Source organism: Camelina sativa, chromosome 3 (assembly GCF_030686135.1).
Source record: "Camelina sativa cultivar CO46 ecotype springtype chromosome 3, ASM3068613v1".
Taxonomy (NCBI): Eukaryota; Viridiplantae; Streptophyta; class Magnoliopsida; order Brassicales; family Brassicaceae; genus Camelina; species Camelina sativa.
In genome coordinates this window covers 15,794,357-15,938,145 of record NC_141882.1, presented here as the reverse complement: position 1 = coordinate 15,938,145, position 143,789 = coordinate 15,794,357, and the positions used below count along the sequence as shown (strand labels likewise).

General features: G+C 35.6%; 9 protein-coding genes, 4 long non-coding RNA genes and 7 pseudogenes across 33 annotated transcripts; 11 read left to right on the top strand and 9 right to left on the bottom strand.

The window, feature by feature from the left end:
- Positions 1-1,380: 1,380 nt before the first annotated feature.
- Positions 1,381-3,373, bottom strand: LOC104777406 (pentatricopeptide repeat-containing protein At1g34160). Of its 2 annotated transcripts, XM_019243821.2 has the most exons (3): positions 3,114-3,355; positions 1,850-3,010; positions 1,381-1,745 (listed from the first exon to the last, which is right to left on the bottom strand). In XM_019243821.2, exons 1-3 carry the CDS (start codon positions 3,257-3,259, stop codon positions 1,436-1,438), a joined length of 1,617 nt encoding a protein of 538 aa, XP_019099366.2. In that variant the 5' UTR covers positions 3,260-3,355; the 3' UTR covers positions 1,381-1,435. The 2 variants fall into 2 exon arrangements, with proteins under 2 accessions (XP_019099366.2, XP_010499957.3); XM_010501655.3 differs by having other exon boundaries at positions 1,850-3,373.
- A 10,694-nt stretch (positions 3,374-14,067) lies between these two features.
- On the top strand, positions 14,068-14,950 carry LOC147946995 (uncharacterized). The gene is made up of 2 exons (XR_015587068.1): positions 14,068-14,183; positions 14,511-14,950. It is a non-coding gene; the product is annotated as an uncharacterized LOC147946995 (long non-coding RNA).
- A 395-nt stretch (positions 14,951-15,345) lies between these two features.
- On the bottom strand, positions 15,346-16,607 carry LOC104779079 (putative F-box protein At5g42430 pseudogene; annotated as a pseudogene).
- A 12,903-nt stretch (positions 16,608-29,510) lies between these two features.
- Positions 29,511-33,045, bottom strand: LOC104777405 (uncharacterized). 10 transcript variants are annotated; one of them, XR_015593410.1, is made up of 14 exons: positions 32,728-33,011; positions 32,414-32,473; positions 32,205-32,329; positions 32,073-32,118; positions 31,886-31,996; positions 31,575-31,656; positions 31,387-31,483; positions 31,212-31,272; positions 30,981-31,121; positions 30,448-30,591; positions 30,222-30,345; positions 30,031-30,138; positions 29,865-29,951; positions 29,511-29,770 (listed from the first exon to the last, which is right to left on the bottom strand). XR_015593410.1 is itself a non-coding variant. In XM_010501654.3 (14 exons), the coding sequence occupies exons 1-14, from the start codon at positions 32,824-32,826 to the stop codon at positions 29,709-29,711; spliced, it is 1,302 nt and encodes a 433-aa protein (XP_010499956.2). In that variant the 5' UTR covers positions 32,827-33,045; the 3' UTR covers positions 29,511-29,708. The 10 variants fall into 10 exon arrangements, 4 of the variants coding, with proteins under 4 accessions (XP_010499956.2, XP_010499955.2, XP_087361937.1 ...); XR_015593411.1 differs by having other exon boundaries at positions 29,865-29,942; XR_015593408.1 differs by having other exon boundaries at positions 30,474-30,591.
- A 967-nt stretch (positions 33,046-34,012) lies between these two features.
- Positions 34,013-35,444, top strand: LOC147946994 (polyadenylate-binding protein 1 pseudogene; annotated as a pseudogene).
- A 179-nt stretch (positions 35,445-35,623) lies between these two features.
- Positions 35,624-39,379, bottom strand: LOC104777404 (dolichyl-diphosphooligosaccharide--protein glycosyltransferase subunit STT3B). The gene is made up of 6 exons (XM_010501651.3): positions 37,981-39,379; positions 37,360-37,896; positions 36,762-37,216; positions 36,161-36,283; positions 36,010-36,069; positions 35,624-35,906 (listed from the first exon to the last, which is right to left on the bottom strand). The coding sequence occupies exons 1-6, from the start codon at positions 38,890-38,892 to the stop codon at positions 35,777-35,779; spliced, it is 2,217 nt and encodes a 738-aa protein (XP_010499953.2). The 5' UTR covers positions 38,893-39,379; the 3' UTR covers positions 35,624-35,776.
- A 1,204-nt stretch (positions 39,380-40,583) lies between these two features.
- On the bottom strand, positions 40,584-43,769 carry LOC104779077 (type I inositol polyphosphate 5-phosphatase 1). Of its 4 annotated transcripts, none has more exons than XM_087505785.1 (10): positions 43,543-43,769; positions 43,295-43,442; positions 43,157-43,207; positions 42,908-42,977; positions 42,568-42,672; positions 41,752-42,472; positions 41,481-41,671; positions 41,292-41,400; positions 41,011-41,153; positions 40,584-40,919 (listed from the first exon to the last, which is right to left on the bottom strand). In XM_087505785.1, the coding sequence occupies exons 1-10, from the start codon at positions 43,576-43,578 to the stop codon at positions 40,730-40,732; spliced, it is 1,764 nt and encodes a 587-aa protein (XP_087361911.1). In that variant the 5' UTR covers positions 43,579-43,769; the 3' UTR covers positions 40,584-40,729. The 4 variants fall into 4 exon arrangements, with proteins under 4 accessions (XP_087361911.1, XP_087361912.1, XP_087361915.1 ...); XM_087505786.1 differs by having other exon boundaries at positions 41,292-41,397; positions 43,543-43,743; XM_087505789.1 differs by having other exon boundaries at positions 42,568-42,676; positions 43,543-43,712.
- Positions 43,770-57,348: 13,579 nt separating this feature from the next.
- On the top strand, positions 57,349-62,255 carry LOC104777403 (LRR receptor-like serine/threonine-protein kinase RGI5). 2 transcript variants are annotated; one of them, XM_010501649.2, is made up of 3 exons: positions 57,349-60,211; positions 60,832-61,214; positions 61,401-62,255. In XM_010501649.2, exons 1-2 carry the CDS (start codon positions 57,349-57,351, stop codon positions 61,206-61,208), a joined length of 3,240 nt encoding a protein of 1,079 aa, XP_010499951.2. In that variant the 3' UTR covers positions 61,209-61,214; positions 61,401-62,255. The 2 variants fall into 2 exon arrangements, with proteins under 2 accessions (XP_010499951.2, XP_010499950.2); XM_010501648.2 differs by having other exon boundaries at positions 60,832-61,403.
- On the bottom strand, positions 61,480-65,464 carry LOC104779076 (putative choline kinase 3; annotated as a pseudogene).
- Positions 65,465-67,703: 2,239 nt separating this feature from the next.
- On the top strand, positions 67,704-69,003 carry LOC104779075 (cytochrome P450 705A22 pseudogene; annotated as a pseudogene).
- Positions 69,004-80,788: 11,785 nt separating this feature from the next.
- LOC147946993 (cytochrome P450 76C1 pseudogene) lies at positions 80,789-81,697 on the top strand (annotated as a pseudogene).
- An 800-nt stretch (positions 81,698-82,497) lies between these two features.
- Positions 82,498-82,956, bottom strand: LOC147946992 (uncharacterized). Its single transcript, XR_015593349.1, has 2 exons — positions 82,815-82,956; positions 82,498-82,727 (listed from the first exon to the last, which is right to left on the bottom strand). It is a non-coding gene; the product is annotated as an uncharacterized LOC147946992 (long non-coding RNA).
- A 304-nt stretch (positions 82,957-83,260) lies between these two features.
- On the top strand, positions 83,261-86,312 carry LOC104777400 (putative S-adenosylmethionine carrier 2, chloroplastic). 7 transcript variants are annotated; one of them, XM_010501646.3, is made up of 13 exons: positions 83,292-83,403; positions 83,488-83,542; positions 83,815-83,916; positions 84,033-84,115; positions 84,213-84,289; positions 84,389-84,479; positions 84,702-84,755; positions 84,837-84,932; positions 85,089-85,178; positions 85,266-85,379; positions 85,498-85,578; positions 85,677-85,807; positions 86,176-86,312. In XM_010501646.3, exons 2-12 carry the CDS (start codon positions 83,488-83,490, stop codon positions 85,788-85,790), a joined length of 957 nt encoding a protein of 318 aa, XP_010499948.1. In that variant the 5' UTR covers positions 83,292-83,403; the 3' UTR covers positions 85,791-85,807; positions 86,176-86,312. The 7 variants fall into 7 exon arrangements, 5 of the variants coding, with proteins under 5 accessions (XP_010499947.1, XP_010499948.1, XP_087361861.1 ...); XM_010501645.3 differs by lacking the exon at positions 86,176-86,312 and having other exon boundaries at positions 83,261-83,377; positions 85,677-85,992; XR_015593348.1 differs by lacking the exon at positions 86,176-86,312 and having other exon boundaries at positions 83,274-83,377; positions 85,261-85,379; positions 85,677-85,992.
- LOC104779074 (tryptophan aminotransferase-related protein 4) lies at positions 86,189-87,692 on the top strand. Its single transcript, XM_019243820.2, is given in 4 exon segments — positions 86,189-86,472; positions 86,575-86,875; positions 86,954-87,252; positions 87,340-87,692. Coding segments are annotated over 4 exon segments (1,182 nt in total). The 3' UTR covers positions 87,638-87,692.
- A 1,057-nt stretch (positions 87,693-88,749) lies between these two features.
- On the top strand, positions 88,750-91,104 carry LOC147946991 (uncharacterized). The gene is made up of 4 exons (XM_087507320.1): positions 88,750-89,353; positions 89,430-89,560; positions 89,706-90,196; positions 90,309-91,104. The coding sequence occupies exons 1-4, from the start codon at positions 88,750-88,752 to the stop codon at positions 91,102-91,104; spliced, it is 2,022 nt and encodes a 673-aa protein (XP_087363446.1).
- Positions 91,105-97,586: 6,482 nt separating this feature from the next.
- LOC104777399 (cytochrome P450 71B14-like) lies at positions 97,587-99,694 on the top strand. The gene is made up of 3 exons (XM_010501644.2): positions 97,587-97,719; positions 98,014-98,897; positions 98,997-99,694. The coding sequence occupies exons 2-3, from the start codon at positions 98,022-98,024 to the stop codon at positions 99,609-99,611; spliced, it is 1,491 nt and encodes a 496-aa protein (XP_010499946.2). The 5' UTR covers positions 97,587-97,719; positions 98,014-98,021; the 3' UTR covers positions 99,612-99,694.
- A 3,518-nt stretch (positions 99,695-103,212) lies between these two features.
- Positions 103,213-103,957, top strand: LOC109132281 (uncharacterized). Its single transcript, XR_015593350.1, has 3 exons — positions 103,213-103,300; positions 103,385-103,493; positions 103,616-103,957. It is a non-coding gene; the product is annotated as an uncharacterized LOC109132281 (long non-coding RNA).
- On the bottom strand, positions 103,346-103,898 carry LOC147946990 (uncharacterized). The gene is made up of 2 exons (XR_015593351.1): positions 103,678-103,898; positions 103,346-103,585 (listed from the first exon to the last, which is right to left on the bottom strand). It is a non-coding gene; the product is annotated as an uncharacterized LOC147946990 (long non-coding RNA).
- A 16,320-nt stretch (positions 103,958-120,277) lies between the features above and the next one.
- LOC104779073 (4-substituted benzoates-glutamate ligase GH3.12-like) lies at positions 120,278-121,808 on the top strand (annotated as a pseudogene).
- Positions 121,809-124,986: 3,178 nt separating this feature from the next.
- Positions 124,987-125,482, bottom strand: LOC104777398 (major pollen allergen Ole e 10 pseudogene; annotated as a pseudogene).
- Positions 125,483-143,789: the final 18,307 nt, after the last annotated feature.

Sequence of the window (143,789 nt, the reverse complement as noted above, 5' to 3'; positions counted from 1 at the left end):
AAATGAAAAAGTTTTTGTTGATTTCGTAAAGAATTACTATGGAATATAAATATATGATAAGACATTTATACTAAATGAGATATAAGTGAAAATAAATTGGTGAGGTAAGAAAAAAAAAATAAGTGAGATAAATTGACCAAATTAACGATGTAAAATCCCACTTTGCATTTAAATAGTTATAACCAGTAAATAGATGATTTGAAATTTATAGTTAAGAATCACCTGCAACGATGCCACCATTACTATTATATTAGAGCCAAATGTTTTCCAAATGTTTTTTTTTTTTAAGGGTTAAATCCAAATTTCATCTTTGCCAAGTGTTTTGTTCTAATCTCATGGCTTTCCTCTTCTCCTCAAATATATCTACAAATCGTCTCCATCACTTTCTTTTGTAGTCTTCAAACAAACCGATAAACATTCAGAAAATACTCATCACTGAAAAAAAGGGTCAGCTTTTACGAACCTACCGACAATTTTTTATAAGGGTCAAATTAAATATGGAGTACCCTTTTAAAACTAAGATCAGAGTTTCGGACCAAAATCATTGTTAGAATGTTGATTTATTTGTAAAGATTAGTGAAAAATATTTATTTGACTTATGGTAGAAACTGGATTTTACACATTGAATTTGTTTAATGGGAGAAACAAATTCACTTTAAGAATTCTTTCAAAGAAACTCGATCAAACCTGAAGAACGAAAGAAGATTTAGATCTTTTGGAAAACAAGTTAGGGTTTGCTCAATAACAGTGAAGAATTAGGGCTCTTGTATTAATTGATGGATGGTCTTACAAAGACCGGTGTATCTCCCCTTTTATGCTTCTGTGGATTACAATTTATGTCTACTTTCCTAATCTTTCGAACTGAAATTAGGAAACTTCCTTCTTCTCTCCAAATCGGTCTAGAGGCGATTTAGGAAGTCGGTCACTCGATCTTGGGCCGAGCCTTCCTGTCTTGTTAGTCCTTTCCTAGAAGGCCGAATGCATGCTCGAGATGAATTCCCAGTTTAGATGAACGGTTTTCTTATTGGTTTAGACCGGTATATTGGGGGTGCCAATTTCCGCAACAACACTTATCATGCATTCATAGCCCAAACAAACGCTTCCACTTCTAGATGGAGGGGAGAAAGACTTCGCCGGTGGTTGACAGCTCCCATGGTCGGCGATGGATCATGAGAAAGTGTACAAAACCATCATCATGTATAGGAGCCATCCACATAACAACGGTAGCCCGTAAAATTGGTGTTAAGAAAGGCTTCGCGTGCCCTCAGTCGGTGTTGTGATCTAGTTTCATCGACGTTGTTTTATACCTTGTTAAAATTAAATATGGTATTGCTGTTTCACACTGTCATGCTCCTTACCCATTAGAGATAGTGTTCGAGATTTTCATGAAAAATAACATAATCAATTAATCATCACCACCTTTAACTTTGTAACGTCACCAATAATCTTTGCAAGAGCATGAACCATCTTTGAACCGATGAAATCGAACTCGATCCCTAACAATGATCTCTCTGTTATAAATCTTTGAAATATGTTTGAAAACAACGTGACAGTCCCCACAAATTCTCAGGTTCTTTATAACTCTCACCGGACTCTCCTCTTCCACACCATCCATCATCATCAGTCCGTAGGCCACCGCCAATTTCTCGCTGTGATAGCACAAAGCGTTCTCTTTCTCTTCCTCTCCAATGTCGTGCAACACGAGTCCCGTCTGTGCCACGTAACCCTCCTCCCTTATCTTGAACCTGACCTCATCAACCAAAACTCAAAGTTAAAATAAATCCAAAAGCATTAGAGTTTTGCCAATCTCAGCTGTTAGATTTTGTTTGTGTAAGAACTTATTCTATACCTGATCTCATCGATCTTCTCATAAATATCTCTCCACTGTTCATGGATCTTGTCACCATTGTAGAATTTATGAATCGTTCCTTTGGCTTCTATGTAGCTAAGACCGGGAATTTTCTTCACTTGTTTGGTCTCCATATCATCTCTCACTCGTCCAACGTCCTTCCACCGTCCCTGCGCTGCATAAACGTTTGATAGCAACACAAAATCCCCGTCGTCGTTAACACCCATCTCATTCACTTTCCTAGAAGCTATCTCAGCCATTTCAACATTATTGTGAATCTCTGAAGCTCCAAGGAGGCTCTGCCACAAAACAGGATCCGGAACCATCGACATCGAGCATATGATGTCGTGAGCTTCTCTCAGCTTTCCTGCACGACCTAACAGATCAACCACACAACCGTAATGCTTCATGTTAGGCTCCACCCCGTTACGAGCCATGTTGTTGAACACTAATGTCCCGTAATCCACTAATCCTGCGTGTCTACAAGCAGTTAAAGCAGCTAAGTATGAGACATCATCAGGCTTGATACCATTAACCTCCAATTTCTCAAAAATCTCTAGCGCTCTATGCGCTTCTCCGTGCACTGCAAACCCCATGATCATAGTGTTCCATGTAACAACGCTCTTCTTACCCGTAATCTGATCAAACACTGCAAAAGCTTTATCAACAAGCCCACATTTCGAATACATATCAATAGCCGCGTTGCTAACAATCACGTTATGATCCAAGTTTGCATCTTTAAAGTAACCATAGATCTTTTCACCTTCCTTAACAGCACCCAAGTGAGAACAAGCTCCCAAAGCAGCAACAACAGTTATTTCATTTCTTCTGATTCTTTCCATTTCCATTCGTTTATACAGCTCCAACGCCTCACTCGCTCTATTCCCCGAGGCTAACCCCGAGATCAACGCATTCCACGATGCGATGTCTCTCAAAGGCATTTCGTCGAACAACTTGTGCGCACTAACCAAATCTCCATTTTTCGAGTAAGCATCAAGCAACGTAGTACCGAGACGCGCGTCATCGGAAAACCCATTACGACTAATCTGACAATGAAGTTGAACAGTAGCGGAAGAACAAAGCGCACGCGCACAAGCTTTAAGAGTGAAGGAACAAGTCAAAGCATCGACTCTACATATAGCCGACGGTGAAGTTTGCCGCAACATGGAACGATACCATGAAAACGCGAGCGACGGCTGAGGACTAGCGGCGAATCCGCGGATGACGGCGTTCCAATCGTTGGTTAAAGGCTTAGGGATGTGACGGAAGATTTTTACGGCGAATGAAAGGTCTCCGAACGGTGAAACTGCGCAGCGTTCGAGAAGACGAGAACGGAGGAAGGAAGATTGAAAATGGCCGGCGGTGAGGAAATGAGATTGGAGTTGTTTGATTTGAGAGAAGGTGACGCATCTCTGTATCATCGTCTCCATGTAAACACGAGCCATTCCATTCACGAGCTTTTCACCAAATTAACCTAGTACAACGGTTTTAATTGACCCGGTTTTGTTTTTTTCATAGCGAAACAAATTTAAACCGAAATTAAAATCAAACCAATAAAATAGCCAAGCTAAACAAAGTGAGAAGCAAATTAATTGAGAAAATTGTCAATTATGTCATGAATAGTACTAATCTTTTTCTCATATGCCACTTTTCCGAAACTTTTTTCTTACGTGCCATAGAATCTTACAAAAATACTCTTTTGCCCTTTTTCCATCGTTTGTGACGTTTAAGTAATTGAAAGAGAAAAAATTAAAAAAGGTTGGAATTTTAGAGACGAAGTGACATAAAGTTAGCAGAGATCTTAGTTATCTCATCGGGTAATGCAAACCTTAGGCGACTGTATCCAAGAGGTCTATGGAAGCAACTGTCTATTTTTGCCTGTCTCTTTAATTATTCCTACTCTCTCTCTTCTCATGAACCACCATCGAGACTTTACATCTTCCGCCAACCGTCATCGCTGTTTCCTCCAAAAACGTTCGATTTCGAGTCACTAAGTGATGAATTACTTCATCCAAACCCTTCTTTAGGGTAATCTTCCACCGTTGCCTCTACCCGCTGCGGTGGGGGAACTGTCGGCTACAGTGGAAGCGACAGGGGAACCGTCGGCGACTAGTACAGAGATTCATAAACCTAGACAAAGGTAAATCGGTTGTCCATCAACTAGAATCGGTTTATTTTGGTGTTCGTTATGTGTTTTTTACCTAAAACAATTTGAACTCTGCTGGACAAGGATCTGATAGACATGTACTAAAATTCCATTTTTTGCTCATTTATTTTGTTTGAATTCGACGTTCTAGGTTAAACACATTAAGCCAAGTATATTACTTTCATTTCTGCATAGTTTTTTAATTACTAAAATAGTTGGCTCAAAAAACATTTTGAATAAAAAATATATTACATAATATACTAATCAATGATGTATCATCATAATAATGTATGACCACCATGGAGAAAACATCGGCTCCACACATGATGAGGGCAAAGCCGAGGTTCTCTCTATGGTGGAGAAGGTTGGACACAAGGTTATCTACCCAACAGAGGAAGGTGGATGAGGTTGGACGCAAGGTTATCTCTCCAAGGGAGGAAGGCGGAGCCAAGGTTCTCTCCATGATGGATGGAGGAAGTTGGACGCAATGTTCTCTCCATAAGGGATGAGGGCGGAGCCGAGGTTTTTTCCATCGTGGTCATACACTATTGTGATGATACATCATTGATTAGTATATTATGTTATCTATAAACACATTAAGCCAACTATTTTACTTTCACTTTGGCATAGTTACTATCACAAATACATTGGGAAATTTAACATTAGTTACTATCAAAAGATTTTTTTGTAACGTTAGAAAATTGTTTTTACTTTCATTGGTTGTCGGAACAAGCCATTTTGAGATAGCAAAAAGACGTGAACATATTTTATCCACATAGGAGGAGGGCAGAGCCGAGGTTCTCCCTATGGTAGAGAAGGTTGGACACAAAGTTATCTCCGCAAGGGAGGAAGGTGGAGGAGATTGGACGCAAGGTTATCTCTCCAAGGGAGAAAGGCGGAGCCAAACTTCTCTCCATGATGGGAGGTTGGACGCAAGGTTCTCTTCCCACAGGACAACCTGTCACCAATTGACCTACAGATCAATTGGTGACAACTTGTCCTGTGGGAAGGTTGTTAAAGGGTGGGGACCAGGGTTCTCCCTATGGTAGAGAAGGTTGGACACAAAGTTATCTCCGCAAGGGAGGAAGGTGGAGGAGATTGGACGCAAGGTTATCTCTCCAAGGGAGAAAGGCGGAGCCAAACTTCTCTCCATGATGGGAGGTTGGACGCAAGGTTCTCTTCCCACAGGACAACCTGTCACCAATTGACCTACAGATCAATTGGTGACAACTTGTCCTGTGGGAAGGTTGTTAAAGGGTGGGGACCAGGGTTCGAGGAAAGCCTGGCGCACCAATAACCTACTAGTGGATTTGGATATCCACAATGAGGGTTATGATCGATGCCCTGCAGGACCAGCTTGGGGTCCATTGGAGCAAGCTAGCGGGGGGCTAGTGGGGTCCGCAGGACGGGTTGTCACAAGTTTTAACGATCAAAGATCAAAGTTAAAAACTCATCAGATTGTGACACTGTCAGTTTTAACGATTAAATATCCAAGTTAGTAACTCATCAGATCGTGACACGTGTCAATTTTAGCGATCAGAAATCACATATCAAAGTTAATAACTCATCAGATCGTGACACATGTCAATTTTAACGATCAGAAATCACAGTTTTCAAGCTTGGTAAAACAATACATAAGATAATTGTAATCTTATTATATTAAAAGAAACTTTATTAATCCTGAAAGTTAAAGGATTGTAAATACACCCCTCTATATAAGCAATTAGATGATGACATATTTTTCATCAAACAAAATAATTTTGACTAGCTTTGTTTTGTTAACATATTGAGAGGAAGAAGAAAAAAAAACATAGCAAGAGACCTTTGTCTCTTCTCTTTTGAGAAGACAAAGAACGAAACTGAAAAATTATATTTACATAAAACTTGTTGTTTACAATCAAGACAAAATTGGTTTATATAGTTAACAAATAGACACGATAACACAAAGACTTGTATCTCTTCGTATTTGATAACTCTCCAGTGAAACATCACAAACTGCAACGTTTAGACCGAAACATTGCAACTGTTTGACCAAACTTAATTATCGACCAACATGTTTTTTTTGGTAAAATTTTCTAATTTTTTTTATTAACCTTTTGTTTGACACATCATTGTTCTTGAACAAGCCTAGAAGGCAATTTGTTTGTTGCATAATCGAAGCAACTATATAAAAAGATTCCTAAATATTACCACGTGTTTTCGTCGTCGTTTTTGTTTCGTTTCTCAATTTCATAATGCATACTATGCAATCTTTGACTTTGAAGTGTTAACAAAGTTTCTTATGCATAATAACTAAGGTTTTTGGAATTAAAAAAATTCTCACGGTGTTATTATTATTTCTATTAATTTGCAGTACATGTAGCATAAAAAAAGATGAATACATAAATGCAAGATAACAACATAGATTACAACACTAGATCAACTAAACAGAAAGTGTTCTTATCGTCGAACGATAGTACGTCTTACAAGAAAGTGGGAAGCAAAAATGTTTTAAAAAAACGATGAACTCATTATTGGAATAAATATTCTCATAAAATAGAAAAAAATTAAGGAAAATATACAGAAAATTTTTAATTCTAAAAAATGTAAATACTCACTTCTATATAAACATAGATCGTCTTATATGTTGACCCAAAAAAAAAATGGAAGATTAATATATGCATCTTCTTTTTCTAATACTGTATTTTAAAATTTATTGTAGTAGTTTTAGATTGTATTATTTAAATGTATATATTCATCTTTGAATTATTTGAGATTCATATATTACCATGCTTATAATTTTCTATTATTTCATTTACTATGTCAAATTAATTTTCTTCTAATTTCTCAACCTTGATTGATTTGTCATAGACATTTTTTTTTGGTGTAAACATAATTGTTATTATTCGTTCAATCTCAAAGGGAGATAAAGAGGAGAAGGTCATCAACCTAATGGTTGGATAAAATAGGCTAATTAAATACAAGCCTACAATAAACATAGATAGATTGGAAAAACATAAATCGTTGTTGATAGATCCATAGGAGTTTGGAGACAGAGACTACATCATAGTGTGTCAAAGAAAGTTCCATGAATACATTGGAAAATTTAATATTAGTTACTATCAATAGATTTTGTGACGACGTTGGAAAATGATCTTTAGTTTCATTGGTTGTTGGAGCAAGTCACTTTGAGGTAAGTAAAAAATGTGAACATGTTCTCTCCACACAGGAGGAGGGTAGAGTCGAGGTTCTCTCTATGGTGGAGGAGGTTGGACGCAATGTACAATGGAGGAAGGTGGGGGATGTTGGACACAAGGTTATCTCTCTTAGAAAGAAAAGCGAAGCGAAGGTTCTCTCCATGGTGGATGAGGTAGGAAGCAAGGATCTCTCCATAAGGGAGGAGGACAGAACCGAGGTTCTCTCCATGGTTAGTCATACACTATTGTGATGTAATTAATTCTTTATTCAAAATATTTTTTAAGCGAACATTTTTAGTGTTTAAAGAAACTATGCAAAAGTGAAAGTAAAGAAACATATAATAGTTGACTTAATTTGTTCATATAGACATTTTCTAGGTGGTGGTAATATATTTGTAGTATACAGTATACTTACGTGTAAAAAATATAATTTTAATGATAACATACATAAAATATTTGTATATAGATATATATAAATCAGTGTATTATTGCAAAAAAATATTATAAATAACATACAATATATTTTAATATATTTTTATTAAATTTAATTTAATTTACAAAACTTTAAAACCGCACATCAGGCGGGTTCTTATCTAGTACATTATATGATATTCAATTTATTTATTTATTTTATAAAGCATATTATCCAAAATAATGATTTTCTCTTTTATTTCTTAACTTTAATAGAAATGATTAACATGATATGATTATTACATTATTTTTCAATTTGATTCTAACTAAAACAAACTAATGTATATTTAAATAAATATATAGCATATGTCTTTTAAAGAAAGAAATGAATATATATATATATATATATATATATATATAATTATCATTTGTTTTCCTTGAAATTCCTATCATATATCTACAATTATATTAAGTTAAAAAAGAAAATATTCAAAACAACTAATAAATGTCTTTTTGGTGAACTTTATTACATATTTTAGTAAAATTCATACTTTATCACATCTTTTGTAACTCTCATATTAATAATCATATTCATCTTTAAGGTACTAAAATTTATTTTATTGAAATTATTTACTTATGTTATATGTTGACACTTTTTTAACTTCCATAATATTATTAGTATAGTATTGAATGATTAATAACAATAAGAAACATAATAAATATTAAAATATATTAGTATGTATTTCTTGCATTTTGTAACTCTCGTATAGCTTATGTAACTTCTTATAGATAGAAATTGGTATAAGGATTAGTGCATTAACTATCCAATTAAATAATCAATTTATAATAGGCTTCTAACTCCAAATATTCCTATAAAGAAAGACACACATCTCCGACCATCTTTTCCCTCCTTCTCCTTGTCTAGTATTCCTCGTGGGTCCAACGTAAAAGCGGACTGTCTTGCTCGTTCTTTGGGAACTTTAACTTTTGAAATTTCATTTGTAAACTATTTTCCTCCTGTTTAGGCGACCAATCTAGGAGTTATCTTTTAATTTATCATAATATTTGGTTGAAAAAAAAACAAAAAAAAAAAGACACACATCTCAATAATCCTCATATCTCAAACCTCACAAAAGTTTGTAAATTCTATTATTTTTTGTATTCAACTCACATTAACTTAGTGTAATTCTTTATTTTTTTTATAATAAGTAAGGTTTTTTCAAAGTCATACTTTAAAAAGCTCACAAATGGCACTCCTTACTCTCCAAATTATATACATAAAAAAATATCCAAAAAAATATCATAACATGTTAGCAATGTCCTTTTAATTATTATACATATATAAATATAAATACACATGTTTCATTGATCAATATTTGATATACTTACCATAACATTATAATTCCTCAAATAATAATTTGTCAATAATTAAAGAAAAAATCATTAATATTATAGTTTTAGAAAAATTATAGTTATGGTGGTTTTATTTTAAAATAATTTCAAGATATAAAATATTATAATATTTATTTGTTGACAAAAAAATATAATATTTATTGGATATGTATAAATTCTTTAAAATGTAACTCCATAATGTTTGCCAGAAAACAAAAACTTATTGATGTAAAAAAAAAACACTCATCATTTTAATACACTTTAATGTATTAATTGGAATACAATATATGTTTTATTGGACAGCATATTTTGTAAGTAAGTATATTACTTACGAGAAATCATTATAAATATTGTATATAATTACCATAACATTGTATTTTTCAATAATTTTTCAGTAATCCAAGAATAAAATATTTGTTTTATAATTTTAAAACAAAAGACAATTTTTGTTCTTAAATAATTTCAAGATATGATACAATAATGATGTTTTGTTTTAATTTAATAATAATAATTATCACAATTTATTGCATACTAGAATTTCTCCCGTGCATACGCACGACATTATTTTTTGTAATCAAATAATATATCAATAAGTAATACTACACAATAAAAAAAATTGATTGCATATTACCAAATTTCTACGTTGTTAAAAGTAAATATAATGTTTATTATATCGCAATTCTCCAATATAAGCTATAGGTTTATACTTGAGAATTTGTTAAAAATACACCTTTTGATATATACCTTTTCAAAAATATCCCTTTTTTTAGTAATTTTAATTTTTGCCCTCCTTTAATTTTTAATGACCATTTTACCCTTAGATGCAAAATATTTTATAATAAAAAAAAACAAAGTTTTCCCGCCAAAAGAATTTCCGACATATTTTCCGCCAAAAAAGTTTCGAAAAAATTTCACAAAAAAAATTTACAAGGTGTTTAAAATGTTTTATAAGGTAGAAACCTCATGAAAACCTTATAAACACCTTGTAAACGCTTTTACAAGATTTTTAAAAGAGTTTTGAAAGGTTTTAAAAAGGTTTTTTTAAAACTTTTTTAACGCTTTTACAATGTTTTTATAAGGTTTTTAAAAGGTTTTTAAAATGTTTTTAAAAAGGTTTTTAAACATCTTGTAAACGCTTTTACAAACTTTTTAAAAGCGTTTACAAGATTTTTAAAAGGTTTTTAAACATATTGTAAACATTTTTACAAGGTTTTTATAAGGTTTTTATAAGGTTTTTAAACACCTTATAAACGAATTTACAAGGTTTTTAAAAGCGTTTACAAGGTTTTTAAAAGGTATAAATTTCAAAAATTTGGTGGAAAAAATAATTTTTGACAGGAAAAATTTTCGATTTTGGCGGAAATTTTTTTTGATTTTGGTGACTCTACATTCTTGTTGTCATTCAAAGAAAGGATAATTTGGTCATTTTGTACATAAAGAGGGGTAGTTTTAAAAATGGTCAACATGAAAGGGTATTTTTAAAAACCGACATGAAAAAATGGTTATTTTTGTAAATGCCACTTTATAATTTGAGAAAATTAAAGATATTTTTTAACCTCTTGAATCGATAGTTCGATATACTGTTCATAAAATTAAGATAATACCATCCATACATCACCAACACAAGCTCTATGTCACTAAGCAACACATATGAACAAAAGTTGAAGATAAAATCTATTAATATGAGTTGAAGATAAAATCTATTAATATGAACAAAAGTTTGAACATTCACCTGACTGAGAATTGTAATTGTAGTGTAGATGTGCAGGAAAAAAACGATGGAACAGAGAGGTTAGAGGAGAGGATAACAGATAAAAGAAACTGAATTGGAATTTAAATAAAAGAGGAATCGGTTGTAAAATCACCTTGAACGTGGAGGTGTTAGTGAGCCGAAAATTAGGGATACAACTCGATGAAGCATCAAGGAGAAGAAAATATTTTTTGGTTACAAATCATTTTAATGGACTTGGGCTTTATTAGTAATAGTCCAAACATTTTCAAACGATCTGACCGTTTTTTTTAAATAATAAATAATAATAAAAATAATAATAATAATAAATACTCTACAGCTAGTGGTCTCATACCCACTAGCCACCTATTCACAACACACAACAACAGATAACATAAACCATAATTATAATCTAATAAATATCTAATAATTAATTAACCAATAATCAAAGTGTAACAATTCCAATAACCAAACAACAGGAAACATAGAACCAACAATCCTAACAACGTTCTAATGACCTAACTCTAGCAACCTAACAGTGCCAGACAACAATCAATCGAGTCCCTAGAACAGCCTCCTCTTCATTGCCTTGATTCCAGGATCACACTTTGCCTTTAACTGCACCACAAACACAAATTGAGATGCATAAGTATTTGATAAACACTCAGTGAGGCAATCCTCCCATCTACTAGGCTATACACACAAGCAACTGTGATACTAATGTTCCAAACAACCAACAAACAAAATATAGAAACCAAGAAAGCAAACATCATCTCGCTGGAAGGGAGGTGTCGACCGACACCAGCCAAGTGTCGACCGACACTAGCTCTTGGTGCCGATCGACACTACCCCACAGTGTCGATCGATGCCGCTTCACTGATTTCGACTGACACCAACTGGTGTCGATCGACACTACCTCTGCAACTGTGATCCGCACGAAGCCGAGAGTCGAATCTCGCTCCCAAACTCCACCAAATCGCCCAATACTCAAAACCCAAGCCATCCGTAGGAACATGTAGCATCTAATCCCAACAAAAAAACACACAAAACAACAACAAACAGCGAATCACAGGCTTAGATCAGTCATGGTCATGCACTCACCTTAAGAAGTGATTCACGAAAATAACAACAACCAAATGAGAGGCTCTCCAATATCCAAGAAAAACCAAACTTGCTCCTACAACCAATCACAACAACAAACAAACAATGAAAACAAACTGCTAGAAAGAAAACAGAAAAGGACAACCTCACAAGTGAAACCACGAAATCAAAACGAAATGTTAACTTTCTAATCTCTCTGTTGAAAAGCAAGGTCTACACGTCCCGAAGCTTCCCACAAAATTTCAGAACGATCAGATCTCAGGTGAAACCGCAATCGATCCCGAAACACCCGCTGGTCTCAATCCGCGACTGAGACAAAACTCCCCACTAAAAAGCCAATATCTCCTAGAGTATTAACCCAAATTAACTTCTGTATAAAGGAGAGTATAGGAAAATCTCTTAGCTACAACTCTACCAAAAATCAGTACCTGTCGAAATTGTCATCATCTTTCTCCTAAACCCAGACAGTTCTCTTTCTCTCTTTACTCTAAGGAAAATGTTGATCTTTTTCTCCTTCTCCTTTACACTAAATAACCAAGAGTTATCTCTCAATCTCTCCCTCCCTCTGATGACAATTTTGACAAAAGCACAAAAGAAGAGAGAGGAGGCGTGACTTTGAAACGACCTGACCCGTTTTTTTTAATTAATAAATAATAAATAATAATAATAAATACACTACAGCTAGTGGTCTCATACCCACTAGCCACCTAACCACAAACACAACCAACAACGGAAATAACAGATACCAATAACCAATAAATAATCCAATCATAATCCAATAACGGATATTAATTCTAATTCATAAACTAATGATCCAAACAGCATAAACCAGAGAACCAGCAATCCTAAACAACATTCTAGGACTCAACTCTAGCAACCTAACAGAAGCCAGACAACCAAGCGAACCACTAGAACATCCTCCTCTTCATTGCCTTGATTCCACGATCAAACTTGGCCTTTACCTGCACCACAAATGCAAATTGCAATGCATGAGTATTTTATAAACACTCAGTAAGGAAATTCTCCCATCTACTGGGCTATACACACAAGCAATAGAGTCATCTCTAACCATCAATAAACAATTTACAATCAACAATAACAAACCAGGACTCAGTATCGACCGATGCACATTGTGCGTCGACCGATGCAATCCCTAAACTAGGATTTTGGTTCGCGGATGTTACACACTTTGAGGGAGATTAAGGGTTTTTGGTTTAATTTGATTAAACCAGGATTTAATTAAACAATAAAATCAATTAAAATCCACTTTTAGTTTACTCAACACATCCCAAGTTTATTCCCGAAACATGGATGTTACACATTTATAAACATTTATTTTTAACTTTCGTTCAGTTTTTCTTAGACTTGTAAACATTTTTTATATTTTCCTTTCCCGTAAATGTTTTTTTTTGTCCGAAACTAATGGGTAAATGTTTTTATTTTAATTTAGAAATACAAAATCTGATGTGGCAGAATCTCATTGGCCATGTGACTTGTGTTTTATAAGATAAAGGATTAATTATTTTAAATGTAACTCATATGATGTTTGAAAAAATAAAAAATAAACTTTCCACGTATTAATACACTTTATTGTATCAATTCCATACAGTTTATATTTTACGAAATATAAGAAACACAAAAATAAATCTATGGCATATTTATTTTTTGAAATACAACCATAACTATCTCCCATGATGTTTGACCAAAAAAAACTGAAAACCTTTCATGATCCTAATGATATATTGATACCACAGATTTTCTATAAATAGCAAGCCAAATTATTTGTCACACATCATATTCTATCTCTCACATTAAATTTTGTAACAACATTAATGTTAATTATTGTTGAATGTATTTTAAAATAATTAAACATGTTTTATTATGTTCATTTTACCCACGTATCGCGTGAGACTTTTTCTAGTTATAAGTATAAAGTTGGGTTTTGAAAGTTAGCCAGATTATGACATATGTGAAGTTATCAATCTGAGATTTTAATATATATAAAATTTAATAATTAATAGGATAAATTTGAGTATTTTGTTTTAAATAATATTAATAATGTAAAAAGATAATAATCAAAAAAATATTTAAATTAAAAATAAATTAAATAATTATAAGAAGATTATATATATTTATATTTAATAAAATACTAAATTATAACATTATTTACATAATTTCATTTTAAGTTATTAATTCTACAATAAAGTAGAAATGGGATTAAGGAAAATATACACTTAATTATTAATTATAATTTTTGTAAAGGCACACTTCTATATAAACATAGATTGTCTCATATTTTTCATCTAACAAAAAAATTTATTCAAAAACACTTCTTTCAACTTTTATTTGTTCTATGGGTAAAACTTTTTTAATGGGAAGGTAAATTTTTCTTATTTTTTAAAACCAAAATTTTCTCTTTCTTTCTCATTTTTCAGTTTCGAATAGATAAGATCAATATATTGACCCAAAAAAATTAATATATGCATTTTCTTTTTCTAATACTGTATTTTAAAATTTCTTATAGTATTTTTAGATTTTTTTTATTTAATTTGTATTTTCATCTTTAAATTATTTGGGATTTATATATTATCGTGTTTATAATTTTCTATTATTTCTTTAATTATGTTAAATTAATTTTCTTCTAATTCACAATTTGATTGGTTGATCATAAATCTTTTTTTTTTGTGCAAACATAATTGTGAGAAGACGAGAACGGAGGGAAGGAAGATTGAAAATGGCCGGCGGTGAGAAAATGAGATTGAAGTTGTTTGATTTGAGAGAAGGTGGCGCATCTCTGTATCATCGTCTCCATGTAAACACGAGCCATTCCATTCACGAATTTTCACTAAATTAAATAGACCGAAATCAGAACCAAACCAATAAAATAGCTAAGCCAACAAAGTGATAAAGAGGTCACACCGAAACCTGTAAATGAGAAGTGTCACAACTCACGCTTAGAGGCAATATAATTAAGACTTTGGCTTTGAATAACTGTGTAGTATGGTACCCACCGGACAATGCATAGCAAAATATTGGACTGTCGTATGGAGCAGATATGATATGTACTGTCGTATGGAGCAGATATGATATGTATTGTAACATATAATGTACACTATGTTAGTATGAAATTATAATGGTTTGAAGCTTTTGAAGAGTGCAACTAAAAAAGTGGACCAACGGTATGGAGTTTTATGCTCAAGTGTGTAATAGTATGGAAATTTGTAGTTCGAGCTGGGGGTGGGCATTCATATTTGGGTAAGATACTTTTAGATTTCAGTCGGATTTGGATAAATACATGTCGGGTATGGATTGTTTCGGATTTGGATGGAGTTTGGTAATTTTTTTATCCAAACCAAGTAAAAACCCTAAAATCAATCCACATTCAACAAAAGAAAATGAAATTATTTTAAATTCATTAAAATGATTGTAAACAAAGTGCCAACCTAAACAACACTGATTGTAGTCATCAATTAAAAAAAGCCAAAGTTATCAAACCATATTGAATTCATAAAAAGAAAAAGACAATTCTAAACACCAAATGACGATCTTGTTGCAAGCAAGCAACGGTCCTCACTTGATGATCTTCTTTAGATGATGTGCTAGCTTTTTTTCTTGAGCTGCACTTACAAATGTTGCAGCATATCTTTTCTTCGTAACATCAAACTTCAGATCCTCTACATGGTCGACAAAGGCGTGAACTTGATGTCTACCACTAGACCATTCTTCCCCTTCTAGTCTAACACCTTGGATTTCAACACTTCGGAGAATGTTCCTTTCGAGATTAAAATAGAAAACATAAAACGGTGCGTTTGCATTATCCTTCACCAAAACAATTTCACCTGAAGCAGTCGCCCCAACGACGGAAATATAGTCGTGAACCTTAAAGACTTTATCCTCAGTACTTAAAATGTAAACATATGCAGAGAATTCCCGTTTCTCGATATCTTCTAGAACGCACATATGTAACTTAAGGGGAAATCCAACACGATGACTATGATCATACTCCATATTAATCAAACCTAATTTACCCTTATAGTTTATCAATTTAGTAAGCCCACTAAAACAACAGCGTGTGTCTGGAGATATAAACTGAACTTTCTCAGACCTAACATCAAAGCAACTTAATAGATTATCCTTATCACCCTTGTTGGAAATTACGTAATACAAAATCCCATTGATGCATATCCCATTACCGTTAAAGTGATGATAAGCAATGAAGGGGCATTTGATCCTCCTCCATCTCAGGTTTTCAGTCCCTAATGTCAAGATATAACGACCATTGACTAAAACCTTGAACTGCTTGCCAATCGGATCAAACCCTAAAAATCCACCACCCGCTCTGTTCGTTTTTCTCGGTTCAGGTAAGATCGCATACTGTCCCGTGCTAGGGTTACATATCGCATGCTTTTCATCCTTATGAAACATATCATAATTATACCCCTCTGAGATACGTATACTAGGGAAATAGAGCAAACCAGAGGCATATCCACAAATCTTATAGTATTCTATGTCAAAAGACATCTCCATATGAAAATCAGCGGCGACAACAAGAGAGGAAGGATTCTGAGGCTGAGGCGATGAAAACAAAAACCACTGAACTTCTTGTTTAACCCCAATTAAGAGACGTGGACGAGCCGACGACCTAGTCAAGAACAAGTCGGTGAAGTATGGCTTGCAAAGCAAGGACGCCCATAGCTTCGACACGCAGCGAAACCTAGCGATTGACTTCGCAGGCAATCTCGCGAGTATATCAGGAATGAGATCATCAAGAGCGATTGAATCTGAGTTTTCTCCTCTATACATGATCGTGCGTGTTTGCTTATGGTCTACTCCCAGACTAATTCAATAAATTAGGTTTGGTTAATTCGGTTTGACCAAAAGAAAAACCCTAGTCATCATAATGGAAATTACTCTATTACTGACTTACCACAACTATTAAGTATAAACATGTGAAATAATTTTTCTTTATGTAATTTGATTATTTTTAAAAATTATGTTTATATTTTTAAAAACATGTGAAATAATATTTGGATTTTTTTCACTGAATGTTTATAATTTTTCATTGAAAATTGGTGGAAAACTCCAAAAACAAGGTTATCCTACTTTTTAGGGAATATATTGTTTTCAAAAATTAATTCCAAAAGCTGTAGTTTCAAAAACTAAAAACATTCGATGATTAATTGTTTCTTGTGGTTTCTATGGCTATTTTGATTTCTCACTAATGGCTCGATTGCGTATGTTTTTATTTTATTTTTGGCTGCATGGCGAAGGAGCAAATACTTTTTACAACAATTTTGGTTTCTTCATGGGTGAATGCGCGAGTCATGTATTTGGGTTCGGTCTTGCTTCTCTACTTTATTTCATACCCACTTCAATAGGTGGACATGAACACGAAGCTAGAAAGAACAAAATAGCAAAGCCAAGAGTGATAGAATCTAACACGATCGAAACCTGTAAATGAGAAGTGTTAACACCCACAAGCAAAATAGCTTAGACTCTGTATTATATATATTCTGACGACAACTTCAGCCATGACGAGGTTTACATATATAGAGAATATAACTTGTATCAAATAGAGAGATTTTAGCTGATTTTGAGAGCAATCAAGTTTTGACACCTATAAATTAATCATCTTCTAAAAGACTCATATTAATTTGCTCTCAAACGTACGAAGATCTTGTTGCAAGTGAGCAATGGAACCTCACTTGATGATCTTCTTCAAATGATGTTGATGTGCTCTTAATCTGGCCATCGGCTTATAGATGTTGCAGCATATGGTGTCTTCGTAACATCAAAGTTATAAGATCCTCTACATGGTCTACAAAGGCGAAGACTTCGTGATTATCTTTACGCCATTCTACACCGTCTTCTCTAGTAATACCTTGGGTTTCAACACTTCGGAGGATGTTGCTTTCGGGATTAAAATAGAAAACATAAAACGGTGCGTATGCATTCTCGTATTCTCGTACGATCGTTAACTTTATTCTCAGTCCTCAAAGAGTCAAAGTGTATGCATATAATTTAGACCACTCCCGTTTCTCAATATCCTCTATAACCCACATATGTAAAAGGGGAAATTCACCAACATAATTAAAAGTCTAATTCAATCACACCTAATTTACCCTTATAGTTTATCAATTTAGTAGACCAACTATAATTGCAGTGAAGACATAGATAATTAAATTTGTGTTGTAAAACTGGTGGATTTCCATAACCGGTCATACATGACCCATGTATGTTCTAGTGTTTACGGCCCATGGCCAAGACCTATTACTTATTACTTATTTCTTAGTCGGTTTGTACTAAAGGTTTGTCTATCCCTATATATATGTAATGAACAGCTGAATCAATAAGAATAAGACAAGAGAAAACCTCATTCGATTTCTCTATTTTACAACACGTTATCAGCACGAGTTTTCCATAAAAACTCCAACTGAGAAAAACCCTAAAAACCCTAAAACCGCCGCCGCACAAAACCCTTTGTGAGTTATCCTAATTTTATTTTCTCATGCAAACATACGAACAAAGGGTTTTGTGCGACGGCGGTTCTAGGATATAACAAGCTGGTTATAGTATGTTTGCATGAGAAAATAAAATTAGGATAACTCACAAATTAATTTTAGACATTATCCTAAAATCCTAGAAAATATTTCCTAAAACTTTGTCTTAATCCTAATCTAGAAAAAGGAAATTTCAGGAAAAGGAAAATCATTGCATGCTAGATTATAATTGTTGTCTAGGATTTTTGTTTCATGCATATTGAACCACAAAATTATGAGAGAAAAACAAGACATAAACCACGAAAATTTGAGTATAAGTGCATGGCATGGTTCGGTCTTAAATATTGCATGGCCTTAAGTAATTGGCATGGTTCGGTCTTAAATACCGCATGACCTAAAATTGTTGCATAGTTCGGTCTTAAATATTGCATGCTAATCGGATGCATGTTTTCTATTTTATAGATGACAAAGCTCAACAACCTCTCCTATGTTGCCCTTAATGTTTCTGGAGATAATTACTTGCAATGGGCATTGGACACAAAGATCAATCTGAAATCAAAGGATCTTTGCGAGTGCATTGAGGATGAGAATGACTGTTCTGAAAATAACAAGTACAAGGCAATAATGCATATTCGCCATCACCTTGCTGAGAGTCTCAAAAATCAGTACCTCACTATTGAAGATCCTCTTGATCTTTAGTCAGCGTTGAAAAACAGATACTGACACCAAAAGACGGTGCTCCTACCAAAGGCTCAATTTGATTGGAAAAACTGAAGGATCCAGGATTTTAAATTCGTGGATGAGTATAACTCATAGCTATTTAAGATATTCTCAATCCTAAAGTTATGTGGTACCGAGGTGACTGAGGAGGACTTGCTAGAGAAGACATTCTCTACCTTTCACTCCAATAACGTATTGCTTCAACAATAGTATCATGAAAAGGGGTTTAAGACGTTTGCAAGCCTGAACCCTTGTTTGTTGCTTGCTGAGGAGAACAATGAGCTATTGATGATGAATAGTGCTTTGAGACCTCCGGGTACAGTTTTATTAAAGATAATTGAAACATCAATGAGTCTCTCATCCTTAGAGATCAAGGAGAGAGATACATTGTCATTCCAAAACAAGGCTAAGCCACCACTCCTACCTTGAGGGGGCTGGATCATAACGTTAGCAAATCCTAAGTCACACTTAAGTTTAGTTATTACATCAGATTGATTGAGAGTTTCAGATAGGAATAAAATATCACACTTAGTACTAAAACAGAGGTTTTTTTAAACGAGAAGTAGTTAGTTGCGGTCCAATCCCTTGACTATTCCATGAGAGGATCTTCATATTGGATCTATTGGGGGTACCGGGCCCCCCGCGCCTCCGTCGAATCCTTTGTGAATAGAACACAAACCTACCGAAGTTGTTCGCTGATTCTTTGTGCGAAGTTGATTCAGGACCATCAACTCCTCCGCTACTTCTGCATTGTTGAAAGAAAACTCAAACTCCACTCTCTTTCGCTTCATAATTCCAAAGTCTCCATTTGCAGTGTCCGCATGCTCATGTTGGTTGACCCTTGTGTGATAATAAGCATCAATGGTTTTTCCTGCTCTTTTGGCCTTTAAGTAACGAAGTCGTTCAGCTGTCAGGTCTCTATCTTGCACATACTAGGAAGACTCTGGCTCTCCACAGAATGTGGTACATATTGTTGGACCGTTGTTTTTGGCATTGATGGCAACTTTATACCCGGGATGAGACTTGCCGGGTCAATTGATGGAAGAGTGTTTGCCTCGGACATATCCTTATCACCATCATTATGATCATCACCATCACTGTCATTGTCAGAGTTCTCTGGACCAGCATCCTCAAACCCAATTTGACATTCCTTGAGATCGTGTTTAAGAAATCCACATTTGGTACAAAAGTTCTGGAGTCTTTCATATCGGAACTTAACAATGGTGTTTTCTTCAGCAATAAAGCATATGTTTTTTTGGAAACGTAACGGATCATCTACATTCCAGTCAATTCTACTCTTACTGCCCCAGTTTGGTTTTCATTCTCATTATAGTCAACCTCAGACAAATAACCTAGTTTGTTACGTACCCATCTAGCCATAGCATTGGTTAAGCAAAGGGTTGGAATACCTTGGATTTACACCCAAAAAGGGATGATCTTCTGGTCTCACTGATATACGGACACCAAAAGACGGTGCTCCTACCAAAGGCTCAATTTGATTGGAAAAACTGAAGGATCCAGGATTTTAAATCTGTGGATGAGTATAACTCAGAGCTATTTAAGATAGTCTCAATCCTAAAGTTATGTGGTACCGAGGTGACTGAGGAGGACTTGCTAGAGAGGACATTCTCTACCTTTCACTCCAATAACGTACTGCTTCAACAACAATATCATGAAAAGGGGTTTAAGACGTTTGCAAGCCTCATCTCTTGTTTGTTGCTTGCTGAGCATAGCAATGAGCTATTGATGATGAATAGTGCTTTGAGACCTCCGGGTACAGCTCCATTACCGGAAGCTCACAAGGTTGACATGGTTAACTATGTCCATAGGGACAAGTTTGGTCGTGGCCGTGGGAGAAGTAGACGTGGTGGTCCTGGTCGTGGTAGTTACCAAGGACACAATTTTGGTGGTCAAGGCCGTGGAAACCGATTCGGCTTCGGCCGTGGTCGGGGTAGAGGCCGCGGTATATTTAAACTGAAACATAAGACCAAGTCCACTTGCCATAGATGTGGCATGGATAACCACTGGATAAAAACATGCAGAACTCCTAAGCACCTTGTTGATCTCTATCAAGAGAATTTGAAAAAGGATCCAGAAGCTAACTTTGGTTCATCTCGATGGTGAAGGTGATTTCGACCATGAGAAGGATAACCTATTGGATTATGAAACATCTGATTGTTTAAGAGAGGATAATTAAACTCATATGTGGTCTTGATTTAATTTTATCTTTATGCTTGCATTTGATTGGATAATTATTGTTTGGATTATTATTTTGGTTTAGATTGAATTATTTCCTTCATTATATTTGTTTATTTTTTAAACATAATTTCTTGTCCATTATTAGAAATGGCTGAGGACAAGAATGTACTTGTGGTTGATAGTGGATCAAGCCACACGATTTTGAAGGATAAGAGATATTTTGTTAATCTCATAATGAAAAATGCCAATATTAGTACAATTGTGGGTATAGTGAGCTTAATAGAAGGCTACGTTCAAGCTCATATTTTATTACCTAATGGCACACATCTTGAAATAAGTGATGCATTATATTCACCCAGCTCAAAGAGAAGCTTATTGTGTTTTAAAGACATTCGTCTGAATGGTCTACATGTTGAAACTAAGGGTGAAGGAAACCAAGAGTTCCTTTATATTACTGAAATCACCCAAGGACATAAGAAAGTTCTAGAGGCTATACCCGCACTAGCCACTGGTTTATACCATGCTAAGATAAATATGATAGAAGCTAATTTGGCAATGAACAAGATGTTCAATGAACAATTAACTTTATGGCAGGACCGGCTTGGCCATCCGGGTTCTAACATGATGCGTAAGCTTATAATGAATTCAAATGGGCACACTCTTAAAGAGAGAAAAGTTATCCCTAAACATCTCACGTGTGTATCATGTGCACAAGGGAAACTTATTATAAGGCCATCACCAGTGAAAGTCGTTAAAGAGACTTTAAATTTTCTGGAAAGGATACAAGGAGATATATGTGGACCAATACACCCACCTTGTGGGACATTTAGATATTTTATGGTCATGATAGATGCATCGACCAGATGGTCGCATGTTTTTTTATTGTCAACTAGAAACCTTGCGTTTGCTAGATTGCTGGCCCAGATTATACGTCTGCGAGCCCACTTTCCAGATTTTCCACTAAAGACTATACGTCTAGACAATGCTGGTGAATTTACATCTCAAGCGTTTAATGAATATTGTATATCCATGGGGTGAGTGTGGAACATCCTGTGGCACATGTCCATACACAAAATGGATTAGCTGAATCCTTCATTAAACGTATTCAATTGATTGCTCGGCCATTACTTACGAGGTCGAACATTCCTGTGTCGGCTTGGGGACACTCAGTATTACATGCAGTTGAATTAATACGCATCAGGCCATCTAGTGAACATAAGTATTCACCATCCCAATTATTAACGGGTCATGAGCCAGACATATCCCATCTAAAAACATTCGGGTATGCCGTTTATGTACCGATTGCTCCACCACAGAGAACTAAGATGGGACCTCAGAGGAGGATGGGAATATATGTTGGATATGATTCTCCCACCATTATTACGTATCTTGAGCCAACTACGGGTGATTTATTTAAGGCCAGATACGCGGATTGTCAGTTTGCTGAATCCAAATTTCCTATGTTGGGTGGAGAGAATAACAAGCTGGTTAAAGAAATAACATGGAATCAAACATCCTTAAATTGGCAAGATTCTCGGACTCTAGCCTGTGATGCAGAGGTCCAAAAGATTATACATTTGCAAAAGCTAGGTATACAATTACCAGATTCCTTTGCTGACCAAAAGAGAGTAACGAAATCGTACATACCAGCTTGTAATACACCAGTACGTATTGATGTTCAGAAGGAACACAATAAGCAAGTTGCTACAGAGCCTAAGACCCGTTTGAAACGAGGTAGACCATTAGGTTCCAAAGATAAGAACCCTCGAAAATCTAAGAAAGGTGCAAATCAAACCGAGATTAAGGAATTAACAGACATGACCGCGGCAAATCCTAAGGCACCGAATGAGGTTTGGGACGATGAACCTCAAGGTCCTGAAGGTATTGATAATAATGAGATCTCAATCAATTATATCATGTATAGAATACAATGGAACCGTAAAGATGTCGACATTGATAAAATATTTCCATACAATGTAGCACTTGAGATAAATGAGGATCATGAACCCACGTCCATTTTAAAGTGCACTCAAAGTAAAGAATGGTTAAAATGGAAAGAAGGTATCGACGTGGAATTAAGTTCATTAAAGAAAAGGAATGTGTTTGGTCCGATCTTAAGGACACCATTCAATATAAAGCCAGTAGGACATAAGTGGGTCTTTGTAAGAAAGAGAAATGAGAATAATGAAATCGTGAGATATAAGACACGGCTTGTAGCACAAGGATTCTCTCAAATACCATTAATAGATTATGAGGAGGCATACTCCCCTGTGATGGATGCAATGACTTTTAGATATCTAATAAGTCTGGCTATAAGAGAAAAACTGGATTTGCGGTTAATGGATGTTGTAACCGCATATTTATATGGTCCACTGGATAATGAAATTTATATGAGATTACCAGAGGGTATTGAGCTCAAAGGTAAGAGTGGTTCTCGAGAACAATACTGCATAAGGCTAAAAAAATTCCTTTATGGACTGAAACAGAGTGGGCGCATGTGGTACAATAGGTTAAGTGAGTATCTAGCCAAAGAGGGCTATAAGAATGATCCCATAAGTCCATGTATTTTTATAAAGAAGTTTGCAAACAAATGGTTTGTGATAATAGCAGTATATGTGGATGATTTGAATATCCTAGGAACCTTTGGGGAAATCGCCCAAACAGTCGAATATCTAAAGAAAGAATTCGAGATGAAAGACCTAGGCAAGACTAAATTCTGTTTGGGATTGCAGCTTGTGTACATAAATGATGAAATCCTTGTGCATCAAATGACATATACTGAAAAGGTACTCAAGAGGTTTAATATGGACCAAGCTCACCCATTGACTAGCATGATGGTTGTGAGGAGCCTTGATTTGGATAAAGATCCATTCGGCCTAAAGAAGAACAATGAAGAAGTTCTTGGTCCGGAAGTGCCATACCTCAGTGCTAGCCACACTAGATCAGGCATATGTTTTGTCGTGAACCTCCTACCTAGATTTAGCTCTTGTCCAACCCAAAGGCACTGGGACGGTATTAAGCATGTATTACGTTACCTACAAGGAACATTAGATTTGGGTTTATATTATACTAACCATAACAAAGAAGGTTTAGTTGGTTTTGCTGATGCAGGTTATCTATCGGATCCGCATAATGCTAGGTCTCAAATCGGCTATGTGTTTACACACGGTGGTACAGCTATTTCGTGGCTTTCTATGAAGCAAACCATTGCAGCCACATCATCTAATCATGCCGAAATCTTAGCAATGCATGAAGCCAGCTGTGAGTGTGTGTGGTTGAGGTCAATGACTCAACACATCCGATCAGATTGTGGCATGGCCGACGATAAGGAGCCTACGGTTATCTATGAAGACAATACGGCATGCATCACACAGCTTAAGGAAGGATACATTAAGGGAGATCGGACGAAGCACATATTACCCAAGTTCTTCTTCACACATGAACTACAAAAGGCCAGAGAAGTTCAAGTGGTACAAGTTCCTTCTTGCGACAATTCAGCCAATCTCTTTACCAAGTCACTACCGACATCAACATTCAAGAAGCTCACACATCAGATTGGAATGCGGAGACTTAAGGACTTCTAGGGATGCTTGGAACAGGGGGAGTAATGCGTGTTGTACTCTTTTTCTTTCACTATGGTTTTGTCCCAATGGGTTTTCCTGGTAAGGTTTTACCGAGGCAGCACCCCCAAGCACATTACCGAGATCCTTTCTAGCACTTGCACGGTTATGTCATCCAAGGGAGAGTGTTGTAAAACATGGATGGTGGATTTCCATAACCGGTCCATACACGGCCCATACATGGTCCATGTACGTCCTAGTGTTTACGGCCCATGGCCGAAGGCCCTTTACCTATTACCTAGTCGGTTTGTACTAATGGTTTGTCTATCCCTATATATATGTAATGAACGATTGAATCAATAAGAATAAGACAAGAGAAAACCTCCTTCGATTTCTCTAGTTTACAAAAATTTGAGTTTTTTAACTAATGTACCACATTCAGAAACAAAAGTTGTGCGTTCTACCACATTGGTTCAGTCCTTTCGGGAAATACCACATCTAATAGATGAAAATACATTTGTACCCTCCAGCCATCGAATAGAAAAATCTCAGAAATCTATTTTTTTATTTTTTTCCCGTATCTTGTCTTTTCATATTTTCTGAAAAATTTTAAATTATTTTAAACTGAATAACTTTTAAGTTTGGGGTGCATTAATGGTTGCCATCATTTTATAGTGGACAATGGACCTACAACATCGCCAGAGGTGCCAACTTTGTCTATTGCCATCATTTTGTCCCCCAGCTCTCTTATATTGGAAACCGTTACATCACACACATGATGTCCCCAGGTGACCATTACATCTAACATTGTCCACCACCAAATTATTGTCCTCCGTTTCTAATTCAGTAACCACATTTACCTCATATAGCCCCTCTTCTAGATTGGACTCCACTCTAGTCCTATTGTCTACCTGTGAAGATCTTGTGGATAACAGCTCTGCATACTTGTCTACATTTTCATTATTGTCCACCACTTTCGCCAACTTAGCAGGCCAATCAATAAATGCAGGCCAATCAACATACCAACTCATTCGCAAAAAAAACAAAATTTTTTTCACACAAAACTTCAATTAATAATTTCGTACCTGCGATGTCGTCCACCATAAAACCTACAATTTCGTCTTCTTCTATTAAATGTGTCAACCATGTCCCAATATCCCCTTTCATTCTCTTTTATTTTATTATTTAATCTCATACTCCCTTTTACCCAGAATTCCTCTCTTTTGTCAACATTTAATACAAGCTTGGGTTACCAATGCATTTAATGTGAAGTCACATGTTGTCCTACGGCGGCACACGATATTTCAAGAGTTTTTAAAAAAATGTGCCACATTCTGAAACCAAAATTGTGGGTTCTACCGACTTAGTCCTTTTGGATTATACCACAACTTAGAAGTGCAAAGACGCATATAACCCTCAACATTAATCAAAGCTTTTGGAAAAAAAAAAAAAAATTGAATTTTGTATAGCTCAGTGTGTATGTCCTGTCTTTTGATGTTTTGGTCAGAGAAATAATATATTTGGTCTTGTCTTCACGTGAATGAGGTAGGTGAAGATCTCATTTGAATTACAATCTTTCTCTAAATTTATGGGTTTTGCTTCTTCTTTTTTATTTTATGTAAAGAAGATTCCACTATGAATGAGAAAAAGAATCAGTCACATTTGTCTCATACTTCTTATTCTTTTAGCTTCGTCTGTGGACAAATTTAAAATTTTACTTTTTGTCCATCGTATTAATTGATTCACATTATTTTATTTTTGGTTCATGACATGTTTTCTCCACTGTAATATTTGTGTCTACTATCTAAAATCTTTTCTACGAGAAATATATATTTCGTCTACTTTAAATATTATTTTTTACTATGCATATTTTATCATTTTAAAATATTACAAATGTATATACATATGTTTTAATGGACAACTTATAAATAATTTCTATCGTTTATTAGTCTACAAGACTACCGCCCACTTACTTAAGGGTAGTGAACAAACTTAAGTCAAATATAATTATTGTTTGCCGGATAAATATTGTCCACAGCTGATATTTTGTATATATAGATATAGTTAATTATTTGGTAAACCAATTAAAAAATTCTAAATATATAAATATATAGTTACACACTTTCGTCGTATCATACTTGTATTAAATGCGAAGTCAGATATATTATACCATCGCTGCATGTTCCCTTTTTTAATTATTTTTATTTTGTGCATAGAACCACTTAAATAAAATAAACAACACAAATTTACAGCTAAATGCCAAAGTAATTAATGCCCCGTTAGATGTTGTACTGCCTCGCCGAACGCCATATTTCAAGGGAAGAGAAGAGGGCTATTTAACATCATTTGGTACAGTCACTTTGGGTAAATTGGAAAATGTTTTTCTAATGTGGTAAATCTGAGAAGATTTATATACAATGACAGATTACAAATATTTCAATGGCAGATTTCAGAGCTATTTAAATCATTTACCATGGCTGCTTTTGGTAGATTAGAAAAGATTTCGGTAATGTGGTAGACTAAAAAAGATTTATAACCAATGTGGTAGATTACACTAAATTCCCATTAAATAAAGCAAACTATATAATAATCCTCATATTCAGCTTCATCAGCTAAGTAATATAAAACCACATTGATTGATGCATATCCCATTACCTAAAGGTTCATGATAACGAATATATGAGAGAGATTGGATCATCCTCCAACTCATTTTTTCAGTTAAATTCAGGATATGAATCATATGATGACCATTGACACTATTGAAAATGACCAAAACCTTGATTTGCTTGCCAATCGGATCGAACCCTAAGACATTATCCCTTTTGTAATTTGTCCTCGGTTCAGGTAAGTTCTCATATTGTCCCGTGCATTGCATTGCATTCTCATAATCCTCCTTTATGATCATTATACTGGAAAAATAGAGCAAACCGGAGGCATATATCTACAACCTTGGTAGAAGATTAAGTCAAACGAGATATTTGTATGAAAATCAGAGGTTACAACAAGAGACGACTTGTCGTATGGATTTGGAGGCTGAGGCGATGAAAAGAAAAACCAATGACCTTCACTTTCCTTTTTGACCCCAATTAAGTTACGTGGACGACCCGAGGACCTACTTAACAACTCGGTGAAGTATGGCTTGCGAAGGATGGACCACCATTTAGCTTCGACACGCAGCCAAATCTAGCGATTGACTTTGCTGGCAATCTCGAGAGTATATCAGGAATGAGATCATCGATAGGGATGGAATCTGATCGCTTTCTTCTCTATTCATAATTGTGTTATATTTTTAATAATTGTATATATGGAGTTAGGGTTCGAAGGCATATATGCCAAACAAAATCAGGTTTGGTTAATTTGGTTAGATTTCGATTTCCAGGAATTAACTGATCAGCATGTCCTCTGTTATTTTGTTCGGTTACCGTTCGGGTTCAAACCGATTTTAAAAACTGAAACCGATCGGTTTGACCATATTAAAACCATAGTTAATCATAATAGAAACTTGATACTTTCCACAACTATAAACATTTGAAAAAAATAAAAATAATAATCATGAGTTAGAAATTTTAGATTTTATATTCAGTCTATGTCTATAAAATTAGTTTTCCTCTCTTCTCGTTCTGCCACCTAAATAACATTATATTTTTAACTTTAAAATAAACTTAAAATATTCATTAGTCCATATTTATGTTACCTATAATTAATAGAGAGTTTAAATAAATAAAGATTTAATTATATAAAATAAATGAAATGTTAAAATAAGAAAACAATACTATAAATTCTTTATTAGTGATAATAATATAATTTAACTTTACTTTTAAATTAACCACAATTTAAAATTTCAAAATGTGTTAATGAGTTTTAGAATAGAAGTAAATTTTAAATTCATGGTAGAATAGAACAAAATTTATGTAATTGTATTTATAATATTTTAAACAAAAAGGGTTCAAAAAAAATTTTAGAGATTTGTCAAACAAAAATGTTCATGCTCTGATACCATGAAAATAAACAGATGCCAATAAATTTATGTATATTGATCTTTGTGATTGACATACATACATATAAAGAAGATCAAACTGAAATAGCAAATCAAGGAGTATCTACAACTAGGTTCCCGCGGTTTAGAATGAGCTTTTGCGCCGGAAGCCCCCGAATCTTACTCAGTGGGCACCAACTAAAATACCTCTGTTGCAGAGCTTGTTACCAGAAAAAGATGCCACGAATATGCTGTTGTAAGTGAACCGGTTATAAACCGATATATCCAAAACACTCAAGTTAATTGGTCGAGAATTCTTTTATGGTACGTTGAACTTGCTTCGATGGGTAAAGATGTTGTAACGATATGCTATTATATATATGTACCTTTACACTAAGTAATGTTGATGAGATTTGATATATTCAGATTTTATACAAAATAGTGTTATGTTAGTATCAACATATAATATATACAATTAGGTCAACGATCGATAATCAACATCCAAACCTTTAAAAAATGTTTTCATGGAATTTGCATAAAAAAGAAATTCTTTTAAAGATAAAAAAAATTATGAGGTAGTCATCAATTATTCTTTCTATGATATTTTAAAGTGAACTTAGTTACCACGTGATATATATCAAATTATTTTATTTGTCAAGAAAACATTATCAAATATATATGTTGAATACTAATTAGTGGAATAAGTTCATTATTTATAATAGATTTAAGTTAAAAAAATTGAATGATTATATTTAAGTTCAATAATTTATATTGATAGACAATGTTTTCAATTAAAATTCCACGCATTGGACGGGTACAAATTCTAGTCCTTATATAATATGAAATCAATCGAAACTTTAAAACAATCAACTGATACAACAAACAAAAGACTGAAAACCTCTCTATTCTTTGATGATGGTCGCCCACATGACATCCCCTTACACTTACACTACACATGACAAGTTTCTTGTTTCCTTGGTTTCAATTTCGCAGCTCGTTCTTCGTAAGATGCTGCAGGAACAAAACAAAAAAAGCAAGAGGGCGTATGAGCTTTCCATCTTTGCGTATGTGCATGTTGCAGTGAGATATGTCGAAGAAGACTTACGCTCAGTTGGTCGAGATAATAGGGGAACGTGTTCTGCTCGTTTCTTCTTTTTTTCTACATCATTGCATGAGCTTTGTTCTGTTGAAACTGAACGTTTTGAGTTGATTCTCTCGTTCATAGAAGTCATCTTAATACTTACGGTAAATGAGATACTTATATATCATACCATTGCATGCTGGTAAACAGTTCCGGAGAGCCTCCTGATAAATCACAGACTCTAATTGGTATGTCAACGACTCATTCTTGAAGTGAGACCGAAGTGACTCTGCAGCGCCTTTAGGCATGAGAGAGGGTTGTTATTATCATATCTACTGAATCTAAAACCATTTCCAAGATATCTCCATCAGACTTACTTACCTGGAGAACATATGAAGTCAACATTTTCAAATTCACATGTACGGAGGACTAAGGGAATCTCGGAGGCCAACAGATATTGAGGTTTTCTTGGCGTTTTCTTGGTGTCCAACAATGTATCTATCACCTGCGTAAGTACCATTCAGTTCATTGCAGAATCAATATTTGAAGAAAATATAAACACCTAAGTAAGGGTTGGAATGAACTGGAAAAAGAAATTGGAACAAACATGAAGGCCCCCCAACAAGTACATACATCAACCGATTCAACGCCCTGCCCAATCATGAATAGCACCGCAACCATGCAGCGGATCTGGTGCCACAGGAAAGCACTGCCTCTCATTGTAAATGTGCAAAGCTGATCACCCTCATGACTTCACAAGAATATAAACAAGGAAACTGGTGGTTTTAGGACCAAGAAAAAAATAAAAAGTAAACGATCAGAGAATCATGGGTGTATATAAGCTAGTGACTGGTGTGAGGTTAACAATGGGTGCCATTGTGCCCTAGAGGATGCAAAAAAAATTATTGTTCCTGTGACTTCTAGAACATGATTTGGTCTGCCCTAAAATTTACCCAAATCTATTAGTCATAACCCTATGACCTAATGGTCTACCATTCGTTCCTCAAAAATCTTACGGTGTTAAGCAAAATTCTTAGTTGAACCTTATCCTTTATAGCATGCAAAATCAGTTTAAAGAATACTGATGCAGTCAGAAGTCATCAATAAGGAACAAAAGATTTGCTTGAATGTGCTTTTTACCAAAGCCGACCTATTTTGACAAGGAGAGACATCAAAGAAAGTAACACGTCGAGTATAGCAATGCACATTTGCCACGTCCATCTTGCAGAAGTTCCTAAAATCATGCTCTCCGATGAACTTCTTCCCAGCAATGTCCATGGCCTAGAGGAAGATGTGAATCAAAATGAGCATCTATATTGTTTCACTTTTAAATTCTTTTAACATATTGACAAAGAGTAGAGACTACTGCACCGAGAGATTCAGATTTTGTCTCCAAAAGAAATATTTGTATTCTCTAGCAGAGCAACTGAACCTGTACACAAGAAAACTAAAAACGATAAGCAACACACAAAGGTATTCTGCAGTCTTAAGAGCGGGAATAGTCAACACAAGAACGAAGGAGATACAAAAAAGGTAACACACAAACCTTGCATGAAAGTCAATTGGAGCCGGAGACCATCCAGTAACTCGGATGTCATCAGGGAGAGCACGATTCAGAACTCTCACATAATCATATTCTGGTCCTAAACCAGAGAAAGCAGAGAGTTACAGCAACACCATTAAGAAAAGGGAAATCACCAAAATGAATTACATTCTCAGAGTGAAACTATTTACTTTCACCCGTTCTCCCATTAACTTGTCCTTCAGAGTCTCCAGTAGGTGCCTTCAGTCTGGATCTTAAAAACAGAGCAATCACCTGCATCAACAATCAAATATATGAGATTCCATGAGGCGACCTAAGAGATATTTGGGAATGCTCATATTACAGTGTTTTTAGAAGAACATGAGCACAATGAGAAATTGATTATTAAACTGCTGAGATTATATGATAAATGATTGGCACACTAGATCATTCGCCACAGACAAACAGTGAGATTGCTAAGTAAGATCGAAAGAAATTATCAAGAGAGGGCCAAGCAATCCACCTGCCCCGTGGACGAAACACCTTTATCTGTTCTCCCGCATCTCGAGTAACAAGAGTCTTTCTTGTCACCAATTAAAAGCCGTGTCCTTTCAAGTGCTTTAAAAATTTCTGACTGTGGGGAACACACAAGTTACTCATCATGTAAAATACACATCAGTTATCTGTTAACAAAACAAAACAAAGAGAACCTCAACACTTGGTTCCATTTGTGCTTCAGCCGAAAAGCCATAAAATCTGAAATAAAGACAAGTCTACGATTAGGACCAATGACATGACGTTGGAGAAGATAAAATAACGTATAAGAAAAACATATGGCATACCTCTTACCAAAATACATGATTTTTAGTGCAACATATCTCTTTGAGATAAGATGACTCGGTATACTATTCTTATCTCCCTTTCTAACTCTCCTTCTCCTAACTAACCGATCATCCTTCACTTCCATCTACAACATAAACACCAAGGAGACGTTCTTGGCAACCTCGAACGAACTAGTTTGAATTCAACCAAAGGTTAAGAATATGTTTACCTGTTGACATTGGCAGCTTGAAACCTGAGACAACAATTCAGCATTTTCCGCTTCTAACTCCTGATGATATATATAGAACAAACAATGAGAATTAACAACACTGAAACACCATCTAACACTTGTACATGAGAATTAACCGAAGATTGAACACAAATTTCAAATTCAACCTCAAGCACTGTGTATTTAGATCGTTCCACTAACAAAAAAAAATTATTAACCTACCACGAAGGGTACAAGCATAGGGCGAAGAGACTACGGAGAACCAGAAAAAAGTTGAAGAAACGAAAGATAACAAGTTGTACGGAGATTTCTACCTTGACGCGATTACGGAGAAACACTAGTTCGGTTTCTTTAGCGATTTCAGAGTCTCGGTCATCGCCGCCGGGATCGGATTTTCCATCGGACATAGTCATTAGTTCAGCGGCGGCGTTTAAGACGGTTGCTCGTATGACGGCGAGGAAACGATTCGACGCCGGTTGGAAAAAAAATTCAACGCGGCGTCGACGAGAAACAAACACAGAGATACTTATGTTTCTCTATTTACATTTTAGTTCCTGTAGTTATTGATATTTATATGATAACCCTTTTATTTTTGTTTAGTTGTCTTTAAGATGATAAGATTTTGACGATCTATTTAATTTCGATTCTGTAGCTAAAACTAAATATTGTTTATGACGACGACAAACAAAAAAATATATTAAATATCAAATATTTATGACGACAAACAAAAAAAAAATTAAATATTAAATATTACAATATTGGATTATCATTCTTCCTCTATTATAATCATTGTAACACAACCTATTATTAATATTCAATAATATCAGATATTACATAAAAATTCAATAATATCAGATATTACATAAAAATTCAATAATATCAGATATTACAAAATATATATATATATATATATATATATATATATAAAAAGAAAAGGAAAGCTTAATTTAATAGTTTTCTAGAGAATTTGTTAGAAATGTTTCTCAAATATTCTTTTCAAAAATATCTATTATTTTACACAATTATTAAATTAATTTTTCGAATCTTTTTTAGGTTTGTGTTCTAAAACCAAAACCCTAATTCTGTTTTAATAAAGAAACTTCTATATAAATTCAAGGCTATATAATTATTTTGTTTTCCCTTAACAATCAGCAGAGCTCATAGTTTCGTTTCAATTATGGGAACTACTAGTCTTGGGAGATCTTGATTCAAGTGTTAAAGAGATCGAATTATACACAACATTCAATGAGATTACTCATGATGTATCCTCAGTTAAAATTTGTGGCAACCGAAACACTGGCTCATCTCTTCCTTATGCATATGTTAATTTCAACCATAGTTCCCAAGGTAATATAACCTATATTGCTCAATCAATCATGTTGGCTTTTTTTAGTGTTTAATCGTTTGAGAAAGAGTTTAGTTTCACGTGTTCACTAATCTAGTGTACACTTGTAGTTTTTTATTCGTTATTATGTAGGTGACCATTGCATGATTTTGGTAAACGTGTTCATGTATGTGAAGTTCATTAACGAATTTAATTGTTTCTGGTTTGGTGTTTTTTTTTTTGTTATTGTTGTTTCTTGTGTGTGGATAAAACAGCAAAGATCGCGATGGATGTGCTGAACTTTCATAAGTTAAAGGGGAAACCGATGAGGATAAATGTTTTCAGAACGTGATCCTAGCAAGAGGAGGAGCGGTCGAGGCAACGTGTTCGTCAAGAATCTACACGAATCTGTCGACAGCAAGCAACTTTGCGACATGTTCTCTACATTTGGAAAAGTTCTATCTAGCAAAGTAGTTTGTGATGCTTCCAGAGTTTCGAAAGGATACGGGTTCGTCCAGTTCTACTCAGAGCTTTCAGTCAATATCGCATGCAATGTTCGCAATAATGACAAACTCGTCCGTAATCAACATATTCACGTGTGTCCATTCGTTAGTCGTCGTCAATGGGATGAATCACCGGTTTTCACTAATGTGTATGTTAAAAACTTGGCTGAGACTGCGACGGATGCTGATTTGAAGAGGCTTTTTGGGGAGTTTGGGGAGATAACTAGCGCAGTGGTGATGAAAGACGGAGAAGGTAGGTCTAGAAGGTTTGGGTTTGTGAACTTCGAGAAGGCTGAGGATGCAGTTACTGCGATAGAGAAGATGAACGGGACAGTAGTGGATGAGAAAAAATTGTATGTGGGAAGGGCCCAGAGGAAAAATAATAGAGTTGAAGATTTGAAAGCCAAATTCAAAGTAGAGAAAATAGAACGGGATGTGAGAACAAGTAAAGGGTTGAATCTTTATGTGAAGAATCTTGAGGATTCTGTTGATAACAAAAAGCTTCAAGAATTATTCTCTGAGTTTGGAACCATCACTTCTTGCAAGGTACGTATGCAATCTCTTAGTAAAATAATTAATTTGATTCGTGAGTACGAGAAAGTTATCAAAATGTATTTTGTAGGTCATGGTCCATTCAAATCATATGAGCAAAGGTGTTGGGTTTGTTGAGTTCTCAACGAGCGAGGAAGCTTCTCAAGCTGTAAGTTTGTAAACATGGTTTTTTAGTTATGCCTTTTAAATCAAGAAACTCACGTCTAATTATTATTATCTTATTTTTTGAACATAGATACTCAAGATGGATGGGAAGATGGTGGGAAACAAACCTATCTATGTTTCTTTGGCACAATGTAAAGAGGAACGTAGATTTCATGATTTACAAACTCGATTTAACAACCTCCCGCAAAACGTTGTTTCGTCATCAACTATAACATCAAGTCCTCACCAACATCTTTTCTTTAGTCAAGCGGCCACTCCGGCAACAATATTATCTCCGCAACCTCCAGTCAGAGGATACAACAATTTACAGCCGTATTTCATGTGTGGATCAAGATTGCCAAACAGTTTCCCTCCAATGCCTATCCCTAATTTCATGGTGCCACAACCATTTCGTCCAACATTATACCCATCTACTCCTGTCAGCTTCCACCCTAGTTCGCCACAATGCTACTACTACAACCTATTAAACCCACGGGGTAACATTTAGTAGCTTATAGGGATTGAGGGTCTTCTTTAATTTTGTCGTGGTGGAAATTTTTTAAGTTAAAGTCATGTCAGGATTTACTCTTTGGTTTTCAATATGGTTACGTTTTATCTCTAAGTGGCAACATTCATGTTTACTTTGAGCTCGATCAAACCTGTTTTAAAAGAAGAGGAACAAACCAATGCAAATAGGTTTTAACTTAAGTGATGGAAAAACTACAAAAACTGTTAATGCATAAAAATAAAATAAAACTTAAGTCCAAGAAAATCCGAAATTGTATGGTTCATCCTCAAAACTATCAACTATCTAAAGCCATTTTTTGTAACATTGAAGCGTCACAACCTATTCGTCGGAGGTTTGACTCTATAAATACGAACTATCCAGTTGGATGTTGTGTAAGCTTCTTCTAAGTGTTCAAGTTTGATGTCTTTGTTCCCTATCTCCACCCCTCTTGCTCTATCATACCTGCCAATAACTCCACCACTCAACTTTTTGCATACGTAAACTAAATGTGTGTATGATAAATTAAAACTATCTTCAAAATGCAAAACGCTAGTGTTTAACATACCCGGGTGGCTTGCCATACTCTGTGGTCAGCTCACCGAACCTGTAATAACATAACTTGTACCTATACACGGAAAACACATTTAAGATAAATTGCATCGTCCTCAAAATTATAACAAGCTAAAAGTAGAGTCTTGAGTTGAGTGTCAACTTACATGAGACAGTTCAGCATCTTTGGTGATGCACCTTTGTCTACACGGAATTCACCATTCACAAGGTAATCAGGTTCCTTGATCACTGGGAATACTCCACCTCCAATTCTCACCATCCACAAGAACCTAACTCACATAATGTTTCTTATGAGGATCAGTAAATACACTAGCACACAAACGTTTTCTTACGACTCCTAAGAACTGGAAGACCATTGAAGGTATTAACGTGCCAGGGATGGTAGAGATGTATGTAATAACAACTAAATCTTAATTGGGCGACTCAAACCAATTGCCACAAGTCACATGTAGAATCTACCCATGACAGCTAGTTTCTAAATCACCAGCCACTTCCATATTTGGTTGATAAGTATCCACTTAATACTAGCCCAAGCCATTTATTTTCTCACTACTAGTCAAAATTAGTGACCACAAACCCACAGTTATATAATTGAGAATGTTGCCTAAGTAAAAGTTTGAGTATTTCTTTAGCAAGCCACCACCAAATTAATGACATATTTGACTGACACGCAACAATAACCAGATTTTCAGTAAAAAATGCGACGAGGAGTATACATGAATTCATGAGAGACGTAAAGAGACTTACTTGTTGATATCATCTGAGGAATAACCAGTAACACCACCAAACACGACCAATACATAGTTCACATCAAGTGACCTCATGATGTCATACGCCTCGTCTTCATTAGAAGACATAGCACGTCCAACAGTAGCAATATGTGTGTTGTTCCAGGTATTGTTATCAACGATGACAGTTCTGTTTCCCATTGCAGTGATTTGGTACCCATAGTCCCACCATGACATGATCTTAGCATCAGTGGGAGTGTTTTGCCTAAGCCAGTAGTAGGCCTCACGGTAATCATCAAAAAGGATTCTGTTCCCATGGGCTCCTCTTGCAGCTAGGACAATTGAGGGAGATGAATATGCCTCTGATGTCACCCATGTGCAGTGAATAGCATATCTACTGAGCAGATAAAATACTCCAACAAGAAGGGCAATGGCACCATTCTTCTGAAAAGGCTGAGACTGATCAAGTGTAACCTGCTAGGACATAAGAGACGAGGATTAAATTTTCTCCGTTCACCAGGGAAGCGTGCTACAATTCAAAGTAGTTGGCAAGTAGTACAATAGTTTAAACCAAAACCGATCAAAATTTGGTGGGGACAAGGATACTAAAGATTTACCTTTGAAGAGGCTTTTGAACTACCAGCTCCTTTCGTGGAACCAGTCTGGGAAACCTTTTGCTTCGTCCTTAACAGAGAAGTTAAATTCTTGACAGTGGCAGAGACAGCTATGGCACTAATAAGACAAACTGCTGGAGTAGCGACGAGAATAAGCCGAACCATGACACCAGCAAAGTACAAGCTAGTGAGACCATACATGACGATAAATATAGTAGCATCTGACAAACGCTTGAAACAGAAGTAAAGTCCCGCTGGGAAAAGGAAGAGCAGAATATGGTAGTCAAACATGAAAGATGACCAGGCCGTAGGCTGATGCTCAGAAACAGAAGCAATAATGGGAATGTGATCCTTTGCGTAAGTCGGATCAAGCAATGAGTAAAATCGACCAGTCCATGGAGATATATAGCCAGACGCCGTTCCTACACCCAAAGCAATACCACCAACAAGAATAGCCGATGTCACAGTTATCCTCAAAAAGGTTTGGAACAACTTAGTGTCATTGAGCTGGTACTTCACCCAGTCCAAGAAGTAAAACACCTGTACAAGTAGATCAACAAGATTTCATCTTTACACTATACTCTTAACAAGATCTCAAATTCAGGTGGTGGAAAGAGAACAAACCTGCATCAATAAGAATACTCCCATTGCACCCATATGCTCACCAGATTGAACATGTTGAAAACCAACAAACCGAATTTGCATAGCGAGCAACATCCCCAAGATATACATACAGTTATAAGCAATGTAAAGCCTCATTGAATACCTCCCCGTGATCAACAACACCAAGACGTAAAGCGGAACCAAGTTAATAATAAACACATACCCACCCCAAGCCGAAACCATATAAAAGTAACCAAACGCAGAGCCAAGAGCCCAAGCCAACGAACCAGTGTTCACCGCTTTAACAAACAGATAAAACGTCAACAAAAGCGCGAAAATCGCCACAGCTTCGTTATCATACGAACCAGCAACAGACCGAGAAATGTATCCAGGACAAATAGCGATAAGAACAGCAGCAACGAGACCAGCCCCTGTATCCCAAATCTCTTTACCGAAGAAATAAGCAACGAGAGTCGTATTCGACGCGAAGAACGGAGCCGTCAACACACAAACCTCACGGATATGAACGAAGAATCGGAGAAACCGTAATGCCCAGTAGATTAAAGCGGCGGTGACCATGAGACCAGGATAAAGCGTACCACCGATGATTCGACCAAGAGGATACCAGCTCTCGGAATCGAACCAGTTCCAAAACTCGTAGAAGCCTTTCTCCGTGAGGAAAAGAGTGGTACGGTAGTTGAAATACGGATCGAATTCGTGGATCATGGATTCGTAACGGAGAACACTGAAGAGACGAGCTATGAAGGCTAAGATGTAGACGAGACCAAGGATCGCGATACGGAGTAAGAGCTCTTGCTGCTTCGTCTTCAATTTTAGGGATTTGAAAGAGAAGAAACTACTGTTGATCAGATCTGGACTCGTCGTCGTCGTCGCCATGGATTCCGATTTCGCCGGCTCTGATTTACCTCCCATTGAAATGGATAAAGTAACGCGATCTCCGACGGTGATGATCTGAGTCAAGTCGTCTGTGTTAGAGAGTGTTTAAGCTCGGTTAAGCTCTGTGAGTTTTGTTCATGGGGATTTGTGATTTGTGATTTTTTTTTTTTTTTTTTTTTAAAGAATAGAAAAATCAAATCAGTGATCAAAGTCAGTGGAGAAGTGTTGTGAGTGGCAGATCTTTTGGGCTTTACTGAGCCCATTGTCAATTCATTTCTTTTTGTCAATAGTACAAAGACTAAGCACGAACGAGGATTCCCTTGTTTTCAGAATCAGGAATACAACACCTGTTTTTGGTATAAAACGCAAGCTCGGTTCTGTTCTATACAGACAAGGTTGTAATGTACAATGGTAAGTGCCTAAGTGGTAACTCCTCGCGTACTAGATCGGCTGACTAGGGGAAAAGGGTCATTTCCGACCTGTATAATGTCAAAAGTGCCAATTTATACCTATACAAACGATCGGTGTCAATTTCTACCTATACTCTATAAAATTCAAATTTCATACCCAATTTTATAAAATAGTGCCAATTTCAAAGTCAATATAAACAAATATTAGTCAAGAGCTGACTCAGATGACACATGTTTGAGGAGGTGGCATCGAGCATCAAAAACAGCGTCGTTTTGATGCTTTAGTTTCGTTTTAAAAAAATTGCAACTGCCTAGAATCGAACCCTGGTCCATTAATCTTTTCATCAATGCTTTAACCAACTGATCCCATGCACAAAGTTATTCAAAACATTTGGGAACTTTTATGTTTATAACTATATCTGCGTGCGATAATCTCTACTTCTTCATCTTCCTTTTTTTCTTGGCATCATCAATGGCTGCTGCGTTCTCCATCTAGATCTGCCTCCGTTGGCCCAGTCGCTGATTGTTTCCGTTTATTGTGGTTTTCCAAGATTTGATGTTTTACTTTTTGATTCTTTTAAATTTTGGAGATTCTCTGTTCCTCTATGATCATCATCATCATCATCATCATCACTAGGGTTTTTGTTTTCCAGTCAATTTTGAATGAGGATGCCAAAATTATAAAAACTAGAGAAGTTAGAAAAATTTGATATGTTCGTCTCTCTTAGCAAGCAGAGATCGATTCAAATACTATGGAGAAGGAAATCAAAGAACCATGGTGGAGCAGCCATCGACAATGCCAACAAAGAAAGGAAGAGGAGGAAGGAGGGAGATCGGTCGATATAGTTATAAACATAATCTTTCCATATTATTTCGAATAAGTTTGTGGGATCAATTGGTTAAAGGTTTGTTTAAAACTTTGAGAGACCAGGGTTTGATTCTAAGTAGTTAAATTTTTTTAAAACAAAACTAAAACATCAAAACGACATCATTTTTGATGCTCGATGCCACCTCCTCAAACACGTGTCATCTGAGTCAGCTCTTGACTAATATTTGTTGATGTTGACTTTGAAATTGGCACTATTTTATAAAATTGGGTATTAAATTTGAATTTTGTAGAGTATAGGTAGAAATTGACACCCATTGTTTGTATAGGTATAAATTGGCACTTTTGACATTGTACAGGTCGGAAATGGCTCTTTTCCCGGCTGACTAGTAACTAAGTTAACTGATCACGTGATTAGCTCATGGTCTAGTCATGGAATTTGGTGTTGGTTAATGTATTGTCGAACAGTCCTATAGAAGACTTCGTCTCTATTCTATCTAGAAAGCAAGTATGATTATGTTTTTACGTGAACACTATTTATACATTTCCTTCAATGGGAATTATTGAATGTACGAAATGAATATAAGTCGTAAAATTACTCTACACAGAACAGAATCTGACCGGTGAGGGTATGCATTTAGAAGTCTGCATGGCCTTCGATCTCGGAGTACGTGAGTGCAAGCGCACGATGAAGTTTCCGTGGAGACAAAACCTCAACCTCGGCCAAGAACGTTGCTGTGACAGGCCGGTGATCCGATAGTTTAATCTCGTTTCTTCTGTAATTAAAGAGCTTCATTCCCTTCCCATTCCAAATGATGCGGTCACACCTGATCAATCACAGTCACTTCAAACTTATCAATTTTGCCTTTTTGTGCATATTACGGAAAAATGTTGTATCACAGTTTATGAAGAAAATACCAGGCTGGTCTGCGTTTCCCGGATTCCGGGTCATCTCCGATGTAGTTTTCTGAATCGATTTCGTATTTATATGTTGGTGCAAAATCTAAAGTTCCCTCTGACCATCCCTCGAATACGTTCCCTTTTGTCATCTCTCTTGAAAGCTACCAGAGAATAAAACACATAATTGCAAACGTGGTTTAGACCCTCTATCAATAGATTGCTTCATCTTTTAACTTTAAAAACATAAGAGTTAGAACTTTGTCACTTAGTATTAAACCTAAACAATGCAGTGAAGGTACCTGGTCATACTCTACCAACCTCTGCCATTCCTTTCTTGCAATAAGTTCATGTATCTCCTCATACGACAAGTTAATCCGATAATTCAGATCTCCCAGCCAGATTATTCTTCTACACAAGGTTATCTTGTTATGTTCAAAACTTAGATATTTAAATGTAGTTGAATGTATCAGTTGAGAAATTAAACGTACTCATGATCATGGATGCTTCTTGGAAGCTCATTCTCATTTAAAGAATGCGGAAGAAACTGTGTTCTTCTATGAATTTCACGTACATCTTCGTTTCTTTTCTCTTCATCTGTATCCTTTTCCCCAGATGACAGATGCGAGCACAAGAAACAAAACGGTGTCTGATAGATTGACAAGCTTACCGATACGGATCCCTATAATAAAATAAGAAACCGTAAGTTATTTGCCAGCCTAAGAATAATTATTCAGAGTAGCTAGTATGAGAAATCAAGACCTTGTTACCAATGTAGCCCATAATACCAACACCAACAGTAGATACACAAAGGTTGCTTATGTGCTTGCGCAACTTCCTCCGAACCCAAATGGTGAGAAACACTCCAACCATCTGTTTGCTCACAATCCGTACATATGAAGGTTTTCTCAGATTCTTGATAGTTAGATTTACTGACTTCAAGGAACCACGTCTTTCCGACGCATATTGGTTTAGCAGTTTCAATGGAGGCTCTGGCCACCTCAAACCAACTCTTTCAGTGTAACTAAATCTTTCCTCCCTTTGGGAATCACTATTAATCTGCACTGAGAGAGAGCGGTCCGGCGTACTTGAAGATGAATATTTCCTTGGTAGATATTCTTGTATGGGCAAGCAAGATGGGTTGTCAGTGGTAGAACCCAAAACGTCTACATTAGTAAGTTGATCTTCACCTACGATTGGTTTGTCCGTGTTTTCACTAGAACTGGGTTTCTTATCCATTAAATGAATCGCATCGCAAGCATCATGACTGGTTTCAACAAACATATCTTGTACGCTGTAAGAGACCTCTTCAGATTGCTTAAACTTCGATGGAGAAGGGGGATCACTGTGACTTACAATCTTCAACTTTCTAGGTCGAATTCGGTTTAAGGCATCCCGTATCAAGTTCTCCCATTCATAAGCAGGCTGATCATTCTCCATACCAAAAATGTTTCCAGCATTTAAGGGAACGATTTCCTGAAGACTGAAACGAAATGAATCATAAACACTGAATCCAGAACTCATTAACCAAGGTAGTTAAACAAAAGAGTCTGAAAAAAAAAAAAAAAAAAAACATACCCAAGAACATAAATGTCAGCAGGTTCAGCAGTGTCTAGCCAACCATCGATATCCAAGTCAGCTGGTGGAACTCTTCCTGCAGCATTCCATGTCCCAGCACAGATTCTAGCTACATCAAAACCACATACCAGGGACTCACTACGGTTGACCGCTAAGCAACACTGTTTACACATGAAACAGTGGGACTTCTTAAAGCAAATGTTCGACAACATAGCATTACAGGAGAAAAGAGAGACTAGAAACAAAAATCTCTGTCTACAAACTCACAAAATAACAGAAACATTAACAATCAGGAAGACAACATTGAGGATGCAAAGATAAGCAGAGAAATCCAGAAGACCTGATTGCTTTGGTATCCATATACTGCACCCTGAAAGTTTCTGAATTTCGTCTTCTGAGCTTAGGCACATCTGAAAATTAGTTTTGGATAGAAACAATTAGGAAAACTGAATCTGAATAAGCAATAATGTTTAAACCTTCATAGAGAGTATTCTTCATCAAACGCAAACGCTATCACTATAAAATTAGCCTAAACAACAAAGTTATAACGATTCAAGGTACATAAATTGAGAGTTACAAATCACATTACCGTCAGTATCAACAAGTTGATTGGTAACTCCAGAGCTACTCGGGTCAAGTTCTGCTAACACCAAATTCAGATTCAGCCACAAAAAAGAGTATGGAAAAAAAAAATCTAATTGTTCCCGGAGAATTAGGATACGCTGACCTTGGACTCTCTCTACGCAGTCATCGTCACTATCAGCGCTATAATCTGATTCAATAGCAGAAACGTTGAACCATTTACGGATTAAAAGACGTGCCCAGTAGAGCTGGAGACAGGAGAAAGCTGAGCAGCAAATCGTAGCCCAATTGCTCTGCAAAATTTCACATTGTGAGTTATCCCCAATTAAAAAAAAAAACCAATTTCAATCAACTATACGACAATGATATAGCAGAAGATATAAATCCGCATACCACCGTTCGTCGTGATCGTGATCGTACTTCCGCCATTAAATCCGGTCAAACCAAACTGAGAGAGGAGGAGGAGGAAGAAGAAGACGCGGTTGAGACTTAACGACCCTTTGGTGGGAGACAGATTGAAAATGCAGATATCATTTTTATTTCTTTCTTACGTTAGAACCGGCAGTTTAGTAAATTGATTAAATTTCGGGTTATATCGGTTTAGAAAGGTCAACTAACATATAAGTAGGTTGGTTTTTTCCTTTCTTTACGATGTGCCTGATAAGAAAAGAACCTTCTTTTATTATCTGATTAAGCAATACAAGTGTTAACAAGAGACTCTAGGGGCAGCTAGACATATCTCTCCCCCTCTCAAATGACACATGTGTCAATTTATTTTCTCACAACAAACATAATTCCCTCTAATCCCTATTTTCTGTATATATACAATTGTTATTTACATGTGTTTAATTCTTTACTCTGCACGTGATGTCTTTTCCCTTCTCACATACACCTGATGCAGCTTATCAATATCCCCCCTTCGAAATTCAGCTTGTCCTCAAGCGAAAAGTCTGGAAACTGTGTCTGTAAATAACGAACAATCTCCTAAGTGTCTTCATGATCCCGAAGGCCTTTCCAATGAACCAATGCTTCCAACACGCCATTATCGTTATAACGAGTCTCCAGTACATTAGCAGGTTCCACTATCAGCTCATTATTCTCGTTGAACAGCTCTGGTAAGGGAATCACTTGATGATGATCGCCCAGAACTTTCTTTAGTTGAGATACATGAAACACCGGATGTATCTTCGACCCTGCAGGTAATTGCAAACGATATGCAGCTTTACCAATTCTCTCCATCACTTCATAAGGACCATAAAACATCGCTGCTAACTTCTGACAAGCTCTCTTAACCACTGATTGTTGTCTATATGGTCGTAACTTCAAGAACACCCAATCCCCCACTTCATGTTCAATATCCCTCCTATGTTTATCCGCATTGTTCTTCATAATCTGTTGTGCATAATACAAGTGATCCTTTATTTGGGGAGAGTATTAAATCCCTCTCCTTCATCATCTCTTCTAACTCTGATAGTTTTGTCAAATTTTTTTCAAATCGTAAGATAGGAGGAGGGTCACGACCATAAAGAACTTTGAATGGTGTGCATTTCAATGTAGTATGATAAGAAGAGTTATACCATAGTTCTGCCCATGTCAAGTACTGGTGCCATGTCTTAGGATGTGTAGACGCAAAACATCTTAAGTAAGTCTCCAAACATCGGTTCAATAGCTCTGTTTGTCCATCGGTTTGAGGGTGGAATGCGGTGCTATATTTGAGCTTAGTACCAGATAACTTGAAACAATCTTTCCAAAAGGCACTGATAAAAGTGTTTTCTCTGTCTGATACTATAGATGATGGAAAACTGTGTAGTCTCACCACCTCTTTGATGAATAACTTTGCCACCTCAAAATCCGAGAATGGATGTTTAAGGCTCAAAAAGTGACTATACTTGCTCAATCTGTCAACTACTACCAATATAACATCCTTGCCTTGAGAACGGGGAAATTCTTCCACAAAATCCATGGAGATATCCTCCCAAACTTGTTTAGGAAGCGGTAGGGGTTGTAACAATCCTGCTGGGGACAGTGTAGAAATTTTTTGTCTCTGGCAAACATCACACTCCGACACAAATTTCTGCACATCTTTCATCAACCCTTCCTAGTGAAAAGATTGTTGAATTCGTTTAGCTGTTTTAAGCACCCCCGAGTGGCCTCCTAATATACCCGTATGATATTCCTCCAATATCAAAGGGATGGACTTAGATGTCTTAGGTAAGACTAACCTATTCTTGAACCATAATCTCCCATTCCTCACGGTGTAGCCATTGTTTTCAGTTTGGTCTGCTTGATACGCTTGTATCACTTCCTATAGATCCTTATCTTTGTCAATCTCTTCGTATATATCCTGTAGTTGTAATGTTGTAGGAACTGTTAATGCAAGCAAAACAGGCGATGGTATTATCCCTTGAGGTTGCGTCATTCGAGATAGCCCATCAGCTGCAGAATTTTCCACTCCAGGTTTGTATATGATATCAAAATCATAGTTCAACAATTTAATCAACCACTTTTGATAGTCCATCGTTACTTCTCTCTGATCTAGCAAAAATTTCAAACTTTTCTGGTCTGTATGAACCACAAAATGTCTCCCAAAGAGATAATGTTTCCATTTTTGTATTGCTATTACTATAGCCATTAACTCTCTTTCATACAGCGGTTTCAACTGTTCCTTGACAGACAACCCATGACTAAAATATGCAATCGGTCTCTTGTCTTGCATCAGTACTGCTCCCAAACCATACCCAGATGCATCAGCTCCCACCGTAAACACTTCAGTAAATTTGGGTAAAGCCAGAACAGGTGCTGTAGACATTTCTTTCTTTAAAGTGTCAAAAGCTAGTTGTGCTTCTTTACTCCACTCGAAACTATCTTTCTTCAATAGTTCTGTCAAAGGTCTTGCGAGCACCCCATAGCCTTTTATAAACCTTCTATAATAGCCTATGAGGCCTAAGAACCCACGCAATTCTTTCACTGATTTAGGCGTCACCCATTGAGTCATAGCCTTTGTTTTTGCTGGATCAGTGGATACGCCTTCACTTGATATAATGTGTCCCAAGTAATTCACTTGCTTCTGTCCAAACATGTACTTCTTCTTATTCGCAAAAAGCTGATTATCTTCTAAAATCTTCATGATTTTCCTCAAATGCTCAACATGTTGCTTCATTGTCGAGCTATATATCAAAATATCGTCAAAGAATACTAGGATGAACTTTCTGAGGAATGGTCTGAACAATTCATTCATTAGCGCTTGGAATGTTGCTGGTGCGTTTGTAAGTCCAAATGGCATCACAAGAAACTCGTAGTGTCCATCGTGAGTTCTGAAAGCAGTTTTCGGTACATCTTCTTCTCTTATTCTAATTTGATGATAACCGGCTCTCAAATCCAATTTCGAAAACAGAACTGATCCATTTAGCTCATCTAGTAGTTGGTCAATCATCGGTATTGGAAACTTGTCAGGAACTGTTACTCGGTTAAGTGCTCTGTAATCGACACAAAATCTCCAGCTGTTGTCTATTTTTTTTAACCAAAAGTACTGGACTGGAAAAGGGACTATGGCTTGGCCTGATTATGCATGAGTCTAGCATATCTTTTACCATCTTTTCCATTATTTCCTTTTGTGCGTGAGGATAACGATATGGTCTGACACTCACCGTTATAGTTCCTGGGGTCAGATTGATTGAGTGTTCTCTTCCTCGAATAGGTGGTTGAGCTGTGGGAATCTCACTGTCTAATGGCTGTTTCTCGGTTTGTATCAACTGCTGATTACACAACTCCACATCTACTCCCTTGTTGTTGACTTTAAACCCACTCGACAACGATTTCAAGGACATCTTCGAATTCTCCAAGTCTGATTCTCCTCTGAGATATATTGTTTTGCCATTGTAAATAAATGACATCTCATTCTTCTCCCAATTAACTCTACAATCTCCCAAAGTTCTTAGCCAGTAGACTCCCAAGATGACATCAATTTGACCCAATTCAAGGATAATGAAATCTGTGGTAAATTCCAGATTTTGAGTCGAAAAATTCACCTTCTCACATACTCCTAAACCATTCACCATGATGCTTGTTCCCAGCTTAATATTCAAATTTGGATCCTCCTGGCATTTTAGTCTCAGTTTCTTCACAGCAGCTGATGATATAAAATTGTGAGATGCACCACTGTCTAACATTATCACGATATCCTCTCTGCCCACTGATCCTCTTACTTTTGTAGTTGTTGGACCCGAAATACCTCTGAATGATGCAAACGATAAAGCCATACACTCACTTATAGGCTCCTTTATTAGCTCTGCTTCATTGTTCACATCCAATACTTCTACCTCATAGCCATTGAGCACTGTCATGATTCGCAGTTCCTTGTTTGGACATTTGTGTTCCTTCGACCAGGGACCATCACACTTAAAACATATCCCTTTTCTTCTTTTTTTGTCTAGTTCAGCAATCGTATTGTTTCTTCTCGGTCTGGACTCTACTCGACTGATTGGTTTCTCCAAACTCTGTATGATTTCAGTCCCAATGGATTTTGTCTTCCAACAATTAGAGTTGTAGTGAGAATTCCCTTTGTATTCAGAGTTAAAATTCTCCTTATTCTCCTTACTAGCTATCATCAGTTCCTTCCGCACAACACTACGCATAATGCTTGATTCCATGGCTCTTGCTTGAGCGACCATCTCAGGTAAGTTGCGCGGTTTCTGCATGTGTACGAGTTCTTGCATTTCCTGTGATAAACCATTAAGAAATATCTCTTCCAGCTTTTGTTCATCTAGACCTGATACTTGTGATGAAAGGTCCTAAAATCTTTGTATGTAGCCAGCTATTGTTCCCGTTTGTTTGATGCAAAATAAGCTTTGACTTGGACCACGCATCTTCAAATTCCCAAATCTCAGCATCAAGCTAGACTTAAATTGCAACCAACTCTCAAATTGTCTTGTATTAACCACCCAGTTGTACCAGCTCAAAGCTTCTCCACTTAAACTCACTGATACCAATGCCAGCTTCTCCGTATCATTGTATCCACCAATACGAAAAAATTGCTCCACTCGAGCAACCCAAGCATAAACCCCAATACCATCGAAGACCGCCATTTCTACATTCTTGATAAAGTTTTCTCTAAGATCAGGCCTACTGTTGCTGATGTCACTATATTTTACCATATTTTAGGCCTTGTTTAGTTCATGTTTTGCATCATATAGAAGTGATTCCTTAAGTTTTATAGCCATTTCTGTCCAAATATGCACTTAGGATGTTTAGAAGCATGTATTGCATACATTTGTGCATTTGGAGTATTATTAGGTGTTATGGAGCTCTAAAAGGGTAAGGAAGGACTTGGTGTTATTTCTGGAGCTAAACAAGAGGATTGGACGTCTCAGGAAGGGAAAAGAAGGTACTCGACCATACCACTCGAGCAGGCACACAGTCGAGTACGTGGTCGGATTCATAACGAGCTCCTCAAAGATCCATTCAAATGAAGATTTTCTGTTGCGATTCAGCTTCCGCCTTCTTCACGAGAGTTGTAGAAAATTTAGTTACCTTTCCAATTCCGGTGGTTTCAAGTCAATAGGAGGTGTATTTCAAGAGTTATCCTGATTTTAATGAACAGATATCATTCCAAATCAAAGACTCGAGCTACGTGACGGACCAACCACTCGACCATGCACTCGACCGAGCACATGATCGAGCTGACCGAGCCGCCTCTCTATTTTGTCCTCTAGCCATTTTAGGGCTTCCCTTCTTTCCTATATAAACCTATTGTACTCTATGGACGCAAAAGAAGCCACTTTACAGCGGAAAAATATCACAAAAACCTAGTTTTTACCCTTTTTGGGATTTTAGCTTTTAAGTTTACATCATCAACACTTTTAAGCTTTTTCCTTAGATTTTCATACATTGTTGCTTCTGTAACTTTTTGGGTATTGAGAATCTAAGTTTATTTCCTTGAACAATGTTATAGATCTTCATCTTAACTTTCTAATCATGCAAGATTCATTGATTTATGGGTTTATTATTTTGTTCATCATGTGTTGTTCATCTGAGTAGTGTGTTAGGATTTTAGGGATGGATTAGGCTGGATGAGAGTTATGGTAGTTTAGACTGATCAAGCTTGATTGTTTAAATATCTCTTCTAGATTAGGCATGCTCTATGCTGTTCTTATATCTGAGAGGGTAAGAACAGATCCAAGGTTGCTTAGCATCATACCATTGTTTAAGCTTCTGGATAATACTAATGCTAGAGATTACTGTTCCTATCCCAAGAGATTGGTTGTGTAGGAAGGTTTTTGACATGTGATGATCTGGATCTTTATGCCTGCTTTTATATGCAATAGCTAGTGAGAACTAGATCTAGGAGTATTTAAGCTTGATTGTTATTGTCATGAGAATGGATTAACAAGTATTGGAAGATCCTTGTCTAGAGATAGCTCACTGTTGATTGAGGTTTGTTGATCAATTTAGATAACCATAGCTTGAGCCCAACCCATGAATCCATCCTTAGGACCTTTCCTTGTTTATTGATTTCCCTGTTCAAGTATTGTTATTTGCCTGCTGTTTGATTTACTTTCATTTTGCTCTGTTTTGGTTGTTGTTCTGTCTCTGTTCTCCATCCGGAAGTCCACTCGACCGAGTGCTAGGTCGAGCTCCTTTCCAGAGTTCTGCATCTTCCTAGTTTCATTCCTTTTTCATTGCATTCACCATTGTTTCAGTTACTATATATCTTGCATTTAGTATTTGTTCTTAGTTGATTTATATTCTGCATTTCATTATTGTCATTAGGTTGTTAGAAATAAATCAACTTGATATTTGGCTTAACTTGAATGCATTGATCACATCTTAACTGCTTACACATCACACTCTTTATGGATTGACATCCTTTATGCTACAACATCATAAGGGTATTGAAACACCTTGCATACTATTCATGATCATCTTAGCCTAAGTCTGTTTGTTTATTCATCACACATTCATTCATAGGTTAAGATAGAAAAATACAAGTTTCAGTTGCTTTGGCAAGGTTCCGAGACTGGGAAACGTACCTTATTGCGACAATCTTGTGATTGTGGTGGCGCAGAATGGCTTGAAGCACCCACTTCACGGACCGTTTCAATTCTGGGTAAAGAACTGAGGACCAGATCCAACTTCCTTCCAAGATCCTCCAATTTCTGATCGCGAATGTTCATATCGTTGGCTAACGACTCAATCTTGGAGCTCATTTGAGAACCCAATGAATCGATTCTTGTCTCCATCTTCGCTCATGAACTGCGCATCTCGCTCAATTGATCGTTAACATCGGCTAGTGATGCTTCTTGTTGTTCCGTTGCTGAAAATTCGCGAACAGGTGATAACCCTAACTCCATAACCATCTTCAAGATAAACTCCTTCGTTCGTTGCGGAAGAAACAAAAATTTCCCAATTGCTCGAACCCTAACTTCACTTCGTAGCGATTGCTTCAATCCGAGATCACGACGCACTAATTGATAAGAAAAGAACCTTCTTTTATTATCTGATTAAGTGATACAAGTGTTAACAAGAGACTCTAGGCGCAGCTAGACATATCCCTCCCCTCTCAGATGACATATGCGTCAATTTGTTTTCTCACAACAAACATAATTCCCTCTAATCCCTATTTTCTGTTTATATACAATTGTTATTCGCATGTGTTTAATTCTTTACTCAGCACGTGATGTATTTTCCCTTCTCACATACACCCATGCAGCTTATGTGTGCCAATAATAAACTAAAAAAAAAAAATTGGGATTGCTTTTCAATACCTGCAAATCATATTCGAATGTTCAGTATGATAATATTCCAGTTTGAGCAAATTAGATACATTGTTGGATATTCTAGCTAGTGAGTGCTCGATATAATTCTCATTAGTAGTAAAGCTTCTTCGTAAAGAGTATATCAAAGTGTTGAATATTTTAAATCTGCTAAAATTTTCATGCTACAATACAGTTTTTCTTATGGGAATGTTTCAATTTTTGACATGTAAAATTTGATATCACCAATTGTTTGTTATCTTATATTATTATTAGATGTATGTTTTTTTCCTTTGTTTAGGAAAACATACATGATACTTGCTAAAAAAATTCACTGTCATTTTGAACGGATTGCTGTCAGTGTACGTCAAACAATCTTTTAGCAATTAGCAAATAGTGGTTTTAAATATTTAAATAGTGGTTTTGGTAAAAACAAAATGGTTAAATCCTAACAAAAAAACAAAATGTTTAAATAGTGTGATATTACTTTTTAATTCTTTTTATCCTAATCAATGTAGAAAATAGAACAAATGAATTAAAAAAATTTAACATATTAGGGAACAAATTAACGACTTAGATAAGCAGTTCCTAAACTATTGGGAACAGTCACAGAAATGATCTGAAGTTGTTTTTACAATTTTACATGTATAATACTTTTTTATTTTTTATTTTGTTTGGTCGAATTTGGATGTTGGTGAAAGCAATAAGAAATAAAAAAAAAATATATGTTTCGTATGATTGAGAACCATAATTTTTGTTTTGTTTCTTATGTTCTATTATTTTTTTCATTTGTTATTTAGTACAAGAATAATGTACAAAGCTTGTTCCATCTTATGAGTTTGGTATGTCATATAATCGTCTAATACAAATTACTTACGGAGCAATATATTTTGTATTTTAAATATGATCTGCATCAAGTTTGTGAAATTTTACCTTTGTTTTTGAATGAATGTAAAAAAAAAATTATGCCCTCTCTTTTTAGTTGTCATTTTGTATTTACGATACAAATTTATAAAACAAAATTTCAATTATATCTATAATTTTTAGTTTATTAATTATTTTATATCAAACAGAAAATTATAGATAAAACTTAAATTTTGTTTTATAAATTTGTATCGTATATAAGGTTAAGGATGGCTAACAACGTTTTCCCATCGACTATTGTCCCGTTCATCATATTTATGGTAGTAATTGCATCCTTACCCTTCTCAAAGTTTACAAACCCCAAACCTTCTAGACCTACTTTCTCTGTCTTTAATTTATAAAACAAAATTTTCAGTTTTATCTATAAATTATTTTTTTAATATGTATGATATTATTTTCTTGGACAAAAGGAGGAATTTCTTTCTCAATTTATTGTTGGTTTAAAAATGTATATAATAATCATGTTGCTTGAAATGTATAATCTGGTTATATATATAGTCTACGTAATAGTGTAAATTTGAAGGTTGACTTCCACAGTTCCACTTCAAAATTAGACAAATACTTCCATTTTTAATAAATTTAAAAAAATTATTACATAAGAGATACAGTAGAACCTCTATAAATTAATACTTTTTAAATTAATACTTGCTATAAATTAATAAAATTTTCAGATCCCGAGTTGGACCGTTGTAAAAAATGACACAATTCGGTAAAATAATATTTTGTTGAAATCCTATGTAAAATATGGTCCTATAAATATTATAAATTATTAATAATATAAACTATATATATATATATATAAGAAATTTAGTGAAATATGACTCTTTTGTTATTTGTCTATTCTTGAATTTGCATTCTTGTTGGAGCTCATCTATAATCTTTATTGTTGCATCAAAAGATATTTGTGTTGTTTTCTCAAATTTTATCCAAAAGTTGTGGAGCGTCTTAAACAAAATAGTTGCTTTCTTATGTGTAATTGGTTACTAGGTTCGGTCCCGCACGTACGTGCGGAATTATTTTTCATAATTTTATTAAAAAACATAATTGTCAAGCTATCAGACCCGTCTAATATGTCTGATTGCAACGTTTAATGTTTTTTTGACCCAAAAAAAACCTATTCCTCGTAATTTACATGAGTAAATAGTATGTCCGCATATGTTCTGCTTGAATTCTTGTTCTGAAAATTCTCGTCCTGTTTTTTGTCATACATGAATATACCCACGCAAAAATTCTCATAACCTGATTATTATGGAATTAATTTGAACGATTTCCTAAAATATAATAAATCTGTTGTTTAATGTTTTTTTCTTCCTAATATGTAAATTGGGTCAGTTTGGTGACATATTAGACGTATGATTTGATATGATTTTTTTTTAACCCTTAAGTGTATTCCCCAATTAATAATATAGATTTCCTTCAATTATTGAATGTAATATTCCTTAGTGATATTAATGAAAATTTCATGAAAATAATATAGTAAAAGAAGGGCAAATAATAAAATGGGATATAAAGTATTTTATATAGGAGATACCAAAAGGTATTTTATTAAGGAGAATTCTATTAATTTGAATTTTTTTTTAGTTTTTTAAAGTACTATATTTGCTTGTAATTGATGGAGATATAAAATTACAAAATTATTTCGTGAGGGGGAAGACTATAATTGGTCATTAAATCCCTTATATAATTTGTCTTAGTTACAGTATTATATCACTGGATATAATAAATTTTTATTGGTCATTAGATCCCTATATATCTCAGCTATTGTTATAATATTATTACTTGTTTTCGTTTTTATTGAACTGGATTTTCTAAATTTTAAGATTTATGTAAAAACACTATAACTACATATTTATATATAATGTTTAACTACATAGTTATCCAAATTAAAGTATATATTCATGTCATTTCAATTGGTGATCATATGTTCTTTTGGGAAAATATAGTTATTGTTTTTAGCAAAAGAATAAACATTGAGCCAGTTTCAAATGATCTTCGATTCTTTCACTATTAGAGCTTTATAAAATAATTAGAAAGGTAACATTATTTATATTTCTGAAAATATGATTTTAAATATATATATTTTTACATCTCATAATATAGTCATATTGTTATATTACAATACATAGTGAAATTAATTTAATTTTGAAAATGTGTAGGGTAATATTTATCAATTTTTGAATAATATTCACTAATTTTAGAATTTATAGGAGCAAAATATTGTGTATATAAATAAATTGAAGAGCAGTGGCAATTGGCAAAATATATATATATATATATATAGTCAGTGGTAGTTTTATGTAATTTTATGGAATACTAAGGGTGAATAATATATTGGCTATGAAGCTCTCTGGCGATGACACATCAGTTTTTTCTCCAAAATGCTTCGCTTTTAATATATAGGGGATAATGATACTTCAATATCTTCTTTGACTTCATCATAAAAGATAGTAATAACAATTTCTTCAAAATTCTGAACTTCTAAATATTAATCATTTTCACCTAGATAGTACAGTAAACTATTGACATCCATCATATTAGCATAGCTGAAATTATAAATTAAGAAAATTCTATAAAAATGTAAATTATAACAAAAATATTTTATTTTAAATAGAAAATATTTAAAACTATAAAAATGAAAAAATCTCTTCATAAATTAATATTTTATTAAATTATCGATAAATTAATAATTATTAATTTATTGATAAATTAAAATCTCTATAAATAAATATAATTCCATAGTCACGACTTTATTAATTTATAGAAGTTTTACTGTAGTAATAAAGAAACACGTCTCCAACATAGGAAAAGAAAGAAAAGTCTCCAAAAATGTTATTTTACAAATAGGTTAGCTAGAGAACAACCATTAATTAAAGCATTTTGCTTTTGCAGCGTGCCATGCAGGCAAATTAGCCACACTTAATTAAATCATTGGTTACCTAGCTATCAATATGATCTCTTTTGGTTGATTTATTTGCTATATAGTACATATACCAAAAACCAAAGTTTGAGAGACATGAGTTAACTAGGGACATGTGATATTACATACTATTAGTATTGTAGTAGTTTCACCATTACTGAAATATATATTAAGCAAAGCTAAAGCATATCTTATCAACTTAATTATCGAGTACGAAACTTTTAAATGGGTAGTAAAAAGAGGTCAAAGTCTAAAAATATAGTATTATTTTTTATACATTCATAGCTCTCTCCTTCATGTGAGTGTTTTTTCTATTAACAATCTTTTGATGCTGCTCAGTGCTCACCTCCCAAAACGCACCCACCTCCTCTGTCTTGGTAATGTAATTTTGAATTTTACGTATCGTTTTAATGAAGTATAATTTCTTTTATGTTTACGATAGTTTCTTTAATCAAATTACACTTATTTTGGGATATTTATAAAATAAAACTAAACACCCAATCTGATTAATCAAAGAAACACGACAAGAACAAAAGGGGTTTCCCTCCAAAATCACTTTTAAAGTGTTTTTTTAATAACTTTCAGCACCGTCTCGTAGGCCATGCTGCCTCTAATCACTTGTGTGTTCCCTATTACTACTCCTAATTTATTCATGATCAAGATAATTCTGATCTTTTGTTATCATTTCCTCGTGCTAAATAACTAGATATAATCACCCAATATATATAGATCAGTTTTGGTGATCAGATCGTAACTATAGAAGACTATGTTTGGTACGAAGGCAAATACCATAATGTGATATCAGATCCGTCAATTGATCCAGATCCAACTAGTTAAAAATTATGTAGATATTATCACCCAATATAAATAGTTCAGTTTTGCTCTCTCAATAGAAACAACAAACTATACATAGTAGTGCAACCTATTAGTGGATCACCAGTTTTGATAAACTTAGTTGTCGTATAGTATGGGTTCATCATCTAATGTAAAGATCAAAAAGATAGCAAGCATAAAGATCCAACGGTTGGGACTGGCCGACAAAAGGAGAAGATGATGGGAGAAGAAGACAAGAGCAATAACATGTATTGTTACTTTGTTAGCTACATTACTTCGTGGTTTGATTTTATCATACCCTAAACCTCTAAAATATGTGTGGATAGCATTATACATATAAACAAAATATATAATAACTTTGTTGCTTATACGTCACAACTGAAGATCCTTTAACAAAAACTGAGAGATCCTCTCTTCAATTTTTTTGTTTGTGAGAATGGTAGATTACAAATCAAGACATACGGCGAGATTACATGAAAAAACAATCTCTTTACATTAAGTTTAAACATAAAAAGTTAAAACCGGAATTGAGCAATAATGGAAATGTGTATTTCACTATTCAATATTCACATGCACCTGTTTTTTTTTTAATTGAAAAATCTTATAAATAGACGTACTAATCGAACTTAAATTTTGTGCAAAGTAAAACTCCTTTTTTGTTCTTCTTTATTGTACATTACTAGTCTTATCAAGCGAATGTGGTAATTCGTCGAGTGACTAGACCGTTTCCGTTCTTGCTAAACTTGGTATATTGTTCTCAATAGCGGTCTCTATCAAACGTTGATGATACTAGACGATGCATTACTCGACCAATTAGGATCGGCTTGAGCAATCATCATTCACGGCAAAAAAATGGATTACAAAAAATGTAGTAGTTTTCACATAAAAAATGTATTGCATTCCTATAAATGGTTTCTTGAAACTGATGTTTAACCAAAAAAAAATGGATTACCACAAATTAATTTAAATTTACACAAAAATCATTGGTCCGTGAATAACTTTATAACAAACTAAGCATATAAAAGTAACCTTGATTTTTGGAAGGTAGACTTAAATAAAATACATTGGGTATTGGAAAATATATATATCATGGAGATAGAGTTTTGTTTATTGTAGAAAATGTTAAAAAGTTTGAATATTTTCACAAAAAAAGAATACACTTATTATTAGTTATATAGCACACACATCCACGAAAAAACGGAAGAAAATCCGGTGGCGCCCAAATCTCTGCAGTATAATAATCTAAAAACACTTTATAACACTATAAAATAATCAGAGTAATTCAATCTTTTTATTATTAGTCTTCCCAAGAAGGCAAGGCAACAACACCAAACGATAAGAAAGAGACAGAGAGAGAAAGCAAAAAACTCAAAGTCCAAGGTCACCTTCTTCAAGCTCTCAGCTCCGGCTACAGTAGTCACCACCACCGTCGCTGGGTTAAAGCAGTTTCAACCTTTTTTTTTCTCCCTAGCTAGAGAGTTTCTTCTCAATGGGAGAGAGTGTGTGAAGACCTCACTCTTAGCTCCACATGGTTTGTTATCTACTACAGTTATTACTCCTGCTGTTCTTGTTCTGCAATGGTTTAGTGTAAACCTTAAGCAATCACAAAGCTCTTACACATGCTTCTTGTCTCCTCAAGGTTCAACAGAAAGAAAAAGATAAATACAACTTTGCTTTCTTCGTCAACCTCTCCATTTACACCAATCACCACCAATCATTTCAACAACGCTTTCGTAAACCTATTAACTTCGTTTTATTCCCCAGAGAGATTCCATGGAGAGAGAACAACCTCATTTTTTCTTCTTGTTTTTGTTCTTCTTTTGTTCATGGGTCTCCATGGTCCAACCCACTCTTTCTCTTTCTCTTTCATCAGATGGCCAAGCTCTTCTCTCTCTCAAGAGGCCATCACCATCCTTGTTCTCTTCGTGGGACCCACGAGACCAGACACCATGTTCATGGTATGGCATTACATGTTCTGCAGACAACAGAGTGATCTCTGTCTCTATCCCCGACACTTTCCTTAACCTGTCTTCAATCCCAGACCTCTCTTCTCTCTCCTCTCTTCAGTTCCTAAACCTCTCTTCCACCAACATCTCTGGTCCAATCCCTCCTTCGTTTGGAAAACTCACCCACCTCAGGCTTCTTGACCTTTCTTCAAACTCTCTCTCTGGTTCAATCCCATCAGAGCTTGGCCGCCTCTCCTCTCTCCAGTTCCTTCTCTTGAATGCCAACAAGCTCTCTGGGTCAATCCCTTCACAGATTTCAAATCTTTTTGCCTTGCAAGTTCTTTGTCTTCAGGACAATCTGTTGAATGGTTCGATTCCTTCAAGTTTTGGCTCTTTGGTCTCTCTTCAGCAGTTCAGACTTGGTGGTAACCCTAATCTCGGAGGCCCTATCCCTGCCCAGCTAGGATTTCTGACAAATTTGACAACTTTGGGGTTTGCAGCCAGTGGTTTGTCAGGTTCAATCCCTTCCACATTTGGCAACTTGGTAAATTTGCAAACTTTGGCTCTTTATGACACTGAGGTCTCTGGTACCATTCCTCCTCAACTGGGTTTGTGCTCAGAGCTTAGGAACTTGTATTTGCACATGAACAAGCTCACTGGATCCATCCCAAAAGAACTGGGTAAGCTCCAGAAGATCACTAGCTTGCTCCTATGGGGGAATTCTTTATCTGGGGTCATCCCACCCGAGATTTCCAACTGTTCTTCCCTTGTGGTGTTTGATGTTTCGGCCAACGATCTAACCGGTGAGATTCCTGGAGATTTGGGTAAGCTTGTATGGTTGGAGCAGCTTCAGTTGTCTGATAATATGTTTACCGGTCAGATTCCTTGGGAACTAAGCAACTGTTCCAGCCTCATTGCTCTACAGCTGGATAAGAACAAGTTATCAGGCTCCATCCCCTCCCAAATCGGAAGCCTTAAGTCTCTGCAGAGCTTTTTCTTGTGGGAGAACTCGATTTCAGGAACAATTCCGTCTTCTTTTGGCAATTGCACGGACCTAGTCGCCCTGGACCTCTCTAGAAACAAGCTGACAGGAAGAATCCCAGAAGAGCTTTTCAGTTTAAAGAGGCTCAGCAAGCTTCTGCTTCTAGGAAACTCCTTATCCGGTGGATTACCAAAGAGTGTATCAAAATGTCAGTCGCTTGTTAGGCTAAGAGTGGGAGAGAACCAACTTTCAGGTCAGATACCGAAAGAGATAGGCCAGTTACAGAACCTGGTGTTTCTTGATCTCTACATGAACCATTTCTCTGGTGGACTTCCTTACGAGATCTCTAACATCACTGTCCTTGAGCTCTTAGATGTGCACAACAACTACATCACTGGAGATATTCCTGCTCAGCTAGGGAACCTTGTGAATCTAGAGCAGCTTGATTTAAGCAGAAACAGCTTCACCGGAAACATACCTCTTAGTTTTGGCAACTTAAGTTACTTGAACAAGCTCATCCTCAACAACAATCTCCTCACCGGTCAAATCCCAAAATCAATCAAGAATCTACAGAAGCTTACACTTCTTGATCTAAGCTACAACAGCTTATCAGGTGAAATCCCACAAGAACTCGGCCAAGTAACAAGCTTGACCATAAATCTCGACTTGAGCTACAACGCCTTCACTGGAGACATCCCTGAAACCTTCTCAGGCCTCACGCAGCTACAATCACTCGACCTCTCACGCAACTCCTTACACGGTGACATCAAAGTCCTAGGTTCACTCACAAGCCTAGCTTCACTCAACATCTCCTGCAACAACTTCTCAGGTCCAATCCCATCCACACCGTTCTTCAAAACAATCTCCACAACATCATATCTCCAAAACACAAACCTCTGCCACTCACTCGACGGCGTCACTTGCTCATCACACAACGGACAAAGCAACGGAGTAAGATCACCAAAGATCGTAGCTTTAATCGCAGTAATCCTCGCTTCAATCACAATCGCAATCCTCGCAGCTTGGCTACTCGTATTTAGAAACAACCACCGCTACAAAACCCAAAAAACATCTCAGAACTCGTCTTCATCACAATCAACAGCAGAAGACTTCTCATACCCTTGGACATTCATACCATTCCAAAAACTCGGTATAAGCGTCAACAACATTGTGAACTGCTTAGTAGACGACAACGTAATCGGCAAAGGCTGTTCCGGAGTCGTTTACAAAGCTGAGATGCCCAATGGAGAGACCGTAGCGGTTAAAAAGCTTTGGAAAACTAAAGACAACGACGAAGGAGGCGAATCAACGATCGATTCGTTCGCAGCTGAGATTCAGATTCTTGGTAACATCAGACACAGGAACATAGTGAAGCTTCTAGGTTACTGTTCGAACAAATCGGTGAAGCTGCTGCTTTACAATTACTTCCCTAATGGGAATCTTCAGCAGCTGTTGCAAGGGAATCGAAACTTGGATTGGGAAACACGGTACAAGATCGCGATTGGGTCGGCTCAGGGTTTGGCTTATCTTCACCATGATTGTGTTCCGGCGATTCTTCATAGAGATGTCAAGTGTAATAATATACTTTTGGATTCCAAGTACGAAGCGATTCTTGCGGATTTTGGACTCGCGAAGCTGATGATGAACTCGCCGAATTATCATAATGCCATGTCTCGTGTCGCTGGTTCTTATGGCTACATCGCACCAGGCAAGTTTCTCACTTTTTTTTTCATTGAGGGTTGTTTTGCACTATTACAAAAGATTGGGGGTTTTAAATATATTTTCTAAAGTGCGGGTTTCATTTACAATATTACAAGAAATTAGGGGAAATTTAAAATTAATTTGTTTTTTTTGAAAAAAAATTAGAGTCTGTTTTGCATTATTACAAAATATTAGGGGTTTTTTTTTCTTTTTGTGTCTGTGGAAAATTAGGTGTTTGTAATGAATTGTTGTTACACAATATTAGGGTTTCATTTACATTGTTACAAAATGTTGGGGAAATTTAACTGACTTTGTTTAAAATACTTATGCATTATTAAAAAATCTTATTGTTTTTTTATGTAATGAATTTGTTTAAATTGAAGGTTTCATTTGCATTATTACAAATGATATTTTGGTTGACAAATTACTGAATTAGGTGTTTTTAGTAAAATAAAAATCAGGATTTTCATTTGCATTATTACAAAATATTGGGGTGTTAAATATCAGGGTTTTCATTTGCATTATTACAAAATATTGGGGGGATTTGCAAATGAGTTTCGTTAAAGGTATTGGGGTTTGTTGATAAAGTTAAATTAAAAGTAAGAGGTCTTTGTGTAATTAATGCAGAATATGGATACACGATGAACATAACCGAGAAGAGTGACGTGTATAGCTACGGCGTCGTTTTATTAGAGATTCTGAGTGGCCGGAGCGCCGTGGCGCCTCAGATCGGCGACGGACTTCACATAGTGGAATGGGTGAAGAAGAAGATGGGAAGTTTCGAACCAGCTTTATCAGTACTTGACGTGAAGCTCCAGGGCTTACCGGATCAGATAGTTCAAGAGATGCTTCAGACACTAGGGATCGCGATGTTCTGTGTGAACCCGTCGCCTGTGGAGAGACCAACGATGAAGGAAGTTGTAACGTTGTTAATGGAGGTTAAGTGTAGTCCTGAGGAATGGGGAAAAACATCTCAGCCTCTTATAAAGCCTTCCTCTTCATAACCAATGGTGATTGTGTTTCTTGTTCTTGTTTCTTCATTCTTGATTTAGGTCAAATTTGGTTGAGAATTTGTTGGTAAGGTTTTGAGATTTCTTGTACATATCTAGAAGTATCAGTGTTAGTTTAATGTCATGTTGTATGGATAATTTGTTGGAATTTGAGAGCATTCAATTTACAATTTGGAAACGTTTCAGGTTTTTGGATTGGCTTTTAGAATTGATTAGATTTGGTTACAACTTTGCGTTACATCATTTGGTGCTTGAAACATACAGTTTAAGAGGAGAAGGAAGATAAGAGCTTAGGTTTTTGAAGCCAGTACTGTTTGAATCTCTGTCTTGAGTACTCGGTGTAATCGAAGTCGATCTTGTTCACATACCCCTGCACATTTTTCAGAACACTTTTTTAGATTGCTCTATTACATTATGTTTGGATTGAAAAGAAGAAGAGTCTTACCGAGATGATTCCCCATAAGCCCCAGAAGAGATGGCTTGCCAATGTGTACTTCTCAGCATCATCCAAGAGCTGTTTTATGTCTTCCTCCTTTGGTTCTTTGCCTGACAAAAGAAGAAGGCGTATTAATTAGTCCATGAGACTTTGTTATGATCAGAAGAAGGAACTATGTTTCTTTGAGAAACTGACCTGAAGCGCTGAGATAGTTATGGATGAATCTTCGTCGTTCCTCTTCTCCTGCAATTCCCAAACCAATCAGTCAAATACAAATGTAATTTTCACTTTCCGACTTGTCTAAACTGTAATCTAGGATATAGAGCGAGTACCTGGGTATAGAGTGTAATCTAAGATATGGGGAGTCTCAGAATGGTAATTTGCGGCCATTTCGCAGAAGTGATTTGCAATGTCGTATGCAACTGGGTTATAACTAGCGTACTCGTAGTCCTGTTAGAGAATTATCATATTGGTCTACATGTGATGGTATTTTTGACCTTAAGGGTAATGAGAAACTTACAATGATAGTAATGGCATTGGTGTCCTCATCAATCATTACGTTACCATACTGTAAATCGTTGTGACAAAACCCAATCTCCTGTTTCTTACGCTCCTTGTGCAGCTCATATTCCATCAAGTTTATCTCAGCTTCAATGTTGTCTAGACAAAACTCTGCTGAATCTTCAGATGTACACATACTCTTGGCTTGTCTAAGCCAATTCCTAGTCACATGTTTTTAAGATTCTTTTATTAGATGAAACAACTTCATGCTGTCAAAATAACAGAGAAAGATGATTACTCACCTCATCCTATCCCAAATGACCACATTTCTATCACCAGGGATGTTTATACAGTGAAATTCTCTTAGCTTAGCCGCGACCCGAGCAGATACTGCGGTCTCACGTAGATCAGCTGCCGATAACATCTGATGATCCTTATTGGTGAAAGACAAGACCCAAGTCATGATGATGAAGTCCACAACAAAAGAAAGTTCAATGTTCCTTGTTGCTCAATCGGTACACAACTAAACCGAGTATACCAATGTTGGTATTTCCCGGTTTCAACATTAATCTAACACAAATCATGAGGTCGTTACTCGTTATGTTCTATCCTTCTCATACAGTCAAATTCAGACCAAACACTATCATCTCTTGAGAGTCACAACATTAAATAAAACACAAATCAGAGGTCGTTACTTGTTATGTTCATCCTTCTCATACAGTCAAATTCAGACCAAACACTATCATCTCTTGAGAGTCACAACATAATGCATCTAATCAAAAGGGTTTGGTGAATTAATATTGCACAAGAAACATATACATACCCGGGCATTAATAAACTCTTCGATTCTACCGCCAGCAAACCGGCCTAGAAGCTTAGGACCGTGACCGTAACGAGAGACAACCTCGAACGTACGAATCTCATCTTTCCTGTTGAATAACAGATCACCAACTCCTTCGCTATCATTTGGCTACTTGATTAACCATGGTTTTATCTTTCACTATTTGTTCAACATCTTGAAATTTTTGAGGTTTCAGGAGTTAATGATTTGAGATTTTTTGTGTTCTTCTAGACGTGGTTTATATATGGGAAACATGTTTTTTATAACAAAGATATGTTGTATTTGTGTTTAAAAACCAACGCTTATTCTTTTTGTTTTAGTTAAAACAAACTTTGGTTGTTAAGGGTATAAATTTTTTATAAACGGAGGTTAAATTTATTATCAGTTTTTAGTACAGGATTATTTACTAAAAAACAAATGAGGGTTTAAAAATGGATTCGGCCAATGTTGAGGGTTTTTTTTTTCATTAAATTCCCTATATTTATTATTAGTCTAAAATAGTATACTATTACTAAATTTAGAGGAAAAATGTAAAAATACAAATATACAATTCAATTAACACTCCCTTTTATTAAGTAATATTTCGAATTAATCCGTGGAAATATAAACATATAATTAGTTATGTACTTGCCATATACTCATATGTGATTTTCTTTTACAAAACATTGTAAAGCCATAGCAAATAATACACACTAGGTAACAAACCGCACTATGTGCGAAATAAATCGATTTAAAGAAAATTATTATAAGTAAAATTATTATTCTAGAACCAATATTTGTTTGTGTTAAACATAATATGTAACTAAATTTTATTTATTTATTTATTCAAAGCTGCGTTTTTCGTGTAAAAAATATGTTTCATCCGTGAAATCTTTAAATGTGTAAGAGAAGATTTTGATAAAATGTTACTATTTATTGCAACATTTATTTTGTGTGGTTTAAAATTCAAATTCATATATTTTATGTTTTATTTTATAATCATAACAATTTTGCATGTTTCTTATGTAACTATAACAACATATACTAAATTACTCGGTAGTTTAATTAATTAATTTTATTATATGTTACTAACAATCGGATTCTAAACTAAATTTTCTGAAGATAATCTAATTTATTGATTTAATATATGTGATTAGGCTATTTAAATCTTTTGAGTTAGTTGGTTTGTTAATATTTTCTATAAATAACGGATTATTACCAAAAAAACCATTATCAACATATTTGTGTAAGAATACATTGCACTCGTGAATTATGTGAACGTGGTAAAGAAAATATTTATAAAATGTTACAATTTATGGAAATATATTTTTTTTGTGTGCTTTAAAAATCAAATTTTTATATTTATGGTTAATCGAGTAACTATAACAATTTTTCATAATCTAATAATCACTCATTTTAAATATATTGTGATTTCTTTATGGGTACTAAGTTTCTTTATAATGATAAGGGTTATTGTCTCATTCCTTTTTAATAGCACATAGATTAATGTACAATTAAAACGTATATTCCTATTCGGTTATCAATATTTCTATTTTTAATGAATAATCACACTAAATGTTGTAATTAATTAGTTTACATACTTAGATATATATAAATAATCACACATCATGATATCCCCTAATTTGCTGTCATTTTATATTTATTTATGAATATATATAAATCTATATTTATTGGGAATTAAGTTTCCTTTAATGAGTTGGAGATTCAGGGGTAATATATTTCTTTTTATAATCAATTAAAATAACTATTGAAATCTTGTTATTTAAATTATTATGGTAATAATAATAACATAAAAATAATATTTTTATATGATTTTTGTTAATAAGTTATATATTTAATAAGTTATATGTTCTTTATGTTTATTAACTTTATATGTTTTATAGCCTTTTTAGAATATTTTACTTATATTGATTTTAAGAAATCAATATAAAATATTGATTTCTTAAAAATAATATAACTTTGACTTGTATATTTGTAAATAAATTTTAGTGAAATCTTGACTTAAAATAGTATGTAATTATTTAATTAGTTTTAATATGTGATATTTAAATTTGTGTGAGAATTGATGACAAATCTAATTATTATTCAGTTAATTGTTTTAAAAAATATATAGAATGACATGTTAATGTAATTAAGTAGAAAATTTAAGGGTTTGTTTTTGCTAAATGTGTCCCGAGCTCTCTGGCGGCGATACATCAACTTTTTCAAGAGAGTGCTTCTCTATTAGTATATAGGAGATACGAGAAAATTTTCATCTCATCCCCAAAACTTTATTAGTTTTTCTTTTTCTATATAGAAATTAATGGACTTTCCAAAAACAAAATGAGTAAGGCCTTAGAACATATAAACCCAACAATATAATTACAAAAAAAGAAATCCCCAAATCTATGAGAAGACTATAATGAACCGGAAACCATAACTGAACTAATACCAGTGGAAAACAGAGTCATTCACTAACACATTCCCTCTCATAGTTTCATATATAACAAAATATATATAATTAGTTTATGGGATTACTTAGTTTTTTTAATGGTTTATTTATTTTTATTTATGGTCATCTCATGTACGTGTGATGATTCATTTTTCTGACATTTTCTGCATTTTTTCACTTTCTTACTGTTTTAGTATTATAAAATAGAAAAAATTACTCAGATGTACTCCAAAAGTTAGTTTATTTCTCGTATATATATATATTTTTAAATTGTTCAGATATTTAGTGCCCTAAGTATAATTACAATTTACCCCTTACGTTTATTTTTCGATTTTAATTAAAACATAATAAAAAAATACGCATCCGCAAATTAAAATACATATCATCTCCCATAATCTACGTCACTATACAGTTTTTTTCCCAGAGTCCAATGTTTCTTCTTTATATCAAAAGAGAGGGAAACTGAACAGTTTTTACTGTTCACAACCGATAAAAAACTCTCTCTCTCTCGTCGCCGAACCCTAATTCCGCCGGCGATACTCTGTCTTTCTCGACTCTCTCGCTATCCTCTCTCGCTCTCTATCTCTTTGTCGTCGCTGTCTTGTTCGTTTAAGTCTAAGTCGCCCTTGTTTTCGAGTCTCGGTATGTGACGGCTGAGTTATAGTATTTACGGGAAAACGAAAGGTCTCGTCGATTCATATGACGGCTCAGTTATAATGCTTTGTGGTTGAGTTATCAAAAGAAATAATCTGAAAGCGGAAAACAAAAGGTCATATCGATTAATATGACGGCTGAGTTATAATGCTTGACGGCTGAATTATTACACAAAATAAAACAAATGTATTACAACAATACTACATCTGACAAGTTCTTACATTGTGCCCAACTTGTTTAAATCGCGAACTTGCGTGTTGCTTAAATATATATTTGTGTTTCTTTACCCAATTACCGGAAACAACAATTACCGGAACTGAATCCATGAAAGAAAATGAAGAAGAATGAGGAAATTAATAGGAATGAGTGTAATTAAGAAGTTAAGAACGAGGAGAAAAACAACGGGAAGAATAAGGTAAAGAACACTTTTTAACAGATGAAGAACAAGAGTCGAAAGAACGACGTTTCGTATTTCCAGAGAAAATGATGACATGGAATGCTGACATGGATGATGTGTCCGAAGTGGCAAGTCAGCCACCAAACGAACATGTAAATCAGCCAAATTAAATCAGCCATCAAACAAGATTATAACTCAGCCGCAACATGAATACTATTACAGTAATTAAAAAGCAAAAAAATGTCTGCCAAATTCAGCCGCTTAATCAACTGAAAATTTGTAACTCAGCCGTATCGTTTAATAAGTCAGCCCTAACTGAATGATATTTTAGTAATTAATGTTTTGCTACTAAGTCAGCTGTAAAATGGCTGAATTGTCCGATAAGTCGGCTTATGACGGCTGAGTTATAGTGTTTAACCATAACTCAGCCGTAACGACATCTCATAAGTCAGCAGTTGTTCATAACTCAGCCAGCCGAAAAAGTTAATTCAGACGTGTCGTAGTGATAACTCAGCCAAAATTTTGACAACTCAATCATCGGGTGAAAACTCAGCCGTAAGGACGGCTGAGTTATAGATTTCATTAAGTCAGCCGTTACGCTTGGCTGAGTTATACTCTAAGTCAGCCGTCCGCTCTTACTCAAATGTTTTTTCCATAAATCATCCCCAACATACCATAACTCAGCCGTTATTACCTCTAAAACGCGTTACAGCTGAGTTATTTAATACACGTCAGTGATTTCTGACGTGGCGTCTGATATGGCAATGACATTTTTGTAATTACGTTTTTTCCTGTAACATAAAACAAGAAAATGCTGGGTATTTTGAAAATACCCGAAATATCCTAATAATAAAAAAAGATTTGTTGGTTCTAGTAATATTACCTAATTTGGAGTACATTTGAATAAATCTCCCTGTAAAATATTTACAAAATTTTTAGAAACAAGGAAAATTATCTAAAACATCAATCTACCAGGAAATACCATAACTAACTACAAACTTGTGATGGGTCCATCCTATGAATGGATCATTTGCTTATCTCCACTCCAGTTTCTTATTGTCCATATAGAACCTTAGATGTCACACCTTGGGCAATGAACTCTGTTACTAAAAATAATATATTGAACTACAATATTAATTGTTTACGATTGTCTCTACTACCAACCTAGGATCATTAATTAAAATATGACTTTGAGCGCTCCATTCATATCTTCATGTGGTGTCCGTATAATGGAGGTGTCTCTCTTGTTCGGACCAGAAACCTTCAGCGGCGCTCCCTTTGGAGACTATTACAAGTTCATGAAAAAGCTCTTGGTCATGAACCTGGTTGGCATGCAGGCGTTGGAAAATTCATGAGCTAGCCGTGCATTTTCTTGGAGAATTCATGAGCTAGCCGTGCAGTTGCGCTGGAGCAATTTTATGTGAACTTGCTTGATAAAGCAAGAAAGAATGAGAGCATTGACATCCATAAAGAAACATCGAAGCTGAATAACAACAATGTTTGCAAGATGCTTATGGGAAGGACGTGTTCAGAGGAGAACGGTGAGGCTGGGAGAGTCAGGGACTCCGTGAACAAGATAAGTGGCTTGCTGAGGAAGATTTTATTGGCAAACATGTTACGTGAGCCGCTCAAAAAGCTTCGGATTTCGCTGTTCGAAAAGGAGATAACAAGCGCTTCCAACGAATTCAACGAACTGCTAGAGAGAAATCTCCTGGAACATGAAGAGAGACCAAAGGATCAACAGCAAGCTATGGACCGACGTCTTATTAGCAGCTTGTCGAGACGAAAATGCAGAGTATAAGATCACTAGGAAGCACATCAAGATGTTGTTTGTAGTAATATTTCGTTTCATAATCCTTTGCGGTACGATAATATCGAAATAAATTTCATACACTGTATATAGATATTTTCCTGACTTAAAGAATCGTTGGGTTGCAACTGTAGGAGCTATTCCTTGCTGGCACTGATACCTCTTCGCAAACAATACAATGGGCGATGGCTGAGATCATCAACAAACCTAGTATTTTTGAGAGGTTGAGACAAGAAACGAATCTACCGAGATTACTATATTTGCAAGCTGTGGTTAAGGAAACACTAAGACTGCACCAACCAGCGCCTCTCCTAATAAGAAAGTTCGAAGAGAGATGCAAGGTTGGAGGGTTTTGCATACCAGAGAACACAACACTTGTTGTGAATATTTACGCTCTGATGAGAGATCAGAACTACTGGGAAGATCCCGACGAATTTAAGCCAAAGAGGTTTTTAGTTTCTGGGCGAGAAGAAGAGGGAGAGAGAGCATTAACGTTCCTTCCTTTTGGAAGCGGAAGGAGAGGTTGTCCTGCTGTAAATACGGGATACATCTTTGTTGGAAATGCGTTTGGAGTGATGGTGCAATGCTTTGACTGGAGAATCAAAGGATATAAAGTTGTTAACTTGCAAGACACGGTTGCAGGAATGACCTTGACCATGGCTCATCCCCCAAGCTTCACCCCTCTTCCTCGAATTGATCCTCTAAACTTAAATCTTTAGATTCCAAATCTTGTACCTTTGAGAGATTGTTGATTCGGGCAATAAAGGAGGCTTTCTTCCAATTTCGAAATTAAATGACTTTTTTTTATTACTCTGTTCTTGGTTTAATCAATAAAGTAAGGTTTCTTCAAAAAAAATTTGATCTCTGCAAAATATAGAATAAATCTTAATGTATTTTTCCTCTGCTCTTCACATATAAAAAAGAATTTAGTAAACTATAGTGAGTGAGAGTGAGAAGAAGGTGTACTAAATATATAAATTTGCGTCATTGTATTGATCATCATAATTTGATAAGTTCATCATCTGCATCAAGAACCCAAGCCGAGTATTTCTCTTTTACTTATCAGGTTAAATGTAACATCCGCGAACCGAAATCCCAGTTTAGGGGATGCATCAGCCGATGCCTGGTCGATTTGTGCGGTTCGAGTTGAGTAAAACGCTGCGTTTGGGTTAGGGAAAACCCTTGACTCGAGTTTTTGTCTCATTAGTGGTGTTTAGTCACTTTTGAGAGAAAAGGAAGAGAGAAAAGTTTTCTTAAGTGTTCTTGAGGATTTTGGGGTGATTTCAGACAGTTCCTGTAGAGATCTGTAACTGGGATCGCTGTATGAGCTTCCTAGGAGCGTTGTTTTGCTTGTTTGAGGTTCAGAATCTTCTTGGCAAAGGTAAGTGCATGACCATGACCTATCTTAGCTGGAGATTTCTCTGATCTGCTTGTTTATGTGTGTTTGTGGCTTGTTAGAATGTTAGTTAAGGCTTTGTGAGGCTTTCTTGTGGCTTGGGATCAGGTTTAACGTTTGTAGGAACGAAGATCCGGCGAGAAGCTTCAGGGAAAACGATGCTCGGCATGTGCGTCAGTCGATGCACTTTGTGTGTCGGTCGACACAATGCGAGGACAGCGCAAATTGACCTAGGAGCATCGGTCGATGCCATGTGGAGGCGTCGGTCGATGCAATTAGGGATTTCGTACTATGTCGAGCATGCGTTGGTCGATGCAATGTGTGTTTCGGTCGATGCAAGTGAATCTTGTGTCGGTCGATGCAACCCCAGTTGGTGTCGGTCTATGCATGGGTTGGTGTCAGTCGATGCAGAGTCCTGGTTTCTTATTGTTTGGTTATTGATTGTTGGTTGATGATTAGAGATGTCTCTATTGCTTGTGTGTATAGTCTAGTAGATGGGAGGATTGCTTTATTGAGTGTTTATAAAATACTCATGCATTGCAATTTGTGTTTGTGGTGTAGGTAAAGACAAAGTGTGATCGTGGAATCAAGACAATGAAGAGGAGGATGTTCTAGTGTCTCATTGGTGGTTGTCTGGTTATGCTTGGTTGCTAGAGTTGAGTCATTAGAACATTTTTTAGGATTGCTGGTTCTTTGATTCATGTGGTTTGATTATTTATTATGAATTAAAACCGGTTATTGAATATTGGTTATTTTTTATTGGATATTTATTGGATATTGGTATTGTTTATTATTTCCGCTGTTTGGTGTGATTGTGGTTAGGTGGTTAGTAGGTATGGGACCACTAGTTGTAGAGTATTCATTATTATTATTTATATATTTATTATTTAAAACAAAAAAACGGGTCGGCTCGTGGTAAGATTGACAGTGTCTCAGACCTTTGATGCTATTTGGGTCATTGTGGACCGGTTGACTAAGTCGGTACATTTTCTGGCCATTAAGAGGACGGATGGAGCAACGGTCTTGGTTGAGAAGTATGTGAAGGAGATAGTCAAGTTTCATGGGGTGCCAGCGAATGTTGTGTCTGATAGGGATTCTAAGTTCACTTCGGTGTTCTGGAGAGCATCTCAGGCAGAGATGGGCACTAAGGTGCATATAAGTATAGCTTATCATCCCCACACAGATGGATAGTCAGAGAGGACGATCGAGACGCTGGAGGATTTGTTGAGGATGTGTGTGTTGGATTGGGGTGGCTATTGGGCAGATCATTTGAACCTGATAGAGTTTGCTTAGAACAACAATTATAAGGCGAGCATTGGGATGGCTCTTTATGAGGCTTTATATGGGAGGCCATGTCGTACACCATTATGCTGGACTCAGGTGGGGGAGATGAGCATGTATGGTGCTAGTTTTGTTCAGGAGACCTCTAAGAAGATTTGAGTTCTCAAGCTGAACATGAAGGAAGCTCAGGATATGCAGATGAGTTATGCCGATAAGAGGAGGAGAGATCTTGATTTTCAGTTAGGAGACAGAGATTACCTCAAGATGGTCATTTTGCGGGGTCCGAACATGTCATTGACAGAGACTAAGTTGAGTCTAAGGTATATGGGTCCGTTCAGAGTGATTGAGCGGGTGGGACCAGTAGCATATAGGCTGGAGTTGCCTGAGTTTATGCGTGCGTTCCACAAGGTTTTCCATGTGTCTATGTTGCGGAAGTGTTTCTATGAGGATGATCAGTTGTTGGCTAAGATTCCTGAGGATCTTCAGCCTAACATGACTTTGGAGACGAGACCAGTGAGGGTTCTTGAGAGGAGGATCAAAGAACTTCGGAAGAAGAAGGTTCCTTTGATGAGAGACCTTTGAGACTGTGATGGTGTTGAGGAGCAGACTTGGGAGCCAAAGGCGAGGATGAAGGCAATGTTTAAGAAGTGGTATGAGAAGCAAGCTGCGACTTGAGCTTGTCTAGCCTTGTCCCAGTTTTAGTCCGTGGCTGGAGCGGAAATGGAGTATTCCAGCCCATCTCTCTTGTTTACTTGGTCGCTTAGGGGTGGTTGGTTTACTACTAAGTAACAAGATGAGGTGGTGTTCGCAGTACGAAATTTCCGTGAGGCGGTGGTTTAAGGGAAAGTTTCCTGAAATACAAGTTTCTAAAAGTGGAAAGTTCTAAAAATGGAAAGTTTTATGTGAGTTATAATTTGTCCATTTTTAGGGGTTGTGAGCCTTGGAGGGGCTTGTATGGCCTTTGTGGCGGACTTTTGAGTCATGGTGCCCGTGTGTGGCGGTCTTTTGAGACATTGTGCGGCCTTTGTGGCGGGTTGTTTAGCTAATTATGTGGCCTTTGTGGTGGGCTGTTTAGCCAATATGTCTGTTTAGGCAGTCCTCCGGGATGTGTGGTCTTCGTGATGGTCCTTCGAGACGTGTGGTCTGTTGAGGCAGTCCTTCGGGATGAGTGGTCTTTGTAACGGTCCTTTGAGATGTATGGTCTTCGTGACGGTCCTTCGGGACAAGTGGTCTTCGTGACGGTCCTTCGGGATAAGTGGTCTTTGTGACGGTCCTTCAGGACGAGTGGTATTCGTGACGGTCCTTTGGGACAAGTGGTCTTTGTTACGGTCATGTTGAAGACATTTGTTTGGCCTTGGTGGTGGTCATGTTTAGGACATTTGTTTGGCCTTTGTGACGGTCCTATTTAGGACATATGTTTGGCCTTCGTGGCGGCCCTAGTGGCATTTATATGATCCTTGTGTGATCATGAGGTATACCAGTGGGGATATGTGGTTGGTAGGACATTGTGTTGTTTTACGTGAGCCACGGGAAGGAAACCTGGTTAGGGATAGGACTCAGACGTGTTCAGAATTGTTTGCTCGCGACTCTTGGGGAACATTAGTTCTCATAGTACAGCCATATTCTGAGACTTCGTGGCTTGAGAGTATGATTGATATATCGACTTCGGATGACGATCCGGGGGCGCGATGTAAGGTGGCAACCCGAGAGAAGAATATTGTACTTCTTTATATATATGGCATGCGGGCTTAGGTTTGATTATGGCATGCAAGCTTAGGTCTGATGAGGAGCCAATAATAACTTAAGTTTAAGGCCTGTAAAGGAAAGTCCAAAAGTCGAGAGCAAATAATGCCTGGAACGTGAGTCTATAGCCTAGAGGTGACCTTCGTGGATCGGTCGGAGGAGATGTGGGCCGTGGAGACCGTGGCACGGGAAGTCCTTGACTGAGGGTTGTTCAAGATTTGAGGACGAATTTCTGTTGGTGAGGGATAATTGTAACAGCCGTGAACCGAAATCCCGGTTTAGTGCATCGGTCGATGCATAGTCAGTTTGTGCAGTTCGAGTTAAGTAAAACGCTGCGATTGGGTTAGGGAAAAACCCTTAACTCGAGTTTTTTTCTTATTAGTCGTGTTTAGCTGCTTTTGAGAGAAAGGAAGAGAGAAAAGTGTTCTCGATGATTTTGGGGGTGATTTGAGGCAGTTTCTGTAGAGATCTGTAGCTAGGATCGTTGTAGGAGCTTCCTAGGAGCGTTGTTTTGCTTGTTTGAGGTTCAAAATCTTCTTGGCAAAGGTAAGTGCATGACCATAGCTTATTTAAGCTGGAGATTACTCTGATCTGCTTGTTTATGTGTTTTGTGGCTTGTTAGAATGTTAGTTAAGGCTTTGTGAGGCTTTCTTGTGGCTTGGGATCGAGTTTGACTTTTGTAGGAACGAAGATCCGGCGAGAAGCTTTAGGGAAAGCGATGCTCGGCATCTGGATCGGTCGATGCACTTTGTGTGTCGGTCGATGCAATGCGAGGACGGCGCAAATTGACCTAGGAGCATCGGTCGATGCCATGTGGAGGCGTCGGTCGATGCAATTAGGGATTTCGTGCTATGTCGAGCATGTGCGTGTCGGTCAATGTAAGTGAATCTTGTGTCGGTTGATACAAGCTTGTGTCGGTCGATGCAACCCCAGTTGGTGTCGGTCGATGCATGGGTTGGTGTCGGTCGATGCAGAGTCATGGTTTGTTGTTGCTTGGTTATTGATTGTTGGTTGATGGTTAAAGATGTCTTTATTGCTTGTGTGTATAGCCCAATAGATGGGAGGATTGCCTTATTGAGTGTTTATAAAATATTCATGCATTGCAATTTGTGTTTGTGGTGCTGGTAAAGGCAAATTGTGATCGTGAAATCAAGGCAATGAAAAGGAGGATGTTCTAGTGTCTCATTTGGTGGTTGTATGGTTATGATAGGTTGCTAGAGTTGAGTTATTAGAACATTGTTTAGGATTGTTGGTTCTTTGATTCATGTGTTTTGATTATTTATTATGAATTAATGCTGGTTATTAACTATTAGTTATTTATTATTGGATATTGGTATTGTTTATTATTTAAACGGTTTGGTGTGATTGTGGTTAGGTGCCTAGTGGGTATGAGACCACTAGTTTTAGAGTGTTTATTATTATTATTTATCTATTTATTATTTATTATTTTAAAAAAATGGGTCGGGTCGTTTCATTAAATTTACATTTTATTTTGTTTCTTAAGTTTTGTTGTGACCATCATAATTTCTCACGATGCATTTGTGGGCAAGTGAGGTATCTGGAAAGAAATTACATGAATGAGGATGGTATAAAGCTTAAAATATCTTATGATTGGAGAGCTTATACAAATGAGAAAAATGTCATTTAAAACATGAACTTTCAAATTTTGGCCATTTAAACCATGCATTTTGTTTTAGGTCATTTAAAACCTCAACTTTCGTTGACTAGCTCTTTTAAACATTAAGTTTCATTGACCAAGCTAAAAAAGACATGATGTTAAATCTTATAATTGAGCAAGTAACAGACGTTAATATTTCGTTAACCACTTTATGTCTATAACATAACGACGTCGTTTTGATGAAATATTTAGTTTGAGAAAATGTCATTTAAACCATGAACTTTTGAATATAGGTCATTTAAACCATGAGTTTTCAAATCTTTGTCATTTAAACCATGAACTTTGTCGAAGGTCATTTAAAACATCAACTTTATTGACTAGGATTTTGTAGACATCAAGTTTTGTTGACCAAGTCAAACTCGACATGACATAAAATATATATGCTAACAAAACAAGTGATATCTGGTGCTTTTAACGTCTTTCTTTTTCGTTTCATACTAATTTTTTGTCGTTTTGTCGTGTTTTTGTCTTTTTGTTTGTGCCTTGAGTCTTTTCTATGTATTCCGACACTACATTGGAGTTTGAAGGATTAATCGCCTTGTTTCAGATCCATATAATTGATCACTTTATTCTAGATCCTAGGTTTTTCTATGCTACACTGGTGATTCTCTTTGTACTTGTGATCTTGATCCTTGAATTTTCCCTTATGATATATTTAATTAATGCATGTTAGCAGACTTAATATCAAGTCTAGTTTGGTTTGATGTCTAAAAATTCATAGTTTAAGAAAGTTGATGCTTTAACTGGCCTTCTACAAAGTTCATGGTTTAAATGACCTAAATTTGAAAGTTTATAATTTGAATGGCCTACACTTAAGACTTCATGGTTTAAATGACATTTTTTAAATTAAAACTTTCATTAAAACAACGTCATTTTATCACTAACGGAATGGTTAACTGTATATTAACGTCTGTTAGTGGCTCAGTTATCGGATATAACGTCATATATATTTTGGCTTGGTCAACGAAACTTAATGTTTAAAAGAAATAGTCTATGAAATCTGATATTTTAAATGACCTACAACAATTTCATATAGTTTAAATGGCCGAAATTTGATACTTTATGCTATAAATGACATTTTTCTCAATACAAAATATATGATATTCACTGATATTACTTGTGGAACTTATGTCGATTTAAAATTAATTTGTATGTTCTTCAAAAAAAACTCATAATTTTTTTTTAATTAGATCAAGCTTAGGTTTATTAACATTTTAGCCAATCTATGATTGTATTTATTCAGTAATTGTATACGTGGAAGAAGACCACCGCAATGAGAGGAACTGAATCAGTGATTTTGGGTGGAAAGTCACGAACTTGTTAATCAATTAAGAAGACTTTATGGAAAGAGGAATAATAATTAAATGGCAGCAACGTTGTTGAATTAATCGTCCAATGCAAATGCTTATCAGCCCACACTGCATATATTTGAATGAAGAGTTGCGAATCACGTTTTTGGTACCCCGACAAAGCGACGATCCAGGATGAGAGGACGAAAACTAATATAATTATTTTTCTAACAAACATAAAATAACATGTTCTTAATATTTTTCACGGTTTATTTTTCTTGCTGTTGAAAGTTTGAGACTAGCTAAATCTTTGACTAAAACCTTCATATTAAATCAGAAATATCCTTTCGGTTTAGGGTTTTTTATCCAATTATGGGTTCCAAAGTTCCAATAATAAGAAAAAGAAAAAAAACGTGTGGAAAGCAGTTAGGATAAGCAGCTCTTTAACATAAACCAAAAAAAGGAACAGTTAGGATCAAAGGAGGAAAAATACACGAGGAAGTAAATGAGCTGTGCATGAGATTTGGAGAAAAAAGACAGAAATTTTGTTGAAATTTTTGCAATTGGCTAATTACAAGGTGGTGGGCTAGTGGTTCTACTCTTGGTGGAAGAGTCAACCTGTTAGTTTAGGTCAGTGATCGATTCTCTCCAAGTGCAGAATTACTCAGCTTTATCCTTTTGGCCACATGGGTATGAGCCTATTGCTTACGGCCCATTTGTATACTTGGGGGACTTTATCCGTGGGATACCCTTCCTCTAGAGAGATTAGTCTCGGACCCCTCCATAGGTCTGGGGATTTACTCTCTGAGTTAACAAAAAAGTTTTGTAATTGGCTTTAACTTCTTCCGTCGTCTCCAATAATTCCAAGAAGATGAGATTGCCTGAATATGAGACAACACGTTGATCGAGCTTGGATTGATCTCTCGGTTGGCAATCTAATGGGAACATTAATTATTAGCAGGAAATGAAGATATTTACGGGTTTTTTTGGAACAATTTTAAAAATATACTAAATTTGTAAAGAAATTTGAAAATTACACTTAATATTATAGTTATTTGAAAACTACACATTTTGAAAGGAAAATGGACAGAAATACCCTTATTATTAAACAATGTTAACAATTAAATTAAAACAATAAATTTATATTTATATTTAAAAAATAAATTACTTTTAAATTTTTTTAAATTCGAAATAAATCATTTAAATAATTTAAAATTATAACGAAAATTATTTATTATATTTTAAATAATGATTACATCAATCAATTAATGATCTTAAAATTTTGAATAAAAAAAAGAATTTAAATATTTTTGTTGATATTATTTAGATTTAAATTTATTTTGTTTTAGACTTATTTTATCAATGTTGATTTATTTATAATGTCGACTTTTTGAACAATTGTTTTTTTTTTTACTTTTGTTGACTTAATTATCTTCGTCATCGACTTATATTTAAACAGTTGACTTATGTTATGGTTAGTGAACTTATAACATAGTCAATTTTTTTAACAAGTGACTTATTTTTTTGTTCATCGATTTATATTTGTTATCTATTGATTTGTTTATTTATTATTGACTTATTACATTCTACATTAATTTATTAATAAGGTCGATATTTTGAATGGTTGACTTAAGTTTAATTTTTGTCGACTTATTTATTATTCCATCGATTTATTTTAAAATTGTCAACTCTTTTTTTGTTTGATTGTTTTTTTACATAGTCGACTTTTGATGATGTTGACTTATTTGTTGTGTTTGTTGACTTATATTTTTTTCCCGTCGATTTGTTTGGTCTTAATAGACTTATTTCATTTTAAGTTGATTTATTAATATGATTGACTTTTTGAACTGTCGACTTATATTTTAGTCTTGCAGATTTATGTTTTTTCTTTGTTGACTTATATTAAAAAGTCGATTTATTCTTTTATTAAATGATTTGTTACATAGTCGATTTTTTGAACTGTTGATTTATTTTGTAAAAGCTCACAATTTTTATTTTATTTTATTAAAGTTAACTTTTTTCAAAACAAATTAAAATATGTAATTATTAAAATTAAAATATATAATAATTCTAATTAATTTTATTTTGATTTTTATTTAATAAAAATTTAAAATTAAATTACTAAATAATACCAGATTTTTATATAAGAAATAATACCACGATCTAGAAGATTTAATAACAATAGAATTTAGTTTTTTTAATTAATTTATAAATACTATTTTATTGGAAACTGCATTTCGAGATTGTATTGTGATTCTACGAAGTTTCTTGTTCACATTATTTCCTTTCCAGTTCTCCACGTAGACGGTAAACTGTGATTCTACGGAGATTCTTGTTTTGGTAAAATGTTAAGTGTGATTCTTCGAAATTAAAAAAAAAAAATTATTTGACTGCCACTAATTTGAGTTTTGCAATTAACGTTTTTGCAGAAAAATGCTTCAAGATGATGATGGTGCTATGTCTTGTTCGAAGAATGAGTTGTTAGGAGAAGATGTGGTAGATGATGATGATGATGATGATGATGATGATGATAAGTTTAGTGGTATCGGTAATAGTTTTGAGTATGATACCACTAATGGTTCTGATGAAGATTACGACGCTCTGCAGGAAGAAACTTCAAAATTGAAAATGGAATCAAGTCAATTAACCATTCATGTGGGTCAAGAATTTAAGAGTAAGAGAAAGCTGCAATGGAGGCTGAATATGCTTAAACTAGAAGAAGACTTCCACTTTCGAGTTTACAAGTCATAGCCATCTATTCTTGAGGTTAAGTGTACTGGTGATAAAAGCTGCAAATGGATGGTAAGAGCATCAAAAATAGACTCCACTTCTGAACGTTTGTTCTTCAATCATACTGTAAGATAGTCCTTTGTTCTCCATCAACCCAAGTCGTCTCCAAAAATGAGGGTCATCATCGGCATCCATATCCTCTTGGTTCTCAGCATCCATATCCTCTTGTTTCTCAGCATCCATCAACCCTAGTCGTCTAAAAAACTGAGGGCCACCCTCAACATCGATATTCTCTAGAGGATAAGGTTCACAATTTAGCCCAGTAATTATCTTAAACTCTTTCAAAGAAAACCTCATTGCTTGTCCACCACAAAGAGTCCAAAACTCATACTTCTTCTTTGTCACAAGCTGATTCACTAGAAGCTCATGCACTATTCTAGCTGACCACAAGAATTTACTATCGTAGAATCTTAGAAGAACTCCTAATGGACCATTTCTGATTTTATCTAGATCATCTGATGGGATTTGGTTTGACAATACAGGTAGGTTGTCCAATCCTGAATGGTATGTGAAGCTTCTTGTGAATTCAGGTTCTGTCCCATGTGTAAACAACCGCATAGGCAGTGATCCTGGTGCATCTGTTCTTGAAGCTGTCATGATTTATCACCTGCTTGATTGAACAAAAGCATGATCTATCTAACTGAACAAATTCTATTTATACATATATATATATTGAAATTCACCTTTGTGTCGAGATGATAGAGCTTGTTGACTTTGAACGGAGGTTCTGAGCAGTCCGATGGTGGTTCAAATTAAGCACAATTCAACCACTTTCTCCACACCTATTTATTATACAGTATTCAGTTAGAAAACAAACTATATGCTCAATGGCTATCAACTGTGTCGTTTGGAGTTTGCAATAGAGAATTGAAAAGAGGAGATATTTTAAGAGATAATAAAAGTGTGAAAAGACATAAAATTGACATGAGATGAAACTAACGTAGTCGATGGAGAGGGCACAAACCCAATTAAAACCCAGAATTAGAACACAACCCCAATTAAAACCCATACATGATTTATCACTTGCTTTAAATACAAATATATGAGATGAAACTAACCACGGTGGAAAACTTAGTCGGAGAGGGAACAAAGTGAGAGCCGGCGACGGGAAGAAGAATATATAAATTTGATTTTGTCATTTTTGTATTGTTTAGGTTTTATAAAACCACCTTTTATTTTTTTATCTGAATTTTAATTTTCTTTATTGATTAATATTTTCCATAATAAACTACTTCATCATTATCAAAAAAAATTAAATATCTAAACTATAAACAGTGATTTTAAAAAATAATTTCTAAAAATAAATGTTTTAAGAAATAATTTTTTCAAATAAATTAATTTAATTAATTTGTATTTAGTTTAATTTAAGTTGTAACTGAGGACAAAATAGTCATTTAGTTCAACCCATAAGATACTTTTCAAAGATTTAAAAGATTTGGTATAGAGTTCAAATTTCCTATTAAGTTTGAGGTGTGTATTCAAATTTTTTCGCTTTTTTTTTGTCCTAAACATATATAGACTAAGACCAAACTGCCTTTAAGCTCGTTCAATCTTAAATCTCGTGTGATATACAGTTTTATTTACGTAAATATAAAATAATAGTACTTGTATTTTCGTGTCTAAAGCCTAAAGGGATACGAAATACAATATATAATTTTTATGTCATCATACAAGGAACAGAATATATATAAAGTCTTTAAACATCATTAGTTTTGTTACTTTAGCCCAAAAACGTATACGATTTCGGCACGACTGTTCGCGTCCTTACGTACGTACGTAATCTATTGGGACCGGCGTTTGATCGCAATTAAAACCTTTGATTTTTTGTTCGTGGCAAGTTAATGTCTCCACCGGCAAGAATTAGAAACCCATGATGGCTAGAATATTTGGAGCTGCAAAATAATTGAAAATATCATATTTTTTTTGTTGACTTCTTTTTTTTTTGTTTCCTTCCAATATCTTTCATTAATCAGTAAGGTATTACAACAGTTACATAGCAAATACAAAACTTCACAAAACAATTTATTACATAAGCAGAAATATGTGCCATATACTGAAGATAGCAAAACATGAAAAAAAGAATTTGACGATGCTTAGTTGTTCCATAAGCCTTACTCGCTATCATGTTATTAAACATGTTATGTCCCTTCTTCATCAGCCATCTTACTTCAAAGTGATATGTATGCCTTATTGACATTCTTTGTTTGAAACTCCACGTCACATAGAAAAAACCCGTTGCTTCTGGAAAAAGTTTTGAAATACCGACAATCCGATACCAATTATCCTTATATATATCTATACCATGTTTAGCCACTTTAGAAACACAAATGGACATCATCTCTCGACAAACTATGATTCTCCTCTTTTGCTTTATCCTATCATGTTTTTATATCCTCATCACCTCAAGATCCCGACAAAGCCTTCGTCAAGTATCGGCGACACCTCCGGGACCTCCACGGTTACCCTTCATCGGAAACATTCATCTTGTCGGAAAGAACCCACATCGCTCATTCGCAGATCTCTCAAAAAAATATGGACCAGTCATGAGTCTTTAGCTTGGAATTTTAAACTCAGTGGTCATAAAATCAGTGGTCTTAAGCTTGGATACTAAGAACACATGATCAAGTCTTGTCTGCCCGGTACGTAAATGCAGCTGTACAATCCATCAATCATCATGACTTCTCCGTTGCCTGGCTACATCCGACGTCTACTCGTTGGACGTAACTAAATTTGATTTGTTTTTATTACAGATAACCGGGTTGTTATATAACCGGTTTAGTTGGTTTAGTTTAGATGATTATATGATTGTATATATAAACACCTACTGTAACCATCAGCTAATTAATGAGAATTGTTTTCTGTTTCGTTCATCTCAACTGAATCTTAATAGTTTTCTTCTATTATTTCTCTTTTTAGTAACTAGGAAGTTCCAGATCGATAAACATGATGATCTTTGGAACCCTATAGCTTTGGAAAAAAAAACAATAGCTTTGAAAAAAAACAAATTTTAAAATTAAAGTGGTTTAAGCTAATAGCGCTTGAGCTTTTATTAATGGTTACAGATCATGGTTTCTATTTATATAATGCTTTTCAGGATGTTGAGGAAAATATCCGTGACTCAGATATTTTCACCACAACGTATCGAAGCCACCAAAGCTATGAGGATGAAGAGGGCGCAAGAACTTGTGAACTTCATAAGTGAAAGCAGTGAGCTGTGTAATAGTATCAAACAGTAAATCAAAGAAAGAAAAAGTTTGGCTGAATTGAATGACCGAATGTCAGAATCATTGTTATTGGTAATTTAGTCAAAATCAGGCTTTTTGCCAGAAAAAAAAGAAGAAGAAGAAGTTAAAGTCAAGCTTTTATCAAAAGGTTTGTTTTATATGATTGCCATTTTTTTTACTTGTATTGTTTTTAAAACTTTCATTTCAATTTCTTTTGAAAAATTTTCATCACATTTTCCTTTCAAAATATCATTCCAATTTCCATCAAAATTTGTTCATACCATTTTCCTAAAAAAACATATCATACGAATTTCCTACGAAATTAATAAACAATACTCTATCTCTTTCACAAAGAGTATTATTCTAATATTTTTCACACAAATTTAGAAAATAAACAAATGTTATTTTTATCTTTCATTTAATACACTACATATTACCCTATATCTAATTAATATGCTGAAATAATAGAGACAAAAAAGAGATATTTAGTCTTAAAAACTACATTAAAAATATAAAACGATACTTTTTATGAAACAATTTTAAAATGACAATCATTGTGAAACATATTGAACAGTATAATTAATTTGCTTTTAGCCACCATATTAATTTGAAAAACCAAATACTTTTTAAAAAAAAATCATTGATAATTAATCCGAATAATATATAAAAAAATCAAATTATCAGTTTTTATAAACTGTTTTCATTTAATAGAATATAATTCTAGTGTTAAAGAAAAAAAGAAAAAGGAAATACAGTTTTTTTTTTAATTTTATTTACTCTGATATAGATCTCTTATATAATGTTCAAAACCATATGAAAAGTACTACTATTAATTTATTTGTTTTCGAGTGGAATAATACCAATACATTTGAGTGGAGTATTACATCTCACACGCATACTTATTTATCCCTACAGGAACATCTGTCATCAGTACAAAAGCCACTACCATGATTTTGTATTAGACAAAAACGATGACAAGCTATTTCCCCTCTATGAATACACATAGTTCCATCGTAGCATGTAAGCGGCCCAAGTCCATAACCTGTTTATTTAACAAATAGTCATTAAAACATTAATTAACAAAGAACAAAAATAATGTTCATAATCAAAATTGAGTAAAACAAAATACCTGGACTATGAGCGATTGTGGTACTACAATGAATAGAAAATATAATGAAGAGGATAGTGATAAAAAATCCGACTAAAGTTTTCATTGTGATAGCCATTTTTTTTGTTTTTTAGTGAGTTTTTCTTTACTAGACTGATTATATATGAACAACACAACTATATTATATATATATATATATATAGAAATAGATAGTATTTATTTCTGATTAATTAGTATTATTTTCTTACCTTATTTTTTTTTCTGGTCAAAAAGAACACTATCTTTCAATTTATTTCGTAGAAGATTTGTAGTAAAAAAGAAAAAAAAATCTTATCTTAATTAAGTTTCGAATATTTGTGATATGATATCTTTTTTATACATAATTTAATATATATATCTACAGTATATGTGAAATTTAACTCTAAAATTTCTAAAACACCCAAAAAATTGGGTTGACCGGTCGAACCGGCCAATCCGGTTCGATTTTCTTTTCAGATGAAAAGGTTTATGCCTTTACGACGAAAGCTCTGTGAATTTTGTTGCTCTACCCTCCTCGCTTTACTCTCTCACACTTTGGTAGTTTGGTTAGATCTTCGTCTTCTAATTTAACGTATGATTTATCAATCTGCTTCTCAATTTGTGATCTTCTTCTTCAGCTTCATTTTGACTATTTTGTTTCTTCTAATGGTTATAGATGGACAGTGACACTGTTTCCAGTAGCGTAGATCATTCTCGGACAGCTATGCCTGGTAAAAGTTTCTACCTTTGAAATCAACCATTGTTCCAGTAAATCTCTCACTCTATGATCGATTTAGTAACATTTAGTGTTAAAAAGGTTGGATTTTTTTTGGAGACATTGTTGTTTTGAAACTTCTTCATAAACCCCCTTTTTGTATTTGTGGTTATCATCACAAATTCACAACATTGCATCCAAAGAAAAATATTGAAACTTGATATTTAAAGCAAATCAATTTTCATTACATTACACTGTATTGATTGGTCATGTTTATGTTACTTGTAGAGACATTGGCATTCAATAGTCCTATGAAGAAACAGATCAATGGTTGTAGTTCAATCTGTGTTAGACAAGATGATCCAGGCCGTTTTTTGCGTGTTCTTTATGGTATGGTTGCAAAACACATCTTCATGTGCCTGTGCTTTTATTGATATAGCCAGGTGCTTTTTTCTTCAAGTTAATGCTAGATTGTATATAGAGTAAGAGTTAGATGTTGTTTGCAGAGTCTTTGATAACAGGAGGGTTAGCTGGTGTTGTGGTGGAAGCTGCTCTATACCCAATTGATACAATCAAAACTCGAGTGCAGGTAGTTTCTCCTTAACTTAGTTTGTGTTATGATCCAACATAAGCAAACCGATGCTGGACTTACAGCGACTAAACTATAGTGGGTTGACATGTTTTAGGCAGCTCGGGATGGGGGAAAGATAATATGGAAGGGACTATACTCTGGTCTTGGTGGAAACCTTGTTGGTGTCTTACCGTAAGTATGTAGTCAAAATTGATGAAGGATATGCATACACATTGAAAAATTGTGACTCTTTGCTTCAGATGAACAATGTTTTTTTTTTTAAATGTGTAGTGCTTCGGCTCTATTTTTCGGTGTATATGAACCAACCAAACAGAAGCTTCTGAAGGTTTTACCCGAAAATTTTAGTGCGGTTGCACATTTGGTATGTATTACCCTAAATTCAATTTTAAGTGTTTGTTCGTCTGCTAGAGATAGAGAATTTCCCTTGAAAGTTTCTTATATTTTGGTAGAGAGAAAATGAATACATTAGTCTTGCTACCATTTAGTTTTGAAACTTACTGATCTGAAGCAGAAGACCTTAGAATCTAGTTATGCTATGTTAGAGAAGGATATATGTCTTAGCGAGTTATGTAAACTCAATCAGGCTGCAGGTGCGTTAGGAGGTGCGGTTTCATCTATTGTTCGGGTTCCGACAGAAGTAAGTCTCTTCCTTCTTGTGTCTTTGCTTATTCTTGTGTGTTGGTTTTGAAAATGTATAGGCTAATGGAAACTTTAACAGGTTGTCAAACAGCGAATGCAAACTGGTCAATTTGCTTCGGCCCGTGATGCTGTTCGCCTTATTATAGCCAAAGAGGGCTTTGGAGGCATGTATGCGGTATATCTGTTACTTCTTGATTTATTATTCTAGCGTTTTACTATTTGCTATGTAGCAGGCTCATTTAAGTTTGTAGCTGAATTAATCACATTGTTTAAGATGAACAGACAACAAAAGCTCCATGGATGTTTCAATCATATGTTCCTAAACATGCAGGGTTATGGTTCCTTTTTATTGCGAGATTTGCCTTTTGACGCTCTCCAGTTTTGTGTTTATGAGCAATTACGGATTGGATACAAGTTGGCTGTAAGTTTTTGTTGCTACAATGATACGTGAAGGAACATCCGCTTTTGCAGACTAATGACAGTGAGTTATCCGTATTGTTTAGAACAGGCAAGAAGAGATCTAAATGATCCAGAGAATGCAATGCTTGGTGCTTTTGCTGGTGCTGTCACTGGTGTTTTGACCACTCCTCTTGATGTAATCAAAACCAGATTAATGGTTCAGGTATGTCAAAACGATGAGTACACAAAATACCGAAAGAAGTTCCACTTAGATTCATTTCAGAGGATAGTACGAAGCTCCAGTAATATAGTGCCGACCTTTCTGGTTTGAATTTTGGCAGGGTGCAGGAACTCAGTATAAAGGAGTTGCAGACTGCGTTAAGACGATAATAAGAGAAGAAGGGCCGTCAGCTTTGTGGAAGGTAAACCCAAATTTCTGCTCTTCACCTTTCTATTTTAGGAATACACAATTTCTCATGTTTGTGCAAAGTTGTTGAATAGTTTGAGAATTTGTGTATAGGGAATGGGTCCGAGGGTATTGTGGATAGGTATTGGAGGTTCAATATTCTTCGGTGTTTTGGAAAAGACAAAGCAGATTCTTTCAGAGAGAAGCCAAAAGAGTCACAATTCTTAAACAGTTAGATTCTACATGTGTGTTCTACATCATTCTTGTCTCTTGATGTTTTGATGAATATGAAGTATTTAGATTCTTTACGTATCTTTGCTTGATTCTCTACTTTTTTCTTTCCTAGAAAAATTGTCGTCCTCTTTTGTTTAATGAATTCAACATGTTAATTGTATTTTAAGTCAATTCTAAAACTGGCTAGTTACTGAAACTTCAACTTTGTGTGCACGTTATCAGGTTACTATATAATCCACAATTATTTAACAACTGTTTTGATTCATTTGTAATATATATGTATTGTTAAATTGAATCCTTTTATACTTACCAGTAGCCTGAAAGAGTTGTGGTTTTAATAAATGAGTATACAAACAGTTTGAAGCATAAGTTTTTGCAGGTTTTAAGTAAAGATGCTGCTGAAGAAGCTACTTCTTACGGTGTCAATCATCTTGAATATCGTATTCACCATCCATATTCTTTATAATAATTCAACCAAATGGAATCCAACGTGGACCAATTAAGCTGCGGTTGAAGCTGAAACTGCAGCCTCTGTTTCATGCTCAGGACATGGCAGAGCTTACGTGGATGGTCTTGGTGTCCTTGATGGCCAGAAACCTCCTTGTGAGTGCAACAATTGCTACACAGGCAAAGATTGCTCCGTTCTTCTCAAAGATTGCCCTGTCGATGCTAACTCGTATGTACAACTTTTTATCTCATCGTCATTTTGATCATTATGACCAAACTATATTGTAAAATATGTATTGAATGTTTGTTGTTTTTTAATGAACTTTTGAAGAGGAGACCCTTTGTTCTTGGAGCCTTTCTGGATGCGAGAAGCCGAGAGCAGTGCAGTTTTGGTCTCGGGATGGCATAGGATGAGATATAATTATCAAGATGGGACACATGTGTCTCGAGAGCTCGGAAAGGTCATTAGAAAACTGCATAGTGTATTGGGAAACGCTGTTACAGATGACAAATTCGTAATCTTTGGATGTGGATCCACACAATTACTTGCAGCAGCTGTCCATGCCTTGTCTTTGACAAACTCATCAGTATCATCACCTGCAAGGCTTCTGACTTCTATTCCATACTACTCTGTAAGTAAGCCGGCCTTAACCTCTTCCGAAAACTTGAAATTTTTTGAATTCTTTAGTCTAATCTGTCTGTGTATGCAGATGTACAAGGCCCAAGCAGAGTTCTTTGATTCAGCACATCTCAAGTTTGAAGGAGATGCGTCTGCGTGGAAGCAGAGCGAGCACAATGATAATATCACGCAAGTTATAGAGGTAGTGACATCTCCGAATAATCCAGATGGGGAGCTGAAAAGAGCGGTTCTTGATGGTCCTAATGTAAAAACAGTTCATGATTATGCTTATTACTGGCCTTATTTCTCACCTATTACACATCCAGTTGATGGAGATTTGAGCCTGTTTAGTCTCTCCAAGACTACAGGTCATGCTGGCTCAAGATTCGGGTGATTTGAGAAACTTTTGCTTTCCTAGTACTCTAAACAAAGCTTTAGACTGGTGACAAACGACTCACAAGGTTTTTGTTGATGCAGGTGGGGATTGGTAAAGGACAAAGCTGTTTACGAAAGAATGAAAAGATATATAAGTTTAACTAGTATGGGTGTTTCAAGAGATACACAGCTTCATGTCCTGAAGTTGCTCAAAGTAATAGTTGGCGATGGAGGCGATGAGATATTCCATTTTGGCTATGGAACTTTGAAGAAAAGATGGGAGACACTGAACAAGATATTCTCCATGTCCACGCGTTTTTCGCTCCAGACAATCAAACCTGAGTATTGCAACTATTTCAAGAAAGTCAGAGACTTTACTCCTTGTAATGCAAGAAAGTGAGACTTTTGGTTTGGTACTATATAAAACTTATAATCATGTGCAGTTGATGTCCAAATCGGTCCAATTAGAGTATTTTAGTTCGGTGTTTAGAGGGTTGAAGTTCTCTTTTATATATGAAAAAGTCGGGCTACAATTGATAACGACGAGCTAGAAAATGACGAAAAGGAAACAATTGACGAACTGCGAGCTCGTCAAATCGATACTTTGAGAACCTGTTCTCTCATACAAATTTCCCCTCCGTTTTTCGTGTCCTCTCGCCGTACGCCGTACAGTCACTATTTATAGATTACTGTGTTGGTTCGTCATCCGAAAAGACCAAAATAACCCTTTTTGGCCTATCAATTCCTTTGGGCCTTTTCTGGGTTGGGCCTATTGTAGGGGTGAGATCCACCCCTAACAGTATTCCCCCATCTTCAGTTCGCAGTTATGCGGAGAACTCTATGTCTTCTAGTGATCCCCTGGCTGCTGCGTAAGCTTCGAGCCTTTGTCTTCAACGACGAGCCGGATTCGAGGTGGGCAAACGATGGGCACTTGAAGGGTATGCAAACAAGTATTGGGAAATTAGAGAGTCGCGCGTGAGCTTTCCCGTTTCCCGAAAAGCACTGTCACATCGTCACGCATTTATCTTGATGCGCTTGACGTCCGAAAGTCATAACAACGCTTCGATCCTCGAGTTGTAATGATGATTTCTTCGGGAATCCTCTTTTCCCTTCTATAAATACCCACCTCTTCTTCATCATGGCTTCATTTCTCTCCATCGATTGTTTCCTCAGCTCGTCGTCCCAAGTACTTTCTTCCCTCGTCTTCTAACTCGTCTATATATTTGTTTTCTTGAGACTTTCTATGGCCTCCCCCGGTCCACTTCGTCTGATTCTTTGGCGGCGAGCCACCTTTGTCAGAACACCTCGCCTGATTCCAGCGGCTCGACTAGATCGGACCGTCGTGTGGCGAGATCTCCGACGGGTAGTCTTGTTTCTTCGGGGTCGTCGACTAGTTCTGACGACACCAATTTGGCCGAACTCCAACGTCGCATCTTCTCCGGTGTGGCCGTTCCGAGTTCGTTAGCCCTTCCATACCAGATTCCTTCCCTTATCGACGAGGACTTTGACGACATGATCGTTCCGGCGGATCGCATCATTAGGCACAGATCTCTCCCGTCGGTTGCCGACCCTTCAGGAGCCAGGGAGCATGCCCTTTATTTCGTTCCCCGGTCTTCCTCTAAACGCAAATCGGCTCTCGAGGCGGTTCAGATCGGCGAATTCCCGGCCAATCCTGTCATCATTATTCCCGAACGTGATCAGCATCCTTGGGATGTTCTTGAGGGGTTCATTTGTCTCTCAGAGAAAATTTTCTCCAAATGCGGGATTACTTTTCCCCTCCCCTCTTTTCTGATGTTGTATTTTGCTAAGCGCAAGATGGCGATTTCTCAGTTCGCTCCGGCTACATTCCGGAACGCGGTTGGCATCTCAATTTTGGCAAAGAGAGCGGGGATTCAACTTTCGGCTGATCATTTTGAAGAGTTTACCCCCCTAACAGCGTCTGACAGAACTAAGAAATCCAGAGTTTACTATGTCAGTTCGCGACCCCTTCTGCTCGTCGAAGGGGCAAAAGGGAAGACCCACAATTGGGAAGGGTCCTATTTTTTCTTAAAAGTGGTTACGGGGGTCGTCGAGGATCCTGCGATCCCTTTATTTTCTGGGTGGAACCTTTCACCTAGTAGTTCATCTTTTTTTGTAATTTGTTCACGTCTTTCATATACTTTTCGTTACTTACTCCGTTCCCTTCTTTGTAGTTGTCATACCGCGGTGCCTTCTTCCTTATCCTCCCGCGTTTCAAGCTGATATTGACGTGATACGAGCAGTGAGTCCGTATATTTGGCCAGGCTCTAGACAGAGGAAAGGAGGTCGTCCAAGAAAGCAGAAGGTTCCTCGACCGACAGGTAATAGTCAAATTTTACTTTGGTTTGTCTAAGGCATTCGTTGACGACTTGATTTGGATGTTCCCAACGTGTCGGCTCGCTATCGGCAAGCGTCTGGTCCCCCTGCGTTTTCTCCATCTTCTCGTCCAGAGGTCCAATCCGAGACTCGCCCTTCCGGGGCTAATTCTTCACGGAGATCCCCTCCGGCTTCTCGCGATTCTCGTTCGCGCTGGAAAAAGGTCGGTATCGCGATCGTCTCCTATCCCACCAAACCTCCTGGCTCTCCCTGCTGGAACTGACTCCCAAGGGAAAAAGCCTACTGGTGACTCTAATCGTCAGAAGGAGCATTGCTTGAATCCTTCGCAGAAGAGGGCAGATCGATCTCTGGATCGATCGGACCCATCAAAGCGGCAGAAGACCGTGGACTATCGGTGGGATTTCTCTCATACTTTCGCTACCCGAGCTTTTCCGAATGACTCGGAGGCATGCCCTGAGCTGTTTCGCAAGATTCATTTTGGGTATGGTCGTCTTATGCCGATCGAGAGGATGAAGGAGGGCGATAAGATCATCGATCTGGCAAATACCGCCTTCAAGGTTAACAATTCGGCAATTGTTTCCCTATTTCTTGTTTTCTCTATTAAGTTCCCATTTCTGACTTGTGGTCATCGCAGCTCATAGGTCGCATCAATCGTCTCGCTTCTGGCTATGAAACTCGTGTGTACGACCTGGAGTCCGCTGCTTCTACGCCTTCAGGTCCCTCGGTCTCAAGAAGCTTGAGGGTCAGCTCGAAGAGGCAGTTTGCTCGAACAAGACACTGAGCGGGAGGATTTCCGAGCTGGAGCGTAAGCGAGAGGTGGCGAACTCTGAACAGGCTGCTCTTCTGTCGAAACTCAACGCGGCAGAGGCATCTTGCGCCCAACTGCAGATCACTCTGGACTCCGAGACGACGAGGCTTAGGGCTCGTCGTCGTGGGTTCGGTCGGTATCAAAAGATGACTGCCTATCGCAGGGTTGCCGACCGTGCCCAGAAGATCTTGGATTGTCACAAGTCGCAAGCGGAGGCTGTTGAAGCATCTCGCCCGAAGTTGCTCGATTATAACCAGGCCTTGGGGAACATGCACATGCTCGAGGCTCTGGTTGCCGATGGCCAGATCTCCCTTCTGGCTGATGGAGTACAAGAGAGGGTTGCCGCTGTGGCATCTGGGCTAAAGGAGGAAATCCTCAAGATTGACATCCCGGATCTCAATCCCGGGCATATTGACATTTCCTCCGTTTTTGCCGAGCCTTTTCTTGAGCCTCTTGAGTGGGTTCCTTCCCCAGATGTCGCAGACGATTCGGATTCGAAGTCTGAAGGAGGCGAAGGTAATAGATCGGAGCATGCGTCCAGTGAGGAAGTCGAGGAAGAGAGTACCGTTCCTGCTACACCAGGCAACTCGGCGGCTGACCATACTCCTCTCGCGCCGAACGACTCGACCGCCGCTCCATCAGCTGAACCCAACGCCCCGGAGGTCGGTGTTAATTCTCCCGTGGATGGTTTTGTCGCCCCTTGACGAGTGATTGATTTTTTTTTAATTTTGAACTTATCCCGTGATGTAGCGGATGCTGGACGCATGCTCCTTTCTCATTTACGTTTATTTGACGATCTCCATTCACATTGGATTCCCTATTTTCGCTAAACTCATATCGTCATTTTGCTTCAAAAATTTCTTCACACTATTCTACTTTTCATCTTTAAACGCATTAGCTTCTCCTCGGGGTCGACTGAGGTCATTGTGACACTTGTAACAGCAAGTTTGGTGTCTTTGGAGGAGATCTCGTGAATATCTCGCTGCAAGTCGCAATACGTCGTAAGTTCGAACTCCATTTTCGAGTCCGAAATTCTAGTGGCGACGTCAGTGTTCTTGAAGGAAGGATGCCAACTTTGGCGAGAATAGATCTGCTCGTCCTGATTTTGACGAGCGAACCAATGCCGACTTCGGGGTTAAAGTAAAAAAATGTTGAGACGGTACGCGACACGCGATTGGTTGGCTTTCCCTAGGCTACGAGTGGCGACTCGGCTTTTTCTCGTTCGAGTGCGACATACATAAGTCGGCTTACTTTCTTATTATGAGTAGCGAACTCAGCTTGAATTATATAGATGCGACACGCGGTGGTCGGCTTGCCCATGAATTTGAGGGTAGTGACTCGGCTTGAATTATATAGATGTGACACGCGGTGGTAGACTTGCCCATGAATTTGTGAGTAGCGACTAGGCTTGAATTATATAGATGCGACACGCAGTGGTCGGCTTTTTTTTTTTTTCACCGTTCCTACGGATACCAGGTAAATAACAAAAGATCTTGAGAAAGAAAGTTTGTATTATCGGCAGCTGCGTCTCGTGACGGACGGTTTGGAGTTGGTTGATTTCTTCCTGAGAGCCGACCTGTGCTGCGGTTAGTGCATCCAATCGAGTATTTGTTCGCTGTTCCTGTTGGTCGAGGCGTGCTAAGATCCCGCGGAATAGCTCGTCTATGCTGGAGACGGGCTGGCTGTTGAGCAAGGTGAGTTGCGCAGGGTTCGGCGTCGCCTCTGTGGTCGTCGGGCTCGCTAGGTTTCTTGCGATGACGAACGTTTCTGGACTTTCTGCTGCGGCAGCCTTTCTTGGAGCGTCCGGGGTTGGAAGGACTGCTTGTTCCACTTGATCCGCTGCCGGAGTTATTGTTCCCCCTGACGAACCGACTTCCTTGCTTCCTTCTTTGGTGGTTATAGTCATCTCATGTAGCTGTTGTAGGTCCGCACTTTAAACTTTCAAAGAAAACTTAGACTTGGCTCCCCCTACCTGGCGCGCCAAATTGTTGATGTCTAAATCGGTCCAATTAGAGTATTTTAGTTCGGTGTTTAAAGGGTCGAAGTTCTCTTTTATATATGAAAAAATCGGGCTACAATTGATAACGACGAGCTAGAAAATGACGAAAAGGAAACAATTGACGAACTAGGAGATCGTCAAATCTATACTTCGAGAACCTGTTCTCTCGTACAAATTTCCCCTCCATTTTTTGTGTCTTCTCGTCGTACGCCGTACAATCACGATTTTGCGATGGAGGAATATGTAGCGAATCTCTCGCAAATCGACAAAAGCGAGAGATTTGCGAGGAAAGTCCGTTCCTCGCAAATCGGTCAACGTCGCAAATCCCTCGCAACTTTTGCGAGGAAAAAAATTCCCTCGCAAACTAAGCGCAAATTGCAAGGACTTGTTTATATAGCAATTTCCTCGCAAAATTGGTATATTGTAAGTCTCTCGCAAATTTGCGATGCTTTTGCAATTATTTTTTCCGTCGCAAATAATAATATTGGTATAAAAAAAATTAAAATTTTCATTTTGGTTAGCTTAATTAGAATTAAACCTGTAATTAAAATTAATCCTGTAATTTAAATTAAATCTTATAACTTTATCCTCAAATTAAAATTAAACCAAATAAAAAAATAAGTTTACAAAACAAGTTTACAAGTTTACAAAACAAGTTTACATTACACCTAAGGAGAGAAAGAGAGTTCATGTGGTAGGTTCTCCGGTGGTTGCTTCTCCGGTGGTCACTGGTCTGGCCGCTGAATCTTCTCGGGGAAATCTTGCTGCAAAGTCTGGATCCTTCTCTGCAAGATATTCAAAGTATGCATCATAACTATGCATCTTCTCTGAATTTTCTTGCATCTTAACTGCATTGGCCTGTAATTGAGTAGCCTGAGTCGCAAGAACAGCTTCCGCAGCAGCAAGCTTCGCAGCTAGAACAAGTGGATCTTCAGAAGGAGGAGGCGGTTGACCAATCTGAGATGAAGATGCTTCTGCTTGCAAGTTTCCAACCCCATATACCCGGTTCTTTTTCTTAGGAGCAACCTGCCAACAATGAACAATTTATCACTCAAACATTAACAATTAGACAATGAAGATACAAAACACAAACATAAACAATGAAGCATGTTTTACCTCGGCATAAATGTGGTTCTTCACAGTCAGTGATAACCCCCCAGAAGCACTACTCTCCATGTTATCCCCTGATAATAGCTCAGACTCAGCTTGAGCAATCTTTGATGAGACTTCGTTGTACACCTTCTCGGACAGTCCATCAACAAAAGACCCATCAGGTCTCCTTTGAGTGTCTTCTAGGACTTGTAGGAAATCAGGAAGTGGCTCACCAGTCTTCTCAGACTAAAAACAGAGAAATAAAACAACTTGTGTTAAATATTGTAGATACTTGTGTTAATCAACTTGTGTTAAACAGAGAAATGAAACAACTTACATGCTTTCGTGCTTTGGCTTTAAAAGAAGTCTGACCAGACCGGTGCTTATGTATTCCGGTGCCCTCAGGATCATTATAGCGAGCATTGCGGCTATTGATACTCTTTGTTTCTGATTTTGCTTCACACCAAAAAGTGACCAAGCCATCCCACACGAGAGGATCAAGCCACCACGGCATTGCCTCATTACCGTTCTTCTTCCACTTACCCTTCCACCGAGACACTTGATCACTCATCCGGTTCTTCAACTTAGCTTCAAACTCAGCTCTAACTCTTCCGTTGATGGAGTAGTCCCAGTTATATGTTTGCTTGTAAAAACATAAGCATTAATCATAATTAAATCAAGTGAGTAAAACACAAAATCTGTAATTTAAATACAATAAGGAACTTATAACTTACCCCAAAAGTTTCAAACCATCGGTTCACAACTGCTGCAGCTGTTTGGGTCCAATTGGCATGAGGTTCTTTGAAATCTCTTTCAAAGATGGCCCAGACAGTAGCAGCAACCGAAGAATCCTGGTCAAACCTACAAAACAACAGATAAATGGAATTAGGATCTATGAAAATACAAAACAACAGATAAATTGAATGTTAGATAGAAGATATTCTCACCAAAGAGTACCCGGTGGTCGCTTAGGATCTAGTTTTGTCAAGTTAGCTCGCCTAGGACTTGCAAGTAACTCTTCCAAGCTAAAAAATGTTTGAGAGGCAGTTACACCGTTGACACGCGAAGTTGATTGCTGAGGAGGAAGATCATTTTGCTGTGGAGGAAGATCATCTTGCTGTGGAGGAAGATTATTTTGCACCGGAGGAAGATCATTTAGCACCGGTGAAGTACCTTGAGAAGAGGCGGTAGAATGTAGCCTTTGAGCAGAGCCAGTAGAGCGTACCCCTCGAGCAGGGATGGGAGGAGATAATCCTTGTGAAGATATAAACCTTGTGTAATAGTTTTGGTTGACAGATCTGTTTTGGTCTCGGTCTCGAGAAGACATCTGAGAAGAAAAGGAGAATAGGTAAAAATCATTAGAACCCTAAAATTATCCAAAATTAAAAACAAATTGAATCATAACCGTAAACCCAAATTGAATCATAACTTCGAAACCCTAAAATCCCCAAATTGAATTCCCAAATTTGAAACCCTAAAATCGAATTAAAACCCTAATCGAATCATAACCCTAAACCCCAAATTGAATCCCCAAATTCGAATTAAAACCCTAATCTAAGCAAACTTTCTAACTATAAAGAGGTAGAAGGGGAGAGGAGGAGACTTACCGGACAAGAGATTCAAAGGAAAAGAGAAAAGAGGAGGAGTAAGGGTCAGAGAAGGTTTCACCGGAAAAGAGAGAGGAGAAGAGAGAGGAGAAGAGACCAACCGGAGAAGAGAGAGGAGAAGAGAACAACCGGAGAAGAGAGAGGAGAAGAGAACAGCCAGAGAAGAAAGAAATCGGAAGAAGAAGAAGGAAATTAGGGTTTGTCGGCTTGGTTTGAGCTTCGCTCAAACTAGGTTTTTTTAGTTATATAGGAAATTAACGGCGTCGCAATTCCAACGCAAAATTTGCGAGGGATTTGCTACGTTCCCTCGCAAAAGCATCGCAAATATTAATAAATTTAAATTTTTATAATTTAGAGTTTTTGCGAGCAAATTGCGAGGGAACGTAGCAAATCCCTCGCAAAGTCTTTAGGGTTTAGGATTTGCAATTGTCATTAGTGCCCTATCTTTGATTATAATTCTTGAATTATATCATTTTAATCGTTAATAGTAATGTAATTATATCTCTAACAATTTTGTGTTGCACTGCTATCTTTGATTAATAGTTTTGGATTCATCTTTTTTAATCATTAATAGTAATGTAATAAGTCTTTAGGGTTTAGGGTTTATGGTTAACGGTTTAAAGTTTTTTTTTGCGAGGAATTGCTATGTTTTGAGTAGTTTGCGATGGATTTGCGACTAATTTGCTATGAGTCTAGCAAATCAATCGCAAATTCGTCGCAAACCTTGAATATCTAATTTGTAAAAACCATCAAAATAATGTTAAAAGTTAGTAAATTCACCTTATGAACACATTCAAATGTATTTCAGAATAATTCTATTAAGTTTTGTAATATTTATAAAAAAATATTATCCTAACTTTGCAATGGATTTGCTATGGCTTTCACAAATCACTCGCAATTCCATAGCAAATTTACTATGGAGTATGTTCTCGCAAAATCGTCGCAATATTGCGATGGATTTGCGAGGAAAGGGACTTTTCCAGCAAATTTGTCGTAAATGCGTCGCAATTGAGCAGCGGATTTTGACTGAGTTCCTCGCAAATTTGCGAGGGATGTGCTATGGTTTTTTTATTTTTTAGTAAATCCCTCGCAAATTTGCGAGAGCTGTACTCTGTCGCAATGTGTCCTCGCAAAAGACTTGTTTTCTTGTAGTGGTTCGTCATCCGAAAAGACCAAAATCACCCTTCTTGACCTATCAATTTCTTTGGGTCTTATCTGGGCTGGGCCTATTGTAGGGATGAGATCCACCCCTAACATGTGCTTTTTTTTTTCATTTGAAAGCTTATGCATGGGTGAAGTGTGAGAGACCAGAAGACACAAACTGCTATGAGATTTTGAGAGCGGCGAAGATAACAGGACGCAATGGCAAAGTGTTTGGATCAAGATTCAGAAGAAAGGTTTGTGCGATTGAGTCTCATCAGATCACAAGATGAATTTGATCAGCTTATTGATATGTTGAACATTTGCATAGGTTTCGAACATTTGCATCTTATGTTCAGATATTTCCCCAATGTTATGGTTTCCTTGTTGACACGATTATGACCAATAGGATTTCGAATTTGTTTTGCATCAAACACGATTATGACCAATAGAAGTAACCATAAAAAAAACTAGGTCGATATTTAGGAAGATCATGTCAAAAAGAATTAAGTGGGTGAAACGATTTTGTTGTTTCTGGTGGCAAACTTGAATCACGGTCATCATTCATCTTTTGTTCTACTCTTTTAACACCACTTGTGTTGTGTGTTTGGGTCCATTCTAAACTAGTCACATCTCTATTATTAATTTGTTTTGTTTGGCACCGCCCTTTTCCTTTCTCATTATTTTACAATCTTTAGGAGCAAGCGTACGTTTGATATGCGCGTTTAGCTAGAAAGTAGAAACACACAAATATCAAAACGTACAATATATCATCGACGTGTGTGGACATCTATATTTGCAAAAAAAAACTTATCATAAAAGAATAAAAATGAACCACATAATTCAACGAATGATAAGGATGTGGTAGAAACAAGAATCTTATTAGTAGATTTTTGTGATTGGATGACTGATAAAGACTCCCTTGTAATTAGAAACAAGAGTTGCTAGCTATAAACCGGGAAAAAAAAACACTTTCATTATAGGGAGTTAACGTAAAATTAATTTATAGAACATCATCGATAAATACTAGTTTTGTCATACAAATAATAACTATAGTTAAATGGAGGATACATGATATTAGTAACTATATATATGTGTTCCCTCCTAAGAAATATGAGTCGGCTCATCTACCCGGATTGCCCAATATTAATTAAACCATCAGCATAATTTTGTAGAATCACTAATAAAACACTTGTGCAAATCTGAATTGTATGTGTCCCAAATTCTTTAATTATATTACCTCAAAAAAGAGCTCATATGTAATAATAAACAGTGGACGTTAATATAATTGAAACGTCATCTCAACACGAAATGCAGTATATATATGGAATTGTCACAGCCGGCATGCGCGTCACACAATTCACAAGTAAAAAAAACAATTCTCTCTCTCTCTCTCTCTCTCTCTCTCTCTCTCTCTCTCTCTCTCTCTCTATCTCTCTCTCTCTCTCTAGAATCTTCAGCCCAAAGTATACGACTTGAAAGTAATCAATCTTACCGAACTAGCTTTAACTATATACAATGTGATTTTATGCTTTAATCTTGTAGAAAGAAACTCTTAAATTGTCGGATACATTTTAACTATTATATGTGTTCTTTAATTTACTTGTTCGAATATTGTTGCATGTTTTTCCTGTACCTTGATCGTGTAAAGAAATTATCATATTATTCTTCTTGTAAAGAAACTATTAGGATTCTTCTTGTTCCTGTATTACCTTAACTAATACTTTTTTACTGTTTATTGACGTATTATATAATAAACTTTCCCTTTTATGTAGAAAACAGAATGAGTTTTTGGAATATCATTTTTGCATTCGTCTTCTTTGCATCTATACTCATTGTAAAGAACATGAGAAAGACAAGGAAAAACCTACCTCCTGGACCACCAAGACTTCCTATAATTGGCAACTTGCACCAATTAGGATCCAAACCTCATCGTTCGATGTTCAAATTATCTGAGAAATACGGATCTTTAATGTCTCTAAAGTTTGGAAATGTGTCTACTGTTGTGGCCTCTACACCAGAGACGGTGAAGGATTTCTTAAAAACATTTGATGCAGATTGTTGTTCTCGACCTTATATGACTTATCCTGCAAGAATTACATACAATTTAAAAGATCTCGCATTTTCTCCATATAACAAATATTGGAGGGAAGTACGAAAGATGATGGTTGTTGAACTCTACACTGCAAAAAGCGTGAAATCGTTTCGACATATAAGAGAAGAAGAAGTTGCCTCATTCGTCGAATTCATCAAACAGTCTGCTTCATTAGCAAAACCGGTTAACTTGAGCCAGAAGTTAATGAAACTATCAGGAAGTGTGATTTGTAGAGTGGGATTTGGGATCAGTCTTGATGGGAGCAAACTTGGGAATACTTACGAGGAAGTCATTCATGGATCCATGGAGGTGATAGGGAGTTTTGCAGCAACAGATTACTTCCCGGTTATTGGCAGAATCATCGATAGGATCACGGGGTTACATGGCAAATGTGAGAGGGTTTTTAAGGCAATGGATACATTTTTTGATCAATCTATAGAGCATCACCTTGAAAATGAGAATATTAAGGATGATATCATTAGCTTGCTCCTCAATATGGAAAGGGGAGAGACTGGACTTGGAGAGTTTCAACTTACTCGAAACCACACCAAAGGAATTCTTCTGGTAAGTAATCGGAACCTTTAAGTCAATAACTTCATACTTTTTAGTTTTTACGTGTTACATAAAGTTTAAATTAATCCTTGTGTCTTCTGAATATTACAGAACGTTCTTCTTGCTGGAGTAGATACTACTGGCCACACAATAACGTGGGTGATGACACATTTGATTAAAAACCCAAGAGTTCTGAAGAAAGTACAAGCTGAGGTGAGAGAAGTGATCAAAAACAAAGATGATACCACACAAGAAGATATAGAACGACTCGAGTATCTGAAAATGGTGATTAAAGAAACGTTTAGGATTACACCGATTGGGCCACTTCTAATTCCAAGAGAGGCTTCAAAAGATATAAAGATTGGAGGTTATGACATTCCAAAGAAAACATGGATCCATGTCAACGTATGGGCTATTCATAGGAATCCAAATGTTTGGAAAGATGGAGAAGTGTTCATCCCGGAAAGGTTTATGGATAGCCAAATTGACTATAAAGGTCTAAACTTTGAGTTGTTGCCATTTGGCAGTGGAAGGAGAATATGCCCAGGTATGGGAATGGGTATGGCTTTGGTACACTTAACTCTTATCAATCTGCTTTACCGATTCGATTGGAAGCTTCCAGAAGAAATGAATGTAGAAGATGTAGATCTTGAAGAATCATTTGGACTTTCTTGTCCTAAAAAAGTTCCGCTTAACCTTATCCCTGTCCTTACTCAATGGACTTAACTTTATATTTTTCATAATTCTAAATGTAACCATGTGTAATGCTATATCATTCTCGTAAATATATGATATATGAGTTTGATGAATCCATCGTAACCAAGTTTATATATGATCGTACGTATAAGAATTATTTTTATGAAAGCGTTGTTTTAGACTCCCATCAATCCATGTTGCGGTTTAGTCGTTTAGAGATATTATTTTCATTTGCGTTATTATTCTTTCTCTCTATACGTATATTTAGTATACGTACACTACAAGAAACAGCTGTTTTACGACTACAAATGGCGACTACATATGTAGTCGTCATTTTTTTCGACTATGTAGCAATTATGAGGCGACCATTTTACGACCACAAATTTTTAGTCGAATATTAGTCATTTTTTTTTGCGACTACATATTGTAGTCGGTATTTTAGTCGTAATTTTGCGACTACTTAATGACTATATCGCATACCGAACAAATAGTCGCTAAATAGTCATCAATTTAGCGACTAATATGCGATTTATGGTAAAAATTTCTAATTTAGCGACTAATATGCGACTCATGGTAAAAGTCGCTAAGAAGTCGCATATCAGTCGCTATTTTAAAGAATTAAAATCTAACCTCTAAGACTTATATTATAAACTCTAAATCTTGAATTTTCGATTCTTAATCTTAGAAATTAATTCATAAACCATAAAATCAAAACTTAACCATTATTATATATATATATATATATACATAAAACCAAGCTTTAATACTTATATAAGAAAGTCTAATTGATATAAGAAATCCAAAAACTGAGATCTAAGGCTAAAAAAAAATTATAGTTTTCTAAATCTTATATTTTTATCATAACTTAACCCTAAATCTTAAACCTATACCCCAAATCCTATACTTTAAACCTTAACCTTTCAAAATCTAAACTTTTATAATAATTATATAGAAATTAAAGCATAAACCATTCAACCAAGATATAACCATTATATATGTATAAAAGCAATGTGTAAAACTATTTATTATTTACATCTAATTTTATTTTTCCAAAAACTATTTACTTATAAATTTATACGACAGTTAAGATTAGTCGTAACGTAGTCGCTATTTGGCGACTATTTTTACGACTATTAGTTTTAACAACAAAGGATTTACGACTATAATATTTAGTCGTTATTTGGTCGTTATATCCTATTTAGCAACTATTAGGTGACTAATAGTACAGTCGATGTTCATCTGTTTTCTTGTAGTGGTAGTATATATATAAACACTTTAAACTGCGAACCTTCCACCATACGGGTTTGCAGAAGAAATGTCTCTATCATGTATGTGTCTTGTGACTGTCCTAGAGCGGATAATATGGTTTGCGTACAATAATAATTTAAATGAGTGTATCACACTATGCATAATATGTTGACAAAACATCGATAAATTATTATTGTGATTTATTTATTAATTCTAAATTTTTTATGCACATAAATCCTTGTAATCCTACTATATAAATTTAGAAATACATTTATAAAAATAACATTAAAAGTGTAAAAATTTATATCAGAATAACATTAGAAATAGTAAAAAAAAAAGAATCATTAAGAATAATTAAGAGAATTTAACTAGGATAAATAAAAAATTAGTGGGGTATTGAAGTTGACACTTGAAAAGTTGTAAGATTTTAATATTTTAGAATTTTGAAAGATTTCAAAGATTTTTAGGAGATTTAATTGTGTTTTAGATTTTTTTTTTTTTCTTTTTAGAAAATGAAATGTGATTTTATGAGATTCTATGAGATTTTATTAGTAAACTTTGTGTGATTTTAAAATATTTTACAACACAAAAGAAAGAAAGAAAAACTGTAGCTTATTTTGTGAAGTTGTAGGAGATGTTGACGTAAAGTTGTCGAGACACGATGACACCACCACAAAGCCAATCATGCAAGAAACAAAACGAAGCTTTCAGTGAGATGAAGAACAGAGGAAAAAACTAAGCGAAGAAGAAGAAGATGAGGAAAAGGAATAAGAAGAAGGTGAAGGACACATGAAGAGAAGAAGGAACAAGTCAACAAGGAAGTTGGGCTTAGTGGTTTTGTGTGTGTTGTAAGAAAAAATCAACGTAATCCTATATTTCAATGGTTCTCTATAGACAATAACCAAGACAGAATAGAGAGAGAGAAGCAAACTTGAATGTGAGAAAAAAATAGAAACGAAGAGTTGATCTGCGGAGATTAGAATTGCCGGAGTTGTCGGATTTGATCTGCGGAGATTAGAGTTGCCGGAGTTGTCGGAGTTGATCTGCGGAGAAAGCTTACCGAACAGAGATGGTGGTGGTTTTATGATTGTGTTTTTTTTTTTTAATGAAATCTTTTAAAATTCTACCTCGAAGGGTATAATTTTGAGAAGAGTATTTTTTAACTAAAAAAAAAAAAAAAAAAGTCTCTTAGAATCATTCAAAGTAGCATTCTAAAAGAAAGTTGTGATATTTTGAATAACTAGAGATTTAAAGTTAGTATTATAAACTATTGATTGAATAACAAAAGATTCTGAATTATTTTAAAGAATTTTATATAAATCTTAGTTGAATACGATTAGAAATATTCATTCAATTAAACAACTAAGATTTCTACATATATGTTATCTGATTTTATACAGATTTTTTGGCCAATAATCTCTAGAGCAATAATCTGATTGTAAGTAGGCTAGATGAATTGCTAATAATGAATAACAAATTAAAAAAATATTTCAAATTTAATTCAAATAAAATGTTCAGCTCACGTTTTAACCTCGGTTAGTAGCTAGTCGAATATTAGAATCCATTACCGTATTGTAGTTGTCTGTTTTCATTCCAACTTTTTGTAATCTTCCCTTACGATATCATATTATATGGTGTCCATTAATTGTATATATGATATATCTGGTCTTTACAGCCTCTAGCGGACCTAGCTAAAAGAGTTTAAACCACTAAAAATAGTTTCAAAACTCTTGGACTGATATATCTACCTATCTAAGATTTGTGCACGGTCTATTCAAGCACAAGTGGACCTAAAGAGTTTAAATCACCAATAGTTTCTACGAAAATATGTATATGTAGCTAAAGAGTACAACAAGATAACACAAATTCTTATTCAAGGATGAATGCAATTTTCTCTGTTTTTTCCATAGCACCAAAAATCTCTACATATTAGAGGAATTAACTTTAAAAAATAAGATTAATTCTAGGAGATTTTGTAGCCAAAAGAAGAAAAGCTCACTACAACTTCTTGCATAAGATCTGCAATTTTTGGCTATCAGTTCCTGAGATTCCTAAATCTTAGCAAGTTACTTGGTCAAGAAAGCTCTCTCAGTTTCTAAGATCATTTATCATGACCCCGGTCAGATAAGCTTTTCAACTCTCAAAATACATGTTGTCCTTGAGGCTAATATAGAACTTACTCAACCAGGATATAATATAGTACTTGCACCTAAAGCAGTGCCGGCTTAAACATATTACATGTCCCTGGGCAAACTAAAAAAAAATGCCCCTTAACCTATCGAAAAACTTATTGATTTTTTTTTGGGTCTCTTTGGTTTATAAATTTTTTTTTGTGCCCTTTCTAGCTTACAAATTTTTTTTGTGCTCCTTTAACTTACAAATTTTTTTTATTTTGCTTCTTAAACTTACAAAAAAACTTTTTTTGTGCCCCTTTACTTATAAAGTCAAGAAAGTCAGAGACTTTACTCCTTGTAAGTTTTTTCTTGTAATGCAAGAAAGTGAGACTTTTGGTTTGGTTTTTTCTTATAATTATGTGTTTTTTATTCATTTGAAAGCTTATGCATGGGTGAAGTGTGAGAGACCAGAAGACACAAACGGCTATGAGATTTTCAGAGCAGCGAAGATAACAGGACGTAATGGCAAAGTGTTTGGATCAGAAGAAAGGTTTGTGCGATTGAGTCTCATCAGATCACAAGATGACTTTGATCAGCTTATTGATATGTTGAAAATATTAGTCTCCCAGGAAGCTGTTCCATCTGAAAATTTTATGTACATATAAATCTTAGGTTATATGCCATCTTCCTCAACCAATGTCTGAGCAGTTTATAGGTCAGAAAGGCAAACAAACCTCCCAGCATCACGGTAGAGATAGAAAAGAACGGTTGTGAACAACCATCTTATCTCTTCAATATGCGGTGTGATTATGGAAGCTCCAGAAAGGCAGAAACATAAGCGAGTGGCGAGTGCCATGGATGCCACAACCACCCAAAGCATCTTATGCGTAAGATCGATCATGTCAATCATTCATCTTTTGTTCTACTCTTTTCACACCACATGTTTTGTGTGTTTGGGTCCATTCTACACTAGTCGCATCTCTATTATTAATTTGTTTTGTTTGGCACCGCCCTTTTCCTTTCTCATTATTTTACAATCTTTAGGAGCAAGCGTACGTTTGATATGCGCGTTTAACTAGAAAGTAGAAACACACAAATATCGAAACGTACAAATATATCATCGACGTGTGTGGACTTATCATAAAAGATTGAAAATGAACCACATAATTCAACGAATGATAACGATGTGGTAGAAACAAGAATCTTATTAGTAGATTTTTGTGATTGATGACTAACAAAGACTCCCCTCGTAAGAAACAAATAATCGATAAAACTTTCATTATAGGGAGTTAACGTAAAAACAAATTTATAGAACATAATCGATAAATACTAGTTTTGTCATTCAAATAATAACTATAGTTAAATGGAGGATACATGATATTAGGCTCATCTACCCGGATTGCCCAATATTAATTAGGGTCTCTTTTGAGTTTTAGTAGGTTTTTAGAACTTAATTAAAAATATAGTACAAATACTATTTAAAATTAGAGAAACAATCATGTGTACAGATGATAGTGAGTTATGTGAACAGATGATAAAAACAATTATTAAACAAAATGTATATCAAAAGATAGAGAAAAACACACAGATTGTTTTTGGCTTAAAAAAATTGGGAAAAAAAAATATATTACAAAATATTTATGTAACTAGACATCAGGGGAATGTGATGATACAAGAAAAAAAAAACAAAATAATAAAAATAATTGTTTTTTTATATAACTCAATATTTGTGGTTTTATATATTTTCTAATAAAGAAATAGAAAAAATAACTATATTTTTACTATATTTCTAATATTTACAAAAAAGAATAATTCCATACACAACAACTGTTGAATAATCGTGTTCACCACAATCGTTGTAGAGAAGAATCATTGTGTTTTGCACCACCAGATCAAATAATTACATTTGTACACTTTATCAGGTGTACAAATACAAAACTTATAAAAAATATTTAACATTAACAAATAAAATCATCAAACAAAATGAATGTCAAAATGTAGAGAAAAAACATATATTTTTTTATGTCTGAACTTTTTCTTTTATATAGAAATTATGTTACCAAATATTTGAATATAACAATATAGGAGGGGTGTAATTGCAATAGAAAAAGAAAATATAATTAAAAAATATTTTTTTTTTGGGTTTATTTCATGCACAAAACGTCGACTACCCTTTTGTAATTAACCATTTTTCTCTCATATTTCTAACTCACAACTAACCTATCTCACACATGGGTCCTATTGACTGTTTGTCAAATTTTGAATAGTGTATGTACTAAGTTCCCAATTAAGTTTGAAAAACGTATGTTTATTTTCCAATTATCTCTAATGTAAATGAGTGTATCACACTATGCATAATATGTTGACAAAAAATCGATAAATTAATATTGGGATTTATTTATTAATTCTAATATAGAATATAATTATTACCACACTTGTTTGACGTTTTATTTAAGAGACATCTTCGTTTTCGGTTTAGAGTATGATTATCTTGATTGTTATCTATACATCCTATAGTAGATGGATTGACATCAAAAATATCGTTAATTTTCCTTTTTTTCTGTAAGATTGCCTTCCAATATATATTTTTTTAAAATTTGATGGGTTTGAGTGTTTGCTAGTTATAACTTCTTTTGGAAAAATTTAAAAAGAAAAAAAAAGTTGAATTTGTTACCATTTTCTTAGCTGCATAATTGTAAGATGGGTCCTTTTATTTTGTAAAATAATATTAGTCAATGATAGAAAAATATTTATGTGAAGCTGAATATGAGTTTTATATTTTTTCATTAATTTAGTTTGTTGATCCATGCCTCTAGTGTAGCTAGTTTCAGCCGCATATGAGGTTCATCTCTAAGCGTCTTCTCCATCACCAACATAGATTCGTCCTCGAATCTCGAACAACCATCAGCCAACGAGTACCGTGCCACTGTCTCCACGGCTCACAATCCTCCGACCAATCTACGGAAGATCACCTATAGGAGATAGACGCACGTTCCATGCATTGTTTGCTCTCGACTATTTGGACTTTCTTTTGCTATTTTGGTTTATGTTCAGTATCAAATTCGGTAAAGTCTAAAAAAACCCAAACATGTATTGATTCGTGATCTGGTATTATAAATCGATGTAATCATGTTTAGAGATCTTAATATACAAAATTTACAATAGTGATTGGTGTTAATATTAACACCATTGCAGTTATTGGTATAACATGTTAGTATATATTAACTTTATATGTGAAAATTATAATTAGATTATGTATATGCATATTGTCAACATTATACACTTAGTATTGTTTATATAGTGAATATTTTTTATAAAAAATAAGTTTTAGCCAATTAAATAGTTTGTTATTGTTTCCTAAGTTTTATGAAACAATAAATAGAATCTGTTAACTAAATATTTCAAATTATTTTTATGGAGTCGTCTCTCTCGATAGGCGATTTCTTAGGCAATTTTTGCCATTGATCATACCAATTCATTTCTCCGGTTTGGAGTTTGTTTCTGTCCAACAATCTTTGCTTGTTTGTCATTGGGGGTTTTGTCGGCGGTTTATCTTTTGTCAGTTTTTTCTGACAGTTACTTGTCTCCCTTTTCGCAGGAATTAGCAGTCTTCCAAAACCTCCATGGATCTGTTGCTATATAAACCTCTATCCCCAATCTTTTTCTACTACTTTCAATCTCTTTTTCTTGCAATCCCGAACTACAATCATGAATGATTTTTTGAGAAATCTGTCCAAGAACTTGATTTGGGTATTGAAGATGCCCCAATCTCCATGACATCGGAGTTTTACTCCCGAGCAGCATCGGTGAGTCGTTACTCTCTGATAGTAACGACAATTAATCCACGAAAACAAAATTTACGGGCTCTAATTCGCCAGATGCCTCTAGTTTTGGGATTTACTGATGCATGTGTGGGTCGCCTTCTAGATGGAGGACGCGTACAATTCCGCTTCAAGTATAAAGAATTAATGAATTTGGTGCTTCGTAGGGATCACTGGTCCTTTAACGATTGGATGGTCACTACTCACCATTGGTTCCCAAATATCAGTGAGACTGATATGCAAATCATCCCATTTTGGGTCCAAATTCAAGGTATTCTGATTCTCTATCTCACAAATGAAATGGCTAGGGAGTAAGAAATCAATTAGGACATTTCTCTGAAGTTGACTATGATGAGAATGTCGACCAATTTGGGACTGTGAGAGTTAGGATTGATTGGAACATAGATGCACCTTTACGTTTCTAGAAAAACTTTAGGTTTGCTGTTGATGAGAACACTGTTGTAAGGTCCTGATATGAGAGACTTAGTGATAGACTCCTGTATGAGGATCTATTCCCAAGGACACACTTTGCAAGGATTTTCAGTGGAATAAAAAAAATGTTGATGAAGAATGAATGGAAGAAGCAGCGGAATTGATAGATGAATGGCGATGAAGGTGAAGGATATGGATGCAGTGGATTTGAAGGGGGAACGGATTGTACTTCCAAGAGAGATGAAAATCTCTTAGACTACGGGCTTGAATACAACTTAGATATGACACACTGAGAAGTATACAAGTTGAGAAGATATTACACACTCCTCATATCAAACAAGTAAAAAAGAAGTTTTTGATTAAAATGTTTGATGAGTTGCAAAAGAGAACTACAAAGAGTTTATATAAGAGAGGAGGGGATGGAGGAGAAGAGGGGAGAGAAGAAAGACATACAAGAGCATGCACAAGCCCAAACTCATGCAAGAACATTCACAAGTCCACACTCATGCAAGCTCATGCAAAGTGTCTTGGAAAATACGAAAGCAATAAATGCAAAGTTTGAACATAAGAAATAGAAAATGGACCAGGAAAAGTGATGAGCTTTGGACCACGAAATGGGATGATAAAGGGGGCTTGAAAGTGTTACTTAGGCCTCATTAAAAACCTTTTCAAGAAAATCCAATGGCACAAAACTTGACAAGGGAAAAAGAGTGAAAAAGCAACAATTATCCCTTTACCGAACATCCTGAGTTGTGATCATCATAAAAGATGTTTGAGCCACATATTCTTGCTTCTTGTCCAGCTCCATAAGTATTCTATTGATGGTTTGGTTGTACCTCTTGGATCTTCATCTAGTTAAAGGACCCGCCGTAACGATCAATACTTCCTCTGGTATAAGTTGTTCCTTGGCTATAAGCTGGTCCTCGGCTACAAACTCCTCCTTGACTTTGTCTGGTTCATGTGGTTGGGTTGGGCTGGCCATGATCTCATCATCCTCCCACTTGTAAAGGATTTGACCTCAAATCCTAATTATCTGCAAAATAAGGAAGAAGATTAGTAACGTTGAAAGTTCCATTCACATTGTACTTACCTTGGGGATGGAGTTGGTAGGCGTTGTTGTTGTTTTGTCTTGTTATGTTGAATGTTCCATAGATCTTTGACATTAGTTTGGTCTCCTTTTTGACTAAAATTTGTTCACTCCTCAAGTGTATCATTAGTTGTACTCCAACCTCAAAGATCATCCAAAACAACCATTGGATTTATGGTCATGCATCAAAATATCTCCAATTCCAGTTCTCGCAAATACTTTGGAAAAAATAAAATCTGGGAGTTCCTCTTTTGTACCTGCAAAGTTGTCGATACCTTTTGGCGAAGATCAAGTGCGTCATTATAGTCATGAATTCATTATAAAAAGGAAAACATATCTTAGATTGGTACAAGTCATTATCCTTGTCATGTTTTGAATGTAATAAACTGATAATCAATGCATGAGAAACAAATTGGTTTACAGAATTACTTAGATGAATAATTTCTTGGGTATGATTGATGCACACCATGATTAATGGAAGTGGATATGGGGTTCTTCTTGGATCAGTGTAAAGTTGCTGACATCTTGGTGCTCATATTGATCCAAATCAGGTAGCTTAAATCATTTGTTTCCCACTTTCTTTTCAGTTGGTCTGAAATTTGTATTTGGTTCTTTTGAGAAAGACAAGTGAATCATATATGTGTGATCTTGGATAAAAGTATCAAAGAAAAATACTTATCTTATGACATCTTGATATGAACACAAGTGTTGCATCGGGTGGTTCATCTTTGAACATTGAGGAAGCTTTAACTACATCTCCATGCTCTGCAAAATCTCATACATCAAAAGGAAACAGTTTATGCACATAGGAAAAGATCAAACATATATTCATGTAGTTGTTATTAAAATAGAGTTTTAGAATCGAGCATCCTTGGGCGATCGAAGTTGTTTTAGAGTCGACCATCCTTCCAGCTTCTAACTCCAAAATTGTAAATCATTTGTTGGTATATATCAGGTTGTTTCTCCTTGATTTGAACAGAACATGTTTCTTCTCCAAAGTATACTTATGCTTCTTTATGTAACATGTTCCTTTCTTAGCACTCTTGGGATAAAACAAATGCATTATACTTGAAATAGAGAAATCAAAAACATGATCTTTCACAGTTGGTTTGCAAAGCTCATTGAACAGTTTAAACTCATACAACTCTTTTTCAAATTTCTCATTTCAGAAAAAGGTTTAACCATTACATGCTCAGTTTTACTTCTAAATGGTTCCATTGCAATGCTACACAAAGAAACTCTCAAAGAAGAGTTAAATTCATGAAACTTTTCAAACAACAAACCTTTTGGCTTAAAGAACTCTTTAAAATAGAAAGTTTCAAAAGTTGGAATCATTGTGTCAAAACACAGATTTTGAAACACAAAATTCTTTCACATTTTTTAAACCAAAACGTTTTTCATCTTAAGCAGAAATCATCACAAAATAATTAGGATTTTTCCTAACCAAATCAATTTTCTTACAGGGCTTTCTTGGGTAGTCACAAAGATATGGTATAGAGACTGGGTTTGAGACAATGTTGATCTGCTCCAAATCACTAATCAATGGCAAACTCATTTGTGTTGTTTCTAGTGATTCTTCTTTCGGAACCTGTAAAAAGGAAATAATGCTAGTCGGTTGCTTCGGTTCCAAATGTGTTAGTTTTTCAAGAACAAAATCATATTGGATAGAAAAAAGATCACACTTAGTTTGAGATAGAGTCATAGGTCCAGTTGGTATAACGAGGTCATCCTTAGCTACAAACTGACTCTCTTTGGATTTTTCTCCGAGCTGTTCCTCCTCGGGTCTGGGCTGATCCTATCTTTTGAGATCCTTATTCTCCTTTTCTTGATATGCTTGCTTCCATTGTCGTCCATTAGAATCTGTACATGTCTCAACACTTTTGGGAACACTTTTGGGAAAAGACAAGTGTATCACACAAGAGTTGGAATTTTCTAAGCCTTGCTCAATTACTTCACTACTTGAGTTTGGTTCTTTCGAAGTGATACTTAGCTCGAATTTTCCAGGGTAAGTTGCAATGAAATGTTCTTTCTCACGACCATTATAACAAGTGACTTCCTTAGATTTTGATAGTGTAGAAGACTTACATTGCTTGGGTTCTCCACTTGGTTCGAGTGACGAGTTTTAGCTTTGCTCCTGAACTACAATCTGGTGAGGGGCCTTCTTTGGTTGAGATTTTGACTTAGCCTTCATCTTCTCGTTTTGAATGTACTCGGTTAGCACTTCAAAAAGATCTCATTGCGTCTTTGCCTCCATGGATGTTGGGGTTATCTTTTGATTTGGGACTAAGGCTGGTTTCTTTACAGGAACTGCTTTGATTGTGTCATTGACTTGGGGAGCACGGTGTAGCGCTTGTGGAGCATACTTATTCCTTAGAAGTTTCTTAAGATCTCTCCATAATGTGATATTCGGCTCTTTGTAATACCAACGATCATCAACTTCTTGCAACCACTATTTGTAAGCGTCTCCCGTGAGTTGGGTAAGTGCAAAAGCTAATATCTCCTTTCTTGGGATGTCCTTGTAGTAGAACCAGTCATCCATATTTTCTCCCACTCAAGGTAGTCTCTTTTTCCTGAAAATTTGTAGAGTTTATTAGCGAGTGGAAATTTAGAATAAATCATAGATTTAGATTTGGGAGTGTGAGAGGTTTTATGTTGGCTGCTCCGCGTTGATCTAGATGTGTCATCTGGTGGCTTAGGTTTCAGATCTTGGTGTTTCCTTTGATGTAGAGCACCAAGCTTTTCGTCGAGCATCGTTGCCATAGAACTTGTGACTGATTTCGTAATTCTCCTTTCCAGGCTAGAGGTGGATGACTCTTCCTCTTCGGATGTCACCATTGTACCTGAAAAACAAAGCACAAATACACCAGTAACAAGTTCCTTTTGTAATAGAAATGATGTCACACAATATACACAAAATAAGACATGTCCAATGACACCAAACACTCTTATAACTTATATGAACAGATCATACAAAATAAGTTATCAAATCATGCTTAAAAATTCCAAAAACAATTCTAACAAATAATAGACTCGATCCTGGTTTGAAAACAGTTGGTTTCAGAGATTTTTGAACAAGGAAACCATTTTACAAAAGTATTGCAAGATTGAAACAAATATAAAAACAGAGAAAATGAGATTGGAATTTCAAAACCTGGTTGCAAAGTGGCTCTGATAAAACATGATAGACTCATGGATAAGGATCTATTCCCAATGACACAATTTTCAAGGTTTTGGAGTGGAATAGACGAAATGTTAATGAAGAATGAATGGATGAAGCAGCGGAATTGAAAGATGAATGGTGATGAAGGGGAAGGATATGGATGCAGCAGATTTGAAGGGGGAATGAATTGTACTTCCAAGAGAGATAAAATTTCTTAGACTACATCCATGAATACAACTTAGATATGACACACTAAGAAGTAAACAAGTTGAGAAGATATTACACACTCTTCAGATCAAACACGTAAAAAAGAAGTTTTTGATTAAAATGTTTAATGAGTTGCAAAAAAGAACTACAAAGAGCTTATATAGGAGAGGGGGATGAAGGAGAAGAGGGGATAGAAGAAAGACATACAAGAGCATGCACAGACCCAAACTCATGCAAGAACATTCACAAGTCCACATTCATGCAAGCTCATGCAAAGTGTCTTGGAAAATACAAAACCAATAAATGCAAAGTTTGAACAGAAGAAAAAGAAAATGGGTCAAGGCAAAGTGATTGGCCTTGGACCACGAAATAGGCTGATAAAGGGCGCTTGAAAGTGTTACTTAGGCTTCATTAAAAACTTTGTCCAGAAAACCCAATGGGACAAAACTTGACAAGGAAAAAAGAGTGCAAAAGCAACACTTATCCCTTTACCGAACACCCTGAATTGTAATAATCATAAAAGATGTTTGAACCATGTCTTCTTGCTTCTTGTTCAGCTCCATAAGTAGTCCATTGATGGCTTGGTTGAACCTCTTGAATCTTGATCTTGTTAAAGGACCTACCAAAACGATCAATACTTCCTCTAGTACAGAGGAACAAGTTGTTCCTCGGTTATAAGCTGCTCCTCGGCTACAAGCTCCTCCTTGAATTTGTCTGGTTCATGTGGTGGACATGATCTCATCACTTAGGAACTTCTGCAAAAAATATTGATCTCTTAAGCATGATGCAAAGGAATGTCGTTTGTTCTTTGATGCCAATGAGGTGCAGGAATCTGATGATGATAGTGATGGAGATAATCATCTAGATGGTGACAACATTATGTCAGAAGCTTCTTCTCTGCCCTCTGTTGATCCAACGACGCTTATTCCTGGTAATATGCCACCACCACTAACTACTGGTAAGAGATATGTCTTTCAGAATATGGCTTCTTCTGGTCTCTCCAGCTTTTTTGCAGATAAAGACCTCACAGCCAAACGGATGCGCTATATTCATGTTAAGTGGGGGTTATTGGTTTGAGATTTGAATAAAGTTTTAAAGTTTTTTAAAGTTATGTAGAATCTGTTGTTATTAGATTAAGATTTTGTTAAACTCTGATAAAGTTTAGTGTTATTAGTTTGTGATTTGTAAAAAGTCATTGAAAATCTTAACAAATTTGAGTTATTGGATTCATACTTTTAGAAAGTCATTAAAAGTTTTATGTTATTCAATTAAAACAAAAAAATCTAGGATTTTAATGAGTTTTATTACTATGTTATTGGTTTATAATTTTAGACACTTTCTTTACAAAATAAAGTCATGGAAAGTATCATACAAATACAAGAATTGTTTGGAGGACTTTACAAGATTTTAGAAAACTAATCGACAAAACTCTCTAGCAATCTTTAACAATCTTTCACTTATACCACCCCCTAAGTATGTCAACAGTTTGGTCAATTCTAGTAACAGCCTGGATTTGTTGGCTGAAACCACTGATAATGCTCATACAGCGAATATTGTCTTTACATCCTATTTTTGACAGTAACATTATAGATATACTAATTAAACAACCACGTGAATAACGTTTTCCTAATAAGTTGATTTAATTAAAGTTGTATTTCTTTACATATAGAACCACTGACTTGAGGTAAATCAAGAGCCCAAAAGCAAATATGAATCTAATAATAAGCTCCAAGCTCAATGATCTGGAGGAGTTGACGTTGAACGCGAAGCAAATACAAGATGATTTGTTGGAGGAGATACTCAGAGTTAACGCGAACACAGAGTATCTTGGGCGCTTTCTCCATGGGAGCTCTAATTAAGCGCTTTTCAAGAAGAACGTACCGGTGGTCACCTACGAAGATATTAAGCCTTAGGGCATCATTAATGGGAGAACTTTTTTTGTGTTCTTAGATTAAATATATAGTGAAAATAATGTTAGATCAGTTGTTAAGATCATAGGTAAAAAAAATGGGAGAACTAATTATGGTGTTCTTAGAATAAAGATATAGTGAAATAATGTAAGATCAGTAGTTAAGATCTGTTGTTAAAAAGCTAGTTATTGGGAGAACATGTTTAAGATCATAAGATTTAATAATATAATATTCATAAACATTTTACAAATTATGAAAACTTATAAAATAACATTTAAATTGCTTAATTAATTATAGCAGATAAACATCTTATTTAATGAATAAATAGTTTAATTTCCAAATTTATTCCATATATGCTCTATCAAATCCTCCGTTAATTTCTGATGTGCTTGTCTATCACGAATTATAGTATGGCCATCACCTAAACCCTCAAGATTTGAAGGCATATTTACTGAAAACGAAATATCTGGAGTAATTCCGGTTCCATCTTCTTGTTGGAATTCTTGTTCGTCATAGAGCGTGTATGAATCTCGTTCATCTTCGACAATCATATTATGGAGTATGAGACATGCTCTCATAATATATGCAATCTTACCCTTTGACCATAAAAGAGATGGATTTTTAATCATGGCGAATCTAGATTGCAGGACTCCAAATGCACGCTCAACATCTTTTCGTGCACCTTCTTGTTTTTCTGCAAACAAACGATGTTTCGGATGTTGTGGTTGTGGGATGGATTTAACAAATGTCGCCCATTCCGGGTAAATACCATCCGTCAGATAGTAAGCCAAGTTATACTCATTTCCGTTGACATAGTACGTAACTTCAGGAGCTCGACCGTAAATAAGGTCATTAAATACTGGTGATTGATCAAGAACATTGAAATCGTTACAAGTACCTGGAGCTCCAAAAAATGCGTGCCATATCCAGAGATCTTGTGAAGCTACCGCCTCCAAAACAATTGTTGGTTTACCGGTGCCTCGTGAATACATTCCTTTCTAGGCTGTTGGGCAATTTTTCCACTTCCAATGCATACAGTCGATGCTTCCAACCATCCCGGGAAAACCCCGTAGTTCTCCGTAAAAGAGTAGCCTTTGAATATCCGCTTGTGTGGTTCGGCGTAGGTATTCAGTGCCAAACAAGTCAACTATTCCAACGACAAAATGTTCCAAACATTTACGAGAAGTCGATTCAGAGATACGTAAATATTCGTCAACCGAGTCCGCCCCAATCCCATATGCTAGTAGTCGAATTGCTGCAGTACATTGTTGTAGCGGTGAGAAACCATTCCGGAAGGTTGCATCCTTTTTTGGTTTAAAATATGGAACTTCTTCACTGAGACGATTCACAATACGCAAGAACAATGACTTGTTCATGCGAAACCGTCGGCGAAATTGCCTCGTCGTGTAAGTCGGATTATCACTAAAATAATCGTTCCACAAACGTTCGTGGCCTTCTTCCCGTTGTCTATCGATATAAATACGTGTAGATGGTTCCTCCGGAATTTCATGAACAGCAGCTTCAAATTGATTACTAAATTGCTCTTGAAAAAATTGGTTCATACTATCATTATTTGGATCATAATGGTAGTGAAATTTATTTGAAGAAGATGCCATAGCAAATAAGAAGAGAAAGAAGTATTTGAGAGGATGAGAAGGAATGAAATATTTAATTTTGGTTATAGAAGGAAATAACAAAGCTTGACGATGTTTGTGTTGGTGGAAGGAGCAAATGTTTCTCATCTCATATATACAAGTGATCAAACTAAAGTCCAAAGAAGGCAAAGACATAGCAAACATCACGGGTTCATTCACGAGTACATAGCAACATCACAGGTTCACTAAACAAAAATCCAAACAAAAATCCAAACAAATAACAACCACCACACATCACGGGTTTGGTAAACAACATCCGAAAGCAAACAACAACATCACGGATTGGAAGAAAGAAGCCAACAAGAAGGATGATAGAAGAGAAGTAAAACAGCGTGAGAGATAGATAGAAGATTCGGATGTAATATAGATCACTTAAAAAGGAAACAAGATGGAATTAAGAAGCAAAGCGGTTGGACGTAATATAGAGAACTTAAGAAGCCATCATTAAATCAAAAGTTAGGTGTTGTTAGGGAGTTTTAATTGTAAATAACAACAACCTACTTCAGTCAAATCAGAAGTAAATAAAAGTCATTTACTATTTTTTCAAAGTAAATCATTCATAGATTTGGTAACTACTCAACTATATTTGTTAAAGCATTCATAAGTTACAAAGACTAGCCAAATCTAAGAGACATACAAACAAACCAAATGATAAAAGGTTAGATGGTGAGACATACAAACCAAAACAAAGAGACACTTAATTGACAACAACAATGTCTGACATCCGACACCACAAAACAATTTCCCTCATTACACAATCAAACCACAATTAACAAGCCACTACAATCAAATATAATCATTGAATAAACACTAATATCACAACTCAAATCAAGAAACCAACCATGGGACTTACCTTTTACTTTCGAGCAACCGCAGGATTCTTGAAGGATCCGATTCAACTTGCGCTAGTTAACCTCACCTACAAGCCTCCGAAACAAAGAAAATTCAATTTTAAAACATGAGTGTTATTGTTGATTCCAAATTCAAAATACAACTCTCGGAATTCAATCATAGATAAACTCACTAAAATCGTATATTGATTAATCAAAATAAGATGAAACAAACCCTATGACAGATGAAACAAACCCTATGACACATGAGACAAATCCTATTCTAAACCGGGCAAACCTAATTCACAGATTTGAGATTAACCCTAAATCGATGAAACATCCAAGAAACAAAGAGTGAAAGAGGAAACGACGGAACTACCTTCTCTATATGGCCGGAGATCTGCCGACAAAGGAGAGGAGGAGACAAAGGCTCGTCAAGAAGATGTCGACTTCACCTTCAAATCGCCGGACAGATCAATCGAAAAAAGAAGGGAATTGAAACGAATTTGTCGGAGAAGCTATGTAAAGATCGACTGCTAGATGGAAGAATTTGGTGTTTCAATTGCCGGAAAACAAACCTTCGGCGGTGAATATGGCGAGAACGCGGCTTTCACCGTTTTGGAGAAAAACACAAACCCTAGACTCGATTTCGCAGAAGGATGAGACAAATGAACATTTTTCTTTCTCTACAAAATGTCTCGACCAATCAGAATAGAGGAAAGAAAGGAGAACTGGGCTTTAGATCAGTTCTATCTCAAGACCAAAATTATTGATCTAAGCCCACTATTCACTTTTTTATTGATTTTTTTGGGCTTAGAACACCCCATGTGTTCCCCCTTTAATGATGGCCTTACATCGAGCGTGTTGCGAATGGAGAACCTCCGATGTGATTTCGGGCGAACCCATTACTCATTTCTTCTTAAGGTATACAAATTTTTTTTTATGGCCATTTAGTTTGAAAACGATTTTAGATTATAGTTTTTGATTTTTGGATTTTATAAAAATAATAGATTCTAGATATTCACCTCGGGGCTAAATTTGTTTAAAAAAATGCAAAATGTATTTTGTTTGATAGATTAACTATAAACTAGGATTTAACCCGCGAGACTACATTTTTAAAATTTTAAATATTTAAAATACGTATATTAGATTTGTTTGTTATTTTGCTGTTGTTTTATTAATTTTTAAATTATATACCTATAACTATTTATTGAATTTACGGGACGATTTTAATGTTCATATATGATTTTAAATAAAATGGTTAAGTTTTTTTTTTGTTTTTTAATATAAATGTTAATATGTTATCTAAGTTTTGACCCGTGGTATACCACTTGATTGTGTTTTTTATGTAGAATAATATAGAGATATGTGAGAAGTAATAGTTATTTTATGTGTTTAATGTATATAAAAATTAATTATTTTAATTTTTGATTTATCAATTAAAATTCATTGTTATAAACGTAAACAGATCATGTTACTATATAGTGCATCTAGATATATATATATATATATATATATATATATATATATATGGGGTTTAAAAGAGAATAACAATTAATTTAGCCGAGATAATTTAGGGAAACTATATTATCACCTTCAATAAATGTAGAAAATATTAAATGGAAACTATTAATTAAGCCGAAATAATTTAGGGAAACTAACATATTTTTTCTCTAAAGATCTATTAAAATAGGTTTGAAGATTTTATGGGATTAAAAGTTTAATGTGTAGAGATGTTGATGTTGTCCAGCTATTTATGGCAATAAACGTATCAAATTAGGTAGATTTAAATAGTTCAATTAATTGAGTTTCTACGAAATGTTATTTTAGAAAAATTGTTAGGGGTTAATGTTGTAAATAAAACATATTAAATAAGCAAAACTTGAAGGGCATAAACCAAAATGTACTTCAAAAATAATAATATAGTTATGTAACTAATTTTTGTATTTTGTAAATGTACAGTATTTTGCATCTATATATTATGTAGTGTCTAATTTCTATGTTTTAGGTGTATACCATGTATTTTTTAAAATATAGGAAAAACGATATCATACCGTTTCTTAAATATTTAAATCGTCAAGAAGTGTTTTTTTTTTTTTTAGTTTTCACTGTAGAGATAGTATTATTTTAATTATATTGTAGTTTTTCAATAGTATCAGTACAATATAAATGGCTTTCTATTTTTGTTAGTTTCATAGAAAAATAATCTAACACTTTAGTATATTTAGTTTATGTGTGCAATGAAAATAAAAGTAAGTTAGTTTTTTTATATGAATTATACTAATTGTTTACTTTATAAACTTTAATTACTTGATTAAAAATATGTGTATATACTATGTTATCTAGAGCATCTCTCACTTTTGGTAAGTATAAAACATATTCATCATTTTTTTTAAAGTGTATACTGTATAAAGTTCATTTATAGAGTTATACATTTACCGATTTTTAAGCAGAACCACAAAAGAAATTTGGGACCAAGAAAATATATTGATTTATCAAGATTTAATTTTTATTAATTTATCACTAATATTAACTTTAATTTATATATATAGTTTAAAATATGGAGTAAATTCTTAGATAAAATATAAAACATTCATCCTTTTCATAAAATTGCTGGGAAAATTTGTCAATTGTTATCGTACAATCTATTATAAAGATTGTCATTTCTCCTTTTTTTAATGCCAATAGCATTTCTTGTAAATATGTATGAATTTTAGAATTTATTTTATAAATGTTTCCAAAAATGTATATATAGGTAATAAATAAATAAAAAATGTCAGGTAAAAGATTTTCTTTAGGAAAACTGGAAAACTCATTTTAAGATGGTTTTTTATGGGAAAAATGTCAAAAAATTTATGAAACTTACGAAAACAGTGTAAATAAGCATGAACATTACATGTGATAGATTAAATATCTAATTTTTATTTACTTTCAAATAAATCATTGACTTTCTTAAAAGATCCGTTGATTTTTTGTGGTTTTGTTTAGAAAGTCAATTTAACATTAAATAACCGTTAACAAATTTCGTGACATCATGCCTTATTTGATAAGATCAATGGAAGTTCATGATTTATGTGGAAAGTCAAAAACAAACTTAGAGATTTAGTTCACCACAAATAATGTTCATGATTTTTTTCACCACTTTTGGTAAGTTCATAATTTTTTTTTTATTTTTCCTGTTTTAAAATTAACAATGAAAATTGTTAAAATTTTCGAAAACCAATTTCCTATATATATATATATATTAAATAATTTTACAAAGTTTTGGATGGATAAAAATGAAATTTCAAAAACAAAACCCAAAAACTAGCCCTGGGCATTCGGGTATCCGGGTCGAGTTCGGGTAGGAACCGACCGGGTTTGAATCTTTCGATTGAGGAGTTTGGGACTCAATAGGATTAATAAAAAATATTTGTTCGAATCTAAAATTTCAGAACCTATAAATACCCGGAAAAAAATTGGGTATCATTCGGGTTTGGGTATTTTGTACCCGATTACCCAAAATTTTACCTGATTACCCAAAATACCTGACTTTTATCCGATTATCCGAAAATTATAATGCTTATTATTAAGAAAAAAACATAAAAAATTTTAAGTTTTTAAAAGTTTTGGTTAAATTTTTGAATATATAGCTAAACATTTCAATATAATTTTGGTTATTTTTAGTATTTTGATCTTGAAAAAATTAATATTTTTGAATTTTAAGCTATAGTTTTGAATAACTATGTTATAAAGAAACAAATTATAACTATTATTTTATGTATATTATTTTATTTTGGGTGTGTCGGTATATTTTCGGTTCTCGGTTCGGCCCGAGTTTGATTCCAGGTTTTCAGATTTAGAAGATTAGGATCCAATAGGGTATTTTACCGGTTTCGGGTTCGAATTCAAGTCCATATTTTCGGGTCAGTTCGGTCTTTTTGCTTTGCCTACCAAGGTTATCATCTTTGTGACCTTTTTGGTGTGTGTAGCTCTGGAACTACGGGAGGAAAACAAAAGATCTTCCCTGCGAACAATAAGTACTTTGAGAAGAGGAGATTCAGAGAAGAACTACGCTTGTCCATTTTATCAAAGTAACTAGCACTACATATATTTCAGTCTTTTACGTGTATTTTGTAACTTCCATCACCAAGAAATCCAATTCTTTATTTCTGGTTCGCAGGCATATCAATGGGATCGAGGAAGGCAAAGTGATGGCCTTTGTCAACGCTATGCCGTCATCCAAAACTCCGTCTGGTCTACTAGTTGCTCCAGTGAGTACGTGCTACATTATGAGTGATTATTTCAAGAACCGGTCACCCAAATGTTTTACCAGCCCTGACGAAGTCATATTATGTGTGGACAACAAACAAAGTACGTACTGTCATCTTATTTGTGCTCTTGTCCAGAGAGAGGATGTTGTGAGTGTGTTTTCTCCTTATGCTTATCCGCTAGTTCAAGCAATCAGATTTCTTGAAACTCACTGGAAAGAGTTGTGTAATAATATCCGATATGGTCATCTTAGCGAGTGGATTACCGACCTTGGTTGCAGAGACTCCGTCTCTAACATCCTTAAAGGACCTATCCCAAAATGGCTGATCTGATCGAACAAGAATGTCGTCAGGAAACATGGGAAGGTATGATCACGCGGCTATGGCCCAAAGTCAAATTTGTTCAAACCGTAATTACAGGACAGATGAGTCAATACATTCCAATATTGGAGTTCTACTCCAACAAACTGCCTCTCATCTCCATGACTTATGGGTCGTCCGAAACATTTCTTGGGATAAATGTGAATCCTCTATGCAAACCACAAGATTTATCATACACCTTTGTGCCCAACATGTCGTACTTCGAGTTTCAAGATGCAAGAGACCATAATGAGATAGTTGATCTTGTGAATGTCAAGTTAGGGTGCGTGTATGAGCCCTTAGTCACAAATCATTTCGGTGAGTTATATATACATATACATATTATATATATATGTATATATATATATTATATCAGCTAGGTATATATAATCAAAACTAATTACTTTTATTGTTACTAGGCTTATACAGATATAGACTGGGAGATATTCTACAGGTGACGGGATTTTATAATAGCGCACCTCAATTCAGATTTGTATGTAGAAAAAATGTGGTTCTAAGCGTCCATGTGGAGGCAACCACTGAACAAGATCTTTTAAAGGCGTTGAATCAGGCTAGAACCGTTCTTGAGTCTTCATGTTTAATACTGATGGGGTTCACTTGCTATTCTGATATCTCCACTAGCCCAGGTCATTATGTTCTTTACTGGGAGCTTAAAGCCAAAAAATTAAATGGCATTGTTAAGCTTGATAACAAGGTAATGGTGGAATGTTGTTGTGTAATTGAAGAATCACTTGACGTTATTTATAGAAAAATAAGGAATGAGTTAGGTTCAATCGGGGCTCTAGAGATAAGGGTGGTGCAACAAGGAACCTTTAATTGTGTCATGGAACATTACGTCTCCAAGGGTGCTTCTTCAATTCAGTACAAGACACCTCTATGCATAAAGTCTCCTGAAGTTTTAGCAAATCTTGAAGAGAAAGTTCTTGCTCGTTTTTTCAGTGACAAACTCCCTCCTCTTTGATCACTAAAGTCAAGACACAAAACCCTATGTATGTTAAATCTTTTCTTTAGTTTGCTTATTTTTTTCGTGCATAATAAGAAGAGTCCATTGCTCTGAAATGTAGACCTTTCATGAAGGGACGAAGTTATTGGTGAGATTGGTTTTATCTTTAATGGAGTGTACAAGTACTCTCTGGTTTGTGTATTAGTATGTTATTTTTTAAATCGGTTGTTTTTTTTTAAATAAATGATACAAGGACTCGCGAGTCCTCTTGAGAACGAGTTATGCAACAATACATTGTGTATATTGCTATTGATTAAAATTTTAATCTTACTTTGATTTTATAAATTTAATTTTAGTTATTAGTTTATTATCCATAGTAAATATATTCATTATTATCTGAAATTATTTTTAAAATTACAAATATGTCATTAAAAAAAATAATTGCAAAACAAATTTATTTATTTATTTATTTTGTTTTGTTTTAAAAATCTTAATTATTAGTTAATGGCAAAATAGTCATTTTGTGCATTAAGTAAGGTATATCTCAAATACTTGAATAATAAAATCTTGATGACAAAATTACTCATTAACAAGATCGTAACATGTCAATTCATTATTAAAATTAAAAAAATAAAAATGTAAAAATTATAAACCTAATTTAAAAAGGTTTTATATAAAAGTAAATAGATAAAAACCTAATTTTATTTAAAATCTAATTATAAGAAAATTTTATATATATATATATATACCATAAAATTCAAAATTATAATATTTTTTACTTACTTTAATTTTTAGTTGCTATATTACAAGAAAAGATTACTTTTTATATAAGATAAAAAATGATTGTGAAAATTATATAATTATTTACTGTTTCTAAAAAAACGTAAATACTCACATTTACACAAAGAAAAAGATTCTTGAAGTAAAAAAAATAGATTGCCTCATATTTTTTCACCAATCAAATAATTTATTCAAAAGACTGCTATTATAATATATATGATAGGAGTATGTAAGATTAACGTATGCGCTTTTATAACTATAAAAATGTTAAAGTGAAGAGACATATAACAAGTTATTTAATGTGTTCAGACAATTTGTTGGTTTTAGTTAAGACTAAAGAGTATATTTTAAGAGTAAAATATATTTCTGTGTACAAATAAACTTTTAGTGGTAATATAGACCGTAGATTTGTAAATGGATATACATTAGTGTATTATAGGAAAAAACAATTATTTTCTATAACTAAAAGCTTATGTCTTTACTTTTATACATTGTTTTTACTTACGAAAAGAATTAAATATATATTCTTTGTTAAATTAAATTAAATTTTAATATTTTTGAACTCATCTACAACTATTTTCTTTAACTAAAAGTGTATCTATTTTTTTTTTCAACCAAACAATAAAGTAAAAAGAATTTCCTCGGTTAGTTTCCCAAGCCAGAGGAAAGGGGTTTACAAAAGGAACTTCAGAGATAAGAGATGCGAAGCACGGACAAGACAATCTGCCTTCAAATTTGTCGCATGCGGGATCCAAGAGATAGAGAATAGTGAAAAAACTCTAGTGAATTAAACTCATCGAGCAAGTTGAAGAAGGATGACCAATATTCAGGGGAATGCACCATAGTGAGTAACTCAGCACTTATCCGCTCCATGGCCCACAACAACGTTTCTAACTCTGAATGCAGGGGGAGGGGCTCCGTCTTAGACACTTGGCCCCCAACAACAAGGTTCGCTCCTCACCAACGCAACACCACCAGCCCAATCATGAATGCTCATTGGTTATTTTCCAAGAACCATCAATTTGATAACAAGATGAAGAAACCTGGACATTCGAGGACGGAGATGGAGCCGATATGACCGCCGTAAAAGATAGCTCCTCTTCCCAGGCTAATTTATCGCCCAAAGCCTGAGAAATTATATCATTCGTCTCGATCTCTAAACATTAATTTTTTTTATGGTCTTCCAGATTGTCCATAAAAATTATGGTAATTGAAGAACTTGATCAGGATCACCCTGTTGAGAGACATCCCTCCAGAAAACAAAATCCAAATTTGAGTACACCGACTCATATGGAAAACCCTCTGATGAGACTGGAGTTAGAGATAAATCATAAACTTCCTACGAGTGAGGCCATTCAAAGAAAAATGTGATTAATAGTCTCAATCGTAGAGTCGCACCTTTTAAACAAGATATTTACATTGGACACCTCGGTGTATCTATTTACTTTTATAGATAGTTTTTACTTACTAAAAATATTTACTTTATATTTTTAGTTAAATTTTATTTTATTTTAAAAACTCTAAACTCGCACATCGGACGGGTCCTAATCTAGTTACCTATAAAAATGAAGATACACTGTGACCAAAAAAAAAACATAGGATACACTATCAAATTAATCCTATTATGTTTCAACGAGCTTCAAAGCATAACGAATCACCGGATGACCGATTTTCTTGATATTCCGCCTTGTGAATTTGTGATCACTAATGAATTTCATGTCCACCACTACATGTCCCAAAGAAACTTAATGCCTCTAAATTTTGAAAAAAAAAAAAATATACTTAAGATCTAACAAAGAAAAAAAAATGAATATATCGACAATGTTTGCTGCTGAACATTTTTGTTGTGTGATTTTATTCGTCTTGAGACGTCATATTACCGGCGGAAGAAAGAAGGAAGTCTTTGAAGCATTGATGCTAGCTAGAGACGAAAACAAAGTACTAGAGCCTCCAAGGAGATAAAGATGATGAATTAATTTGAAACAATGCATGAACATTAGTTGCAATCAATCGTGTCACTTCAGTTCCAAAGATTATGAATCTGTTATCAGTAACTGGATTTCCCACTACATTAGGCACTTCTCTAATAAAATAATCCTCTTCAGCTATGCGTCTATGCCAATTGAAATGAGCCAACTTCTTAATAACGATAACTAATTATGTGCCATCATGACTCAACAACCGCACTTCCCTCTTCATTTCGTATCATTAAAAAAGGCAAGGACATTTCAATAAGGGTAATATGTGAGCACTTTGCGTCTCTTTAATATGTGTTATAAATGAGTACTCACAAATATATTGATGTTACCTTTTACCACGCGAAACAAAATATATTACCTGTAAACCTTATACGTATCTTGTAATTATCACAATCACATACATTATTAGACTGTTAAAATTTTAAATGAAAACTTCAATTTGATATATTATTTATTAATATTTTATAAACTTGATAGTATTGAAAAAATTATATTGCGTATTATTTTGACTTTTTATGATTGTTTGCATTTTGTAGAGATGGGGATGTACATAATATTGCAAAAATTAGCGACTTTGAAAATATATATTTTTGCAAAAACTCTAGGAAAACTTTAAAATCATGATTTTATTTATTCAGTCTCTATCATGCATATAAATCAGAGCCAATTTAATATTTTTAATTAAGATCCATACACACAACTTCCATAACTAGGATCGGTAGCAGCAAATGTGCCCGTATTTTTAAAACTACATGCCTCTGGGGTTCGACCGTGGCTCTGATAATAAGCATTCATCACATACGATGCATGATTTACAAGAGTATCGGGGACGAAACAGGATCCCCCTGGTCGGATTGGCCTACAATCTACTCCTTGACTACATGCAAAATTAATATTATCTTGTAGCTGCGCATTCGTCGCGGTCAGAGTTGCTATACACCATGTTGTGGAACTCACCACATAGAGGTGGTTGATCATGATCAAAGATAGAAAGATGAAAAGGATTTTCAAAGGCGATGACATTGTCATAACTGTTTAAATGACAATTCAAATGATATTTGACTAGTTTTTTCTTCTTCTTCTTTTTCTTGATATCTATGTGAGTGTATATGTGACTATATTTATAAGTATATATGTGTCCTTATATAGTATATTTAACATAATAGAAAGTCAAAGATTTAAAACTATATTTAGGTTAGAAATTTATATGTATAAATTAGAAATATGACTTCAAGTATATATATGTCTTAAATAAATTTTAATCACTAAATAAAGTCAAAGATTTTATGATATTCTAGGAATACATAAATATGTATCTATAAATATGAATAAATTTCTATAATAATAAATGAGATATTTTTAATAATACTAAATTTAAAAGAAAATTTGAAAATTACACTTAATATTAGAGTTATTTGAAAACTACATATTTTGAAATGAAAATGGACAGAAATACCCTTCTTATTAAACAATTTTAACAATTAAATAAAAAAAATAAAACTTAATTTATATTTATAAATAATTCAACTTAAAAAAAAAATTCGGAATAAATTATTTAATAAATAAAAATTATAATGAAAACATATTTATTGTATTTTAAATAATGACTTCATGAATCAATTTTTTATCTTAAAATTAGAATAAAAAAATTTAAATATTTTTGTTGATATTATTTAGATTTAAATTTATTTAAAAATAAATAATTAAAGATCATACAATTTATAATATATATATATATCAATGTTTTAGACTTATTTTAATCAATGTTTATTTATTTATAATGTTGACTTTTTGACCAATCGTTTTGTTTTTTACTTCTGTTGACTTAATTATCTTTGTCATAGACTTATATTAAAACAGTTGACTTATGTTATGGCTAGTGGAAATATCTTACTTATCTCTGTTTGTGCTTTATATCTCTTTTGAGCTGTAAAACATGTTTTTTATGACTTTATAAATAATTTGATATTCTTGCAGTAAAAAATATATTTTTAAGTCTAAGAAAGAAGGATTGACGTCGCAAGACCTTGATTTGATGTTATTTGTGTTTAAAGAAGAAGGATCAACGAAAAGCACAAATATTGTTTTAACTATACATGTGTTCATATTACTTTTTCTACAAGTAAAGATTTTGGTTTGAGAAGTTTCAATATGTGTGGATCTAAAAATGAATAATATGAATGAAATTATCAATAATTGGGTGCATGTGTTGACTATGCTAGTCTTCATGAATTGCACAAATTTTATAAGAAAAAAAAATGATTTTGGTCTTGGAGTTTGATGGGTTAATAAGTTGTATGGTAGTCTAAAAAAAGGTTTTATAGTGGAAAATGTGAAGAAGTTGACGAGTAAGAAGAAGAAAAAAGTATAATGAAGAATTGGACGGTAAAAGTAACGACGACAATTACCATAAAATTTGACAATGAAAACGACAAGAAAGAATACGAAGAATAAGAAAACATTGAATAAAAAACATATAAACATAGGTGGTAGCGATCAATTAAATATGAAAAACGAGATAATTCATCATTATAAATTTGTTTCGTTTTTTCTAGTGGTCAAGAAATGGTTTAGGATATGTGAGGTCACCAGTTTGATCCCACTCACGTGGACGTCGAGTTAAATTCATGATTTTTTTGATCAGATTTGATTTTATAACACAACTGATTTTTATATTTTTAAAAATTGTGTATCTGAAATTTATTTTTTCCTTAACACTAATTTAAATTTTTGTAAGATAATATTTCATTAAAGGTCATCAATAATATATAATTTTCATCAAAATATATCAAATAAACCCACGCGTAGCGTGGGTTCAAAACCTAGTATTATCTAAAATTTTAACTAACATAAATCCAAAAAACAAGAAATTCTAGTTAATCTTATTTTGATTTTATAAATTATATTTTAGTTAATATTTAATGTTATCAATAGTAAATAAATTCATTATTATCTGAAATTTATTTTAAAATTACAAATATCTTCTAGAAATCAAGAACAAGCTTAACACAATCTCAAAGAAATCAACTTTATTACTTTAGGAAAAATTACTCAAAAACATAAAGTTCTCAGAATTTCTCAAATCATCATGATAGGAAGTCACACCTTGACAACTCTATTTGCAATGAACTCTCAACACAATATTCCTAAACTTTCTAGGAATATTTCCTTATTTGTGATAACTTCCTAAACTACTAATCCTAATCTCTTTAGGTTTGCTTGTGTGTCAAGATTATCCCAACATTCTCCTCCTTAAGCTTGACACACAATTTCTCTACATCTTGAACTCCCATGAACTCCCTCATCTCCTTGAACTTCATTTTTCCCAAAGCCTTTGTGAGAATATCCGCTTTCATCTCGATTCCCGGAACATGTTCAACCTCAACTTCTTCATTCTCCACACACACTCTAATGAAATGAAAACGTCTCTGAATGTGTTTGCTTCTGCCATGAAAGACAGGATTCTTCGTGAGAGCTATTGCGGATTTATTGTCAATTTGAATAATAGCTTTCTTGACTTCAACTCTCGTAATTTCACTTAGCAAATCTCGCAACCAAATCGCCGGTTTAGTTGCTTCGGTTCCAGCCATAAACTCTGCCTCACATGATGATAACGCCACTACATCTTGTTTTTATGAACACCAAGAAATAGGACCATCTCCTAGGTAGAAAATTTGACATGTTGTACTTCTCCCATCATCTGGATCGATGCTAAGGCTGCTATCACTATATCCAACTACCCTTGGTATTTTTGCGCTTCTTCCAAACACTAGGCCAAGAGTTGTTGTTCCTTTAAGATACCTTAAGCACTTTCTTATTGTCGCACCATGTGACACCCTGGGACTGTGCATATACCTGCTCAAGACACCTACACAATAAGATAAATCTGGTCTTGCGTGGATTAAATACCGAAGACAACCAATTTTTTTCCGGAAAAATGTGGAGTCGATCTCTTTCTCATCCTCTGCCTTAGAAAGCGTGAGTCCAAACTCCATTGGTATGTACTCAAGATTACATCCACCATTCTTGTTTCTTCTAATATTTTCTAGAACATATCTCTGTTAGCTTAGAACAATTCCATACTCATGTTGAATAACCTCTATCCCAAGATAGTAAGTTAACATGCCAAGGTCACTCATTTCAAATTTAGCAGCCATCTCCTCCTTAAATTTGTAAATAATTTGCTTGTCTGTTCCCGTGACAAATAAATCATCTACATAAACAGCAATAACCAATATTTGTCCTCTCTCTGTCTTATGATAAACAGTTGGTTCCTTGGAACATTTTTGAACTGCAGCTCCTCAAGAATCTGGTTCAATTTGTTGTTCCACGCTCTTGGAGCTTGTCGTAAACCGTACAACGCTTTATTCAACCTATAAACCTTGTGTTCACACCTTTTTTTCTCAAAACCCTCCAGTTGAGTGACATAAACTGTCTCCTTTAGTTCTCTGTGTAGAAACGCTGTTTTTACATCTAAATGATGAATCTCCCACCCGTTTGTCGCTGTGATGTTTATGAGGATCCTTATAGTTTTGATGCATACAACGGGAGCAAAAACTTCCTCGAAATCGATTCCATATTGTTGCACGTATCCCTTAGCAACAAGTCGGGATGTGTACTTGTTAATGCTGCCTCAGAGTTACTTTTCAGTTTAAAAAACCATTTGAGTCCAATTGGTTTCATACCAAGAGGTAAGTCGACTAAATCCCAAGTATTCAGCTTTTCGATTGAGTTAATCTCTTCATTGCAAGCATTGAGCCACTTATTCGAACTTCTTGCTTCCATAAAGCTTCTTGGCTCATTGTTCAGACACAAAAGAAGCGTTTCTCCTTCTTCTTCAGCAAGTAAAACATAGTCTACGAGATACTTAGGAGTATTACTTTGTCTTTGACTTCTTCTAAGAACCGGCTGATTTTTCTCCAAAGCATCAGCTTCTACTATGTTTTCTGCAGTCTCTCTGTTTTTTGCAGTCTCGTGCTCTATGATTTCAGGTGTGTGACCATTACTTTCTGTTTCGTCTCTCTCACCACCATCAATATTGTTATTTAACTCTGGTTCATTACCCACACTTTCCTGCTCAAACATTATGCCATGGTTCCCAAACTCACCAAGAGTCATATTAAAGCTTACATCACCGTCTTGCGCTCTGAAGCTTTGCCTCCAATTCCAGCCTTTACTCTCATCAAAAATCACATCACGGCTTACAACAACTCTTCTTGTCTGTGGATCATACAGTCTATATGCCTTAGAACCCAATTCTATCCCCAAGTGAACTAACAACCTGGATTGATCGTCTAGCTTCTTTAGCAAATGTTGATCAACTTTTGCATAACTTATACACCCAAATATTCGTAGATGATCGATACAGGGTTTCTGCTTCTTGTAGACTTCGTATGGCGACTTATCCGTTAATGCCCTTGTAGCTATTCTATTTAGCAGTTATGTGGAGTGTCTCACTGCTTCTCCCCACAGATAATTTGGAAGCCTCATATATTTAAGAATACTTCTTGTCATAATTGTTCTGTTCCTTAGTTCTACAACACCATTCTGCTGTGGTGTATATGGAGCTGTAAGATGTCTCTGGATCCCAGCATTCTCACAGTACTCATTAAACTCTTGTGAGAAAAACTCACCACCTCTGTCTGCTCTAAAGGTCTTGATCCAAGCTCGTGATTCTTTCTCAACACGATTCTTAAAGATCTTAAACTTCTCAAATGCAGAACTCTTTTCTTTGAACAAGGTGGTCCACATGTAACATGAATGATCATCAATGAGAACAAAGATAAATCGGTTTCCAGCAGCTGTACTCGGTGTTATAGGTCCACAAAGGTCTCTGTGGATCAGTTCTAGATGTGAAGATGCTCGATATATGGTGTCTTGTGGGAACATCTGTCTTTTCTGTTGATAACAACATTTTCACCCAGGGTATCAATTCTTTATGCAGTTGTAGTACAAAGGGTTATCAATCCAAATGGTTGTTATGCTAGCAGAGAGAATGCAATCAGAAACAAGCAAGTCAAGCCAATCAATAGTTGGGTTTGATCTAACAATCCTAAAATAAACAAAAGAAAGCAAAATAACAAGAACCACACGACCTAAGCACTCGATGCAAGCATTCGAGTACAGGATCGGGTGGGGTGATCGAGTAAACAAGATGATAAAGAACTGCTCGAAGGTATACACGAAGCAGGTGATCGTGTACATGTTCGGGTAAGGTATCAAGTGATGAATAAAAATGTAAACAATCTAAATACGAAAGCTCCTAAAGATGGAGTACTCGACTCCTAAGTGTTCCTAACCAGTATGGATGTCCTACATGCCTCAAGCAGATATTCCCTAGACAATGAATCTCTAAAATCCTGTTAAAACACTCTCGTGATAGAAACAATCAACCTTAATCACTTCCCTACCCAACACTCGTTTTAGAAATATGACCAAGCATACAATACAAACCGATCCATTATTGTCAATAAACCTCTTACTCATCTAATCTCTTAGGCTAAGTGAGTAAATCTCTAGCATTGATTGATTCAAGCATTTCATCTACACCTCTCGGTGGTAAAACACCTTAGATCTAATCTCAACCTCTCGGTCTGTTGATAGCATTAAGAACACCAATCTTGAAGGGAATTTATAAAACATAAATATAAAAGCTAAGACATCCTAACCGATCAAGAACACAAAATTGTCTATCCCATCCCTAGAAACTTTACTACACTACTCAGATCTCATTGCAGAAAACATAAAAGCATAGATGAAAGAAATTGCATTATATCAAATATAGAGTAGAGTATAAGAGTTTAAAGAAGAAATCTAAAATGATAACAAAAAGAAGTAAAATAAATCCTAACAAAAGTGGAAAAGAGTTTGAGTCGCTCTAGATCTCTCTCAGAAGCTCTCGCTCTCTGGTTTGAGGGTCTGCTGCGTGCTGGGGCGAGAGGAAGAAGAGGGGGGGTTTATATATGGAAACCCATTAACCCTAGCTTCCCATTCCTGCCCGAGGGTCTGCTCGATGGGGTGCAGGAGGATGCGCTCGGGTTGCTCTTCGGGTAGGCTCTCGGATTGTTCTTTCTGTTCTTGGATCCTCCTCAATCGTGTTGGGGTTCGAACTGTTCTTCCAGCTCGATGGCTCCTTCGGGTACATGTTCGGATTTGGCCTTGTTTCTCCCCATTTTCAGCTCTTAAGTACCGGTTTTCATCCAAAATATGCATATGCAAGAATGCAACACCCTAGATGGCCTAAATGTGGATTCCGACAGTAAATGACGTAAAAATGCTAAGGTTAGGCTGAAAACAATGCAAGATATGGACAGAAAGGGATGCTAAAAACATGTAAATTAGAGAGTTATCATCTGTTTTCCAAGTAAACAGGACCTGCAAATTTCTTTTTCGAACGCTACGTGTGGAAGAACTTGGACAAGTTCTCTATGCTTCATAGACTTGATAGTTTCGACATTTATATGTCCAAAACGAGTGTGCCAACGACTAGATTCACTTATAGATGACAAGTTTAAATAGGCATTGTCGTGAAAGTCCATACGAATCTTGTAAAGTCTGTTCTTCGATCTTGGAGCTTTAGCGAGTAGTTTTCCTTGAGCATCTCTCATTGTTAAATATCCTCCTCTTAACCTTATGTCACAACTTGCTTCTGTCGCTTTTCCCAAACTATAATATTACTCTTTAAGTCAGGTATGTAGTAAACATTTGTCATAACTCGTAACTCTCCATTCATATCAACAAGTGAGATTGAACCTTTTCCTTTTATATCAACACGTGAATCGTCTCCAAACCTTACCTTCTCGGTAACAGACTCATCCATCTTCTCAAAGAATATTTTATTGCTTGTCATGTGGTTATTGGCACCATTGTTAAGGTACCATATATTATCCTCTCCCGTGTTGGTTTCAAACTTACTTGGAAGGCATCATTTTCAATAAAAAAAGACAACTTCATGCATCATAAGTTCATCAGCCTCTTGCGTATTAGCATTAACCAGGATTTGAGCTTCTTGGAGCTTTAGTAAACGGTCAGGATAGTCAAAAACAAAATGTCCTTGTTTGTCGTATCTGAAATAGGTGATGCGAGAAGCGTCTCTCTGTCCATAACCGCGTCCTCTAGAGAATCGACCTCCTCTTCCTCTATTTCGATAATCGTTTGTATATTCTCGACTAATTTGTGTCTTCGTATTAGCATACTTTGGTGTCTCCATGTTCGCATACATTAGTGCAAATTGGGATTCAGCCTCCTCTGATGCTCAATGGATGTCTTAGCTCCTTCCTCAAGATGAATCCTATGCATGCACAAGTCTGGAGAAATCCCTGCAATATTATCAAGAGAATAGCCAAGAGCCTTGCGAAACTTGCGCAGCTTGCTTAGCAGTAAAGTGAGCTCTGCATTGTTTAAGGAAGCATTAACTATAACATGATAAGAAGAATTTTCACCCAAGAATGCATACCTTAAACCAGCAGGAAGTGGCTTGAGATCAAGCTTTGGAGCTTTCTCTAAACTCCAATCGGAAAAATTTTCAGCTTGGGAAGAAGTCCCCTCTTGACATCAATTATAGCTCCAGCAGTGGCTAAGAATGATCTTCCCAGGATAATAGGGTCCTTAGGTTCTTCTTCATACTTGAGTACCACAAAATCAGTAGGTATCAAGCATTCACCAATCTAAATTGGAACATCTTCAAGTACACCATCAGGAATGCGAATTGAGCGATCAGCAAGGATAAGAGTGAGCTTGGTAGGCTTGAAGTCTGTCATACCCAGGCGAAGAGCCACTGATCTTGGCATTAAGTTGACACTAGAACCAAGATCACAGAAAGATCTAGCAAATCTGTTAGTAAATATAGTGCAATCAAGAACAAAACTACCTGGATTAGGAAGCTTCTCTGGGATCTTGTTCTGGATAATAGCACTGACTTGAGCTGATATCATCATCACTCCATGCTCAGCATTCAAATCCTTAGTCACCATCCTCTTGACATATCTCCTAAGCATTGGAGAATTCTTCACAGCATCAATCAAAGGTAGCTCAACAATAAGCTTGTCCATCATTGCCTTGCATTTAGCATCATCTAACTCTTGTTTGGACTTCCTTGGATTCTTGGGAAAATGAACCTTGGGTTTGTAAACTTTCTCAGCAACTGGTGTGGAAGATGTGTCTTTCTGGGTTTCGGTCCGTGGTTGGCATCGATCAGTACCAAGGTGGCATCGATCGATGCTGACCTCTAGTGTAGAATCCGTGGTTTCGGGTGGACAGGGTGTCGACCGATGCTCTTCAGTGTCGGTCGGCACTAGTTCCGCAGAAACATCCTCATCCTTTTCAACATCAATCAACTCAAGTATATCATGAGATTGATCCTTCTGGGGTGTAGAATGGAGTTTTTTGCCACTTCTCAAGGTCACTGCATTGCATGAATGCTTGGGATTTGATTCAGTTCTCCCAGGACGAAATCCCTCTTGCCTTTTGACGGATCCAGCTGTTTGTGCAACCTGACTTTCTAGCTTCTTGACATGAATATTCAAAGCTTCAAACTTCCCATTAAGCTCAGTGTAGACATTGTCAAGCTTCCCATTGAAGGTCACTGTCATCTGTTCTTGACCTTGCAAAAGCTGTTCAAGCATAGCTTCCACCCTACTACTCTCAGCTGTTTTTGGAGGTGGAGACTGATATGAATTGTTGCCATAGGTCCTTGTGTATCCATTACTTTGTTGCTGCTTTTGATAGTCAGGTTTGGGAGTGAAACCAGAAGAATTGCCTTGAAAGTTACTGCATTGCATGTTTCCACTGTAAGGTCTGTTACCTTGCTGATTTCCAAACCACTGTCCGTGATTCCCATAGACATAGTTAACATCCTCTTCCTCACGATTTTCTTGATCAGGTTCTTGCTCATATGTCTCAGCTTCAGCAGCAAATTGAACAGATTTCTTACCCACAAGGAGATTGTGCACTGAATCCAGCTTAGCATTAACAGAAGCTAACTGGTTTGAATCAAACCCTCCATGTAATCTCTTCCGTTCAGCATCAGCTCTCTTAGTACTATTGCTGGAGGCCAAGTTTTCAATCAAAGCTTCAGCATCTTCTGGAAATTTTGTCTTGAAATTCCCATGACTTGCAGCATCTAAAGCCAACTGATACTCCTAGTCACACCCTCTGAAGAAAATGCTCAGCAATTGAACCCTTGAGAAACCATGGTGTGGGCAGTCCCTCTGATAAGCTTTGAATCTCACCCAAGCGACCTTCAAAGTTTCATCTGGTCTTTGCTTGAAAGATGATAGCTTTACTCTCAACTCATCTGACATTGCATCATCATAAAAGTAGTTGAGGAAGGCTACCTTGACGTCATGCCAATTTGTCAATGATCCAGCTGGTAACTGCTTCAACCACTGAGATGCCTTTCCTGCAAGTGAGTAAGGGAAAAGCTTGCAGAAGATGTAATCCTCAGTCACTCCATTAGCCTTGATACTGGTTACAAGATCCTCAAAATGCTCTATGTGGTCCAAAGGATTCTCATTGGACAGGTTAGAGAAAGGTCTTTGTCCAACTAGTTGAAAGTAAGCAGGTTTATACTCAAAATCATTCCTCTGGAATGGAGGAGGAATAATAGCAGACCGGTTCTCATACACAAGATCAGCCCGATTGTAGTCAGCAATGGTCCTGATCAAGTCTCGGTTGTTCTCCTGTCTTTGAACCGGATTGTGGACATGGTTTGCAGCTACACGTCTGTCTGCAGGAAGGGGGTGTCGACCGATACCCTGTTGGTGTCGATCGACACCGTCGGCCTGTTCGTCAACTATCAGAATTTGGTTGTTTCCGACAGCAACTTCAGCAATAATATTCTCTTCTGCATCAAGCTTTTGGCTCTGCTCATTTCACAAGTGGCCCTCTTGATCCCTCAAAGCACCATCCGCATCTGGTCTCAATATGATTGGGTTGACCATCTTGGCTAATTTGGCTGCTTTTGTGTTATCACGCTCTAGTTGTCTTAACTCTTGGTTTGTAAGCTTAACAACTAGACTAGTAGGATTCTTCCTAGTGTTAGGCTTAGGCATGTACCGGAAACACACAAGAGAAAAGAAACAAAAGCGTGTAAGTAGAAAATAAAACGAAAAATTTAGACGAAATACAAAACTCAAATCTAATGGTAGATCAAAGAGTCCCCAGCAACGGCGCCAAAATTTGATATGCTCAAATTAACCCTAGAGCTACTCTCTCAAACAAGAGATCAATGTAGTACTTAGGGGTCGAATCCACAGAGACTTAAGATCAAACACAATAAATTATAGAGTTTTTGATATTACGCTAAACAGATTAAATTGTATTAAAAACAAAAGAAGACAATGCAAAATATTAAATCAAGGTGTTGTGAAATCAGGAAATAAAAAGATTAAGCCTAGGGAATTTCTCAGGTAATTATGAAGTATTAAATCAATAGATTAATTAGGGTTAATGCAATAAAAATCAGATCTAGAACTCTAAACTTTTTGGTAAAATAATTCAGTTCTCACTGCAATTATTATCTAAATTTAAAAACAGAAAATCCAAATCTCTTTGTAAAATTCTAAGTTAAAAATCAGCTTTAAAAACAGGTTTAGATAAGTTCACAAAATCACTTATCCAAATCTCTTTGTAAAAAGTAATTTTGTTCATCAATGGTTTTAATCAGGAAAACAATTATATTTTCATATCAATTAATTTCCCTAAGATAATAATTCTAGGTGATCAATCAAGAACTATTGTAAAGAACAACCAAAGATGAAGATCATAAAAGATTAAGAACCCTAAAAATCACAGATCTAATAAATCATAAAACCCTGTGAAAAACCTTAAACCTAACAAGCAAACTACTCAGACATGTTTAATGAAGAACAAGACATCATACTGAATAATAAGCAATAGATATTAAAAAATAAGAAGGGAGATCAAGAATTCTTCTCTACAAAGCAGTTCTCATCTCTTTCTCTCCCAAAAGCTCTCAATATCTCTCTCTCAAAAACTTGCTAGAAAATAACTTCCTAAAATAAAACTTAAGGGTTTTCTAAAACCCAAAAACACTATTTATATGTCCTAAAACATGTCAGGGACTTGTGTTGTAATTTAGGAAAACTTTGGGTAAAATTGTAAAACTTCCAATTTCTTCTTTCTCTCGTCGGATAAACATGGGCGTCGACCGATGCTCCTTCGGTGTCGGTCGACGCTGCTACTCTGATCCGAGTCCAAGTTCTTTTCCTTCTGTAAAATGCTCCAAAGTCATCCAAATAGCTCCACTTTGTTCCTTCCGTGCCAAATTCCTAAATAACCTGTAAAGACTCAAAAACAATCCTAGAAACAAATGAAAAGACTCAAAAAGCACACTTATATCATGGTTAAAAACCGTAAAAACCATGATATATCAATTGATCTTCTTGTACTTCGACTGCATTAACGAAGATTCTTTCCTCATATGTTTTAATTCGCCCTATAATGTCTTCAAAAGTGGTGGTATTTAGGTCTAACACTTGTTCTAAAGAAGCCACTATATGGATGAACTTCTTATGAGGAAGACAGTTAAGAAACTTCTTAACCAGTTTGGTTTCTTCAATAGATACTCCGAGAGAGGCGATTTTGAAGCAATCTCCGACAACTTTCCTGCAAACTCATCAATTTTCTCTGAATCTTTCATCTGGAGTCGTTCAAACTCAGCCATAAGTGTCTGTAGACGTGCTTCCTTCATACATTCTGCTCCCACATGCCTTGACTTGATAGCGTCCCAAATCTTCTTAGCCGTATCTAGATCACCGATTTGCAGAACAAGAGCCTTACGGAATGGACTGGAACAAAAGAGCCATGGCCATATTATTTTTGTCTTCGTCAGCTGCTTCTGTTCCAGGTTCGATGGCTTCCCAAACCTTGTGAACCTTTAGAGCGATCTTCACCTTTAACGCCCATACCGTGTAGCTTGCTGAATTGAGCATAGGACATTGGATGGACGTAGATCTGGTTCCTTCTTTTGGCTTAGAAGCCACTATCGCACCTTCAGACATCGCTCCCTAAGATATCGTAATGCTCTGATACCAAATCTAGAAATCAAGAACAAAGCTTAACACAGTCTAAAAGAAATCAACTTTATTACTTTAGGAAAAATAACTCAAAAACCTAAAGTTCTCAGAACCTCTCAAATCATCATGATAGGAAGTCACACATTAACAACTCTATTTATAAGGAACTCTCAACACAATATTCCTAAACTCTCTAGGAATATTTTCTTATTTTCCAATACTTGAATAATTTAGTGTAGATTTCAAATTACTTATAAAAATTAAGACACACAATCAAATTAATTCATTAATATTTGGTTAAATTTCTGTGATAAAAAAACTTAAATATGAGAAATGAAAAAAAATGTTAGCAAGCAAATGACATTTTGTGGACCAAAAAAAAGATTCAGTTCATCGATTCTAAAGATAGGCTTTTTTGCAAACAGAATGCTCGTCATTCATCGATCCATCCATCTTTTTCATAAATTTTTATATTGAATATCTACTATTTTCTTTGAGTTTACGATTTATTGAATTCATCACTTTTGTATGCTTACGAGGATTATGGAATTAGATACAAACTAAACGTAAGAGATTATTCGATCTGTCTGAACGTCTTTAATAAGCCATTAATCTTTTTTTATACCCCTTAAGTGTAATTAAAAAATAAGTGGCTTGATTAGATCATTTGGACTGCTTGTAAGCTTTTGTAAGTCATTCTGTTATACGAAGATGTCACCATGATGGTGCTGTGATGGTAAACCCCCTAATATTTTTCTATTGAATTAATGAAGCAAAACTATCGAATTAAAATATGTCCAAGATTCTTGCTTATTCCGTCCATCACATCAACATTCCCAATTTGATCTTTCTGTGGACTATATATTTTTTTTAAAACAAGTCCACGATAATAAGAAAGCTAATTAATATTCTCACCAAAAAAAAAAGCTAATTAATACTCTCAACAAAAAAAAAGGTAATTAATATAAAGAGGCAATTTCACAATTGTGGGGACATTTTGAAAATCTTAAGGAAAAGAAGTTACAAATTATAACAAAGTTACTAATTTTTTAACTATAAAAAGATCACCAAACATGGATTTGTGTCACGTAAGTTCAAGTTTATTAAAAAGAATAAGAATAATATTAAGTTTAAAAAAGGGGAAACAAAAGATATGGCAAAGAACCTCAACTCCGTCAGCTTCACCGTTCTCTTATGTATATTTTCTTGATGGCTTAATCTTGATGGCTTCAGTTCAACTGGTAATAATTTCCAAGCTCTCTATTATGTATATTTTCCAGTTGAGTCTATATCTTATCTTTTAATTATCTTGATGGATACGTAACCATGTAGGAATCCTAGAGACTGAGGCTGCAATTAAGTTCTATTAGGTGTAAAGGACCCGCACATGTCACATAGAGTCAAATGCACATAGGCTAGTTTGCTAATGGATTTTCAAGCCAGTTAGGTGCTTGGAACCTTCGTTTTCAGCTTGACTTTCTCTTGAACGTGACCGAGAAGATTTCACCAAAAATCTATCCTAATAATAAATTTTGACGATTTGCTTTATAATAAGCATGTCGTCGGTGATTTTGAATCTTAGATGAGATTGCCTGAATAGTATTTTTACTGAGTAAAAACTAAGATGACTTGATTGTGGAATGTCCCATTGGTCTCCACGTTGATTTGGCAGTTCGGCTAGACTATAGTCGTGTCTATATATGGCGTGTAACATACATTTGAAAAGAGTTGATCCAAGTATTCTATTCTTTGTGTTCATACTCTTTTATGTTCTGTACAATTCTACTTCCGCAATTCTAACATGGTATCAGAGCAAGGTTGCTGATTCTTAACAACCCAACTCTTCTATCTATTCTCTCTCTCTTGTTCGTGACTACTCTTATTCTCTCCTCGTTTCATACTTAAATCTCTCTGTTTTTACTCATTCTGGAAATTTGCTCAACGGTCCATACTATTTGAACATGGAAAACTCAAAACCGCTTGTGCTACCTACTGTCCTTAAGGGAGGAAACTACTTCCTGTGGTCAAGAACCACCAAAACCGCACTTTGTGGACGTGGACTCTGGAGTCACATCGAAGGAACCAGAGCACCAACGAAAGCCACCAAAGAAGATGGTAAAGAAACCACCAAATAAGACGAGGAGGCATCTAAACTAGAAGAAGAAGCTAAATGGTTTCAAGAAGATCAGACTGTCCTCTCTATACTCCAAAACTCGCTTGAGGCTCCTATTCTCGAAGCTTACTCATATTGTGAGACTGCTAGTGAGCTATGGGAAACTCTCAAAAATGTTTTTCGCAACATATCCAACCTTACTCGAGTCTTTGAAGTCAAGAAGGCTATCAATGATTTAACTCAAGAGGATATGGAGTTCAACAAACATTTTGGAAAGTTTAGATCCCTGTGGGCAGAATTTGAAATGCTCAAACCAAACACCATGGATCATGTGGTTATTAACGAGAGAAGGGAACATGACAAGGTCTTTGCTCTTCTTCTTACTCTGAATCCAACGTTTAACGACCTCATAAAGCATATCCTGAGGTCGGATAAACTGCCAAGTCTCGATGATGTATGCTCCCAGATTCAGAAAGAACAGGGTTCACTGGGCCTCTTTAGCGGGAAAGGAGAACTCTCGATGGCAAACAAAGGGGCCTTCCTACCTGAAGAGAAAATATCAAAGGGGTGGGGGGGGGGGGGGTGAACACTGCAAGCGAAAGAATCACACCAAGGATAAGTGTTGGTTCATGCATCCTCATCTCAGACCAAACATCACCAACAAGGAACCAAGAGCTAATATAACCCAAGTCAAAGCCGAGCAGAGTGTAGCAGGCACATCAAAAAATGGAGAGGAGATGACATCTGGAGACTATGTGAAGAAATCAGATCTGGAAGCTCTCTTCAAATCCTTAGTTGCTATGAAGGACTCCGGTAAAACCTTTTTCACTCATAGCTCAAGTAGGTCTCTAGTTGTTGATTTAGATGCATCACACCATATGATTAGTAACTCGAGCTTACTTGATGATATTAAACTGGCTAGAGGCAATGTTATAACAGCAAATGGAGATAGAATCCATGTTCAAGGAAATGGTAACTTAAAGCTTTTTGATAAGAATTCAAAGGCGTTTTATATGCCTGAGTTTACATCTAATCTTCTCTCTGTTAAAAGGGCAACAAATGATCTAAATTGTTATGCTATATTTGGGCCCAATGATGTTCACTTTCAGGATATTGAGACTGGAAATCTACTTGGAGGAGGTGGTAGCAAAGATGATCTTTACATCCTTGATGATATCTCACCAAGTCTCTCTAAATCTTTCTTTACTAGTTATTTACGTGTTTCTTTTAGTGCTATGTGACATGCTAGATTAGGTCTTCCTCATTCTCGTGCACTCGAATTGATGATGCCTAATGTATCTTTTTATCACTCTAGTTGTGAAGCTTGTATTCTTGGTAAGCATTGTAAGACTGTTTTCCCTAAATCTACTACTATCTATGACAAATGCTTTGATCTAGTTCACTCGGATGTTTGGACATCACCATGCATATCTAGGGACAACAACAAGTATTTTGTGACTTTTATTGATGAAAAATCCAAATATACTTGGATAACTTTACTCCCTGCAAAAGATCGTGTGATTGATGCATTTATAAACTTTCAAAATTATGTGTCTAACCAATTTAATACTAAGATCAAAGTGTTTAGAACAGATAATGGAGGTGAATATACAAGCACTCGGTTCAAAGAACACCTATCTAAACACGGCATCATGCACCAAACGAGTTTTCCATACACTCCACAACAAAATGGAGTTACACAGAGGAAGAATAGACACCTAATGGAGGTTGCATGCTCAATGATGTTCCATATCAAGGTTCCTAAGTGTTACTGGGGATATGCAGTGATGACTGCATGCTACCTGATTAATAGGATTCCAACAAAAATACTAGATGATGTATCACCATTTGAGGTACTGAACAAAGTAAAACCATCTATTGATCATTTAAAAGTATTTGGTTGTGTTTGCTTTGCATTAGTAGCAGGAGAACTTCGAAACAAGCTGGATGCGAAGAGCACCAAGTGTATGTTTCTCTGCTACTCAACAACACAGAAAGGATACAAATGCTTTGATCCTACCAACAATCGTATGTTGGTGTCAAGGGATGTCAAGTTCATTGAAAACCAAGGCTACTTTGATAAAGGGGATTGGAATGACTTGAAAAATTTGGCAACACCAACTGATCAATCCGCTAGTCTCAAGTTTCTTCTTGATCACATTGGTTCTTTACCAAGCTATGCGTCGTCGCCACTGATACAAAGAGCTAGCTCCTGCAAATCTGGAAGAACACTCCTCTGATCACACAAGTGACAACCAAACTCCTCTGATCACACAAGTGACAACCAAGAACTCCGGGAGACTTCACCAACTCCACCTGCAACAATAGTTAGTGAGACCGAGGGGGAGACAACGACTCTACCTGTAGAAACAGAGGAGCTTGAACCGACTCACCAACCATTGCGACATAGTGTTCGGACGAGATCACATCCGTACACATGGAGAGATCAACAATTTTACTATAACAGCCAAGCAGTAGCTCACTCGATTCAAGCTGTTTTCTCTCTTGCTCATCTACCTGCAGAACATCAAGTATTCTTAGGAAAAATTGATGAACATGACATTCCAAGAAGCTATGAAGAGGCTAAGGAGAGTAAAGAGTGGCTTGATGCAGTAGAAGGTGAAGTAGGAGCTATGAAGAGAAACCACACATGGGATGAAGCAGACCTCCCACCGGGAAAGAAAGCTAAAAGCTCAAAATGGGTATTCACTATCAAATATCTAAGCAACGGGATATAGAATGATACAAAGCGCGATGGTAGCCCGTCACTTTACACAAACATATGGAGAAGATTACAAAGACACATTTGCTCTGGTTTCTAAACTCCATACGGTAAGAGTTGTGCTTTCATTAGCTATTAACTTATCTTGCGAGTTATGGCAGATGGATGTGAAAAACACATTTTTACAAGGAGAGCTTAAAGAGGAAGTTTATATGATTCCACCACCTGGTCTTGAGGGTTCAATCACACCTGGGAAAGTGTTGCGATTAAGAAAGGCTAAATATGGCCTTAAACAATCACCAACAGCTTGGTACCATAAATTGAGCTCCACACTCATAAGTCATTGCTTCAAGAGATCACATGCTAATAATACTCTGTTTACTCTTCAAAGTGAGAAAGGTATAGTGGTTGTCCTCATTTATGTTGATGACTTAATCATATCTGGGGACAACACTGAAGGTATTCAAGAAGTTAAAACCTTTCTAAATTCAGTCTTCGATATAAAAGATCTAGGGGAGCTTAAGTATTTCCTCGGGATTGAAGTATGTCGCTCTCCGGATGGATTGTTTCTATCTGAGAGGAAGTACACACTTGACTTGTTATGTGAGACAGGAAAATTAGGAGCAAAACCAGTAGAAACACCACTTTCGGAAGGTTATTAGGTTGAAAGAAAGGGGGAGAGAACGGAGCCCCTATATGAGAATCCCTCTCGCTATAGAAGACTGGTAGGTAAGCTCATATATTTAACCTTACTCGGCCTGACATTTGTTATGCAGTGAACCAGGCCAGTCAGTACATGAAAGCACCAACCACTTATCATTAGAGATTAGTAGAAAGGATACTTGACTATCTCAAAGGAAGTCATGGTCAAGGTATTTGGATGGGCAAGAACTCAAACACAGATCTCGTGGGATATTGTGATGCTGATTGGGGTGGTGATCGGACTGATCGAAGATCAAAAACGGGTTACTGCACTTTTATTGGAGGTAATCTGGTTACTTGGAAAACAAAGAAACAAAAGGTTGTATCAATGTCAAGTGCTGAGTCCGAATATAGAGCTATGAGGAAGTTAACTACAGAACTCATGTGGCTTAAGGCGCTTCTCAAAGAACTAGGCATTGAATCATCTACACCTATTCCAATGCATTGCGACAATCAAGCTGCAATTCACATCGCAACCAATCCAGTGTTTCATGAAAGAACCAAACACATCGAATTAGATTGTCACAAAGTCAGAGAGAAGATTGCAGAAGGAGTTACTCTCCCCTGCTACACTCCAAGCGAAGATCAGCTAGCCGATATTTTCACTAAGACCGCAAGTTACGAAGTTTACTCGCACATTTATGGCAAACTTAGACTTGTGGACCTTACTCGTCCTTGATCTCAAATCCTCTCTCTGTAAAGATCATACTCTTTTTCCCTTGATATAGTTTTGTCCTACAAGGTTATTTATCTCAAGGTTTTTAATGAGGTGATGCTTTACGGAGCTCCAACTTTAGCCATTATCACCGACTAAACTTGAGGGGGAGTATTGATCAA

Bases quoted from the DNA above. Each gene is read 5' to 3' on its own strand.
- LOC104777406 (XM_010501655.3), bottom strand. From the start codon at position 3,294: ATGGCTCGTGTTTACATGGAGACGATGATACAGAGATGCGTCACCTTC. The intron at 1,746-1,849 runs GTATAGAATAAG...TGATGAGGTCAG, and splicing joins GAGAAGATCGATGAGATCAG to GTTCAAGATAAGGGAGGAGG.
- LOC104777405 (XM_010501653.3), bottom strand. From the start codon at position 32,826: ATGACTATGTCCGATGGAAAATCCGATCCCGGCGGCGATGACCGAGAC. The intron at 32,119-32,204 runs GTATGCCATATG...TCTTTATTTCAG, and splicing joins ATCATGTATTTTGGTAAGAG to ATTTTATGGCTTTTCGGCTG. The intron at 30,139-30,221 runs GTAAGTAAGTCT...TCATGCCTAAAG, and splicing joins TGACTTCATATGTTCTCCAG to GCGCTGCAGAGTCACTTCGG.
- LOC104777404 (XM_010501651.3), bottom strand. From the start codon at position 38,892: ATGGGAGGTAAATCAGAGCCGGCGAAATCGGAATCCATGGCGACGACG. The intron at 37,217-37,359 runs GTAAATCTTTAG...ATGTCCTAGCAG, and splicing joins GTTCAAAAGCCTCTTCAAAG to GTTACACTTGATCAGTCTCA. The intron at 36,070-36,160 runs GTAAGTTGACAC...TTCCGTGTATAG, and splicing joins AAGATGCTGAACTGTCTCAT to GTACAAGTTATGTTATTACA.
- LOC104779077 (XM_087505785.1), bottom strand. From the start codon at position 43,578: ATGGCGGAAGTACGATCACGATCACGACGAACGGTG. The intron at 41,672-41,751 runs GTCTTGATTTCT...ATTTTATTATAG, and splicing joins TGGGCTACATTGGTAACAAG to GGATCCGTATCGGTAAGCTT. The intron at 40,920-41,010 runs GTATTTTCTTCA...GTGATTGATCAG, and splicing joins GGGAAACGCAGACCAGCCTG to GTGTGACCGCATCATTTGGA.
- LOC104777403 (XM_010501649.2), top strand. From the start codon at position 57,349: ATGGAGAGAGAACAACCTCATTTTTTCTTCTTGTTTTTGTTCTTCTTT. The intron at 60,212-60,831 runs GCAAGTTTCTCA...TAATTAATGCAG, and splicing joins TTATGGCTACATCGCACCAG to AATATGGATACACGATGAAC.
- LOC104777400 (XM_010501646.3), top strand. From the start codon at position 83,488: ATGGACAGTGACACTGTTTCCAGTAGCGTAGATCATTCTCGGACAGCT. The intron at 84,116-84,212 runs GTAGTTTCTCCT...GACATGTTTTAG, and splicing joins CAATCAAAACTCGAGTGCAG to GCAGCTCGGGATGGGGGAAA. The intron at 85,179-85,265 runs GTAAGTTTTTGT...TGTTTAGAACAG, and splicing joins GGATTGGATACAAGTTGGCT to GCAAGAAGAGATCTAAATGA.
- LOC147946991 (XM_087507320.1), top strand. From the start codon at position 88,750: ATGATCGTTCCGGCGGATCGCATCATTAGGCACAGATCTCTCCCGTCG. The intron at 89,354-89,429 runs GTAGTTCATCTT...CCTTCTTTGTAG, and splicing joins TGGGTGGAACCTTTCACCTA to TTGTCATACCGCGGTGCCTT. The intron at 90,197-90,308 runs GTTCCCATTTCT...CTACGCCTTCAG, and splicing joins TTTCTTGTTTTCTCTATTAA to GTCCCTCGGTCTCAAGAAGC.
- LOC104777399 (XM_010501644.2), top strand. From the start codon at position 98,022: ATGAGTTTTTGGAATATCATTTTTGCATTCGTCTTCTTTGCATCTATA. The intron at 98,898-98,996 runs GTAAGTAATCGG...TGAATATTACAG, and splicing joins ACACCAAAGGAATTCTTCTG to AACGTTCTTCTTGCTGGAGT.